The sequence below is a fragment of the Myripristis murdjan genome, chromosome 5 (genome assembly GCF_902150065.1).
Source record: "Myripristis murdjan chromosome 5, fMyrMur1.1, whole genome shotgun sequence".
Lineage (NCBI taxonomy): Eukaryota > Metazoa > Chordata > Actinopteri > Holocentriformes > Holocentridae > Myripristis > Myripristis murdjan.
The window spans coordinates 30,293,133-30,412,011 of record NC_043984.1 but is presented as its reverse complement, the minus strand read 5'-3'; the positions used below and the strand labels follow the sequence as shown (position 1 = coordinate 30,412,011).

The following is a 118,879-nucleotide window of genomic DNA, read 5'->3' as shown; positions in this document are numbered from 1 at the left end:
TTCATTTTTGGATTTCATTTTGTTACGTTTCTGGTTCTTGAAACTGTTACATCTTGCCTAAGTTCTGCATAAGTGACAGAGTGGAGGCTGTCGTGGGTTTACTGCACATCATTTCACATCATTTCGCATTTGCTACTCAGCCATTTTAACAAAGCAAAAGCTCAATTAAACCATATCCGAATGATGTTTTCTTTTCTTTTTGTGTTTTTGTTACAACACCGCTGCATTAAAGAGTGATTGACATAAAATCACTGTGGAGAAAGCCACAGTGTTTTCCACCATCTGTCTTCTTTGTCCATCAATAGAAATGCTGAAACAATGAGTAACAGATGATAAAACTGCTTTCTGAAGCTGGAGTTTTCATAATATGCTGCATCTCCTCTGAATAATTGCAATTTTATTGGTCAACTCCTTAACCATAATTGAACCCAAGGTCTAATGGGCAATAACCCTGTGATCTGGATTAACTCAACTGGCATCTAGTGGTGCTTTAGCTTTAGCTTCAGTCTTTGATGTTTTATGGAGAACATAAATTAAAACTGCTCCAGGACATAACAATTGCTTGAATTACAGCCTCCAAATACACAAATATTGTTGGTCGTGAAGGAGAACAGTCTATAGCAGTGACAAACAACAGAGACTTCAGAGTGTATGCATTTTAGTTTAATTTTGATTAATCTGAACATTTTTTTTCCTTGGCTCACAGAAAAATCCTAAATGCCCAAGTATTGTGATTTTTTTTTTTTTTTAATCAGTTTGATTTGATAGCTGACTACCATTCAACTAAAACAACCCAACATGCAATTTTGAGAAAACTAATGTAGGCCCCTCTCCCTTATCCAGTCTGTTCTGTGTTAAATTAAAGCCTGTCTTAATCTATGCACTGTTTGCGAAACGGCATTTATATGCTGTGTTCATTCCAACATGTCTACCACAGAGTACATTGCAATATCAAGGCTAATTTGCATTAACTACAAATTCCCTGATTTTTATGGAGTGTTCCACCAGACACCAATTCCTGTAAAACACGTAAGCCTTTTTTTCCATGCATCCTGAGGGAAATCAAGGATTAGGCACGTTAGGTCTTGGGGAAGGGAGGACAGCGATGGTTCAGGTGAGCATTTATCTTGTCCCTTTCTTAGAGCAAAATTTATATACCTGCCCTCAGACAAAGTCTTAATGACAGCCAGACGATGAGAATGTGTATGTGTGTGCACATGTGCGTCTAGGGACACAGCAAGGTTACTGCACCTTCACAAAAAAGGGATTTTAGTGGCCTCTTCGGAATATCTTTATGGAGCCCAGCTGAATACAGGTGTCTCAACTACATCTGTAGAACAAATGATGCATAAATGTGCATGATTTATTCATAACCTCCTTTTGTATCTGGCCCAAACTCCTCGTGTGATGTTATTAGGAACGTGAAACAGTGCAGTGCACGCTAAGAGCATGAATTGCTTTTCTTTTAATCCCTGTGTGCACACTCCTGAAATGCCAGCAGGCAGTCCGACGTTCTCAAACAGGAGTGGACTATATGTGAACTGTACCTCTGCTGTCTATAGGCTCTGCTATAGGCCTACTGCAACACAGGACGGGGTCGAGCAATTTCAGTGGATTTTAGAAAGAATCAGTGTGCAGTTACAAGCACACAAAACACAAAGGAGGGCTGGGAGCCTCAAAAAATGTAATGGAATAAAATGGAATAAATCCAAAAGATTAATGATCCCAGCATTATGAGGCTCCTAAACCCCACTCCACTTTTACTTTACGCGCTTGTAACTACATACCAAATGTTTATCTTCATTCTGTTACCTACGCACCAAATACAAACTTTTGGCTTTTGGAGTAAAAAGCAAACTGGAAAACCTGATGAGACAGACAGACTTACATATCTGGGGCTTTTGAGAATAATCTGGAGGGGCCTGTGATCAGAAAAATGTCACGGTGGTCCTTTTATCTCTGATTATAAGATTTGTTTGGCAGTGCAGGCTCAAATAAGCATCTATGTGCTGAGAACTGAGTGTGTCAGGAATATGTCAAGGCAGAGCAAGACATCACATGTCAGGGTATCAGATATTTGTGTGATTTAGCATTTGGAGCTTAATCGCCTCTCCTGTTACAACAGCTAATTTGATAAGAATACACTGTACCCATGGTGCAAGTCCCAACGTTGCATACTGATTAAACCAAAATGTTATTCTAGCCTTGAGGATGTTGAACTATTTGACTTGAAGAGCAGCGCAAACCTGAGATATATTAGCGGGCAGGTGCTCAGGTCGAGAGCTATGCGTCGTGGCACTGCCAAAGATGCATGCTGAAGCCATGGCTCATGGTTGGAATTATGGCTCCTTCTACAGATAGAACATCATTTTTCAGACTCTTGTTTCAGATTCTTCCTCGGCTGTGGTTTTGTTCTCATGCCAGGCCATCTGCAGTACACGTGACACTATTTAAATGAGGGTATGACCTACGCCCCAGGAAGAAGTCGTGGCGATCACTGAGACATATCGCATGGCCGCCAAGTGTCAGTTACTGCAACGAAAACATCCCGGGACTGTTGGTATGTTTTTAGTACGCCGCATATAAATGTTTAGGGAACTATATTGCTGGGCCCTGCTGTAAGACGTTAAATGAAGCAAAATGTTTCCATTCAACACATCCTCCTACAATCACAGTATCAGAAATTTCCTGCCAATCAAAATAAACAATAAAATAAAATAAAATATAGGCCTAAATTTAAAAGAGAATGACTACTGCTTCTCCCTGACATAACTCTACTAATGATCAGTGATAAAGAGTGGTTATTTTCTGGTGTGTTACACGTTCCACCTGGATAGGATCAAAATATAAAAAGACGAAGACCACAGAGAGTCTAATTTCTTACAGGTGGACAATTTTTCTGAAACTCGTTGAAAACAGCATTGATAAGAAGCAGTACATTTTCTGGAGTCTGGCGTGAGCCCCAGAACAGCGGCATAATTTGTATGAGCTAATGTAAATCACTGTATGTTCTCTCCGAAACTGGCTTTGGACAAAGACAGCGACAGCATCCCTAAGAATAATGTTTGTTTAGTCTGTTTCTCCTAATTTTATCCACAGATTTCCAGGGTATTTTGATACATTGTGATACATCTATCAAGTTTTCTCCATTGAAATTTGAGATTTCCCATATGTCCTAACACCTGATAAGCTATCAAGTTCCAGCTACCTTGATAGCCACAAGTTAGTGAGGAAGCTTGCATGAAGTATGAGGAGCTTCACAAATGAAGATGAATGTGTTCTTACCCTTTTCATGAAACCATTCTTCTCTCTAAACGATAGCTTTTTGTGCTCTGAATGCAGCACATGTTTGGGCTATCATGGTGTCAACCTCGGGGTTAATATGTTTTTAACCATTTTATCGTATCACTCATGGCACAATCTCCTGACACTACCCTATTCTGCATTTGTCACACCTATCTAAAAGACAAACAAGCTATGAATAACAGCTCACACCAACCTACTCATTTCCTTCATTCCATTTGCATTACAAAGGTGCAGTTGTACTCCATTTGGAGTGAAACCTCTGGAAGAAAACACAGTTTGGTTTACAGTTGATTTGTTCACTGAACATCAAACTGCCAGCTGGAGAAGAAAATTGTTATTCCGTGCTCTTCTTAGGTACAAGTGTGAGCATTACCTTCACTAACAAGAGGAGTTGAATTGAGGTCAAATGGACTGGTTTGTAGATCTCATCCAAGAGGCCTCTTCAATTCTGACAAACTGGTGGGGAGTTCAGAGTATTTAACCTGTGAGGTGACGTTATCCAGGTCGTTGGCTCGTTAGTGCTCCTCCCTGTTTTGACTGTTAGGGTCACCTGATTCCAGGAGTGAATGATGGTCATTAGGGTCACTGGGATCCAAGAGTGAACGATGGTCATTAGGGTCACCTGATTCCAGGACTGAACGATGGTCGTTAAGGTCACCTGAATCCAGGAATGAACAATGATCGTTAGGGTCACTGGGCTCCAGGAGTGAATGATGGTCGTTATGGCCACCTGATTCCAGGAATGATGATAGTCGTTAGGGCCACCTGATTCAAGGAGTTAATGATGGTTACTTGGGTCACCTGATTCAGGGAGTCAATAATGGTCATTAGGGTTACTGGGCTCCAGGAGTGAACAATGGTCGTTAAGGTCACCTGGTTCCAGGAATGATGATAGTTGTTAGGGTCACCTGATTCAAGGAGTTAATGATGATCGTTAGGGTCTCTGGGCCCCAGGAGTGAACAATGGTCATTAAGGTCACCTGAATCCTGGAATGAACAATGATCGTTAGGGTCACTGGGCCCCACGAGTGAACGATGCTCGTTAAGGTCACCTGGTTCCAGGAATGATGATAGTTGTTGGGGTCACCTGGTTCAAGGAGTTAACAATGGTCATAAGAGTCACCTGATTTCAGGAGTGAACAATGGTCATTAGGGTCACTGGGCTCCAGCCCTGCATTCCAAATCACATACTTCTACTTTTTACTTTTAGTATGTACTGCAGCTGCCCTTACAAAGTATGTCGTGTAGTATGCAGTATGCATGTGTATGCATACTATTGGGACACACTACATACATCATCCCTGAAGTCCGACCCTCTTGCTCACTTCCGCCGCCGTCCGTAGTGCCACATTTGAATGTTGGTGTCAAAATGCCGGTGCTATTTCACACTGTCATATTTCTGATCTTCTGTCTTCCTGTCGCTTCTGGTGTCACTGAGCGAGGTGAGTGCGATATATGTGTCTTGTTGTCTTCCGTATGTGGGCGTGTCCTGTACACTCAGGCAACTTAGTCAGTGCAACGTAACGTCCGCTGTGCAAAGGATTGTGGGTCTGAATGGCCAGAGAAGCATGCTGAAATGTATACTGCAAAATCTGACCGGATGTAGTAGAACATCCTGGTACTCTTGGCATACTGCATTTGACATACTATGTATTGGGACATACTAATTCTTTTTTTGGCCTACTAAATAGTATGGTAGTATGGGTATTGGAACGCAGGGCAGGAATGAACGATCGTCGTTAAAATCACCTGATTCCAGGAGTTAATGATGGTTGTTAGGGTCACCTGATTCCAAGAGTGGTCATTAACGAACACTATCATTATTCACTATCATTATTAACACATCATTATTCACTCCTGGGGCCCTAATGACATGGTTATGCACTCTGTGTGGATAAACATGACCTAGATATCTGACAAGCTCCACAGACATGGCAAGGGCCCTGCTACATAACCTAGATTTTTAGAGTTGATTGACTCTGATTCCATTTGTGAGTCGTTCATTCAATTCATCAGCTACAATTTAGACATCCAGATTAAGAACGACAAAGTCACGTAACAGGCATGCGTAGCCAGCCACCATGAAACTGATTCTCCATACAAATTGTACTCGAGCGATGAGCGTCCACAGACATCATGAGGTTTGTCATGAGCTTGTGAACCATAATAAATGCCATAATATACTTGTATATTATTTTTTGTTGTAGGTTTATGTGAAATCATGAGAATCATGACACAAGTGTTAAACTCACCGATTTCGTCTGATTTTATGTTTGACATAAGCTGTTAGACCCCCATCACACCAAGTTGAAGGAAAGGGTGATCATGGATTCATCTTGATCTACATTAGCCCACTCACATTAACAATTATCTCACTTTATTATGTTAATGGTCAGGAGGTGCTCATACCTCTTAGTAACATTCTGGCTTGACCTTGTTAGCATATCAGGGACTAGGACACATGGAAAGACTCTGATTTCAAAGGGGAAAACTTGTACTGTGACATGATGCAGGAAGCCGTCCAGCGGGAGCACAGGATGACTGTCGAGGAAAAATGGAAAACAGCAGCTTCAGCAACTGTGAGTCTCAACCATATTGACCCTATCAGTGTCAGAACATCAAAAGCAGCTTGACAAGGATCTGCTGAGAAACGTTGGGCTGTGGGTTTTAGTCCAATTTATTTTGTCACAGAATTCACGCTTGCATCACTTCATCAAAGCTGCAGTAGGTGATGGCGCTGCATGACACCTAGCTAGACTAAATTACAAAGCTATTGATGCGACACAAAGGCTACACACCACATCCATAACCATAACCACCAAGCAGGGAGCTGGAGCCGAGCAGGGGAAGGATGGAATTTGTCTCTGCTAATTGATCGAGGATTTAGCCTTGGAGCAGCTGGAAGCAACATACCTGCAGCTGTTAGCAGCAAGACATAAATGATTTTGCAGGCACATTTTCCTTTGAAACCATTTGAGAGATCATGGTTTAGATGAGCCTGGGGGGAGTAGAAGCTGGGTGAGTAGAAGTGCTTACACGTGGCAGCAAATGACAACATGTTTCATCAGGCGGTGCTTGAGATGAGACGAGTTTCATTTTATGCATTCTTCCTTGCTCTACTCCGTTACGGACGTGACAAAAGTATGCTGATATTGTCACAGAATAAAGTCCATGAATATGTTAATGGTTTCTGTTTGGGCTTCACTAAATCAAAATCGACCTATGATTTCAGGCTTGGACCACATGTTGTCTGTTTGCCAAGAATACCCTGTGAATGACCAGCCGCTTCAAATTACCTGTACTGCATCTGGCAGACGTCTGAGAAATGTCTTCCTGCGGGTAAATGTGAAAAAAAAAAGAAGAAAAGAAATCCTCAACTAGACTCACGGTAAGAGCTTCCTACGTTTTCATTTGCAGATTTATAGATGCTCAAGGCAAAAGCCCTTTTAAGTGTGAGAAGGATCGGAAATTATTTTGGTGTGACTGTGCAAAAAGAAAAAAAAAAGAAGCGAGTGAGCTGGTGCAGATTATGACTGTGACTGTGGTGTGTACTGGAGTGGGTGGTCTGAAATTGAGCTCAAATGTGAAGTTGCACAGCAGCATAAGATGCGAACTGGAGTGCTCCATATCGCACGTATTCTTCACATGTGTCAGCGGCGTTTTTTTTTTTTTTTAACCAGAGAGGATTTACAGGGCCGTCATTTAATTTGCAGCAAAGGCCCGGTTCACTCCAAGTCCAAACCTCTCAAAACTGAGGCCAGTGTGCAAATATCTTCAATCTGCTTCTTTACAATGCCCCTCCAAAAAGAAGTCTGCTTCCATAGACGCCCATGTTAAAGTGGCCATCCTCACCGCTGAAATATATTACATATTTACAGTCTGGTTCAACAACATTTTGGCTTTATAGCTAGTTTCCCCAACTATGATAACTGGATGGGGGATGAATTTTCATATAAGTCATCCATTTAATTTATAGTAAGGCTTAAAATTATGTATAATTTGTGGGATATCTGCTTTGAGTGTCCCTTCCAGACCTGGTGTGCATATTTATGGCACTGTGTGTACGGAGCACTTATTTTTGGGTGTTGTCCGATTGATAATCTATCCTTGTTGAGACTTATTTTCTTCCAGCGAATTCTCTTAGTTACACTACTATTGTTCATGTTAAGCAGCCACTTAAAGTTGGACTTATTGTCTTAGCACACGATACTGGAATGAGCTGGAGTCAACCAGGAATTGGCATTGTGAGAGTTGTGAAACTTGTATCATAATTGATAACCTATCCCTGTAAAAATCAATTTTTAACAGGATTTAGATTCTACAATATAACAAAACACATAATACAGCATGCTGGTTTTTGTCCAGTGTGCACATTTATTGTCCTTGTGATTAGTCCAAAACATTAGGGGCTCTATCTTTCACAGCGCGCTACCCATTGCCACTACCCGCTACCCGTGAATTCCGCATTTAGCAGCTTCCACTATCCCTAAATGGTATCTTGCGGCCACACTACCTGCTATACATTATGCCGACTCCATTATTTGCACCTGGAGGTGTGCTCATGGGCGTGTTTATGCGCTTTCCCTACAATTGCTATCTTGACCACACACATTAGGGAAAGCGGATAGCGGGTCCTCAGAACCACCCGCTATCCCATTTAACAATAATAATAATAATAATAATAATAATAAAATTTATTTATAGCGCTTTACATCAAACAAATGATCTCAAAGTGCTTACAGTGCAACATTTAAACTAATACAACATTTAAACTAAGATAAAAATGCAGAACATGAGCAGTATCAAAAAAGGAAAATACGAAAAGCTAAGGAAAAATCTGAGAAACAGGGCAACATCAAAAGGAAAGGGAAAAAAAGGAAAACTAAGAGCTAAAAAAGGCACAGGAGGCTAGAGAGCAACTTGGTTTAAAAGTACAACTCTAAACAATAACTGGACACTATTTACAGGCCACAGAGAGCTGGGGTTCGAGACAGTTTAACCAAATACTTTACTGAAAAGGTGGGTTTTCAGGCCTTTCTTAAAGGCTTCCACAGTCTGTGGTGCCCTTAGATGGTCAGGGAGAGCATTCCACAGGCTTTTACAAGAGTGCGCCCAGGCGGCTTCAATGCTCGTCCATTTGGACACATGTGGACGTGCACATGCGGCTCCACCTCCCCAATTAACTTGCCTATAAAAAGCCACCTTGCTTTAGCCTCAGTTGAACCCCTGAGAAAATGGCAGAGATAGTACTAAATCGCGACCTTCCTCTCTCCTTCACGGGTTTCGGTTTGCGGATTTGGGATAGCACAGCCTGCTCTTAAAGGCAATGGGACCTGGCACACTGATTGGTTTAACTGGCATAACGGCCAAACCCCGCTTATGCATAATTTAACGGGTAGCGCAAGTGTTTTAGGGATAACGGCAGGTATGCAAGACAGCAACTTTTACGGGGGAACGCCTCTTACACAATGCTAAATCCCTAAATAACAGGTTTAGGGACTCTGACGCAAGATAGGGCCATAGGAGTCCACCCAGCAGCTACATAACACCTTGCTTGATGTCCAGCATTAGCCGGGCTCTCTCTTACCCATCAGGGACAGACATCATGTATTTTGGATAATTATTTGTCAAACATAGTTGAATCTCTGACATTTCATAATTCAAACAGCCGAGGTATAGTGGTTTATAAGTTGGATTTTCTCTGTCCGTGCCATTCACTTCAGTATTTGTGGCACCAGAGTCTGGCACCAGTGGCTATCGCTGTGACCAGATGTTCTTTGAGTTTACCAACAACATCCACACTGACATCAGCAAGTTAAACTTTCCCTTAAATTATATGAATTTAAATAAATGTGATGTGATGTTTTATTTATTTATTTATTTATTTTAAAAAATGATCTAAAAAGTAACTTTTTACTGCAACAAAGTAATATGGTTACTGCAACTTTTTACTCAGTAACTCACCCCAACCCTAACACTTGATAACATGGCATTAAACTTTTTACAGAAACTGGGTTTGAAAAATAATTGTTTTCATCAGCTTTCTGCTTTACCTTGAGAATGACACTTTGTAAAAGGCAGAATTCAACGGGCTGTGCTTGGCTGCTCAATTCTCCTTCTGTGAACCATGAAGTGAGGAGAAGCATGACAAATATTAGAAATATGACATCCATGAGAACCACACACAGATAAAATTGTGTTTTGCAAAAGACCAAGGGTGAGGTTCATCCATCCATCACTATGATAACCTTAGGAGATAAATGATTGGAAATAAAAACTACTTTTGCTCGCTGTTCTCTGGACATTGTTTTTTTTTTTTTTTTCCCACCGGCATTAAGTCCTTTACAACCACCATGATCCATGGGTAGAAACTGGCCACCCATTGTCTCAGCAAAGGTTTTAACAGGTATTGCAATGGAAAATAAATGTCTCAATCTAAATCTGCTGTGTGACCTTTCCTTCTGAACCAGTTTGGGAGCTCACTGTGGAACGCTGTTAGTCAAACTACCAAAGGTTTAAACAAATCACTTCAGTGAGTCAAACAATGAGCAAAGGAGGAGACGAGGAGGGCCTCGCTGGCCCCATAAGGACTGTTTTGTCAAGATTAATTTCCCTATGGATCTATGTGGAATGAGGTTTGTAATCCCAGGCCTTGCATTCCCATAATGTACAAGGTAACTGCTGATGGACATTCCTCTACCACCCAACCGGCACTTTGCTCCAGAACCCATTATGCCATTATGAGTGTTTTCTGTCCAAATACATTGGACTCGAGAGTGAGGCCCTTGCCGAAAAAAAAATAAATCAAACAGATGACAGGATCTACACATTTCCATCAGCGAATTTACCGGTCCCGAAATAACTACTGACTTTGAAACTAAAGTAATCAGTTGTAACCTGGGAGACGCTCAGGTAAAGGATTTGTAACATGTTTAAGTGGTGTATACAATTACAAATTGTTATTAATATAATCCTGAATTGCTCTCATAACAAAGGCAGTGATATTCACGTTAGGCCAGCTGGAAAGTTGCTGACAAGCCACACACTTCAGCTGACGTGCAGGCTCCAAGCCACAAATGCAAAGCACATGTTAGAAGCGTAAAGTGGGCACTGAACCACGAGAGATTGTATGCATAGCCAGCATTGAGTCTGCATTGAGCCTCCAGTGAAAGAAGCCCCTGTGATAAATTTCCTTTGTGAGAGTGTACTTTAGGAATTTCAAAAGGAGGGATTTTTTTTTTCCCCTAATTTTTGGGGGGCCACTTATAGGCTCATAGAACGTGCTGGAACTGTTCCGGAGCCTATTACTCTCAGTTTCTTAGGGACATCATGGTGTACCAGTAAGGACAGAGACAGTATTGAATTTCAGCCTTGAAAGAACATGAAGCCACTGAGTTCTTAAAAAATGAGTTCTTAAAAAAAAAATGAGTGTGAGACTGATGCAATGACAGGTTTCTTGCAGTAAAAAACACAAAAGCGCAACTTCCTAAGCTGGAAAAAGCATGGCTAAGTACAGCAGATTGTCTCATTTTTATGATTTTAAATTACATGGCTCCCTAAGCCGCTCCACATACTTACATCATATTAAAGCAGCCGAGCTATAGAGCCACCACCTGAGGAGATTGTCCTACCCCTGGAAGAGACTGTCAATTTGGCCAAGCTGTTTTTCCTGTCAGAGCCTCTCAGGATACAAACAACCTACAATAACACACGAGAAACTGTGCCAACTACCATTCCTGTCCCACAACATTAAGCGGCTGGTTGATTAGTAATTAAACTTGTGAACACTGGTGTTGTTGTGCTTTGTCTCACCCTGGGTTGCTATGCTTTGCCAGTTTATTATTTGTCATCGTTTCGCTTATAACGTTGCTTCTGTTCTGTACAGTATGTTCACACTGCGCCTGGCCACGCATCACGTTTTCACCCTATCTGCATTGGTATTCAAGTGTTGTTCTCCTTGTTTCCATGTAGTGCTGGCATTGTCTGTCTCTGCATATTTCCACTGTTTTTTATTGCTGACTGCATGTTCAACATCAATTGTGCTTTTAACTATTTGCATGCCCGGGGACTATAGATAAAATTTAAGCCTCTCTGGAAAACTCTGGCATGTTTTCAGAAATGTTATTAGTATGCGGCTTGCACATTGAATCCACGCCTGTCGTATGAAATGTGCTACATAAATAAACTTGACTTGACTTGCCCTGTCGCTGTCGCTGTCAAATAAACAAATAAACAAACTACAAACTAAATAAATAAAACATGGCAGATATGGGGAAAAAAAAAAGATTTTCACATTGGTGATGACACCTGCCAGCCAGACTGAGGTTAGTTTCGAGGACAACAGATGAGTCAGGGCTGCGGCTGGGAGCGGGGCACTTTTCAAACAATGATGCTCATTCAGTCAAGCACCTTGTATGGCCAAGTTTTAGTTGAGGTGCTATTTGAATACAGTCCTAGACAATGAACTTTTACTGCCACTTGAGTACAGTTTTCTGCATCTCTTCCTCTGCAAACTGGTGTTAGATCTGCAAAACAGACACAGCCTGCTACTGAGCGGAAGGAAAAATTAGAGCAAAGCAAAGCCAGACTGAAATCATTTTGCATGTTAAGTATATTGTCATCATGTTACTAAGACAGCTCAGTATTACTGTGCATGTGGATGTAGTGTTTTTTTTTTTACTATTTACATAGTATCATGTCTGGGTTTTTTATATTGTGTGTGTGTGTGTGTGTGTGTGTGTATGCGTGCCTGAGTGTGTGTGTTTCCCTGAGGCTTCTTTCATTTCCTGTGTCCGTCCCCTCCAGATGCCATTTGGTTGACTCTGACACTACCTGAAGGTGTGTGTGTAACCCTTGGTTTTATATTCCTCTCTAGTTATGAGCTTGCATGTGATGATGAACAAGGGGTTGCCAAACTTGTTTCATCTCAGGGACCGCCATGTAGGAACGCTGTAGCCCACAGACGCTTATGTGACGACGGTTTTGTCTTAGTGCTCCCATATATGTGCGATTTTTCCTGCAAGTGGGACGATAACAGTATGGAGAAAAAAACATCTCATCGGATTATACTTCCCCTGCACTCTCACTTGTAGTGATAACTTCTAGAGAATGAAATTAAAGTGAAGTTTAGTTATTCTTCATTACATGTGGATCTCCTGGAACATCCTCGAGGACCCCTGGGGGGGCCCTGTGCCCCACTTTGGGAACCACTGTGACTGAGTGCATCCCCTAAGAGCTGACCTCACCCCTCCATCATCATCCAGGCTGCCTCCAGCTGATGGTGCTCAGTGCAGTCAAGCCAGCTACAAATAACCAGGACAAGACTAGGACCTGGGTGATTTTTGCCTTCAAAATAAAACAAAACAAACTAAATTACACTAAACTAAACTAAACTAAACTAAACTACAATAAAATAAAATAAATGGGAGTGTACAAGCTTTGAAATGTACAGAACAGTGTTGGGCATGTTCCTCAGAAAATCAGATTTATCACTCATTACGCCTTTTAAAAGCGATATCTTATTTCTTATTCATTTCCTATTATTCCCCATGCAGGAACAGTGAGGAATTTGTCAGACTGTTCTTTATGTTATGTCTTTATTATTATTTATTATTTTCATTACACCTCCAAAATTCATAGTTAAATCCTCTCTTAGTCTTCAGCCGCCTCCTCTCCTCTGTGTTTCTGTCCAAATATGGTGGTTGAACTCGTGGTCATTGCGCTTGTCATCCTTGTCCTCAGTAAAATGAAATTAGTGAATAGTTTCAACCCTGTTTCACACAGAGAAAGGAAATGTTTCTGGCATTTGTCATCTAAATTGTCTCAGCATGAGATGATGACACCTCATACAGCTTTTGGGTAATTCACCTTCAGTTTAAAAGCATTAGTGGTTAACAAAATTAATCACAAATCACAAACTTACTGTAATGCTGTTACTGAAATGTAAGTAAGCTAGTAAACTGTAAATAGTAGTGACTATAGTAAAAAGTCACATTTCTGTTAAAGGTGATACAGCTTGTGCAGAAGAACAAAACTGTAAGAACTTTTTGTTTTCACTTTGTTATACAGTAATTTTTATCTTTAACCTGAACCTGAATCTTTAATCTGACATCTTTACTGTTAGAGAAGTGCTGCCTTGGTGCCCCTGAGCAAGGCACTGAACCCCAGGGTGCTCAGATAGATAGATTGATAGATAGATAGATAGATAGATAGATAGATAGAAACTTTATTAATCCCCGCAGGGAAATTGCAGTGCCATAGCAGCAGAAAAAACAGCCACACACAACACAATAAAGACAGTAAAAACACATTAAAAACAGACTAAGAAGTGCAGTAAAATAAATAAGTAAATAAATAGTAAAATAAATAAAATACAATGAAGTAAAATAGTAAAGTGGTCAGCAGTTTGTGCTTACAGGAGGAAAAGTGAGCGAAATGCTACGTGTTTGTTGGTGAGGCTTTTATTTTTTAGTTCGCCGCCGGAAGTCGTGTATCGTGTTGTTTCTGACTTGACGCCGCTCTGTCGGCTCATAATAAAACCGGAGGCGCGGTGAGAGGCGCGGAGGCAGAGCTGCACCACCGCGGAGTGTGAGCGACTGGGTGTATCTTTCAAGACTTAAAAATAACTAAGGAAGAAATATTGTTATTTTCATCGGGATTCTTAATCCAGATTTACAGTGACAGACCTTTGGACCCTTTGGATTCACCTTCTGGAGTCTCTAACTTTAAACTTTTTTTTTCCTCCCTTTTGATTTAATCTCTAATGATCCATGTGTGATGGCTAATGTATCATCGGTTGATGTGGGAGTTTTGTTTCTAGTCGTGGTGACAGCATTTCTGGCAATCGGTGAGTATACTGCTCTAGTGGATGAGATATGTTTTTTTTTCTTATATATGCTCCGTGTGGCTTTAATACATAAACTGTGTTGTCAAAAAGCAGGTGCGCATCCAAAATTCACTTGTGCAGATAATAATGGTGCAATTATTGTTGACAAATAAGTGATGGAGAGGAAATACAGGAGCTTTTCTCTACCAGCCAAATTTAGATGTATTGCTACAACTGTACAATTAGAACTATACAGAGCTATAGATATTTTGTGATAAATTTCAAAGATATTATAGCAATTTCACATCCAAACAGAGAAATATAACCTGGCATTAAAGATAAAATAACAAGGTCACTATGAAGTATTGAAGCAGACATTAGATGCTATTGAAGTCATTTTTGTTAGGATACTGAAACCAGGTTGATCTTGTTAAAAAAATAATAAAATATTGCCATTCCTATTTATCATACCCAACCAATCCTTTAATAAATATGAATGCTGCACTTCACAGCATCAAGAGTTAAATTTTGCCCCTAACCCTTTTTAAAACAACTAATGCAGCCACACATCTGGGCCAATGCCATTTATCACAATAAAGCTTTGAAAAAGTTATCTGCAGTATACACTACTTGGGTTATACTTCAGAGAATTGCAGATGAGCGCTATAGGATATATAAAACGTACCATATATTACTATGAGGTCATAATAAAGCCACCACTGAGCACCACAGACATGCTGTTGTGTGCCTTTGGGGCTATTATATAGTAATTCCATATGATGGAGAAAAAAGAAAAGAAAACATTTAGTATGATATATGCTCACCGTAACCTTATCCCTACTGACAGCGCTGGATCCTGCACACTGTGGAGCTCCAATAGAAAAAGTGTGGGTCTGTTTTAATGATGTTTCATAACTAGGGATGCACGATGCTTGATTTTTTTGATGAAATCTGATATGGCGATATTTTCCAACTCTTGTGGCCACCTGCTGATGTCAATACTGGTATCGATCAATCAGGCTTAATAAATGTGTCTTCTTATTGGCCTGTCATATCGGCAGAAATTTTCATTTTGCACCATTGCTGATGTTCCAATTTTATCAATTGATACCGATGATGTGCCAATATATATCGTGTATCCCTATCGATAACCATATGCTATTCCAGCAAAATGCACAAGGGGAAATTCTCTGTTGACTCCTGCTCATAATCCTGTGATTCTGCAGGATCGTCATCCAGCAAAGATGTGAGCCAGAGGAGGGAGGTGGAAACGGCCAAGATGAACGTGCTCGCCGTCCACGACCTGGCCGGTGCGGATGTTAAATCTGAGGAGAAGCCCTGCTCGGCATGTGACCAGCCAGGGCCCAGGAGGCGTGCGAAGAGATGCACGTGTTACACTTACAAAGACAAGGAGTGTGTCTATTACTGCCACCTGGACATCATCTGGATCAACACGCCAGAGTAAGCTCGATTTAACGTTAACTTCCCCACACATCCTCATCCGCTGAAATGCTTCATTATATGTGCAACACTGCTACAGCACTTCCCCCAAGGAAAACGTGTTCCTATAATTTTCCTATGTGTTCTAACTAGAGAGTGCTCACTAATGAGTTTGCAGTGACCTTGTCGGATTATATAGTATTTTTCAGCATCATCATTCTACAGTGTCCCATAAGATGTATGGTTATTTGTTATGGCTGTTTACACACTGCACAGCACGATCTCTCACTCACCCCACAGTCCTTTAATCAGAGACTTTTCAATTAAGACCTTCATCCAAAAGCTTACATGCTACTAAATGTGCAATTGTGCCAGAGAGCTATCATCTGCCAGCTGTTACAGATGCAGAAGGGTGTGTTATTAGCGGTGCGGTGGAGGAGGCAACTTGTGCCCCGGAAAAATGGGAAGAAAGCAACCTGAACAAAACAGCGCCTCAAATCCGAGGAAGGAATTTGCTCTGTTTTTCATGTCGTGATGGCACTCAAAGGAAACACAGAGGTGTCACTGTGGATAATTTATAAGTATCTCATAAAACCACGTGACCTGCGAAGATTTCCGTTAAAGTTCTTGACCCCACTTTTGGGACTCATTCTTTTTATTCAGCCGGGAAAGTTTGCGTTTTGAACCCATGAGATGTTTTGATTGTTACCGAATACCGAATTCCTTTTTGACACGTCTCGCTTATTTGATGTTAACATGCGGAGACCGAGAGCAAATATGAGGTCTGACAAAAGCAATAGTCCCTAGCACCATCAAATCAGTACGCTTGAGTTGGTTTGACTCTCCAAGATGACCGACGTTTTATCTCCCTCCTTCATCTCTTACCAAATTATTCAACATTCTTTTGCAATCTGCCTTAATTGTTTTTGTCTCGAAACATCCTTCACATCCTGCAAAACTGAAAGCTCAGTGGATATTTGAAAGCTGTGGCTCATTAACATCCCCCTCCAAAGAAAGCGAGCATGACTTCTAGATCCCAACACTTAACATCTCATTAGAAAATGGTGACTGATGTCTGTCTGCAACATCAAAGCAGATTACTAGACAGTTTTAATCCATTTTTCTACTGGCTCAAAGGAGCGAGCCTCAGGGTGGCTCGAGTTTAATTAGTTCCTGCAGAACACATACACCGTACGCCATCTCACCAAACAGCCCTCCCCAGTGCTGGGAACTGAGATAACACAAAGGAAAGAATAGAAAGAACATCAAAGAGACAACTTCCTGCCTTTTGAGCAGTAAAACCTCACAAATAAAACTGACATTCAATGGACGCAATCTCTTAGATTTATCTTCCTCGAGCACCTGGGGGTTGTACCGGGTGGTGTGAATCACGCTGTGGTTGTGACAATTTTACTCACTGTCTCTTGGTCTGCTAATTTATTGCAGACATGGTTTACTAATGGGTCAAACCAGTGTATCAGTCTCGCACACCAAGTGAGGCCACAGTGGTCAATTTATTTATCTGTTTTTCATTTCAAACTCCAGGTGCTATTACACATCATTCTGTGTGTCGGCTGACCAGTCAACAACACCTTACTGTGCATGTGGGAAAAAAAGCACTGTTACCTCATTTACACCAGACATGTCAGTCATGTGATTTAAACAATCATTTTAATGTGTAAATGCATTTTGTGTGCATTTACACTTGAATTACACTCTTTATGTATACAAAAGGTACATCTGTGTGCCTTGTTTTCTCACTGTGTGGATATGTGTGATCTGCCTGCTGTCTGGTCACTCAATACACATTTTAATGCTGGTAAGCAGGGTCTTGGAGCTTAACTCTGTTGGTAAAGCATAGGTATACTTGTTGTGATTATATTGTAAAAAAGCGTCCTTGACACTAAATATGGATCCCATACTGAGCTGTATCTGACCATTAGGCTGTGGTGCATCCCACACATGCACTTTTCTAACATTTCAAATGCGTTTATCTGCGTGAGTGGTTGTAAATACGGTGTTTGACTTGTGTGACCATGTGCGTGTGTTTGTGTGTGTTTGCATGCACGTGATTGTCAGTGATACAAACTCTCAATAATACTGTTGTTCTTACACAACAGTTTAGATGATATCAGATGATCGATAAAACCAAAAGACCTACCATTCATTTTTTTAACCTTCTGAATTGGCTTCAGCTATTGCAGTTAAACTGGTTTTCCTGGGTGAGCTGAGGTTGACAGCAGATATAAAGAGAGCCAAAGAGAGACCATCCATTAGATGAGCTTCAGTCAAGTTACACTCTGTGGCCTTGATGTGTAATTAACCTTTTGATTAGGTGCTGGAAGGAAAAAACATTTTAGTTGATTAATGTGGCCATGTAGCTGCAGCAGTGGCTAGAGGTTTGTGCAGCTTAATGTGCAAGATGCAAACCAGGATCAAAATAAAGTGTCACCTGTTTGCCTAATGTCCCCTCAGCAAGTTTATTGTATCGAGATACTTGTCACAGCACTTATTTCATACGAGTGACACACCCTGCGTTGTTTGTTTGTTTGTTTTTGCATATTTCTTATATCTTAATATAACCAGTTAGTCCCGCTGAAATGGAGAAGAACATATTTCCAAAAGGAGATATGCACAAAAAAGTGACAGTTGCAGACAGGCAACATGCACCAGTGTAGATAAGTGGAAAAAACAGCTATCATAATGTGTAAGTGCAAAGTCAAACGTTTCAGTATCAGTGTGCAAATAGCCACAGTTCAATAGCAGTTCAGAGGGAGCAATAGCCAAGCTTCAAGAGATATTGGCTAAACAAAGCATAAACAGGTTCCCGCTGCCTCCAGATCATTCATGATTATTTTATCTGCTCTCGGTTGAGGTTGATTTCAGTTTTTAATTATTTTGCAGTGAGCTTCAAGCGGATGAATACCTTTTCACTAGCTCAGCTTAGACTTCAGATGGCAAAATAATTCCTGCGGCCACAAACAGCAATTTCCACCATTTTTAGCAGGAATAAACATATGCTAATGATTAAGACACAGACTCATAGCTGAATCCAACCCCTCCACTGAATTTACATTTGTGTAGGAAAACAAATTCTTTTGTTTATTTCACAAAAGTGCTGTTCTGTTCACTGAGAGCTCTTCAGATGGCTGTGTGTCGGATATGAGTCAGGTTGGGCTTGGCATGTTCGGCTTCTCCTGAACACGGTGTGGGCGGTGTAGAGCTGAAAATGCTACAAAGTCAAGTTTCATGCTGGTTCATAAAGAAAAGGCAAGAACAGAGAGACATTTTCAGGGCAGGGGTCTTCAGATCGGCCCCAGTTTGTGCACAGAGTGTAATTGTCACAGTGAAATAAGTAACGGCACTGTGCCGCCAGCAACGTCCTGCTGGCCTGGTGGGCACCGTCCCATCCCGGAAGGTAATCCCCATAGATGCGGGTTTGTCAGCGGAATATATGAGGGGTGATCAGTGAGAGGTGTCTGGAGCCGGAGCCGGAGCCTCCAGCCGTCCCACATAAATTATCTGGAGCTCTTGATGTTGTTTCTCTCTCTGAAGCCCTTCCCTCCATTTCTCTTACAAATGAGTTATTTATTTCACACTGTGTGAGTTCCCTCTCATGCACACTGTCATGTCGGCTCGAACAGCTACAAGCAGCAAAGTGTAAAAGTTTCTGTTATTTTGAATGACTTTTCTCCGATTCCAGCATCATTTGAGCATCAAGGATGACGGCTGATTTTGATGAAGGCAGTACTGAGACATGGTGATGCAGGTAGAACACAAAGAAGAGACTTCGCTCAGTGCCCCACCTCAGGTTATCCAAGGTGCTATGTAGTGCAAATGGAGAGGAGAGGTAGAGATAAAAAACACAGAGCTAGGGGAGTCCACAGAGGGCTCTGACAAGCTCACAGGGCTCAGCCACACTGTCTGTCCCTGGTTGTTCAGGAAGTAAGGGATTAGAAGATTAGAGGTTTGGAAGAAGCCACGGGCACTGCCCTGCTGAGTTAGTTTTCTGTGCAGCGCAGGTTATGCACTATGTTGTGCAGAGCCGAGCTAAAGATCCACTAGCAGCATATGTGCCCAGTTTGTTCAGGTGCAGGAGGACCAAGTGTAGTGCAAAGGGAGCCGGTGGATACTGTAAATCTTGGCTGGCACTTATCATATCGCGTGTGTCGATACAGTGCATAATCTTTTCAAATTACACACCCTGCAGTGCTCAAAATAAACGAAAATCATCCACATAAAGATTCATTAACAGGGCCTACGGCTCATACTTAGATTGTCAAAGCTGCACGAGGCACAAGGTTTTTATGTAAAAATCCACCCGTCTTAACGGCCTAAGTCACAACGTGAGGCTTTACAGAGAAGAGTCCCATCCCAGGTCACTGATTTGCCCTGTTTGCCTAAAAGAAACTCTAGTCATAGAATGGATGATGGCAGGAAATCTTTTTCACGTACAGGAAGCGTAAAAATCAAAAATCAAAACTCAAAAGTGAAATTCAAACCGTCTCCTAACAGATAAGTGTTTCAAATCAGTGGATGAAAACAAAGCAATGTTTTACAGGTGCTTTTATCAGTACGTGTCGATAGCGGTGCTGCAGACAGATCAATCATCACAGCAAACTTCAAAGACATACCAGTTTTTTTTAAGAAGTCGGCTACTTCTCAAACGACAAAGAAGATCTAATTATCAGTCATTTCAATTTGCAGAGAATACACCTTTCAATAAATTTAACCAAACTGCAGTGTGAGAAATTGAGCGATCATCTGGTGACTAATGCAGTTCTTGGTTATCAGTATTCAAATGCTGAAGAATCAGGATCAGGAAAGGAAAGTCACCATTGCTCCAGGCAGCTATTAGGCTTGAGCCTCCTCGTCCACTTTGGTCCAGCAAAGAAATATTGAAAAACTAGACGTATAAGCTGCTTGTGTGAATGTGAGACAAGTCAAGCCTGCTTTAAGCTGCTCTGCTTGTCTGGACCTGTCACACATCCTGTTCAGCGGCGGCACAGTCGCTGGCACAATCACTCAAAACGGAAACCAAAAACCAAACCCTAAAATCATAGAATATAACTGATGTTACGCAGCCCAGCTTTCGACCATTAGGTGACATTGCACAACTGCGTAGTTAGTTTGGTAAGAGAGCTAGCACGTTCATATAGCGAACAGTACAGGAAAAAAATAGACTTAGATTCCGGTAGCCCTTATGGCCTCAAGATGTTGCTGCCATTCATTTGTAATGACTCGCATCTTGTGCCTGAGTGCTACTGGCCTAGAAATCTGAACCACATGCCCCAAGAGGATACTGATCCAAAATGGAGCCTGATACAATACAATATAGGTGGGATATTGGCTCTCCAAATATGAGTTTCTTTGTTAAAATGAACTTTCAGAGGCAGCCCCTCACTGTCCAAGCCTGTCATTTGTCCAGATTTTGTTTGTCAGCGCCGGTTGCCAAGATTTTCTACAGCGCTCCATTATGGTGAATTATGGGGCACATTCACTCCTCAGCTGAATATATGAGACAATATAGACACATGCGCTGTCAAAGAAGCAGTGTCCATCTCAGTATTTCAGGGCTCATGCGAGGTGGTTTTTTTTTTTTTTTTTTTTTTTTCTATTTTGTACGTAGCATGAATTCAGTTTTGGGATGTTAAACAACCGGTGGCACTGCAGTATGGTAACACTGTGTCATAGGGATCCCTATGGACATGTGTAAGGAGTTAGTATGAGAAATGAGATCAGCATTCATCATACGCAAGGTTGCTCTCAATACAATTTTTCATTTTAACTTTTCTTTCCAATTGGATAGTGATACTTTCGCAGAATACCACATTTCAGTCCGCCTGCCACTGTTGTAAGCCAGAGCTTTCAAAAGCCTTTTTTAGGCGCTGTTACCCCTCTGCATGTTGGAGGCCAAAGAAATTTTCTGGATGGAAGCTCTAGCAAATAGATTTATCAGTCACCACACTGCTTAGGTTTGAACCTAAGCAGTGATTGATTAGACCTCCAGGTCTAATCAATCAAAGTGAAAATGTGTTTTTGTAATGTGTATTTCCCTTGTTTTTTCCAGGCACACGGTGCTGTATGGGATGTCCAGTTACAAAGGCTCGCAGCGTATGCGGCGCTCCACCGGGACTGGGCGGGGAAGGAGGGGAGCGGCCCAGCGCTGTGTGTGTGCGCTGCAGACTGACTCTCAGTGCAGCAGCTTCTGCATGGACAGGTAACTACACCACATCAAACCAAAAAAAAGAAAAAGAAAAAGAAAAAATACGCTATGCACTTACAATTTCCAGTGGTATGTGTCAAAAATATGATTTAAATGTTGTTTTGCCTAAACCTTGGGTGGACACGCATATCCATAAAGCCTCTGTGCAGGTGCTGGGCTGTGCCAAATAATTACAATTACAATTACAATTCACATTTGGCAGACACTTTTATCCAAAACAATGTACATATGAGATTGTTATACACAAGAAAAAATCAAGTCAGTAGAGAACAACGACATCAAGTGCCAGAAAACTCCGGTTCTGGTCATAGGTACTTTTATTTAGCACCCAAAAACAGTGACATTTCAAGCCCCGCTCTTCCTCTGTCTGGAAAAATGGAAGAAAAGAAAGAAAGAGAGCTACAGTGTGCAGACTTTTTCTTTGTGAATTGTTGCCTTTTACCTGAGGAGGACAACTCATCCTTAACTGTGCCATAGTGTAATATTATCAGCAAAACCCGACTTGCTTTAGTCTAAAGAGTCTTTTTATGTTTCTCTCCAACAGGCAGAAGAGGCCGCTGTCAACTGAGCCCACAAAAGACTCGTGGACAACACCTCCCCTTGGTGAGCCGGCAGTGAAATGAACTATAAGCGTGACGGATGCTCATGGTCCGCAAGGAGGACAAAAGGAGATCCAGATTTCGCCTTTGCATTAGACTTCTTCGTAAGGAAAACTAGCATGTATAGCTACATCCCTGCAGACGGACACACTTGGTCATACGTCAGTGTGCTGCTCAGTGCCTTGTCAATGAACTGATGGATGCATAAGGAGCTCACGCTGAACTCTGAAGCGAGGGGCAGCACAGCACGGATGCTCACGGAGTGCGTGCCCGCAGCCTTATATATCTGCCCACGTCTGTTTGGCAGATGTGGACTATATTTTTCATTAGCCTGTCATAGCTGAGAACGGTTTGTACGGCCAGTGCGCATCAGCCTTGAAAGACTTGTATACATCATGTTCCTCACACATGGAAACGTCATGTGATGTGGAGGCCGCCTCAGGAGCTCCTTCCACGCAAACACACCCAAAACCAACACTGCTGAAATCTTATCACCATAAGCAATATATCACACAAGCTTGTTTATTCTACCTGGACAGTCTTTGTACGGTATTGCTTATTCCAACACAGTAACTCTGCAACACTTCTATTAAAATGCATAATTTTCTTACAGATGCTGAAAAAGCAAAAATTCAGCTTGTTATTTTGATTATTATGGTGTTCACTTATGAACGGAGTTTTCTTCAATACTTGTTCAAACTTGCGAAGCCAACAGATATATACTTTCATCAGAAGGAAGAGTTTCACTTTTCTACATAACTTTTTGGGGGGACAGGAACTGAGAAAAAGGGAAAATCCATACTTTTATATGTCTATTTCTCCTATTAAGATCCATACGAGGTATTTTTTTTGTATATGAAATACATTTAAATATTTATGGGGTATGGATAATATTTTTATACCATACTTATATATGTACAAAAAAGGTATTTAATATTAAGAAGTCATTTATAAAGTCATGGATGATATGTCATTCAGTCCTGTTTCAGTGCCATATCAAAATTGAAAATGGTGATGACTATATAGCAAGCTAATACAGCACAGTATATTAACGTAATTTTAAGATTAGGCCCGATATTAACTCTTAATGAAAGAGCAGCCAGCGAGATAGGGAAGAATTTGTTATCAGAGTGACAGACAGAATTAGTGGTTAAATATAAGTAGAGCGTACACAAACTGTCTATTGAAGATTTCCCCCGCAGACTGCTGGCCAAAATTATGTCTTGGCCTTTGACAAAAAGGAAGATATGCATTCCTTGCTGTGTTTGAAATATTATGCTGCACATCTGGCTTTATTTAAAGGCATTTAAAATGAAAATTATACCTATTTAATATAACTGGAAAAGTTGTAAAAAAAAAAAAAAAAAATGGAAAAAAATTCTTTGGCATGTCAAACTACTATTACTCTGGTCATTAATATTGTTCTCATCTTGTGCTTCTGCATCATTTCAGTTGAAGCTCCTTTATTGTTCGTGCTAAATTTATGCTATGAGACACTGAACTTGGCAAGGTGTATTCTGTGTTTGTCCTGATTAAACACAATGTTATCCTGCATTTCAGCATTTGGCAGATCAGCGAGTGTAGGATGACAGAGACAATCTATAGTCATTTATCTATCTGATTATATCCAAATTTCTCTATAAAAAGATAAAACTACACTATGCATGTATTTTATGTCGGGGTCCTTATGATATAATTTGCAAATGTGGACGATAGGAATACTACTTACATAGAAGAGGTCAAGTCATCAACCAGCAACTTATATATCACCACAAGAGTACCTTTTCATGTATCAGTCAGCAGAACAGATGGGAATTACACCACATCACATCAGGCACAGATTAAAAAAGGGAAATGTGTAACAGGCCTTCATATAATTTACTTTGTGATAAGAACAACAACAGATTTGTTATTGACCTTGTAGCCTTTCCAAAAGAGTGTCATGCTGTAGCTGAATATTAATCCAAGGGTTGGTGTTATGTTCACGATGTCGGAAGATTTTACCTTGAAAAAAGGCAACCATTTTCATGTTCATATTCTGTGACTGATTGCTCTGGAACTGTTGCCAACAAAACCAACTGAGAAATGCTCCAAAGATTTTCAAATAGCCACTTTGCCCACAAATGGTTGTAATGAGATACCAGAAATGTTCCAGTGCAAGATGAAAAATCAAAACATTATGTGAACAATAATAATAACAATAAAAAAAGGGGGTTCTTACAAAGGTTCTCCATTGTTGTTGTTCATGATATTCACCAAGCACACTCTTGAAGTCAAATAACATCTTAAGACACCTGGGAAAATACTGGAGTCTATTAGTCTTGGATAAAATTTAATAAAGTTGGGCATTCTTGAACTTTTTCATTATTGTCTCTTCCTCTAATAACACTTGGTATGTGTCTCGCTTCAGAACCAGTAATGAAATCGAGATTGCTTGTTGTGGGGAATAGAAAAAAAAAACAGCAGAAAAGAAACAAATTGTCCTTGGTACAAACATGCAACGCTCATTAATAAAACTTGCACTGACATTACATTCAAGGAAATGAGCATCCACACCCTCATGTCTATGCACGACGCATAGACATCTACCGCTGGATTCGCCCCAGCACTACAGCCAAACCCTACCTGGGTGAGCAGTGTGTTTTTCTTGTGCTGTACATTGAGTTATATGGAATAAATCTCCTCATTGCACTTGTGTAGCAGCCAACAGACATATATCACGGGGCCAGACATCAATAGAGATTTTCGTCTATCATTTCTATCACTGAAGTTGCAAAAGACGCTTTAGGGCACTATTTTACATCATTGAGTTGGAGCTCCTAGTTGTCTTGAATGCTCGAATAACAAACCATGGAGGAGCATGTCAGATCACGAAACTCCTCACAACACTCTGATACAGAACAGGGTACAGCCCGACCAAGACAAGATGAGGAACTCGCACCTAAGAAGGGGGTTGCTTCTGTCCCTTGGACGTGTTTTGGATAAAAGAAATCAGACAGCAAGCAGACAATGGTTCTTGCAGAGTATGCCGCAGTTACACTCTAATACAATAAATCTCTTCCACCATTTACAGAAGAACCATGAGAGGCAGGAGAGAAAAAACATGCATGCAAACGGAAGGCAAGTGGTGAAAGCAAAAGCAAACCTCAGTCTGTTCAATATCACTAACAATTAAAAGGAGAAAAGTGCCTTCCATTTGTATTTGGTTCACAGAATTACCAAAAGGCAAATGTGGCTATTTTATACATTTTTTTTTCTCCATCAAATTCACAGAGAATGTACTATATTGTGATATATAAGTCATTATTAAGATATGATATTATCCATATTGCACAGCCCTGTGTAGCACTGTATCACCTGGTTATATTTAGAATTGCATATACAGCATAAGATGCCTTTTGTCATCATCTGTCAGCACTGTGGTTTTTGTCTGGAGAGCCATAAGGATGACTAATACCTGTTGAGAGATTGTAGACAGACATCATCTGGAAAAACTCCAAGTAATATGTCACAGCCCAGCCAAAATAAAGATATTTAACTTAATCACTGAGTTGTCAATGAAATGAAATAGTTAGTCACTCCCAGACAAGGAAATGAATGAGTTGGGTTCCATGTGAATACATGCAACGCATACACTCCACTCTTTCTGATACCAATGACCTTCCTAATGTGTGTAAATAGTCACACATTGTACGCCGATGATGCTGTAGTTTTTCTGTCTGATCCAAAACTCTCAAAACACTCGTCTGACCTTCAATGTACATGACTGCCTGCTGCAATGCTGAAATCTAATCATCTAATTATCAATGTCGAGAAAACAGAATGTATGTATTTCCATTCCCCTAAGAAATCAATATCTATGTCTGACCTAATTCCTTTTGTAAATCAAACTCTAAACATCACAGAAACCTACAAATACCTTGGAGCGTTCCCCAGTTCACATTTCACTGATCAAAACAACATTCATAAATTAATGAATAAGCTTAACCAGAAATTATATGTTTATGATGAGATCAGACTGTATCTCATCCATATTGTCTCAGACACATATGTACATGCAAGCATCCTTTCAACAATATCCTACTGTTTGTTCCCTCACCAAAGGAAACCATTGAACCAATACCAAGACTACACAATAGAGCTTATGAGAATGGCATGGCAAACTCTCTCCTTGGACTCACCACTGCCCTGCACTCTCATATTGTAACACCCTGATTTTTCAGAACTACACTGATAATCCAGCCATAAAATTTTACTTTCACATCCCAAACAATAACTCCCCTTCACCATTTACAGCTGTACTTCCAAGACACAGCACAAGACAGAAACACATCACTAGATCAATTTCACATGCACAGTACCGGCTTACAAAAACAACTATTTTTTTTTTAACAATTGCTTCACATATACACTAAACTCTGGAGTGAAATTCTATATTGCATTAGATCAATGACCTGTACTACACACTTCAAACAGGAACTTAAACACTGCCTGATGGAAGGACACACCTGGAACCACTGATTGAACTCACATATGCCGCCACTGTCTGGCTTCAGCTCTCAAGTCTGCCTAATGCCTTTGTCACTGACATTTTGAAGATTAAACTTCTGATAAACTTCTGAATACGTAACACCATCAAACTTTTTGTGCTTATCAGCAAACAAAAGAAGAGGTAAATATCTTTAAGTAGTGAGCAGGGATGGACTGGGACAAAAACATGGCTCCTTTGAGCCAGACTAAACCACTGCATGGACACACTGAACAGATTCTCTACAGCTTCCAATCACACCACCATCATACATACATGTATACACCAGCACCTGTTTACATCACAACAAATACCCTAATGTGCCTAATGAACAGATTTCTCCACTGACCACAATGCATCATCGTATGCGTGTTATTTCCATCAATATACATTTGATCAGTGATATTTACTTTTACATTTATTTATCCTCGATCTTCTGTTTTTAAAGTTTCTCTGTGTGAATCATTTAAAGGCAAAAGCTGTGGTGTGGAAGTTAATCCCTATGGTTTACAGGACAAAAATTGTTTCTATTATTCTCTCTCTGATGAATGATGTTTTTAGGGGATTTTCAGCATTAACATTATACAATGTTATGTGATAAGGTTAGCATGGTGGGTTTCTGTCCAAGTAATACAAAATCTTCCTAAAACATGACTAAAGTGGCGGGCCAACTTCTGTGGCCTGTGGCGCTATTAGATAAAAACTCTGACTCATTTATTGAAATGTCTCACACACCGCTTCGGCTGCACTAAACTTTTGTTTTGGCACCTCATGCCAGGGGAAGGGCTGCTGGACTGAAGTGGGTCAACACCGTAAAATAGAAGTTATCTTGGATGTAACTCCAGTTCTACAAGTGTGTGAGTAGCCTTCCGATGCATTTGGCATTTTGTGCCACTGCCACTGAAAATCCACCTCATTCACAGTCACTCAGTCATGTAAGAGGGCGTTTTCATGAATCTGATTGGGAAACCATCAATCTGTCAGTCAGCGGATCAGATAAACATGATTTTTATTCCTGTTTCTATTTTTCAAAGTGGGGGAGTGACGCTCCCTTGTGCACTCCCTCCACTACACCCTTGCATATATTTAATTATCAAACAGCAGTTTCCTCATTTCTCACAGTACTGAAGTGGCACTTCCCTAATTAACTTTAATTTACTTGGTCAGACCGAATCACTTCCCCTCTGCAGGTTAAACAATCACACTTCATATTCACACACTCTGTTAGATAACCTGCAGTCAGTGTGGAGTGTTTTCAATCAAAACGAGATGGTGATTTGTTACTTTTTAATGGGATGGTAGCCCGATGGAAACATACCACACTACCAATCAACACACACACACACACACACACACACACACACACACACCCACACCCATGTACACCTCCAAAAGGACATTGTTGCAGGACACCTTAACCCTAACTGTGACATTTCTAATTCTATCATATAAGCCCAGCCTAATTAGTGATATTATAAATGTGATTATAATAGAAAGGCTATTAGGCTAAATACATATTTTGTGTAGGCCTATTCTTTTACAGCATGTAGATATTTTAATAATGCTTATTTTTTCAAAACATAACCAAGTTTTGACAGTATAAACTTCATCTAGAATTATTTAACTGTAGCTGCCCAACATGTTGCAGCCAATGTAGGTTAATTTCCACATACTCCACTCTCAGGTTACACCAAAGATCTATACTAAAACTGTAGTTATGCCTCCCCTAAAATATTGTGTTATGAAAGTGGTTTGGTCTGGGGTGTATTTTCAGCAGCACAGGCCCTACTGAATGATCATAGAAATATTAAAGGAATATTATAGGAATACTACAGGCAGCAGTGTGTCTTGATGATCCTCTTGCTCTTCCACAACTACATGTTGCTATTTTTCACTTCATGAAGGTGACACTACTCCATAAAGTATGTAGGCTACAATCAGAATCAAAATCAGAAATACTTTATTGATCCCCGAGGGGGAATTGGTTTATATAGTTTAGAGAATGTAGTATACAATTGAGCATCCATGGTATATTGTTTAGAGAATATTATAGATCCAAGATGAAGCTGACAGAAGGGCAGGACTGACAAATCCATCTGCTACATCAGCACCATGGACAGCGCCATGCATTTATCAATACACAGCACAGTGAGGCCGCATTCAGACAGGATCAGACATTGCAGCAAAACCGCAAGGAATCTCATTCATTTTAAAGGAGGGTATTGCATTTTGGTTGCAGCAGTCCGTGCTGCAGGGTGTTCCATAAAAAACCCAGTGGCATTCAGCATGAAGGCTGAGCCAGAATCAACTTCTGGCATCACGCTGCACTGGCCAATCATGTTGCCAGTGAAGAGACAGAGTGGGCAGACAGTGGACAGACGGGCTGACAGCAGACAGACAGGCTGTGAAGTGACATGCCCACACCTCATGCACAAACCTGCGCACGGTGCTGAACCTGAATCTGAATGTGGCCTTTGGCTACTCAGGATATTTCAGAGCCACAGTTGGGGCCTTAGATTCTAACTTATCCAAATCTCTTGAGTCAGCCAGACAAGACTCAACTAAACAACCCCTCTGCCCCTGCACTCTGTCTGCTAGAGGAGGGGATGGCAGATTAACAAGGGGGGTGAATTTTGGTCATTTTGCTAACAAGGTGGACGGCAGCCTCCCCTAATCCCTGTCAAATCGTCTAGTGCCTTTAACACATACCTCATTGTGGATCATCCTTTGAACCTTTGACCACTTGCCAAAAAAAGAAAATAGTGGCTGGGCAGGACGCTGGCAGCACAAAAGGAACACAAGAGGCAACAAACTGTGGGATCAAACTAAAAAAAAAAGCAGAGTAAACACAGGGAGCCCAAAACACAAAAAGTCCCTCAACACAGAGTCCAGGAAACTGAATGAGAGTCCATGAAGTTACACAGAAGTCCAAACACCACAGAACCAGGACAATAAGCACATGACTGACAGTGATCATGGACTGACTCACTGATAAATTACGTGGAAAATTACTCATTCCACATTTTTGTCTAAAGGTCCTCACTTCAATTAACCCTCTGAGAATGCCGAATCTTAAAATATCAAACCCATGCAGTTCATAAAGGTGCTTTGCTCACAGAGGATGTATCAGATTTTCAGTGTTTCCCCAGAAAAACCTGTGCCAGATGGATGTCTTTTTACCTCGCGCTGCGTCCCGCTGGTTTTGAACTTGCCGTGCTGCTGGAGTAGCCTTTTTCTGACAGAGTGCAGACATTTGCCTGATGTTTTGTATGCCGTCCAAAGTGGAAATCTGGTCAACTTTTGCCCAGACACACAGTGATCACAAAGGAGAGGGGGGGTGGGATAAATATTGACTATGACTGTGGATTTCTTCACAATTTCCTCTGGGTATCTTACACTGAAACAGGGTAAGAGCTATTAAGAATTACTATGCAAGAATAAAAAAAATAATAGGCGAGCATGTCCTTAATTTGTGAAAAATCCACACTTAAAAATTGTCTACTGTTATAACTAAAACTTCAATACCTACAAAATTATTTCTGACCTAAGTCTTTTTTCTTGTTAATCTTCTTCAACTCACTCAAAGTTTGGGCTGTTGCATTTTGTAGTATGTAATAATTTAAATTCCAAATGGTATGAGCAAAACATTATTTATGTAACATGAATAATACACAAGCACACTGGAGGTCGTCTTAGTGGCTCAGGACACAATAACCTGAGTTCAAATCTGGACTTTTGTTGCATGTCTTCCCATTACCTCTTGCCCATCTTTCCTGTCTGGCTGTCTGCTTTGAACAATGCAATACAGGCATAATACTGAAAAATATGAAAAGAAAGCAAGATGAGCATGTAGTAAAACTATTAATAATGGTGTACGGGTCATTAAGAATGGCAGCAGCGTGTTATGAATGTGTTATAAATCGCTGAGATATATAGGACTGGTTGTTTCTATTGCAAGTGCTGCAAATGGATGTTTTCAAGAGGAAATCCCCACAAAACGCAAACTGAATGAACGGAGCAGCTTTTGGCAACTTCATATGTTATTCTTACATAAATTCCCGTACTTTAATAATGTGCTGGCAAAGTTATAGGTCTGCAGTATAGTCGCTTTTCAAAATGGAGCGTTATTTCTTAGGTGTGCAGTTCTCTCTTTTAGACATCTGACATCCAGCAAGATTTAAATTTGGTCACCACTGCCTGTAGTGGAGTGAAGCGGTCAAAGATAAAATGCACATACAAAACAGATTTCCTCCCAGCCGGCGCACAGAGATGAACTCAGATAACAGACAGTAGCCTTTGTGCATAGTCTAGAAGAAATGCTGGGCAAAAATATGTGCTAAATCCACAACCAAAACATTGACTACATATCTTTTACATTTATTTTGGAGAGCATTTTTCAAAGGAGTCTATACATTCTGTGTTTTCTTCCAACACCCATTTGAGTCCTACCGATTTAAACAGAAAAAAAAAAAAAAAAAACACATTGTTCAGATTGTACACTTACAAAGAAGCGGAGTCACATCACAGCTGTCCTCTCCTCGACCTCATGTACACAGGTAGCATCCTGTGTTCACCATCATGCTGCTTCCACCAAACAGCTTGCACTGAATCTGTCCCTCGCCTACAGGTTTTGCCCCGTGACAGATGGCCAACGTCGTGCCAGACCTGTCCTCAGCCTTTATTCTCATTCTGTTTTCCAGGCTAGCCAAGTGTCGAGAAACCGCCGCACTCCTCAGCTGCTCAGCGTCCACGGCGTGCCAGATGTATAGTTTGTGTCTCTCACTGTGGGAGTTGCTGTTATTTTTGTCTTCATGCATCAGCTCATGAATTGCAAAAGTCATCATGCATAGAACAGGAGAATGAAAAAAGCAGAGAGAATCTGTCATGAGGCCAGTCCCTGACCCCGTGCATGTACACAGTAAAACCTCCCGGTGATTACATTTACAGGCACAATAACATCTGTGTATTATCCAAAATACTTAGGTGTTCTCCAGAAGAGCTGCTGCATCCCATTTAAAGTAGCCTGCATTCCAGTGCTCGCAGTAAAAGCTAAAATATGATATGTTGATGTTAAATGTGATACTACTGATTTTGCTCATGTGCACAAATCCTGTTTCCATAGTGACATTAGGTATATTCTGTTAGTGTATCCATGCATTTAACTTGAATATGAGGTGTCAAGACTCATACTGCATACTGCATACTACAAATTAATAGATCAGTCATTGACAAGCAAATATGCCATTTAACTGTTAAACTCTGGTGTCCTTAAAATTTCTCCTTAATTTCTCCTCCATTGAAACTACATCATGCTCGTACTGAGCGAAATATTGAAAACCATGACGTGTTTGTTTTATGGCTGCCCCAATACACTGAATAGAAAATACCGTAATTCCACAGGACATGATTTGGTATCTTTGGAAACCTTTGGGATCCCCACTAGAGTTTCAAAATAGAGTTTGGTGGGTTTGCATTTCTAATGACAAACCCGCAGATGGGGAAAGGCAGGGTTGAAGAGGTTATAATACCTCAGAATCTCATAAGCTCCTCCTGATCAAAATGCTGATAAGTGTCTTCAAGTGGCAGTGCTGTGGGGAATTATCTTTGTTTGAATCCCTGCTCGAGGACTTTCTTCACTTTCAGATGCTCCTATTGTTCCTTTAAATTACTCGACACCTCAGGAAAAAGTCAACTAATTGCTTTGACTGCTGTATTGCTGCATTGAGGAGGCAGAGCATCATTCAAAAGAATTTATGAATAATTTGTTCAGGGTCACAGAAGAAGCTCTTACACATTTTCAAGACATCTTTTTCCACAACAACATCTCTCCCTTGAAGTAATAATCTGCTACAAAGAAGCAAATGCCTGTTTTGCTTTCCTCTGTTGTTGACTGATGCAACGCAATAGTAATTCAACCTGTTGCCAGTTCATGAAAGCTTTTACATCTGCTTGTTTGAAAAAAGGCGAATGCACAGGTCCGGTCAGTCTCTCCAAAATGCATCTGGTTCACATGAGGTGATGCATTTTATGTTTTTGATTTGTTCGGATTAAATTGTAAAGCCTGGTAGTGATTAAAAGCAATGATAGCCACTCAATTTCAAACTTCATGAACACAAAAGTCAAGGAAAAAGACGTCACAGTACTGGACGCATGATTTTACTTGACTTAATCGGTCAAGAGGGAACCACATTTTAATTTCATTATACAACCTGTTGTATAATGACCAATAAACTTCCTTGTATCCTTGTATCCTTGTTGTGATCTCTGGGAGGCGTAGGGCAAAAACGCAACATCATCAAAGAAAATAAAATTTTTAAAAAAGCACAGATTTTGTCAATCACCACTTTATTCTTTGTTCTGATCATGTAAAGACCGAATGTTGCAGGGGTCATGAAACCTCAAGAATGTATACAGGATTTGCCAGCATGTCAAACTCTTTACATCAAAGTGCGATGACTTGCGTTTGCTGATTTTTGTCCTCCACTCGTGTTTTAATGAAGCTTAGCCTAAATCAAGATCCCTTGAGCGCTTAAGCTGCGAAAATAAATTTGTCCTCAGTAACCTGAACGTGCTCTGCTCACATCAAAGAGCCACTTTATGGAGGTGTAACTGTGTGTGAGTGAGTGTGTGTGTAAGTGTGTGTGAGAGAGAGAGAGAGAGAGAGAGAGAGGGAGAGAGAGAGGGATGTGTTAAATATGTGGAAACTCATGTAATGTTGAAGTGCATACCTCACATGACAACACAATAAAATATGTTAATTACAGTGATTCTACATCTCTCTCATGTTGACAGCACACAAGCAAAGAGTTTTCGTTTTGAAAGGATTTTTTTTTAGTAACTCAGAAACCAAATATGAAAACCGAGAGAAAAAAAAAAGCAAAAACATTTCCAACCCAAAACACACACACACAATTTGCACAGTTTCTCACCAAAGTGCCTGGTTGTCTGTGGCTTTGGCTTTAACAGGCTGTTACACACACTGTTTATTTTCTGAGCAGCTGAGACACAAAGTATATTTTTAATCCCGCCCGCCCAGGGGTTCACACTCCAACACCTGTCACTCAACTTGATGAGCGGTACCTTGAGACAAATCTAATCTGAGCAGATGAGAGATGAGAGAGATTTTGGTCGCCATGAAGGAAAATCACTCTGGGCTGCACCGCCCCCGTCCCGGCACAACAGCCAGAATCGAATATCCAACACCCTGTCTGCTTATTCAAAGCTTTGAGTGCCTCTACCTTTGCAGCTTTGCAGTGCTCTTGTGCTTACTTACTGTCCAAGTCTACCAAATTTTACTGATTTTTAAAAAAATTTATTATTATTTTATTTTACTATTTTTTTATTTTACCAATTTACTGAAAATGAGTTTTGTAAAATGTCCAATAATATGTGGACATGCATGAAAACTTTTGTGTAAAATTTACTTTTACACAAATTTTTCAAAATTTACTTTGATACAAAATTATGTGATACGCTCCATGAAAACAGTCTGGTCTCATGGCAGTTTGTGAAACAGTCATGAAATTTATTTTGTACACAGACATGAACTCTCTTTTTTTGTGACAGTCGCCATAGAGCGATAAAGTCTGCAGCCGGTGGGTGGGCCGATCAACATGACTTTCACTCAGGAGATCGGAGTTTGATTCACAGCTGGTGTTCATTTACCGTTACGTTACGTTACGCAAAGTTTCCTAACATTACCCATGACTTTTCCTAACCTTAACCAAGTATTTTTGTTGGTTACATCAAACAAACATGGCTCAGTGTAATCTCAGTTAATGTTACTGTCACAAAAGAAATATGCAGTCTGTGTCCATTGATACTAATTAAATTCGTGTCCATGTACACGAAAACAGAAAAAGGACAATTTGCGTCCATGCACACAAATCTATAGATTAAATTTTGTGACCAATGCACGAGCTGCTGTGAAACTGGGTTGATAAGAAATTTGCTAAAGACAATCTTTCAGTCTAAGTGTAAGTAATGGTAAAATATGAACTCTTATCATTGATGAATAACCTACAAAGACAGACAACAAACAATGACACCTTCATTTAAATCCAAATAAATTGGCATCTAGTCAATAAATAAATAAATAAATAAATAAATAAATCAGCTTTCTAAGTAAAAAGCATACAAAGTGTAGTAAATATAAGTAAAAAAAATATAGGCTCCATAAAGAGCAAACAAGGATGGTATACTTGTGTACTTATTTTATTATTTTCTCACCACTTTCAATTTATATATCAGTGTTCAAGTATGATATATAAACAATTTTATACCTAACACCAACTAAATTATCTTACTTCTTTCAGGATTTCAGGATTTAAAAGTAAAATCACTTCAAATGGGGGTCCACAGCTTAATGAAATTCAACTTGGGGTCCAGAAAATTTAAAAAAAAAAAAAAAAAGTTTTCAATCCCTGTTTTAAGCCATTTGTCTTTTGATTATGTCATTTCATGCCAAGCCAGCACCAAGCCTGTTTGCTAGCAATGTCACTGATTAAGCAAAAAAAATAAAATAAATAAATAAAATAAATAAACAAGAAAAAACAATTACATTACTACATCTTAAGTAAAATATCCCATTCATACCAATTTGGTCATCATGGTCATCAGTTAATATAAAAAAGATATTAACCTCATGTTTTAATTGTGTGAGTAGATTTTATTGTTAATTTTTTTTCTAATGTCATAAATGCTGCATGATGAACCTCGAAGGATATTCACTGTCCAGTCATAGCAAAGCTGTAAGTGCCATCAACGAGCTTGATATCCTCTCACATGAATGCTCCATCATATCCTACTCACTGCAACATGGACACACATTCTCACTCAATGGACCCACAGGAATTTTCTGACCTCCAAATGGGTTCACTTGCCAAGAAAGGTTGGGAATCCTTGGCCTTGAGGATATCCAGTAACACACAGCCCTGCCATTTTGATTGAAGACACATAAATGTGAGGAATCTGTTTTTTTTTTTTTTTTTTTTTCTCCCAGTGTGCTTACGCTTTGAAAAAAAGCACCTTGGGCTACATCGTTATCATTCCCGCTGCAGGATGTTATCCCTGAGGGAACATGGCCTGGTAAGTTCATTCCTACTCAGATAACATTTTGACACTTGTGGTTGTGGCTCAGCCACTGAGATAAACACTCTCTGGCATTTTCAAGCGAGGGAAGGTGAGCAAAAGGTCCTTTAGCCACAATAAACTTCAACATTGTTTGTTCAAAACATGACCTCAGTTGGTCGCTATAATGTAGTGAGTTAGAGTTTTGGTGTTGTGATCAGTGATCACAACACCAAAACTCTATGCTTTGAGCTGAATGGTTTCAACACAGTCTCATAAAACTTCAGGAGAATGTTAAGACAAATTAAACCCCTTTTTAGAGTTTGAAGTTTATATGCAAGCCTCATGGGACCTGGCCCAAGTGCAAAGACTCACTCCCTCCGGCAGATCAGGTTGTAGCTCATGTAAGGCTGACAGACTGATGCCTGCTCAGATTCTCGAGTCACAATAAACTTCATCATTGTTTGTTCAAAACATGACCTCAGTTGGTTGCTATAATGTAATGAGTTAACACACCATTGATCAAAGACCCAACTCTCGATACTTTGACACGGATGGTTACATCGCAGTCTCATAAAACTTCACGAAAATGTTTAGACAAGTTAAACAGCTTTTTAGAGTTTGCAGTTTGTCCACAGGCCTCGTAGGACCCAGCCCATGAGCAAAGACTCGCTCCGTCAGGTTTGAGCAGGTCAGGTTGCAGCGCTGGAGCTGCTGACAGACCGATGCCTACTCAAGCTCTGCTGCGGTACAACTGAGGTTAGGTTAACCTGTTTAAAGTGTTATGTATTTACCACAGTAATATTTTTTTTTCCTAAAACTGTTACAATTTTGCTCCAGTTCAGTATAGCTGGCAATGGTCAGAGTGTGCAAAAGGTGGGTTTTGTATTTTTGGGCCTGATTCAAGCTCTACAGCTTTGATTAAAGGTGGGATTAGGTTTGGCTATATCTGGTCTTAGATTAAAAGGTGCACCATGCATTTTAATGAGGACCATTTAGCCTCAACAGACAGAAAACATGGAATGAGCGCATAATTTTATGGTTGAGTCTTGGCTCTCATCATTAGTCCGGCTCACTAACAAATTCTTTGTTTATTTCACATTTTTTGTCCTCTGTGTCTTCACTGCCTGCACTTGCATCAAAGCTCAGATGGGAATTAAATCTGGGTCATTAGAAATGGGGGCAAAAGTATCTTCCCATCCACCCCGACCTTTAATTTCCACCACACTGCATCAGTGAGAAAAGTTTCAAGTTGTGTGTCGGTGTAATTCCTCCCTGGTCTGGGAAATGTGTTTTTCTCACTTGTTGCGCTCAGAACAATAGCTGTTTGCATTTTTAAAACCTTATGCTCATTTCGCAGAATTTTGGAGAGACGAGGCTGGCGGTTTCCCCCGACACCACTACTCATTATGACAAACAGCCTCCAACAATGTCTTGCAGTGTCCATCCCAGTTCCACAAATTCTGCTGTTGTGTACATGCAGTTTTTCACTGGCATCCTCTTCCTGACACTGTCCACAGTTTTGAGGTCAATATGGAGAGGAGGTTGCGCTCGGCCAGGATCTGAATTTTCGAAGACAGGGTGCGGCTCCTGTCTGGAGTCTGGCTAAGATGCTCCCAAGCAAGACGGGGAGGAAAACGGTAAGCAGAGACAGAGAAAGAGAAGGAGAGTTTCCTTTGGTTGGATCAAGTTTGTTGGCACAGGCCAGAATGTTTTTGGATGATAAGCTTGAGTTTATTGCCTCAGTTACTTGGCATGGGTGTCAGCACATTTCATTGAGTCAGTAACCTGCACAAGTTTTATTGTAGCGAAGCACCAGTGGATCCTCAAACCGCCAACAACAACTAAACAATACTTAATCAATTTGCTCGAAGGAAGAATAACCTCCTCCTACCACTATACCCCTTCCCTGGGGGGGTGAAATGGTATGTCCAAGATGAATTTGATACACCTCACCCTGTCCTGTGTATTTCTTTCTAATTTGCTCTGAGCAGCTGAATGTTTAATCTGAAATTTCCAAAGCAAAGTGTAGCAGAGGTTGGCCAGTCCTGGTAAAGGTCTGTGTTATGTTGATTGGTGATGTTTAACACTGGCGGTTGGATTTCATGACCCTATATGCTTGTGTTACATTGGAGCAGAATCACCATGTCATTCTTATTTTGCCAATAGCTACAATAGCCCTTACTTATTATTCATTTTGTGAAAGGGATCAGCCTTTCTGAGTAGAAGACATACAAATCACCGCCGCTGGCTTGAGTTGAAACATCCCGCTCAGCTAAAAATTTATAATATGAATTAGGCATTTAAGCCAGACTGTAACACATTTAGTTGATTTTACTTGAGGAAAATATAATACTTGAGGATTAGTGCCATCAGGAATCAAAATCTAACATAAAACAAGTCTCAGTGATGAAATGCTTCACCTGTAAAAGTCCCATATTCTTTCAAGGATTTCACCAAATTCCTCTTTTTTTTTTTTTTTTTTTTTTTGGATTCTCGTCTTCACCTGTCAACCCCACACAGTACTGCATCTTTCTGAGTCTCCAGGTTTGAGAGGTGAGCGCCTCTTTTTAGACTACAAGTTGGCCTGGGCCCCATTCACTCTGCACACAGCTTTCCAACTGAGTTTGACTTAGAAATCCAACACAGCTGTGGTCTTTACAGCACAATCCTCTGACTGGTGGGAAGACTTCACCGGTGAGACAAGAAGACAAGGCAAGCTAAGTCAGGAGTCAGGCCAGTAATGCCCACGCCGAAACTTGATGCAAGAGGCACAATCATCAGTGCACGGTGTCTTCTCAATAAGGTAATCCCATTTCAAATGAGGAATGTTTTTTCTCTCTCAGCGCCACTGTTTATCATAAGGGAAAAACTCCGAGTGGGCATTTTTTGCTTTACACAGGATCAACATTTGAATACAATGGTTGTATTGAGCTGCAACGTGGGTGTGATACCGCAAAATATGCAAAATATTCCTCTCCAGCTCGTACCACTGACCTGTAGGTGAGGTCATTTAGTTGGCAAGTGACACTGCTGCAGATGCTGGTCAGGGTAAAATGGTCAGATCAAGAGTCCTCTGATAAGATTACATTGACTTCTCATGCACAGACGTGCTTGTATGCTCTATCCAGCTTGTCGATCACAAATACTGATGATGAAAATGTCATAGGTATGGACTTAGACTCAAGTCACAAATAATGAAAATAAAGAAAGACTTGCAACTCGACTTTGACTTTAACACCAATCACTCATGACTTCGCTTGGACTTGAGCCTTGACTCGGATAAGACACCTGTTTGACAGTTATTGTACCATTAAATGGAAATTATCAGTCATAAACCCCCTCCCACAGATATGGGTTAGTCGCCCCGACTGCACCTTCTGATGGGCCAGACACTGTTAGCATCAGTTCCTATCATCATTCACCCTTAACCAATCAAACATTAGCTTTAGGCTCTTTCATTCATGTAGCTTTCGTTCACTCCTTGGGTAAGGTTAGGAAACTTTGGTTAGGAAAGGGTTTGTGGTCATGGTTAAGGTTAGGAAACTTAATGTAACATTCACTAACTGTAACATTACCTCATAAAAACAAACAGGGTTCTTGCTTGAGTCAGGACTTGATCCCGGGGGCCTGGGACTGAAGGTATGTGTGATTTACCCATCCACCACCGCAACCACCTACTGCATCGTGGTAGGTCTGGCTCTAGGAGGGTCCCATTAGATTGGTTAAGACAGACTGATGACAGAAATTCAAGGTAACAGCTTCTGACCCACTGGAAGGTGCAGTAGGGAGCAGTTAACCCATACCTGTGGGGGGATTACAACTGATAATGTCTATTTAATAGTGTGATAACAGTCAAACTGGGTGGGTAACACTTGACAGCCAACCTTCCCCAGAGCTTTTAGGCTTCCTAGTGGCATAATATAAGGCAAAAAGGTTACCCTTGACCTCTTATAGCAAACACAACTTTATATGACAGCAGTAAATCAGCCTGTTTTTATAATAAAGCCACACTGACCCACAGCTAATCAGTCGGTAGCCTAAATCTTATCAAATCAATCAACAATCAACTGTAACAAACACGTTTTCTTACATCTGGAAAGTACAGTTTGTAGACCAGAACATGTCTGTATGACTTTGATTACAACAAGGTTTTGTCACATGTTTTATTTTATCAAAGACCTACAGCTCCTATGATTTGGATGTTGCACTTGGCCATATTGTGATTGCAATACTTTTTTAGTTAATTGTTCATCCCAAATAGAGAGCGTTAACCCTAACCTTGTCCATTCTTCTTTTCTCCTAATGAAATGACTTTAACCTTGATTTTACTTAAACCATACTAACCTAAAATCTTAATTTCACCTTTCCTATGACATTTGGCCTCATCTTTACAAAAAGAGGTTTGTTGGTGATAGATTTGCAGAGTAATTTATGAATATGCAAACTTGCTGCAATTTATAGATAACTCTCACAAGACTGGATACACTTAACCACAGATTCAGTTGCATGTTGATCATCTAGGATTTAGCCATTTATTTCTGACATGTCCATGAGCCACAGAGTGTGAATCAAGAACTTTATAGGGGGAAAAAAAACACTATATTTATTTCTGACCTCTAAACCTTCTGGGAAAGAAGTGAGCAATAAATGGTGAAAAATAGAGCTATGCTGACCCTGGCTATCTTTTACATACTTGGCTCACATCACAGCACGCCATTAAAGTGACAGGTCAAATCACGCAGGAAACTTCTGAGTCCATACTGACACATTTACTCTGTGTGCAAAACTGTGTACAAGAGCGTGTGCGTGTGTGTGTGTGTGGTTTCTGTAAAAGTGAAACATAACTCATAAAATCACTTTTAGTGCAAGTATACAATAAATACACAACATAATGTCAAAAGCAAGGTATTTACAGACTAGAATTACCGCCTTGTAGCTGTATTCCTCGGCCAAGCAGTCAAGTTGCTGTTTACATCCATGTCTGTCTGGACTCGTATAATATTTGGAGTGATGGGATTTAATAAAAGGTACCAGCTTTCATTACTGACATGTAGGATTCCACAGAATAATTTCCAGTGAACCAGTGAGCTTGTTGTGGATGACCAGAGGAACAGGAGGCCCCCTGACCTAACTGCCATATAAGCACCATGTGATCCAAATCAATAAAAAAAAAAAACCTGTTCTGGACTCACAACACTGAGGCCGTCTCCAGCGCGGGACAGAGCAGACTGTTTTCCCTGAACAGACTCGAAACATCGCAATGTCACGGTGATGTGGAGCTTTGACCTTTCGGGTATATAATTTTATCACCTCTTTGATTTATCAGGCATATGTGTAAAATCTTGTCATAATCTGTCCATCAACTCTTTGAGTTAGGGCCCAAAAACATGTTTTGTGATTTCACAGTGACCTTGATGTTTGACCTCTGATCTCCAAAATCTCAAACCAGGACATCCTCGAGTCCAAGTGCATGTTTGTGCCAGATGGGCTGAAATTCCCTCCATGTGTTCGTGAGATATCACGTTTAACACTAACCCTAACCCTAACCTTAAATATGTTTACATTCAGGGTCCAAAGCTAAAATCACTACAAAAAGGCTTAATGAAATTCAACTTGGAGGTCAAGTTAAGTTTTAAATCCCTGTTTTGGGCTATTTCTGTCTTTTACTCAAGTCATTTCACAGTTATCACTGGTATCACTCCCCATGGTCGTTATGTTCATCAGTGTAGCTAAAGAAATAAAAAGGTATTTAACCATTTATCACCTTTCCTGAGAAAGTGATGGACATGATTGAGGCCACAGTGACCTTGTTTTAGCCTATTTCGGTCTTTTGTTCATGTCATGTCACAGTTATCACTGGTATCACTCCCTATGGGCCCAGCGCCAAGCCTGCCTGCTAGCGAAGTCACTGAATAAGCCAAAAAGCCAAGAACAAGACCAATGATGACCGGCAAAAATCGAATCCGTTCGTCCTGTGGATGCTTGTGCCAAATTTGAAGACATTCCCTCAAGGCGTCAACTTCACTAAATTACTTCATGCTCTGTTATGAGTCATTTCACCAACAAATTCACGCGGCATAAAGTGTAAAACACTGACTGGCATTTTTTTCTGCTGATGGCTAAAGTTGCAGTGATTTGCAGTAGTGCTGTAAACTGGATAAAGCAGGGCAATTTCTGAATCAACAGAATGGACAGTCAGTCTAAATATCTTTTTTCGCTGCTCAATCTGTCCCTGATCTTTGACAATGAGGGAAAGTTATAGACGATACCAAGAAAGAATGGCCATCTCCTTCATCTTACACTTTGGTATTCAGTTTTCTGTAAAATTTGCTTTAAGAATCCATCCATCTCTAGGCCACATGAGAGTTTTCTTTGTCCCAGCCCGTCAAGAGACACATCAAATATAAAGTGGGTATGACTATGTTGGATTTGTATTTTGCAGAGTGTTTAAAGTTGAGGAGCACAGTGGGACTTAAGGTCCCGGGGCTGCAGCTAGCAGTGCTGATTCCTCTTGATTGCCTCCCTCACATCCCTTTCCTGTTCCTTTCGTCAGGCCGGCACATGGACAACTTAATTTACTCAAGGAAGATGCGAACCATTTGAGCCTCTTCATCGGGGAGAGGAATGAGATGGATAGAAACATAAATCAGGTTGTGCTCACCAGCAGCTGTTGATCTTTGGCCTCCAGAGGTTGCTTAGGGAAGCTGTTTAACAGGTGCAGACATCAAAAAGCTCTAAGCAGTCTGCCTTCTCCAAATTCAAAAACAACATTTTTTAAAGTGCAGATTGGGCCCCTGTTGTTGTTGAGAGGTCCTACTTACTTGCTGTGTTAATGAAAGTAATGGGGAAAAAAACCTTATCCACAACTTAAGGTAAAACCGATGCTTTTTCTTTTTTCAGTGGAAACATTTTTGTAACACCATAAAAAATGAGCGTGTTCTGAAATCAAGGAAAAAGAAGGGATAATATATCATAGCGGCAGCATCAAAATCTGCACTCATACCTGACAGTGGTACCACTAATACTGACATCAATGGGACGGGCATGGAAAAATCCTGCTATAAACCACTATACCTCTGCCGTTTGAACTTTGACAGAAGAGAGATTCAGTTATATCAAAACACATTTTCCATAATGCAGACTGGTGTTTTTTGTCCAGTGTGCACATTAGTTGTTCTTGTTGCTGATCTAAAAGCATCAGGAGTCTGCCCAGCAGCTGCATAAAGCCCAGCAGGAAGCCCAGCTCCCACCAAACACTGCTAATGTTTGCCACATGCAAGTTTAAAATGTACAGTGTGATATATATAAGATGAGCCAGTTGGCAAATTTCATGAACACACAACCTGATGAATAAGGCATAAACAGTGGAGTGGAAGCAAATCCATTCAAAACAATGATAACCATGGCAAATTATCAAACACTGGCCACCAGGATGGGTTCCCTCGCTGCTCAGTGACATATTATCCCTATGCTCCTTGTCTGAAATGAGGGGGAAGAATCCTACAAATCTGTGCAAGAAGAACTGCTGCTGTCCCACAACTCTCAGCGCTCTGGAGACGGTGAATTTAAACCCCTGTGAGTCTCTGTTATTTTGACAAATGACTCCTATGGGTCACCGAGGAACTCATTAATCTATCACCGAGTATCATGTGTGAAACAGAGTGTAGCAAGCAACGCTCCCCTGAGCAAACAGTTGAGGGTGTGTTTGCTGTGCCCAAGATGTATTTATTTTGCTTAAAATGGGAATTCTGCAGAGCATTTTCCCACCGGGACGATGATCAGCGGGTCAACAATCAACAGCAACGATCACTGAGCACTCAGCACGTGAGCAATGATTCTCAGTGCAAAGTGAGGTTGTGCTCCCATCCAGGTGCTTGGAATCATAAATTATAAATTATAAATCTTCTCTGACTCCTCTTTACTGCAGGGAAAAGATTTGGGGGACCTAGCTTTACATATCGACAATACAGGTCATGAAATACATACATAGACTAGAAAGTTGGGTGTACAGCCATTGCACTATTTGTATTCGGGTTCAGTTTCGGGCTTTTAAAAAAAACTTTGGATTCGTTATTCGGATTCGGGAAGAAACTGGAAGTGGGTGCACTAGAGACTTCCACCGAGGTAGCCAGCTAACTTCCGGTTTAGCTCTTGGCTAACTAGAACGGGAATAAAATAATTTAATCGTGCGGTTCTTCTAGACTTTCCAAATGTAATCGGACTGAATGGATCAAATTCTGCTAGTGAAACAAGTCATTTCGCGGTTTTGTGACCCTCAAAAAAATGTCTCCACCGTTTTATAGCTACTTCTTTTCTCGTTATTGTCTATGAGAGAAATGCTTTTTGTGTTGCTACAATGCTGTCTGCTGGTGATGTGCTGTTGCTCCTCTGCGATGACGTAAGGGACTGAGCCTGAGGGCTCTCACCAAAACCAAACTGTGGCAGTGTCTCAGATGGATGTGATTGACTGAAAACACGCACCAACATGTTTTTTGTTACGTTTTGTTTTAATCTCTTGTAATTGGCTCAAAATCATGCTCAAAACACGCATCCAAACGTTTTTTTTTTTTTTCTTTAGAAAAAAGCTCCGGAATAATGAGGAGAAACTTCAGACAGAAAAACTATTCGGGATCAAAGCATTATTTGTGTACTTCCGAATATCGTATTCGGGTTCGGTTACATCCCTAATATATATATCTACACTACTCACAAAAAGTTAGGGATATTTGGCTTTCGGGTGAAATTTACGGAAAATATAAAAAGTTCACGCTACAGTGATATTATATCATGAAAGTAGGGCATTTAAGTAGAAGCATACACTGGTGATTTCCTCATCTCAAACAATTTCTTGAAACAAAAGCCAACAACAGTGGTGGATATACCACAACAAAAAATGTCAATGTCTCAATAACTTGTCATGTGCCCTTGAGCATCAATTACAGCTTGACAACAACATCTCATGCTGTTCACAAGTCGACTTATTGTCTGCTGAGGCATGGCATCCCATTCTTCTGGAAGGGCGGCCCTCAGGACATTGAGGTTCCGGGGTACAGAGTTACGAGCCTCTACACGGCGACTCAGCTGATCCCATAGGTTTTCTATGGGATTCAGGTCTGGAGAAAGTGGAGGCCACTCCATTTGAGGTACCCCAGTCTCCAGCAGCCATTCCCTAATGATGCGACCTCGATGAGCTGGAGCATTGTCGTCCATGAAGATGAAATTAGGCCTTTGTTGTTCATGCAGGGGCACAATGACTGGATTAATGATGTTATTCAGGTAGCATGGGCTTGTCACAAAGTGTAGGGCAGTTCTGTGCTGACTAGACACACCTGCCCACACAGTAACACCACCACCACCAAAGGCTCGTCTGGTGACAACAGTGGCTGATGCATAGCGCTCTCCTTGACGTCTCCAACATCGTTGGCGGCCATCATTTCTGCTCAACATGAATCGGCTTTCATCAGAGAACAGCACTGAGGCCCACTGGTCCCTCGTCCAGCGTAAATGCTCCCTGGCCCATGCAAGACGATGACACCTGTGCCTGGTGGTGTGGTCAGGTACCCTTGCAGGTCATCTAGCACGCAGACCATGCTGATGTAAACGGTTTCGAATGGTCTGACGTGACACCTGGGTGCCTCTCACCTCCCTTAAACGTGCCTGGAGTTGAGTGGCATTCATCATCCGGTTCCGCAGGGCACTGTTCACAATGAAGCGGTCATCAGTGTGGGATGTGGCCAAAGGACGTCCACTTCTATGCCTTTCTGTGACTCTTCCAGTCTTTCTGTATCTCTGTTGCAACCTGCTGATGACACTCTGTGACACTCTAAGCTCAGTGGCCACTTCCGTCTGAGAACATCCTGTTTGAAGCCTTGCAATGGCGAGGTGCTGCTGATCAATTGTTAGGTGTCGTCTTGGTCTCATGATGTCAAAATGTGAACAGCATGATGAGGCAGACTGTTTAAATACCAATTCTAATTGAACCAGGAAATTTATTGGTCGATTCATGGATCAAACACCTGATGTGAATTTTGCCGTTAAACTCCTTGTTAGAGAACAGCAACTTGTGCAAAAAGTACTGAAACATTGAACAGTTGGACATGTGCATTCAAAAGTTTACAGAAGGTCACATTAAGTTCACCTGTAAAAGTTATAATGCATTTTAGGTTCATCCTGAAATTTCACCCGAAAGCCGAATATCCCTAACTTTTTGTGAGTAGTGTATATCTATATCTATACATATATATCTATATCTATATCTATATATATATAGATATAGATATATATAGATAGATAGATATAGATATATATATATATGTATTAGATATAGATATAGATATAGATAGATAGATATATAGATATATATATATTATACATATATATATATATATATATATATATATATATATATATATATATATATATACACACATACACGTGCGTTAACAGTTTAATTCATTCGTGTGGGATTAACAAAATAACAAGAGCTTACTTGGGTAATGGTATTATTTCGAAGCCAGAAATGTGTCCCCAACCAATAAAAATGCTCCAGGCTATTATGTCCAGGATATTTTCCAACTTTGGTCCACCTCTATACAGAACTCACACAATCCTTGGCTTGCTGCTTTACACAAAATTGGACATTTTATGTTTGTGGCAGAGCTAAATGACAGCTCCGCTGTTGGTGGAATTTAAAATGAACAGCAAAACATTCTCCCGCATGAGCCATATATCACCGTGATATACAGCAAGTAGAACTGAGCTGTAGCATGCAGGTCACTGTCTCCAGGACTCTGAAGACCAGATCCAGACTCTGGTCAGGTTGTCAGGGGGTGTCAAGATATTTGTGTGTTTTTGTGGATTATACTGCAGAATGAAATGATACAAAATATGAAGAATAAAGCAAGTAAGCTCAAGTCTTAAAATAGAAATCTTTACAAACAAGCACATCATTAGGTCTCAAAACATGCATATTTTTAGTCTTCTCTTTACAAGGATCCATGGCAGTGACATACAGACCTATTTAATTATGTGAATCATCTTGTTTTTATCGGAAAATGCCAAATCCTTCAAGATTTACCTATGAACTGAATATCACCGCTGACAACGAAAATGAACATTTGGGCATGATTTATTTAGTGTTTATGTTATGTTTTCACAGAATCATCTTTAGGCGGGATCATATAAGCCACAACAGCTTAGAGGTGCACTCACAAGTCAATGAGATGCACATTTTTACTCCATCGGCAAAGGGCAAATACAACTTTCATTGTTACTAGCCAAGCGATTCCCCATTTTCCACTTGGCTAAATTGTGGGGGTGGCTGGCCCCACTTGACTTTAGTTTTTGAACAATAACTTAGCACAGCAGAAAGCTTAATTTCAGAAGGGTCAACCTAGCCAGTTTTATAAAACACATGTCTTCCTGCACACTACAAGCCCTTTCCTTCTCCTCCTCACCCACAAAAATGCCAAAATCCCTCTTTGATTTTAGAAAACTATGTCCCATGGTAAAACCAACAACCACTCAAACGGACAACAAACCAGCAGGCTGATCTCTGCATGTGTGTCCCATCCCGTACCTCCCACACTCAGCACACCAGGATACAAATCACAACTGTTGTCCCAGCAGGGAATGAACATTTGCCTGCATTTGTTTATGTGCAGCTGCATCATAACGGACCGGACAACCAGTGGCAAATCTTCCAGTAATCCACTCCTGGCCACAAAATTATCAGCGCTGTCAAAGAAGTTCATTCAACCACTTTCTATGTTTTTGTCCCCATTGGTGAATGTACTGAGTCCCAGGCTGTGGTTATGGTTAGGGCTCTGGTTACGATGAGGGTTAGTTAGTGAGGGGGCCATGCAACATTATGCAATTACATTTAAAAACCTGAGCTCGTACATTTGATTTACAATAGCTCAAGATGTTGATACTTGTCAGGCGTGAAGGTACACAAGGCTGCAGCTCATCTTCAGCAGCTCAGTTTAAAGCGACAAATGCATGCGCAGGGCTTAAAGTAAAAAAAAAAAAGGAAAATAGTATTTGCACATTTTCTTTCCAGCTTGCAAGATGTTGTGTTGTTGCTTTAGCGGCATCATTGTCAAAGGAGTTATGGAGGACACAGACATTTTTTTTTTTTTTTTTAGCTTTTTACCGAGATTGACTAGTGGACGAGAAATTGTGAACAGCAGATCGTGTTCTGCAATGAACGTGCACACATATTTTTTGATCACAGATATGGTCATTCATGGATGATGAGGTGGCAGCAGCTTTGTCACTGGGGTCCAGTTCATGACGAGAGAGCACCTTCCCCCGCTGGTGGCACATAGCAGCTTCCCTGAGAAACAGAAGTGCAGAAACAAACACCCGGCTGCTTCAGTTTGTGGCACCAGCTGCCAAACAGCTTCCCGTCTCGACCAGTTTCTTCTATCCAGGCCTGGTGCCATTTGTTTCTAAGCCCTTTGTCACCCATAATGACTTCTTCACCAGGTTTCATCAATCTGTTTTCCATTTTGAGTTGTGCATAACATGCAAACATGATGTTGCTCGATTACTTCCTCATTCATTCCTTTGCTTTACTTCTTTTTTTATTATTATTATTATTAGTCTCCCAGTATCGCAGTAATGTTGGTTGCGAGTGAGAGCGGTGTTACTCACATACCGCTGGTAGATGAACTCTATTGACTGGAACATGTTAAACCGCATTCACCACAGAGGAGAAGTCGTTATTTTTTAAAGGGAAGATAAACTAAAATATGTCTTTTATAACTAAAGGGGATTTATTGGCATTTCGATGGGCTGAGTTATCCCAAGTCAAACGGCTGGTTTTGGTGAGGATTAAAAGCTTCACACTGGAGCGATCCGCTTCAGTGCACCTGTTGTCTTCCACTAGACTCATCAGACGGTGATGTGTGACAGTGAATCTTTAAGAATATAAACCTACTTACATCAGGCCAAACCCGAAAACATTGCATGTTGGGATGATGCCATCACTTCTTTAAAATCAATATTGTAGCCATGTCTGGTTTTTACTTTGGGTCCTGTGGGTGGGTGGGTGGACGGGAGGGAAGGGAAGGGGATGTGGCACTCCTTGTATATATTTTCTCATTTATTTTATCTCTTTTCTTTTCTTTTTCTTTTTTTTTTACCATCACTCAATGTTACTGATTATTACTAATGTTTTATTAGTAATATTACTGTTGTTATCTTTTTGCTACACTATCGCTTCTTATTTTTCTGTATTACTGTTGCTATTTTTTTTTTTGTCTAATTAATGTCTGCCACATCTCTGTTTGTTTGTTTTCTGTTTTTATTAACTAAAGAAAAAAAAAACAATAAAAAGAATTGATAACAAAAAAAGAATATAAATCTACCATTTTAACAAGGATCATTTCACCGATCTGATGTAGAGGCGAGGACTAGAAAAGCACTTTCTGAATGAAGCTATTCCGTCTTTAGCAAGCAATGGCATCTCACATGGACTTTCTCACATCAGCTCTGTATGGTTTATGTGAGATTATATATACAATGCTAAATAAGAAAATCCCAATTTTGACTGGGTTCGTTTTGTAATCGCTAAATCCTCAGAATATTTGTGTGGTGTCCCTCCAGCTTTCCAAACGGAGACACTTCCCACCAAACAGAGGGGTCGCAGAGGAAAAGGCAAGGAGTGTTAGGGTCACTTAAGTCCATAGGAGAAAAAAAAAAAAAAAAGCATTTCCTGATCATTTCTAAAATGATGTTTATTCTGGAGCAGAGAATGTGTGTAATTTGGCGTAGTTTTCTGGTCAGCATCCCTGTTCACACCAAACTGCAGACAACTGGGATCAACAATTTTATTTTCTCTGCTGTTTTGACAGTCTGAACTATAGCCATGATACACTTCCAGCAGGTTTCTACTCTGCAGTCGTATGCAGCGGAGGAAAAGGGACTGAAATCTTTTACTTCAATAAAAGCAGCAATACCATAATGGGACAAAAGGGTCATTAGAAGTAAAAGTACTCAATTTAAAATGTAACATGTAGTGTAAAATGTAATGTAATCAGTGGAGTAAAAAGTGAAATATTTCCATGTGTAATGTTGTGCAATAAAAAAATGATCATTTCTTCTCACTGAGTTGTGTGCCTGTCTATGCCTTTCTGCCTTGCTACCATGCCTGCTCTTTGTTTTATTTGGCAGGTGATGATTTGCTGATCATGTGAACTATACATGACAGTATCTGCACAAAATAAATGAATACATAAGTTCTGAAAAAAGGCATGACATCATTTGCCAAATAAAACCCACCACAAGACACACAGAGAAAAGACAGTTGCCTCTTTCAAAAGTGAGTAAGTTTCAAAGCCTGTTCTTGGATATAAAGCCAACTTTGATGTGAGCATAAACTAAACCGCTGCAGCTGGACCTGGATTTGGCAGATTTTCTGAGATATTCTTTGAGAGTAACTGATGCATAATGGCCATAATCGCCCCAGGTTGCTCTCCGTAACACGGCGATAGTGAGAAACAGCACCAGAACTTTGTGCGACCCTGTCTGTTAACCTTTGAAATTAGCAGAAACATAAAACATCAAAACGAAGTTATTCATAAAAGTTATTCACCTCTGCTGTTATATCTGATCTTCATTTTTTTTTTTTTTTTTTTTTTTTTGCAGGGTTTTCTCTTTTCTTGCTTCATTTGAATCTGAAATGATACATCAACATTTTGGATAAAACAAACACCTTCAGTACGAAAAATCACAAAATCAAAACAAATTTTGGTATTTTTAAAGGGCAGCAGGTGAGTAGCTTAGTCCTTGTTTGAGAAAATGACACATGGACAGACTGTATCCTCTACACTTTAAATGTATTTGAATGAAGAACCTCTGGTATTTTATTTATTCATTGGTTTATTTATTCATTTAAACAGTTTACAGGGACAGTGCGCATTAATAAACATTTCTGTAAATGCACCAGTTTTGACATCTTGGTTAATTTTCAGCTGCAGTCCCTGGACAGGAATAAAGACACATAAAATACATTAACCCTTTGATGCATGAATTATGAAAGCCTGAGTCATTTTTTTCTTATGTTTTTACTCTTCTTAGGGCATGAACACTTTTGTGAGTCTCCATACTTCTTTAAGGATGCAGGACTGGTGTTACCATGTCATGATACTAGTATTAATATGTTTTCAGCAACAAGAATTGACAGTCTCTGCATAAACCTCAATGTGGGGGGAGCAGCAGAGAGCATTCTAACAGCTGATATGCAGTCCCACCATAGAAACCATTGCATTTAGGAGAAAATGACTTTTAAATAGCTGTCCACTGTAGTGACCGCTATGCGCCAAAGGGTTAAAACACAAACAGCAACACACATAACAGAGCACTCTTCATGAAAAACACATAAAATATATTCAGACAATACATACTCAGACTAGGCCATGTGCCGTAATGAAAGTGGGTGCATGGCATGTTAAAACTTAATTTAATTTGTTCAATTCAGCCTTGCCACCTCAAACAAAAGTGCACAATAAAGTCTATTCAACAGGCTTTCAAGCGAGGCACTGAATCCACTGCACGGCCACAGGATATGATCACAGACTCAAATGTTATTCTTGGGACAAAACGCTGAACTTTCCACCTCTGCAACATTTGTAACACTCTCACACCTTTGATGAGGACTTATGAAGACCTGACTTGTTTAATTTAGAGTTGATTTGTTTATTGGACCCTCTGTTAGTGTTCCCCGGCTCCTCACATATGGCTTAATCCCGCAGGAGAGTTCAAGGCCTTTTCCAAGGGAGGAAATGAAAATACCAACAAGGTTACATTTTCTGGAAATCTGTATCTGGGAAAGATCTGTCTCGTGAGAGAGAACACGGTTTCTTTACATACTCTGCAAACATTTAAGGTCACGCTTTATTTGGATAGTCTAACGCTGATACACAACTTCCTATCCAGAGACTGTAAAGTGTCTGCTGAGTTGCAAGTAATATTCATAACTGTGTGAAAAGTATTCTATAGGCGGGGTGTCTACGGGAATCAGAGAGGTAAATTTAATGTTTTTTGAGACTCATTTTTGGACAAATAATCCTTTTCTTATTCAAATAGGCATTACAAGTATAAATGTACAGGTTATATGGTTGAGTGCAAAGTTGAGCAGATGACTCTATGAGCTGTTTTTGTGGCAGCATCCTTTAGATTAGATAGTAAGGTGCTACTGTAATGAATATAAAGGTGACTTTTCCACTGAATTTGGCACAGGTGAGCGCAGAGAGTTTTTTTCTTGTATTTCTCTCCACGGGCAAGTCTGGCAGGTAAGAAGAAAGTTGGGTTTGTTTAGTTAACAAGTTAAGTGTTGCAAGTTTATGTTGCCTCATGCAGGAGAAGAAATAAGTCAAATTTTTAATGCAGTTTACGGTCTAATTGTTGAAGTGAAGCAAAAAAAAAAAAAAAAAAAAAAAAAAGACTCATTTGGTCAAAGATTTAGAGACGGTGCTGGAACTGAAAGGTGATACATTTGCTTTATGGAATGGCATCTGCACATTCAAACACTAATACATGAATAATAATTTAAAAAATAATAACAAAAATGAAAGGTTTTTGCACAGTCTTTGAGCGTGTGGATGTTTTTTTTTTTTTTTTTTTATAAAGACTTTTAAGGCCTAATGTTTATAACAATTTATTTAAGACCATTTTAGATTATTTTAAGGGCCTGCAGATACCCTGATAGATATTCGGTGACTGTTAAGATGTTAGTGTGCTTAAGTTAATCTAAGGGTTGGGGTTATTGTTAAAATGGCCAGGTCTGTGGAGATGCACCAAATAGGCAAGCGCAACTTCGTTGAACACCTACATTTTGTCACCTAACAGTTATCACATTTTATTAGGAAGCATTAACTCCTCCAACATCAGCAGTTCCAGCAGGGATAGACATGTTTTCTACCTCACTACAATGATCCATCCATCCATCCATCCATCCATTTTCCATACCCACTTGTCTTTGTTTTGATCAGGGTCACAGGAGGCTGGCCTCTAACCTTGCATGCATTCGGCAGAACACAACTATAATAATGTGTTATTATGATACAGAGCTCAACTTTGTGGGAAACTGCAGCCTAACAGAGCAACAGGATACAGCAGGGGAAAACAGAATGTAAAAAAAAAAGACACAATTTACAATTTTACCACTAGAGCATGTTAAGTATAACGTATAAATCAGCAGTCTTCAATCCTGTGTGTTCTTCTACTGTTATTTTTCTAACTCTAATAATGCCATAATTCGATACACTGTGCCTCCCATATGCTTTGAAACACATGGTAAAATATGTAATTGTGGATTTTCAAGGGTTAGCAAAGCAAAAGCTGAGGAACTTATGGAGCAAAGAAAAGCATGAAGAATGAATATATGAAAATGCACTGCATATGTAAAGGACATGGAATGACACGAAAAGGCATTGTATGAAAATGATGTGCAGGATGACACAGAAAAATATCAACATGCAGATTTTAAGAGCCATGCAGTCTGCAGAAGAGCATCAAGGCACGTAGATGTGAATTGCAAACACTAGCATATCTATTACATTGACCTGACAGATTTAACTTATGTACAGTAAACAAATGTCAAATTAAGTGCGCTCCTTGCTGTCCCTTTATCAAAACCCCCACTGAAGGTACTGTACCAGCAGAAAAAACTGTATGTATCCTATAATCTGCACTCTAAAACATTGTTATTATCACATCATGAAAGGTTGATAAAGATGTACCCGTAACATCTTATATGCATTCACTCATACGCGGAGAATGTCGACAAATCATCTATGACAGGATTGGAAAAATAGTGTAGTGAATGTCATATGAATTAGCTCAGATTGTAGGAATGTGAGAGGAATCCCGGGGTAATTTATGTACAGTGTAGGTGCCCTGCCTCAGCGTCCTCCTTCTTGAGAGAGGTTTTAGGTGCAAGCACTGTGTTATTGATACGCACAATTCATCATATTTAAGTGTTCTAATTCACATTTGTTTGCTTATTTGTTGTAATTTGCTGCAAAGGTTACAGGGTCCTCAGTAACGACAGCTGGTCTTAAAGAAGAAAGCTGCAGGTAGCCAAAGTGTTAGAGGATAAAATAGTTGGGGGGACATGTTGATATGGGGGCCGCTTTCTTGTCTTTGGTGTGAAAAGTCATTAGCAGGAGCCGGAAGACCAAGCTTCATCCCTGTGAGTTCAGTCTAAACATCTTGTCTTACAGTGTCACACGCCCAGGAAAGTTATATGATTTATCTGCATCTCACAGCAATGGTATGGTTTTATTACCACTGCCAAAACAAACTAGGCTCCCCGGTGAATTTTCCACATACGCTGCGCACAGCAGCCGCCGACAGACAAACTGCTCGGCTCTGTCAAACAGAAGACACCTGAAAGCAGAATGATAATGAACAGTGGTCAAGTTTCTGATGTTAGTTCCTCTCTCAGGCCTCATTCTGACTCACGGGTAAAACTGACTGTCATGTCACTTCTATTCTCCGCAGTAACATTTGCATTTAAAGCTGGAAGTCTTTCTAAACAGGGGAGGATTTGAGCTGACAGCAAGAGGAAATGCATGACATATAACATGGAAGTGACTTCTTTACCGACACTCGCTTTGCATCCTTTCACTGGGAACAGTTCAAATCTCATGCTGTAATTCTGGCTGTTGGTAGATTGAGGGCGAAAACGTTACCCTACTGAAGATTTACTCCTGTATGCATTATTGTTCTTGTATTTCTTTCTCTTTTTTAGTTTCTTTCTCATTTTTGTGTGCTATTTTTTCTTGATTTCTCATTTTTTGGGGCTCCTGAGGTGCTCCTCAGGGCTCTCCTCCACTCAGAGCAGCTGATTAAACTGTCTGCAAGAAGCCCATTAAAATAAATACACAAGACCTACAGTTGAACCCACACTTAGATAGTAGTATTTCTTTACTTTTGCGCATTCTGAGAGGCTTCTGAACTCTTATAAGCAGACCGGTGAATGTCAGTAAATCACCATTCCATCCAAACAGATTAATAATGATGACAGGACAATGACAGCTTGGTGTGATATTTGCTCAAGAAGGCTATTAAACAATTCACTCCCGTAACCACACACAAAGATATTCTGCCAAGGAAAATTCCAAATTTCTTGGTAGTCTTCAATTCATACTAACAGGTTGAGGCTGTTCCCAAACGGTGATGCTTGTTGGATTATCGACGTGCATGAAAGACAGATCCGGCAACCGTACAATATCACCGTCTTGACTTCCAAGCTGTGATTAATATATCAATCAACAGGTTTGGCAGTGATGTGCAGCGGATTTGATTTGTGATTCATCCTCACTCCACACTATAATTATATACAATGGGTCTATCTTTATTCCCCTTGGCTTTGAATAACTATACTGTCCCATTAGGGCTGGAAAGAGCACTATATCATCGTCCATCCACTTGCAACTGTGCAACGTCTTAATTTGCAGTTTCACAGGTTGAAGGCAAATGCTGACAGTCCATCAATTTTTCAACATACCTGTGCGTGTCTTGTTCCGTATAATTGTGTAACATTTGAGACAAACAGCAGGTTCCCAACCTATTGAGTCATAAATTCATCATTTGGAACCCGTTCCAGGTCTGAGTGTTGTTGCACGCAACCACAGTGTAAGGAGAGAGCAAACCACAGCACCCTCACCCCACCACCATACCCACGAGGTGACTGTCGTCGTCCCTCCCTTTCTCTCATTGCCTGAGGCCATTCATGTCCTCTCATGCTCAATGTGGCATGTAAGACCCTAAAATTACCCCGCTACACCTATTTACAGTTTATTTTGCCTCGGGACAGAACACTAGTTGTTTGTCACTCATATCATGATTAAGGATGTACACTCCTGTCTGAAATGCCTGGAAAAAAAAAAAAAACCCACATGCCGTAGTGTAAACAACTGATCACTGTGTAATATATTCCAGAAATGAACAGCAGTATATTACACTGATCCACCCTTGCAGAAATTGTTCCCTGAGCCTCTTTCTTTGGCTTCTTGAAGGGCTCCCTGTCCCACCCTACAAGACTCGCTGGTCCACAGATATCCATCACAAAAGACTTCTTGGCTTCACAAACCGGTGGGTAACTCCCCCTGTGGCAACTGTTGGCACTGCTGCAGTTTTTTTAATGGATTTGCGAATGTTTTTACCAATAAGACATACAAAATAAATCACTTTTCCACCTGCAACACTTGTATCGCCTTAAATGCCCTTGTGGATGTTCCTCTGCAGGGAGAAAAACCCAAACTATCCGATGGCCTTTGATTACAGTCAAGCGGGACAGGGGAGCCCCTCTTCATTGAAAGCAGTCGCCCTTGAAGTCATTTCCAACCACAGATAGAGCGATAGACTGAGAAAACATCTTGGACTGTCACACTGAATGCCACAAAACCTCCAGGACTGAACGATGAGCTAGACTCTCTGCCGTTGCTCTAATATCCTTTGGCTTTCTCAGTGGCCATACTACACCCGGTAGTTAGAAGCTATTGCAAAAACATCAGCATTTGCTCAATTAAACATTAAGTACACCTAATGTCCAGTGCCTATGACCAAATGCACAGTGCTTTTATACTTCTGATGTTTTTCTGGCATTCATTTGAGCATACTCTTCAGTAATATTCTTCAGTCTGGCAAATTTGGGTATGCTTATTCACCCCGTGTACATGCCAGCTTTGATTTATAACAGACCTTGGCACTCGCTTTGATTATTTGGGCATCCTGCAGGGGATCAGGTAACTAACTGCCCTGTCAAACTGAGATTTGTTTATCTACACTTGAGCCTCAAGGAATGTCCAATATTTGGTGAAAAGGCACTTAACTTGTTTCGTTGCAAGTCTTGTTGTACATTTACAAGTAATATATGCACATATAGATAGATATACAGATGGATACACACATGCATATATGGAAAGAGTGATTGAAATAACCACTTCAAATAATTACAATTCATTGATAGTATGTGAGGTTGGTTTCACACTTTCTGAACCATCATTTTTTTCATATTATTGAATAGTATTGCTTATTAGTATTTATTGGGTATTTTAATGTTTTCACTTAATGTAAATCAATTATTATTATGCCGCATTGTATATTAGCATATCTTCGACATGTACACATATATAGGGCCATGCTATAGTTTTAACGCCCTCTATTGGGTAAACATATATATGTGTATGTGTGTGTTGAGCAGAATGCAACCCAGGGCTGGTACATAATTCAGATTGAGTGTGTCTGTCAAACGTTGATGAAGACTTCCAGTTGATACATGTTGGTCTGCTTGGTTGCCTATGTGCTCAAGGAATAAATTCACATTACGCCTGAGGACTGGATGCCTTTGTTTTTTTTCCATGGTTGTCTGTGCAACTTGAGGACAAACAACAAGCAAGAGACTTCCTGGATCTTTTTTTATCCTCTCACTTGCCCCACTAAAGAGCACCTGTTGCATGAGCCATCCCAACATATCTGACATATATATAATTTTTAATATGATGTACATAACTCACTGACATTAAGAAATACATTTAATTTAAAAAAAAAAAAAAAATACAGGTGTGTGTACATTACTGATGTTGTCCATATATCTCTAGGCATCTGAACATTAGACTATTAAGGCTGTAGAGACAGTAACTGAATCAAGGCTCTTGTATATTTGGGATGCACTGCCCCCTTGTGACTGTTATCCACATGGCCACAGGTGCCCTCACTGTACCATCTTGACATATAATCCCTGTGTTCAATCACAATGCCTGGGTATCATATAAAACTCAACAACAATGCAACATTCTGACACTGAAATAACAATAAATAAGATATTTACATTCTACCTTATCAGTTATGTCTCTGCATGTGGCCCTCGGTGTTTACACCTAAGTGCTCCTGTGGGACTGAGATTGCACTTCAGTGTGTATGCATTTTGCTGTGGGTGTGGCCGGCACTGGGCAAACTGGTTGTGGGTGACATGGTGAGACTAGCCTGGAAATAGCAGAAAAGTCACAGCAACAACAGTGGCAGAAAACGCTGAGACATAACACGGCAGACCTGCATGTGCAACACAAAACTTGTTCCAAAAGAAGGCGGTCAGTGTTTTTTTTTTTTCTTCTTCCTCCACACCACCTGCTTCTTAAACATCAGTTATTTTCGCCTCAGGTTAGATGTTGTTTCAAAGTAAATAACTCATCAAATGGGGTGGGAACTTGACCAAGTGAGGGGGAGGAGGGTGGGACGAACTATAAACTTGATGTCTCAGGGAGAAAAATGACAGCCTTAACTCTGTAAATGAAGAAAAAAAATGTACAAAATAAAAAAAAGACGTTGGCATGATGGGAAGAGGTCAACCACACACAAGCTGTCCACCGTCCAAAGTAGAATAAAGTGTGCCATCAAATCCTTAAGGTATCACATTACAGCACTGCCTGCACCAATGTTGTTTTGGGGATTTGCCGGTGAGGCTTTTGGCGGCTTGTTAGCGTGCTCTGCGATGCTTAAGCCGGCTCCAGAACAGCTAAGAGGCAGTCCACATAACTTTCTGCTGAAGTCATCTCTTTAGAAGGCTGTTGATAGCTTTGATTTCATCAGCAGAGAGAGGAGAAAGGCTGTAGCCTCTCAGCTCAGGTTTTCCTGGAAATAAACACAAAGACATACATCATCGTCAAGAGCGCAAAAAAAATTGTTGGAATGGGATTAGGCGGAATAAAATGACACGTATTAGGCTTAATCCTAAAACATCAGTGAGACCTGGCAGGCAGCTCCTAAACTGTTCCAGTTGTTTTCATTTATCATGATGGAGGCAATTCTCCAGAAACTGAATGAGGGATTTCCCTCTTATCTAAAGATTTTCCTGAAGAATAATTTTAACATTTCAACCCATCAAAACATGCCATGAAGAAAAATATTCCTCGAGAGTAATTGTGCTCCAATTCGCACCAATTTGAAGATTTACTTTTTAACTATAACTAAAGTAATGACAGTGTAATGGAATTGTTCTATATGTTTCATAAGAATACTTATGACTTTTAACCAAACTGTGCAGTGAATTCGATCAGAGATCTTGTTATAAAAGAAGTTTCCTGGAATGGGAAAACGCAAGATGAGCAACATATCCATACCGCTAAACAGAAAAATAAATGAAGGCAATTTAAAAACATACATTGCATCCCTATATTGTTATGCAAAATGGGTATAGGGGCAGCAAATGTGCAAAATGTGATGATACAAAAGGAACTCTGCTTCATATTCTGTGGGACAGCAGTAACATTAAATAAATATGGTTTGAAATAATGAGAGAGTCATTAGTACAAAATAACATACACATGCCATTAACACCTCAAACATGTATTCTAGGAGATCTGCACAGTTACAGTAGAATTCATCACACACAACAAATATTTTCTGGCATTCTTTATTGTTCACAAAGAAAATAATCATGGCTAACTGGATTAGTTCCAGCCACCCAGCTAGTAAAGAATGGATCAACGAAGCAGCAGAGATGGTAAATTCAGAGAAGATAGCCTTTAGTTTGCAAAATAAGTTGACTGAATTGGGTGAAGTTACTATAATGGCCGCAATTTATTCACTCATTGTTATTATTACTGTACACACTATCATCATAATTTCTTTGTTTCATTTTTGTTGTGTGTGATTGTCATTAAGACTTAACCTCTCGCTATTTTTGCTGTAGGTCAATCAAAGGGTTACAAAGTTCCTGACAGCGGGAGGTGTGATGGGTTTATATCAGAGACGACAGTTCTTAGCTGTATAACCAATAAATAATAATGTTTTGGGTCCTCCACAGTGAAATAAAAAGAAAGACCTTCAGTCTGTTTCAATCCCTGTTTATTCTTCCAAGCGTACAGCCAGCTTGATGAGAACTTACCGGAATCATATTCCACAACCTCATATATAAAAACTTCCCCAGAGGGTGGATATTAGACAACATCTAACAACACATCGGCTGCTAGGGAGAGGTCTCAAAAGCAGTTTGTGTTCTGTACCAAATGCCAAAAAAAACAAGAGAGAAGAGCTGCTCCTCCGCTCAGGGCTGCTAGAGGCTGGATGTTTCACTCACACCAGAACACATACAGCTCTTTAACAACATTAAAATGTCATTCTCGGTACATGGATTTGTTTTAAACAATGTAGAACCAAAGTTTAATTCTGTAGTCAATTCTTATTATTTCACCAGCATGTGCCACCGAAGTCACTGATTCACAAATTTTACTACAGTTTATGTCTCACTTCCCATATTTGTAAGAAGGAAAAAAGAAATGATTACTCTTTAAATTAGTATTATCATGATTGTCATTATCATTATTATGGTGAAACACTAAATTCAAGCTTTTTTAATTGGTTGTAAAGTCTATACCATATAAGCACCTGCATTTTAAACAATGAAATGTATCTCCTTGTTAGTTAGTGTGTTGCTAAGGGCAAACAAGTTGTATTACAGCCTGGATGGTTTCTGTTCATACCTTGCAGCTCTTGGAGGTGATTCACTTTTGCTTTCAGTCCTTTGCGAAGGTCGTTTATTTCCTTGTCTAGCTGTTCCTGATCTATGGATTAAAGAAAAAAAAGCTCAAAAGTGTTATAAAAGCGCGACTGTAAAAGCAATGAAAGAATTACAAAATCTGTGAAAGTTAGATATTAGGCTAACTAGGCAGCGCTTACCTCTCTGAATCATTTCTCTGGTCTTTGACTTGGGAAGTTTGATGAACATGTTTCCAAAACAAACCTTCACTTTCTCTGCAAATGGTGACAATAAAAATAACATGAAGCTGCAACAAGTATAATGTCAGTGTATAACTATGCCTAGAAGACACATTTACATCAACACACCTGGGGAACACAGGTATGTTTCAGATCAAGACACCAGGTGTATTGTTTCTACTGTGAAACACGCCTGGTCATGAAAACCGATGTGCACAAAAATGGTTTTCACAGCCTAAATGAGCCAAACGAGATGTTATTGTTATTGTTACATTATATTTTAACCAGCTGCACGGTGACATTCAGACACTCACCTGAATCTGGTATGTCGTTTCGCAGTGCGCTCAACGCCTCTCTGTTCCTATTTCTCTTTGCGTCCAAGTCGACAATCTGAACAATCAACAGAAACATGGGAAGAAGATTATATTAATCCATTAATATTCAAAATAATAAGAGCTACTGTGTTACGGCTGCTGCAATTTCAGATTCTTTGTTTATTTATTAACAGCTGAATGTAATTGCACTCCTGCAAATTTTCATCTTACAGAGTCTGGACGGGTAAGAAAAACATTAATATAGATCCACAGACCAGCAGCCATCGACTATTCACATAATTATTAAGTTTACGACAAAGAGTATCATACACAAAGTCCCTAACGTTAACCCAAATATGATGGTTAAGTTACACTGGATAGATAGATAGATAGATAGATCACAAATTCTTGTGTTACTGGAACAATAGTAGGCTACATGAAATATACATCTTAACACTAGGAGAGAGAAATAAATATCTTTAGAAAAATTAAACATAACAAGTAATGTAATAAATAAACTCGATCAATACAAAGAATATAAGGAAAAGAGAAAACCCTTGTCTACCATGTAAGAGTAATGAAAAATAAAGTATACTAAATACACTCAGTGGCAACTTAATTAGGTGCACCTGTATGATCTAATGCAATCAAATACAGCTGTTGTGCCATGAAGTTTCCTTTTCTGCTGCCTATAATGCCCAGGTTTTCTTTTTGTCACAATAACAGAGGTGTTCAGTCATTTCTATGTTTAGTATTGAGCTCATAGTTAGTGCTGCTGTTGCACTGGACTGCATTTTAGTGAGAGCTGTTTCCACTATTCTGTCCCTCCTCCTATATATATAAATAGGGAAGGACAAAAAATTAGAAACACCTCTCAATGTAATGTTGTCCAGTACAAGACCTCTGCAAACTACAACCTCAATAATAAACACAGAATTAAATTTGCACACTCTCCACAATGTCAACATAAACTGAACTTGATAAACTTAATGAAAAAGTGGAATAGATGGCAGAGCTGTTGCACTGAACTGCATTAGACTGCACAGGTGGACCTGATAAAGTGGCCACTGAGTGTATACTGTATATCTAAAGAATATCTATACACCACTTTTGCACCTATAAATAGACTATATGCATGACGAAATACATCTGCTAAATATCAGTAATACAGAATATGTGTATTTAAGACAGATGTGTACTCATAATGTGTATTTTAAAGTATAATTTCCATGTGGCAGTCGCTGAAGGCTGGGACTGCCAGGCTTGGTTCAACTATATGGAAAATATTCTGTATAATATTTTTATGGTATTTACACTTTTAAGTTTTGCAGTGTTACACTCAATGTGCGTTAAAAAAAATGTTGAAAAAACGAAAAAAGGGGGCTACTGAGCCACGAGTCAACTGGCTAACCCTAGCTAGTTAGCTTAGCCGCTAACATTAGCCAACGACCGTTAAATATTAGACAAACAGAAGGCCGCGTTAGATTCAGTTGCTGTAAAGTGTCACTAGTTTAAAAATGAAGAAGTTAACTACCTGTTGTTTATTTGTGAGAACATCCTCAGCCGCCTCTTCCACTTCTGTCAGATACTCCAAAATCCGCTTCGATGTGGCGTCCATGTTAGCTGTGTCGCTACAAAAATAAGTCCGGTCGGAAACAACTATTGGCTACAAAGGATCCGACCGGAAACAGGGGGAGGGCTGACGGTATGTAGGCTAATGAGATTCACAATTAAACGCCGATGTGAAATTCATCCCTTGCAGCTATTCTCGCCACAGCTGTCGTTTTATTTAATCTTAAAAAAAAAAAAAAAACAAAAAAAAAAACTGTTTCATAGAGCATAGTTCTTATGCTGGGAGTTGCGTGAAAACGATGACAGAAATACGAGGGGATTCAGCAGAGCTAGAGAGCCATAAATATAGAATAACATCCAAAAGCTTTCCAGGTATTCATTATTCATATCGTGCCTGAAAATTATTTATGTATGCTTGTACTATCATATATTATAAGGCAGTTTTTAGTTTTCTCGCTGGATATGCAGAATACATATATTTCAAGTGTTTATAACAATTTATGAAAATCGTCTATTAAAGGCATCAAATTCAAGTAACAGAACAAATGAAAAATGAATGTGAAATTGTTTCTTAACTCTGCATCACATAAGTAGCCTTTTTGTGAGATATCTTCTTTTAATTCTACATAAAAATGGGTAAAATCGGTGTAGCACCCTCGTGATTTCATTTATTTATTTACTGTTATACTTTACTGGGTGTCAAACATGTCGGAGCAGGCATACAATTCCCATTTTTGAATTTTTCACAACATCAACTGAGAGTGTAGCATCTTTATTGGTGTACCTATATATGAAAAACTACAAAATACAAAAACTTTTATATAAATACCCATAAATATGTTTTCTTCCTGTACAATCGAAACAGCATGTCTGATAAATACATTGGTTTACTTCATTCAAAGCTTTGAATTAAACAGACATGAGCCCAGATGTGTCTAAACACGAGAAAATCCTGATATTAAAAAGCAGAAAAAGGAGAAAAAGCAGGCAAAAAAAATAATAAAACCACATGTGAAAAATACATACATTTCCAAACCTTTTGTTAATGACCCGTCTGAATAAGAACGACTAAAAATATACATTCTCATATTTCAGTGACACTAAAATTAAATGCATTTAATATGATGGCTATGGCTATAACATACATATCATACTTAAAGTGGTCAAGTTGCTGCTACGAATGAAATTCCACCTGTTTTGACCTGTTGGGCCTGTTTCCAGGTGAGTGTTTGGATGCAGGTAAGTTGTCCATTATTGCAGTGACGGCATCCGGTTTTATCTCCTGCTCCTTGAGCTCGGCCGCTCTCCTCCGCTCAGCTCCTCCTCTCCGACACTCAGAGCCGCTCCTTTTCTCCGACCCATCTCGCTGTCTTTCTTTCCCGCCCCTTCTCTGCTCTGAGCCACTTCTTTTCCTCAAACCCGTGGATCTGGAGTCCCCGGGCCAAACGTCCCCAGCTCCCAAACAGTCCCTTCGCGCCCCGATCCCTGAGTCCCTGGCAGTGGAATGAGGTTTAGTGGTAGCACCTTGTCCAGGGTTGCGAATATTCCCCGAAGCCTGCATGCGTCTCAGGTGGCTGTTCCCCCGCACCGGGCTGCTGAACCTCTGAGCCCGGGATGCTAAGCTCTTGTCCGAGGAGTGCGCCCGAGTCTCACTGTAGCTCCTCTTGGGGAGGGACATCGGACCCCTACGCTCCAGGAGGGGACTCAGCCTCGACTGCCGCCCGTGGCTGGAGCGGCAGCATGCTGTGCTGCAGGTGGAGTAGCGTATACGGCAGAGTGTGCAGGCGCAGCTGGAGAGCTGGGCAGAGTGGCTGGCCAGGGAGGAGAGGAATGTGAGAGGGAAGGCACGCTGACACTGGAGGATGCTCTTAGGAGAGCTGAGACGGGACGAGGTGGAGGCGGGAGACCTGTGGCAGCTGGCTAGCACGTCCGACACGGAGGATTTCCCACTTTCCTCCTGGACGGTCTGGATCTGGTGCCACTCCAGCTGCAGCAGCCTCTCCAGATACCTTTCCAGAGGGCCCACGGGCCTGGGCCGAGGGGTGCCCCTGCCTTCCACGTTGTAGAAGACAGCCAGCTGACTGAGACTCCAGGAGTTAAACGGCGGAGGCAAGAAGTCTGGGAACTGAAAAGTGCTGTGGCTCTGCCCCCTGGGTCTGTGGCAAAAGGAAGGGAAGTCCTCTTGGCCGATGACCTCTGGCTGCAGGTCGAGCCGTGGAGGAACTCGGGCAGAAGGTGGCGAAGGAAGTCTCTCTGAATCCGACAAATCAGTGTCACTGTCCCCTTCTCCATAGTCGCTCGGACCTACAGCCTCCGGGTTTGGCGTCTGGCCCTCGAGCAGATCTGGACGTGAATCTGATCGACTGTAGCAGGGAAAGGCGGGGGAATGTCTCGTCCCTCTGAAACCTGCGTGCTTCTGCTCCTTGTGGTGGCAGTGATGAGCAGTCGGCTGAACCTTTGACTCCTTGTGGCGCCCTGCAGGGGATGCTGGCTTGGACTGTGAGTCTGACATTTCCTGAGCACTGGAGGGAAATATGAATATAAATGTGACCATCTCACCATGCAGGCAGCGCAAACTGGAACACAAGACACACCTTCTCCCACAATAACCTTCTCACCTGTGCTGAGAGATGCTGCATTTGGTCGAGGGGGTGTTAGGTTTGTGCTTTCTTCTATGCTGGAGCTTCTGCGATCACAAAGAAACACTCTTAAACCTGCTGATCCATCACAGCTAAATACATCTCATTATTCCTGTCAAGCACATTCATTTGAATAATTTCTCCCTTTTAAGCATTATTTGTATTATTTCACACTTACTTTCTCAGTAGCATGGACACTGTCTTGACCTGGAAATGTGTTCTGAGGCTGCAGTGACTTCCTTTGAGATTGCCTCCTACCCATTTTGTTGCTTTGAGGAAAAAAAAATAAATAAAAAGGGTGAGAGATGCAAGAACTGACCCCAAAAAAACGCTTATATGCACTTATATCATAGAATAAACAAAAAGCACAAACATCCACGGTAGCCTATAATTTCCGAATCACAGCAAAAGCGTTTTATTCTGAAATCTGTACCCAAGGTGTAAAGATGCAGGTAGGTGCACATTTCTAGATGTAGGTATTTAGATATTCACAGACCACAGCACCATCGACATTGTGAAGCCCTGAAACAACAGAGAGCGCTGCATTTCTTTGCGGCTGATATCAGGCAATTTTTAACAATAAAAAACGACAACAAATAAAAAAATATATATAGTAAAATGCACATCCTACCTGGCCACATTAGGCCTGTTGTTGCTCCACGACGCCTTCTTCCTCCATTCCCTCTCCCTGATGGAGACCCTCTCAAGGTATTGTTGTGACACCCGTTCCTGCAGGATTGTGCCCATCCCCAGATTACAGTACGCACCAATCAAATTGACGAGTGGCTGCACCGCGCAAAACACGACGCCGCGGTCATTATTTAGCTGGGAGCCAGACGTGCAAAATGTATGTTTTTCAGCGAGAATCCGTGCATTGCAGTGGGAGCCCGCACCGCCGCGCACAGCCCGGATGCCGCCCTGCAGAGAGCAATGCAAGTCAATACGGGAGCCCTGTGGATGCGATGGTCTGTCTACTGCTGGCTGCGAGCGGAATGCATGTCAGTGCGGATCATTTACAGGCAACAGATGCGCCACTCTGCTCTCCCGTTGATGATCCTTTTGTAGAGGAGAGGGATAATGTTCACACGGGGTATAGACACACATGGGTTTGTTGAAAAGTATACAAGGAATTCTCTCTCTCTCTCTCTCTCTCTCCCTCTCTCTCTCTCTCTCTCTCTCTCTCTTCCTGTCTCTCCCTGTGTGTGTATGTGTGTGTTCACCTTTAATCCCAGTGGCTGCTGTGACCAAAAACCTCACCCTTCAATTTAATTCATGTCAATCAAGCAGACTTTAAGTACTAGTCACATACTTATTTTATGTTTTCAGTTTTGATTCGGTGCTACAAGACAAACCCTGGACAGAGGAAATTTCAATTCAATTCAGTTCAATTCAATTCAATTTTATTTATTTGTATAGCCCAGAATCACAAATTAGTCCCAAAGGGCTACAGGAAAACACAACATCCTCTGTCCTCAGACCCTCACATCGGATGAGGAACAACTCCCTAAAAAACCCCTTAACAGGGAGAAAAATAGGAAGAAACCTCAGGGGAGCAACAGAGGAGGGATCCCTCCCCAGGACGCCCAGGTCCCCAGCCAGGGTCTGTGCAAATTTGCACAGACCCTGGCTTTTGTCACCCCCACCTTTTTTCTGATAACTAGAGCTAAGAGGTATTTGTAATTACACAATGTGCCAAGTCCTAGTGCATCTTGAAATACTAGGCGACAAGTTAAACTTGACTAATGACTAATAACAATGGCATAAGGACCACTGAGACCTGGAACACTTACCAGTAATTTAATACAACTGCTTCTAGTTTATGATTAATCCCTAACTGGACTGCAGTACAGCAACAACTCAAATATAGGCAAGTAAATACTATGCATTTATTATTTAAAATAGATCACTTAGGATTCTGTGACATATTTGTAATTTGTGACGATGCTGACAACTAGTACAAATGAAAATACTTACAAGTAGTCTGGCAATGAAAACCTAGCCTCTTTCATACAAAGCAAGAAAAAAACAGTTACAAGTAAAAATAGAAAGCTGACCAGTAAAAGAAACAATACATATAATATCCACTTCTACCTTGTAAATAGTTGACATTTCATACAAGTTAATAAAAAAGCAATAAATCAGGGTATCTTGAGGAAACTATGGGACACAGCCTATACTCGAACCTGCTATAAATATTCACACTACACCTCCCATCTCCCCTCAGGGTCTCATGTTATATGTCAAGGGCTGAGCTCAAAGGGTGGGAGCCATAGAATACAATTTGTTCCCCGAGTGTGTTGTTGCCAGTCCTGTCATTGGGAGGATTCCTCCTCAAAAGGCTTGCGATAGCTCTGCCAGCACACCACACTGTATATTAGAGTCTGCATTAGCTGGCTTATTTTTTGCTCAAGATGTTGTTTGTTGATTCCTCTGGACTATCAGTGGCATTTCTTGGCAGTGGCAGGCTTTTTGCTGTCATGTGGTCGCAACTGGGCTCTCAGCAGCTTTGCTTCCAGTGAGCAAGGTCAATGCAAGAAACCAGCGAAGTGAGCGCCAGACATCTCCGCTGTAAAGGTTTGGACCTGTTTGAATATTTTTAGCATGCAACTGTGGCTGTTAGGCTTTGAAAAAAATCTTTTCTCAGTTTTTACATTTGGCTGCATGTTCTTACCCAGAGTGTCATAATGAGAAGAATAAAAAGCATAAGAGCTGCAAGAATGATAACCATTGTTTTGTTAACAAGTTAAAGTCATTAAAGGCAAGTAAAAGGAAATGAACTGCCACCGTCACAGATTTTTGCACATGTATATACAAACAGATGCTGCATGTGTGTGTGTACTGTATGTGTGCTTTAGAAACGGCATCAGAGTCCCAATCTGAGGAACCTTATAAAGACAAATCTGACAGAGGGGGTTTTCCAGGTGCCTGCCACCCAATACTGGGCATTAGGAATCACACATTGACTCTCGCTACCCCTATCCCGAGCCATAGAAGGGAGATCTACATTCGTTAAATAACCTGCAGTGTCTTGGTCAGGGCTTATTGTGCTTATACATTCAGTATACACACAAACCTTGCACATGTACATAATAAACTTTATACACAGAGATACTGCACATGTACACTGTAAATTCTAAATAGATAACCTGATTTTAAAAAAGCATGCCAACAGCCTTAAAAAATAGATCTATTGTGTCCAATTCCTATTTCTATATTATTTCCTATCCCTACCTTTTTATTGTATTTCTGATTTTGATGTTAACTGCTACTGCTGCTGTGTCATTTTGAATTTCCCCTTCCGTGATCACTAAAGGTTAATCTAATTTGCATTGTAGATGTGCATGTACAGTATGACAATCGGACTAATGTGGTTCTGCATTGACTGGTTGGTTTTTCAAGGTGTGCTCAGTGTGGTGAACATGGCCGGGGCTTGTGAAGGCTGGCAGCAGAGGGGTTCTGCAGGAAAGGCTGGGACACATCCTCCATTCATTAGTGGGTCCAGCCATGTGGCCACCACGAAAACCACAACCATCCGTCTTAGGGACCTTTACGATCCCAAACCGCAACCTCCCAAACCCCCGGTCCGGATCCGCCCTCCGAGCGTGAGAACTCTGTCAGTGAAGGAGCCTGAGCTGAAGCCGAGCGTGTCCAGTGATCCCCCCACTAAACCTATCATGAGGAGACGAGCTAAGTCTCTTACTTACTCTGCAGAGATGAGGAAAGAATGTAAAAGCCCGCAGGTACGCTTTGTGGACGCACTCGGCCTTGAGTTAGAGGAAGTTAAGTTCTTCAGATGTGGGGAGAACCCACTAATACCCCAACATGTTATCTCCAGACTACTGATGAGCTCTGAGCTGGCCTTCGGGAGGTCACTGGAGCTGTCCTTGCCCTACCTCAAGCCTTGTTTCCCTGACAATATGGCTGCTCAGCCCGGCTTCCTAAAGCGTCTCTGCTCTCAGAAGGTGAGCCTGCAGCAGGTCGTATGTTCAGAGCTGGGGATAACTGGCACCATACAAGTACTTAATTTAGCTTTTGAGAAAGAGGTCACAGTGCACTACTCTTTCACCAACTGGAGGAGCTACACGGACACAGTGGCATCCTGGGTATCAAGTGGGTACCATGATGAGTCCGATGCACCAGAGACAGATGTCTTCCGTTTTCGTCTCCCCGTCCCACCGTTCATTTTGCAGCCTGGAGCTGTTTTGGAGTTTGCCATTTGCTATCACGTACAAGGATGTAACTACTGGGACAACAATGACGGGAACAATTATAAACTCTCCTGCCATAGCTACAAATTAACTGTGCCAAAAGAGTGTGAGGATAGCCTGCTGCATTTTACTTGAGTGGCCACATGGGAGAGCCATAACGTCAGCATGCAGAATTTGGTGAAAATAAATGAAAAAAAAATTCTTTAACTTGGTGTGTGATGCTTCAGTTAGGCACATGAAAAGATCGCATTTTGTTTACTTTCACTGGTTTCACTGGTTTACTTCCACTGTTTTAACATTAGACAGGCCAATTGATTTTGAGTCCAGCAGTGCATCACTTGAAAAGGCTAAATGTAGTTGTTTTCTTGTGTGATTTTTGAAAAACCAATATGCAAGAAATTGGTTTAAAAATAGTCAGGAAAAATGGCGGGACATTTTGAAAGCTGAGATAGTTTTTTCTGCTCTAAGAAATCAAAATAGGCATAGTTTGGCCTTTTTATTGTTAATAGATGCATCTGCAAGAAAATACACAAATGTCTTAGTTCTTGAGTTTGCAGTTCAAAAACAGCTGAATCTAGTTTGTGCTGTCCACATTACAAAACAGCTTCCACACATGAGCAAGGATTGTAGCTTGAGGAAAACACGCCTTTACTGTTACAGCAGAAGCTTCACATCTGGTTAGTCTTACCAGACATTGCATTTCAGACATAAAATATTGATATATGAAGTCATGGAAGGGTTTCTCTGCTCCCTGTTGTGATGGCATTCAGCGAAAGTGCCTGACTGCCCTCTAAAGAACCAAGAAGGAATTTCCTCACTTGCCACTTCAGCAAGGCTGGTGACCCAAATTTCATATGAATAACAATCTGAACACATATGTATTGTTTAAACTTACCAAATGTACGTAGAATAGCGTGATGTGACATTTTAATATATTTGACCAATTCCACATAATCCGCCTGCAACATGAGATGCTGTTTGTTAGTGTTTTATGCTTCCTGCTACAGCAGAAAGGGCTTGACCCCATTCTTCTGGAGCCTGTTTTGTTTTGGAAGAGGGCTTCACGGGGATTACAGGGAGCTGTGTTGAGGTCATCTGCTGCAGTGCAACTGGCTCCCCTTAGATCCAGACAGTACTGGCCTTTCACCAGGCAGTTTCCACTGATATTAGAGCCCAGATTCCAGAGAACTTTCTGGCAGGCTGGGGCGCTTGGCTCTTAGGAGGGCATTCTTCCATTTGACTCCCTCGCTGCAGCTGTATGGTCACATGGCATGCTTCAAACATGACAGCAGCTATCTGAACATCCACAGCCATTGCACAGCATATTTTCCCTTTTTAAAACACACATGGGTCCTCAGGTAAACTGTAAACTGTTCACGTAAACTGTCCAGAATACAGGGGTTGTTCATTAGATTTTGATTGAGATTGTTGCTATAATTAGTATTCCTTGGTTAGTTAAAAACGCACATCCTTTCAGTTGTTATTTTTTGAGGCAGTAACAATACTAACCACCTGACTAACCGCCTGTTGCCTAATAGGCAACAGGCATGATACTGGTGATTTTAAGTGCAATAGGTTGTTACAGTCATGTGTTCCACTTAGTGAACACTAGATGGAGCCATTGCCCAAACCTAAAACCCCAGTTCTTGTAAGCTTCATCAAGCTTTTTTCAAAAACTACCTAAGACCAATATTTAATTAGTTGTCACAGGAACATTCTTCAGAAATAATGACATGATTAATATTAAGAAAAATGCTAAGGTCTATTTTATTGAACACAATTGCCTCTAACACTCCTACTGAGTTCAATATGTCTTACTTTTGCAAATTTTTTCCCATCTTCCTCTTGGTTGAATCTCCATGAATGCAAATGTATACTATAAATATGTATGTTTTTATTTACCTGAATGTATCTTCACAAGTCCATGGACTTTTTTTCAGCCTAGACCATACATTCATTGTTTTGTTTATGTGCAATCACTATTGTTGTGCATTTTGATTCACCAAATAAAGGTAATATAAATCATGAAAGCAAGTCAATGGTCATTATTCATTCTAGTCACGGTAGAAGTGACAGTGCCATCTGTTAAAATGTGATGTAATCAGGGCTGTACAGATAGTTGATGAGGTGGGTGTACTACTACGTACGTGAGCAGAGTGGATATGCTCTCCTATATATTTCAATGGCAATTTTGCTGATAGGTTGATACTCCTCGCTAAACCACCGGACACAATATACTAGAGTGTAGTGATTGGTTAGATTTCCCCTCGTAATCCCTCTCTATCGCTGATTCCTGTGACAGCACTGAACAAAAAACTCTTTCTGTCTGCAAAAACATTTGTGTTTTTAATTTAGTAAAAGTAAAAAAAAAAAAAAAAAAAACAAGCTTCTGCAATTACACTCCCCAAAGAAATCTGTTTTATATCCATAACTCCCAGAAGGCACTCATAACCTGGCAACCTTCCGTTGTTGTCTCTTGCACTTGGCCTCTCTAGGTTGCTACTAATTACTAGATTCACAGACGATGACTTATTCCACTGTAGCAATTATTGTGAGGCACTGTGGATAAAGGCATTAACTGAACGGTGAACTGTAAACTGTATCAGAGCCGTGACGATGAAGCAAAAATCATCTTAATACACCCAGGCTTTATATTCATATCCAACATGTAATTATCTGAAGCATCTCCATACTTAAGTTGAAATCCTCATTGTTTATTGTAATCCTCTCACAGCTGCACGAGAAACAATAACTAAATTCAATACCCCTGTCTTTTCGGGGATGCTTGGTTGCCATTGTTTTTAAATGGTGCACATTCGCATGGATGTTCATCGCTGCTGAATCGCTGTGCCTGTGTGCTCGACAGCATATTCATGCAGTGGAACAGAGCTGTGTTTTTTTGGGGCTGCCATCCTGTGCTTGGTGCTGGTGGTTATGTAAGAAGCCTCCATATAAGGTCTACAGTGATGCTTGATCGTGACGTTTGCTCCGCTGCTGGCTGGGACACAAATTCAAAATGAATGTACCGTTAGGAGTCACACCATCAAACCACCATTATGATCTCCTGTGTCTTTTGAAATAAGGCGCACCACACCTCCTGCAACAGTTAGCTGGTACTTTTAAGTGTATTGTGTGTATCCTCATTTGCATTTGAAGCTGTTGCTGTTGTTTGTTAATGTGTTAGAAGTTGATGTGCGGTTCTTGCTGTCAGTGTCTATGTGGCCTCTGCCGTTGATTGATTATTGAGGTTGTTATGTAGCACTTTTATGCAATGTTTTATGCAATGCAACTGTTAATCATTAGCAAATAGAGATGGGACAATATTGGGACAACATTCAGAGTAATGATCATCATGAACAAAATGTTTATGGTTTTCAGTATTTTTGTGGTAGTGCTAAAATGTGCTGTAAATTTTACATAATAAGTAACACATACTGAAATTATTTAGCTATCTTTTAAATGATCAGTACTAGGAACTGGTTGCATTAAAACACCACCACCATTGTCTTACGCTGACACATGAAATACACAACAGAAGCCTATGAAATGCATTATGAGCGCTCTGCACCTTGGGGACATCAAAGATAAAGAGATTTGACTGACTGATGAAGCTAGACTGCACATAAAAACGGACACTTTTTAAAAATGCACTAAATGCACAAATGTGGTAACTAACAGTTGGTTATCCAACTGGTAACAGTAAATGTGTAATCCTTCTATCCCTACCAGCAAAATGTGAAACATGTTTACCAGGAACATATGGAAGAAGGAAGCTGTCCAAAATATGACTCAATTTACTGTATAATCTGTGTCACATAATTATGCAAGAGTCATGATGCTTATGGCTGGCTAAAAATGGCTCAACATATGTTCAGTGTGTGTGTGTGTGTGTGTGTGTGTGTGTGTGTGTGTGTGTGTGTGTGTGATACAAGACAGCAAATATTGCAAAAACTGACTTTTAAAAAAATCAAAAATCAAAAAAGTGAGCTAACCATCATGATATTTTGTCATTCTTTTATCGTAAAACCAGTAACTGTTCCAGTCCTTAAAGGCATAACGGGAAGTGTTTGTCAGGAATGTATGGAAAGATGGAGGTGGGCCAAAATATGACACGACTTACACTATCCATGGCATATTATTAGGTAAAAGAGTCATCACACTTACAGTTGGCTAAAAATTGCTCAACATATGTTCAGTGTGTGTGTGTGTGTGTGTGTGTTTACTGGCCTTTCACTGTCCGAGGGACACCCGGAAGTCAGGATATCCCACCTACGCCCATGGAGGCCTCCCCTCCTCCCACACACCTCCACAGGTCTCAGGCTGATCTGGCAGGAAATGGCCACTACCGGCTTTAGCTCCCAGCGAGTGGCTGCTCATTTCATTACTCCAGACTGTGAGTGGTCTTGGTGATGTACAGTACAACTTCAGCTACAGCAGCCATCTGGTGCCAGGCTGGAGGCTCTGACTCACACACTGTGCATGCTGATGTCAGAAATACAGCTAAAAAAAAAAATGCGCTGCCAATCTAAGTGGTGCGCTGAAATAAATTATTTTCACCTAATCTGCATGAGGCTTCTACCTCCCAGAAAAAGGGATTTTCCATGACCTCACCTGTACCTATAATAACTGTGATTTTAATGTTTTCGTCGGGGAATAAGCAGGTATTTAATAGGTAGGCCTGGGGGAGACGTGTGATGCTGGAATTCAATAAGCCAAAAACAACGGCCTGTTTCTTTGAGTCTTGTTTGTCGGCCAGCCTGACGCAGCAGCACAAACTGTTATTAGGTCAACAACTTACTCCAAATTGGGCAAATGCAGTCAGGTGAACTAGCTTTCATGATGGAGATTAACCAAACTAACCTGCTTAACACTGTGCAGGTAGAGTTAATGCCCTAAAGATGATGACTGTCCTAATTTGTCGGTGAATAAAATAATGCATGGTGAAAAGAAATTCAAGGAGGCTACAAATGGGTCACTGCTTACAGCTTGTAAACAAATTGCTGTTTGTTTTCTCCTAGGCGGCACTGTGTCACACTGTGTCTGCGCTTAGGATGTGCTATCAGTTGTAGGTCTGGAAAATTGAGCGTCTGTCTGCTAACACACACACAGATCATTTATATTGAGGTCAAAGGATTATATGACTATTTTATGTATAGTTTGCAAAAGTCATCCTAAATCTGACTTTGATGGCATGTATGATTTGAAGGCACACCAAACTCACACCGCACAAAAGACAAACAAGGCTTTCTTACAAATTCAAAACCTGTATTGTGCAGACAATAAATAGTGCTTACAAAGGGATTTTTGTCTTGTACACAGACAAGGTTTCTGTTTAAGAACATTTACACCGTTGATATGAAACTGAATCAACTGAATCGGTGAGACCCAGACACAGCTCGGGGATGTGACTACTGGTAATGGAGTGGGACAAGTTGACTTGGTCACATGCACATTTCCCCCTGTGGCATTCAAAAAGGCCATCTTCCAAAATAGTCTGTTTACAAAAAAACAAAACAAAAAACAAAAGTGTCTGTCCTTATATTCATATGGAGAATATGATCTTGTTTTTTCCTGGTCCTCTGACAAGGTAAAATGAGGGTTAAGGAGATGTTCCTCTGAGCAGAAGTGGAGCTTGCTGCATGCGACTCCTTCACCTGGCAGCTCCAATTCTAGAGACATAGCCTCCAAGGTTCACTGGACCCAAATATCAGGACACCCACTGACTGTGGGCCGGGGCACTGGAAGACTCCATGCAAGGTCTTCACTGACAGAACCAAACATCAGCAACTCTTCACAGAAGAAACCTTGCTAAGGCCGGTGGAACCTGCAAAAGGGAAACGGGGAGAAACAACAGTAAGTGCGGGCTCAAATACTCCCATACCAGGGGTTCATCAATCAGAGCCCTATTAATAGCCCAATGGACAGCGCTCCTAAGAGCAGCCAATGGCTTCTTCTCAGAAACGAGGTCTTGCGTAAGCACAAGCCGGGCTAATTCAGGGCGGGCGTTTTTTTTTAGCTTCTGGTGGATATTCTTAACATATAGCATAAGCACAACGTAAGCTAAATATGTGCAGACATCCATTATATTGGAGAGGTGGTGCAATGGGGTGCGACTTCCTTATCTCAAGAGGGTTGGATGCAGCTAAATTTGGAGCAACTTCACAGAGTCTGCGCTCAGTGATGTGAAAACAGTATAATTCCCGTCCTTGAGTCTTTCGCACACTGTCACATTGACCGTCTTACAAAGCTGTAAGACGGTCAAACAGACCGAACTTAGAGAGCGACGCACTCACTGACCTTGTCAGGTGCTTGCTCGAAGAATGAACTTCCATCTCATTACTTTTGAACTCGTTCAGCTCCTTCCGTATCGCCGCCTGCAGAACAAACCGACAACAAGAAGACACATGAGCTCAGGTGTGTCGCTTTACATAGCGATGCAGATGCTCAGGTGGTGGAGCTATTCACATGTAAATGTTGAGGAGCTATGCCTTGTGAAAACTGGAAACACACCTGACATTTACATGGACATTATGTAAGATTATCTGAGTTTTGCACACACAAGCACTGCAAAAATGAGCCTATCTATGTTATGGCTGGCAGAGGTGGACAAATCCGGCCTCTGAGTCGAGTGCTCCTAACATTTAATTTTAAAAAGGCAGTGTTGCTGATGCAGCAACCCGGCCTAAAAAAAAGAAACAAAAAAAAAACAACTAAAAACAAAGAAGCAGTAGAGATGGCTTTGAAGATACCTTGTCAGCAGCTGACAGTCTGGTCCAGGGCTTGTCAGCACGTCTGTCATAGTCCTGAGCTTTGGCCACTTCCACATAGTCACTGAAACGAATGAGGATCTTTCTGTCCCGCAGCTCATCCACTGTAGGCCGCTGGTTAAGCTGGTAAAAAAAAAAAAAAATGCATGTTGATGTTAGAGGAGATGAGAAAAACGCTCTCATCAGCTAATCAGTGCATCAGATCACTGAGGTCAGAGGGAGATAAAGGTAAACAGGACAGTGAACTAAATCGCGCAGGAGGCTGTATGTCGAGGTTTCACTGTGTTTTTTGAGGATAGGACTCGCACCTTGACCAGGCCTGCACGTGTCAGCCATCGCTTACCTGGAACCCGCCGTTTGCGGATTAAGTTGATGACATTTTAGGAAATTGCTAGAATTATCGGGGGCTATTGAGCCGCTTACCTTTCTGTTCAGCCGCTGTTTGATTTCCCTCCGCTCCTCCTGTTCAGTCTGGTCATTTCTTTCTGTTGACACCAAAGAGAGAGGCAAATATTAGTGGAAGTATAAGGGGAAAAACTGACATCCTCCATTTCTTCTTGCATACACGGCTGCACTGCCATGGTGGTCGACACACACACACACACACAAAATACAATAAGAGAAATATAATAAGAAATCACATGCAGCTGTGAAATTGAACGTTAGATAGTGACACTCTGGTCACACAGGCTTGATCATGGGACAGCTAATCTAGTGTGTGGCTAACAGAGCTCAAATGTCTGATCCTCTCAGTAATAAATACTCCTAAAGCTACACTGGGATTTTGCTTAGGACGGGACATCAAGTCTGGATCAGCAAGTGTCTGGTTGAAATCCAATGACTTATCTTTATTAGACACAGCAGGAAGATCAATAAATGCTTGATGTTGCATTCCAAAAAAATCTGTATCTATCTACCTATATCTATATGTCTGTATCTCTATCGATGCAGATATATCGATATAGGTATAACCATAGATATGTGCCTATTTGAGATGTTGAATTAGGCTGCCAGAGATGAGGCTGGCACTGAGCAAATTCACTCTTGTGATTTGGATGAAAGCCTTGCAACAGGAACACATGATTAAATGATTTGCATTTTGTGAAATGCTTTTAATGAGGCTTCAGCCTGCGGTTTTTGGAGGGGGGCGAGCGTGTGTGTGTGGGCGGTGCTGCACACTCTGGGTTACTGTTCTGATGGCAAAGGCCCTCAGCAGTGTTTGTGTTTTGCTTGAACACATGAAGGCCTGTGAAGGGAGGCTGACAAAAACAGGCAGCTGCTGGAGGCTCACAGGTGCCACGTCTGGAGTGAAGACAGAGAGGCTCCGCTTTATTGTGTTTGCAGCTCTAGTTTCACGATTTACGTGGTTTGATGTGTGACAGTGAAAGTGGCATCAGTCCACAAGAGCTGAGCCTGCCTCCTACTGAATAAAATGATAAAAAGTGCTGCTCCTTATGAACAATATAGTAATCCTATGGTATATTTTAGAAGCATAAACTACTACACAAACATCACATTAAAACTAAGCAGCCTGCCACTGGGAATAATACAAAAATTAATGTAATTTATCAGAGTAACACCTGAAGTCACTGCATGAATTTTGAAGGAATTTTAAAGCAGCTTTTGGCTGAGCATCTATCCTGCATGACAGTTTTGTTTTGTTTTTTTTTATCTTTAATTGTAAAAAAGAAAAAATAATGAATGGGATGATGGATTTCAATATTTACTAATCACAACAAAAACTACTTGGAAAAGCAAACGCTGCAAGATTGTAATTATAGGCGCAATATCTTAGCATCATGGCAATTAATTGATCCCAAAATTCAATACTCCACTAATCACATTCAAAATTATACTGTAGCCTACAAATATTTAGACGAATACAAGCCCGAACAGCAACATAAAATAAGATTTGAACATAATTAAGTGTAATAATGATGTCAGTGGAGTGACTGAGGTGCACACCATAAGTTTCACAGTGACTTTTCCTTAGCGATGCAAATAAATTTCTACAATATGAAACTAGTTTTATTCGTGTGGTGCAAAAGTCATTGGATTACATTTTTTCCACACATTTGGGGCTGTTTGATCCGCTGGTGGCCACTTACGTTTCAAGATGTTCCGGCTCTCCAGCTCCTCCACCGCCGGCCTCTGGCTCAGTCTCCTACGGAAAAACACCAAAATTACGTTCTGGACCATTGCGATCCAACCTTTTTCTTGTTTCTTTTTTCTTTTGTCCTTAGACACAAAGTCTTTCTCAGTCTTTTACTAGCAGCACTCTGGATGCCTGAGTGCGTGTGTAGAGGACCAAGATCTCCACATCCTACAGGCAGACTCCGCGCTCCATCTCGAGTCCAAAAACCGACATGTTTTAGTGTTATAACAAAGTCGAAAAAAGCTCCACATCGGGATAAAAGTCAAGGTGCGCGAAGCAGATCACGCGTCAGAGTCTCTTCGATAAAGGAAAGAGTTTTCCTCCCTTGATGCCAGGAGCTGTGGAAGCTCCGGATTATTATTATTATTCTTATCCCGGCGCAGTGGAAGCGGTGATGCTGAGCGCTCCGTGGTCTGATGAGAGTGGAGTGGTGCGGCACACAGACTGCCTCCCTTTTACCACATGCACAGTGTGAAAGGGGTGGGACTGAGAAGGAGATTCCCCCATGCACGCGCGCACACACACACACACACAGACACACACTCACTCTGGACATGCCTCAAAAACCCTGCTGCAGTTTGAGAATGAATGGAGTGTAACCAGGAATGTAGAGGAGGGCAAATCCAACTTAACCCACTTATTTATTTGCACATGAGAGTTTTTTTTTATCCACCTTTTTATTATATTAGTTTCATTATATTAGTTTTTATTCTGTGAAGTCATAATGTACATGAGGTTAACCTGATGTAGATGAGGATGGATTTCTTAGAGTATAGCCGATTCTTTTTATGTTTTGCAATGTTCCTACATTTGTATTTAATCACTGTAACGTATACCTGATGTGAAAATGATTTTAGGCTTGATTGAAACACAGTGATGGGCAAACAGTAGTGAGGCAAGAATTGGAGTATTTTGTGCCAACAGGCTTATCAGGTTATAATGCCAGCTGAATGGTTTATCAGTAGGACAGATAAATATTTAATGGCCCTTCTGTACTAGTGCTGAAATTCATCAAATCTCCCACTGTGGTATAACTGCAGTCATGTGGACACTGAGATAAGACGGAAACAAACAGGTGCAGTATCATCCCGCTATTCAATGCCCTAAAGTGCTCTTTTGATTTAACTGGTGAAATGTGAGGAATTTGAAACATGATATAATCAAGCTGGAGGCTGAACTGAAGTAAAATGGATTGGCAAAAAAAGGTGAACCAGATCGAGATGGCGCGAATTCCCAGCATTCTGCATCACCTGAATTTTGAGATTCCACAAATGACTTCCCAAGATAAATCCCCCTCCCCTGCCCCCGACGTTACTAACTGGCCCCGGCTCTACATTTACCTCGCAGCTGTCAAGCCACAGCACTGAGTTACGACAACACACTCCTCTCCTATCGTGGGAAATAGACCATTCCCATACAGTTTTTTAAAAGTAGATGTGTGTTTTTTTTTCCCGCCACGTATCCCCCCACCCCCTTCCCTTTTCATCCAGGTCACACAGATAAAGCCAAGGAACATCATGCCTGCTGGCTGGAGAGGTTACCATGTGTCTGAAATGTCACTGGTTCATGTATCTGTGAATGTGAACTGTGAACGAGTTAAACTGCACAAACGTGATGCAGATATCAACAGTACACGCACAGAAAACCTTCTATGAATAAGTGAAAATAAAAAATAAATAAAAAAAAAAATAAAAAAATCAGTCATGACTCACTCCAGACAAGGGTAGGGGACTCATAAAAGCCACTTTCCTAATCAGCCTGATAGAGCCACAGTTTAATGCAGTCACGCTTTTAATGCTGAGAGGTACAATCATGATTCACAGCAACAGCAGAGACTTAAGACAAACTGCGCAAGACAAGGAAGCCAGAAATTGAGCACTATCACATCTGCCTCTCTCCGTGTGCTCAGATGCTCGTCTTGTTATTTAAAAAAAAAAAAAAAAAAAAAAAAAAAACTGTCTGGGAAAGGGACATTACATTTTCATCTACACTGTGAACACACTGTCCTCTGAGCAGAATGACCTTAACCCCCAAATTATAGAGGTGGACAGGTGCTTCACACAGTCCCGACTCCCGGGTCAGACCACGACAAGCTGGTGTCATCTTCCGACGGCTAAATTGTCCCTTAATTACTGTCCACTGCAACTGCCTTTTCAATGTCGAGTTTATATAATAAAAGCGACTGTGATTTTGCCATCTAGGCTTTAGAGTGAGGGAATGACGAGTCCAATCTGAGGAGCTTAGGCTCACAAAAATAGCGTCACATAAAATTATATAAAACGCTCAGAACTGTTCTCCAGACAGATATTTTGTTTCTATTCAATTCTTGTTTGTGGATTATGGAAAGGTACATTTTATAAACTCACACGCAAAAACTCCAAAACTAAATTAAAGTACTACATATAAAAGTCCAAAGCCTAATGCCCTGCACTCAAATGCACCGGTGACTTTATTACAGTTTCCACTTTTGAAACTGTTTTTTAAAAAATCCAGCATAAATAATACTTTCTGTTGTTAGCACTGATAGTAACGACAGTTTCATTTCTTAAATCGGCTTGCTCAGACTGTAATGCTTGTCTATTGACGTAAAATAACGCAGAACTTTTTTTCTTTCAGCCCATAAAAATTGGCCCCAGTCCTGACAATAAAGCGGGGTTGGATTGGCACCTAGAATCTAAATGAAGCCAACTGTCCTGTGACGGCCTCAGCTGTGACTGGGACCACTGAGGGCTTACAAAACAAGACCAGTCGCACCCAGATGGAAATATTGGAAGCGGAGGGGACTCAATGTGCTAAATGGAGCGGAGCCATAGTGGGATGTGTGGTAGGAGTGGTTGTACAGTATATGGCATCAAGGTCAACGGCATTTGCCTCACCACACAGGCTGAAGCAAATCTGTTACAGCAGCACTCCGACACCTGAAAAAGATACACCTAAAGATATATTAAAAGACTTCAGGTGCTTGGGATTAAGCGACCGAAAAATAAAAACATACTGTCATAACAGTCAGAGTCAGGGAGGCCATTGCTCTTTAGCCAAATTGTTCTAACAGGCCTTTAGTCATGGCCTCCTTCAGCAATTTGTGCTTCATGAGTACTCACCCACTCTGCTTGGTCAGAGGTAAAAGTTCCTCATTTGTTCGACAGCTCACCAGCATGTCAAAGCAATGAGCTGGCTATGCGAGCAGGGGCTGATGGGAATGTCATCCCGTGAAAGTGGAGGAGAATGGGATGAGTCAGGCGCCACGGGCCGGACTACGGCCTGCCCTTGCCCACTGAGGTGTATCCTAATGCTTCGCTCCTTCCCCTCAGTGACAAAGCCTTAGGACAGAAGTGCCACAGTGCGATGTATAGTCTGCGCCAGCCCAGAACAGCCTGAGGCTCGGGGCGGGGGGGTTGCCAAGAATAATTAAAGGAACCCTCTTTCATGGCGAAGAACCGGAAACTCTGTGTTTATGTAACAAAGTGAAGATCTGATGTTGGGACTTGGGTGTGTTTGAGTTTTGACCTGAATGTCTCTCCCTGTCAGACCACAGATCTGAAAGATGGAGCACGTGGTGGAGCGGAGCTTCATTGAAGAAAATGGTGCAGTGCCATTCATCTCAAGCATCACACACCACTTCACCATATCCACCACACAAAACTAAAAGGCAAAAAATTATACAACGTTATGCTCTGAAAAGCTCGAAAACTCGTCCACGGCCCTTCCTGTACACTAAAAATATCTCTTACCTTATTCAAAGGCTTGCTGTGCTATTGATGAGAGATGAATGGGTCGCATTCAAAGACTCAGACACGAAACCTGCTCAATAGAAAACCAAAAATCAATCTTTTATCTATCCACTTGTTTGACTCCAAGGCTGTGCCCTTTAGTGCAGGTCCACAGATCAATGGGGGGGATCGTGTCTGGGTCTGGACGGCCTGCTGGCATCACAGTGTGGAGGGGGAAACTTCAAACAGTTACTTCCAGGTTAGAACGCTTTACCTTATTGCACATTACATATAAACCTTCACACTGAGGACAAAACTTCTGGCACAAATTCAATGAATTTCCTTCTTACTGCACTAAAAAGCATTGATGCAGGGCTTCCTGTGGGCTATGCCAAGTGCCCACTAAATACAGCATTTTAGATTCAAAGCCACCAGTACTTCTTTACATTTATTTCAGGGTTTTTAAAGTAGTCAGTCCGGAAATGGGTGAACAAACATTGATTTACTAATGCAAGGGTTAGTTCACACCCTTTAGCCAACACAGCAGCATGAATTGATTTCTGATTCTGTTTTCATAATGAATGCTCTTACAGTCAAGTATGAGGGCCAGGACCGATGCTGGAGCTGGATAATGTCCAGATTAAGCCACGCTGTTTATTCATAGCCTGGGAAATGTAGTGGTGATGATGAGCAACAAAAGTGGCCATTCATGTCACCGGTAACGTCTCCAGATTAGAAAGGAGAAGAAAACAAAAACAAACGCATGCTTTCTCTGAGTGGGCTGCAAAGGCTCTGGGACTTTTGACACTTCAATTAGAGGGTACTAGCATCTAAACCCTGAGAAACAAAAGCAATTATGTACAGCTAATTACTGCATGCGGGACATAGATGGTCTGTGGCGGTGACAGCATGTAATTTGAGGATTTTGCTTCATGCCATATATGTGCAGGCAGTGTCATCCGGTGCTTACGTAGCTACAATGGCTTCACAATGTCTGCCAACTCCGTCCCCGTAATTGGGTTGATGCCCGGTTGTGATGCCGCTCTCTTTAAAGGCACAAATAGAAATTGGAGAGGCACGGCAGAGACGAGGCTCCTCACATGGAACCTCGGAGACAAAAAGTGCACGTCCTCATCATTATTTTAATCTTTCTTCAGCCAAGAAAGCTGACCCATGACCCACTGTCACTTGGAGAAAGCGAGACAGAGAAAGTGTTTTGAAACAAAAATAAAAGCAGCGCAAGAGAATCGGCAAAATCGTCGTTATAAGCCCCTAAAACATAAATGAAGGAACTTCAAATGCACATTGTCAACTTTTTATCCTTTTAAATGCATTCGATTTCGTGCCTCTCTCTTTGTGCATCTCTTTGTCATAACGCACATAACCGTGCTCTCCTCATATGAACTGTCAGAGCAAGGGGTCAACATCTAAGGATTTCTGGATGCTGTGAAAGCAATCCCCTGACTAACTGAGTTTTCCTGCCTGCAGGTGGGGGGAAAAAAGAGGGAGGAGAGCATACATTAATATTTCATCCTGGGTGAAATGGATTATGAAACCGAAAATCTTCTCTGCAGTTCCACAGGGAAGAGCACCTAGCCACCATTCAACAGCCTTGGTTGCCTAGAAACTGCCACCGCACTGAATGTAGCTTTATGGCAATATACCTCGAAGGAACACGATTAAAAAGGGATCTAGACAATAATACTGTGGTGATACTTAAAAAGATGGCTCTTTCAAGGCAATTTAGTGTTCAGTGCAACCCCAACCTACTTCTGGTTTTGAGACATTTGCTTTTGGAGCACTTTGAACTAAAAAAGCTGAATAGCTAAAGAGGAGAAAATCAGAACGAGAGCACGACTTTTCTTTTTTCCTCTTATTTTGCAGTAATTTATTCTTTAGAGAGTGGTCTCTTCTAAATTCTCCGCAGTTCAGAATACAAAACATTTAACCTAAAATTCAAAGCATAGTAGATACACTTAAAAAACGGGATCAGGGCCGAACAAAATTTTAACAGAATTTGAGGTCAAATCATTCATCTGAATCTTTATTCGCCAAAGAACCAGCTGTACAGGGAATTTCTCTTTCAGGTCCAGGTGTCAATGTAAAATTAAATATGATAAAAAATAAAAGTAATAAAAAGATATACTATACCAAAACATGAAATCAACAAACATCAACAAACAGACTTCCAAGTAAAAAGGATGTGCAATGCAACAAATTCAAGTGCATATGTGCACTGACGACAGCAGAGCAAAGTGCGAGAGGCTCTTATTCTGAAGGATTATGGTATTGGATGTACAGTATGTGTGCATTACAACACACGTAATAGTGTGCATGCGCAGCAGTTTAAAGCTTAACAGAGTAGTTGAATAGGCTTTTTATTTGCTAGTTTTACAAGCTGGTATGCATGTGTATGTGTGTGTATGCCCATATGTACGGCTTGGTGTGAAGCTATGGGCACATACACACATGCTCCTGCAGAGTGGAGAGTGAATAGATGAGATGCATTAGACAAAAAGGGGACAAGGCAGGCCATGACTTATTGGCCCAAACACAGCACTGGCAGCACACAACATGACGCTCCACACCTCCTGCTAAATTTCTACATGCTAATATTCCATTTATGCATTCAGCTGCTGTGTGGCCAACCCAATAGGCTGCTGGGTTATTTATAAGGGTCCTGGACAGCAGCTGTGTGCTCCGTCCTGTTCCACACACTGAGTTGTGGTGTCAGCGGAAATGGCTCTTTCCGCCACAAATATCCAATTATTGCCCGCTCCATGGCTCAGTGGTGTGAGGCAAATACTATGTACTGTCATCATTATTACCTCTGCTGCATGTCTTCCTCCCTCTGACTTTTCTCTCCTCACGCTCCCATCTTTCCTGTCACCCTACACTGAGCAACACAGCAGCAAAAGTGGCTGAGTGGAGTCTTAGTTGGAGGAATATTCCTCAGAGGCATGTCGAGAGTGGGATTTTTTTTTTTTTTTTTTTTTTTTTCAGGAGGCAGAAATAATTCTCAGCTTAGTGGTTGAGCTTGATTTCAATAGGAACATTTTTTGCTGTTTTTTTTTTTTTGTTTGTTTTTTTTTTTGCAAGTTAGCTGAATGGTAAAGACAGACGTCTGGTCAAAATATAAACAAGATACACGACAGGCGATGGTTTCTTTATTTCATTCATTAATGGCCGCGGCACTCATCAACTTGACGGATCTGCAGATTAATTCACTTGTGTGGGTAGTTTCTGGTCGGTAGAAATCTTGGTATCATTTCAGCGCTCCGGTTTCTCTTAATTTCAGTTCAAGTGACGAGCAGACAAACTGCCTTTTCTTGTTTACAGAATAAATCAAATAAATTCAATAATGAATCGAATACAACACTGTTTATTTGGTACTTTAGTAAATATTGCTGCATACACTTTCGGTTTTCCTTCCCGTTTCTTCATGTTTGCATCCATTCTCCAGAGTTGACACCGTAACGCTGTCAAAGATTGGAAATTTACAAGTTGTAAATTCCAAATTCGTCATCACAATGAACGCAGCATCTCTTTTACCCCTTGCTTTTTTCATTTGCCTTCAGAAAATGTTGGATGCTTTGGCTTTGCCTGCGGAGGTTTAACTCAACCAGTGACATTATTTCTACCCCCAGAGCAGCTCTGCCGCCGGCAAATGTTTAGAAACTAAAATTTGCACAGAAAAGGCTTGAAACAGAAAGCCTTGTGAAAATCTTCATATCCACCTCTTTCATTCCTGCCTCCAGCTTCATCTCCTCTCATCTCTCGCCCCTCTCCAGCCTGTCCTGATCACTGAGGACAGGGGAGGGGGTTATCACATCGGGGGAGAGGGGTGTGTGTGTGTGTGTGTGTGTGTGTGTGTGTGCACAAGCTTGTCCATGAATAATTCAAAAGGCCTGCATTCTAAAAATATCAACAAAGCATTTTTATGGGAAATTCGAGGCACTGATGCGTTGCTGATAGTAAAGTCATCAGCTCACATGGTCGACACCCTCCCACGATCTTACGGGGGATCAGACAGGCTGCGGCATTGTCTCTGCAGCGTTAAAAAGGAAGTTCCTCTCATTTCTGTCGTTACATAATCGCCTGTTCCCATCAGCCAAGGCGACAAGCGCAGGACGCCTGGACCAGGGAGCATGTTTGGGCAATAGCTAGGGCGGCAGCAGAGATGTAGATCACTGCAGCAAACCGAGGCCAGCTCTGCAACAACAGCCCTGCAGGGGAATGGAATGGGCACGGTTCAGTAGGAGGGGAATGGGTTAGAGAGAAAGCAATCTCCCCATCTGCGGAGAGCGGGTGCAAAGCAGGCAGGCTGTGCTGTGACGTAGATGCGCCATTGATTATGGCTTGTGCTGCAGTATTTCGCAGACGAGAGCTAAATTTAGAAGCAGAGGGTTCCCTTCCACTATCCCAGTCCAACCTACTGCTCTGCATTCTGCTGCAGTCTAGCGTGCTTAAATAATGCAAATCAATGCAACGTGTGTTCTTCAATATATATCATTCTGTGTGCGTCAGTACACAGTATGTCAGTGGCATTGTTGCATCACAGACCTTGTGGGGAAAAAGCATGCCATAATTAATATTTGAGAAAATTAGACAATGCAATAGAGGCTCATCTAGTGAGTGTCAGCTAATAATATCAGGGGACCTTTCTTGGTACATGTGTTTAAATTAAAATTATTCACTTACTGGCTTAAAATAACTTAAGAGGGCACTTTCTGAATGAAATTTGAATACAAGGTCAAACCACAAAAGTATTAAAACCAGTACCACTTGTAAGTGAACATGCACTTTGATTCTCTACAGAACCCAAGGGAGGTCACTGTAATGCAGTGAAAGGGAAATTAGCTCCCAGCTATGTCCACTGTTGAAGCACACCTACAACAATACTGGCAATGGTACATTTACAACAAATACGAGTTACTTTTGGAGTACCAAAACTTTTCATTGCCTTATGCAAAGATTCCAAGGGGAACGCGTAAAGTGCAGCACAAACCAAGGGTCACTTTGCATAAGCATATTCTACATTTTGAAGTGCATGGACATCAGAAATCGATCACTTTACGCTGTCAGGAAAACAAGTTTAAGTATATACTGTGAATTACACTGTATTCTAAAAGGTACCGGTTCTTGTTTAGCCTCTGGAACTACAAACACTATTCATTCACGTTCACATGTTGACATAAACGAACTTCATTTTCCGCCAGTGTTGACTCTACATTCAGCCTGGAGTTGGTAACTCAGACAAAAGACTTCACATCACGTTGCACAGTGTGTCTGCTGCAGTTCTGCACGGGAGTCAAGGTGGAAACGGCTGATTGTCCTCCTGCAGCGCTGAAGGCCGTTCTGTTCCAGCTTTGTACAAACAGCTGTACAGCCTGTGGTCCTTCACAACACTCACCGTCTGCCAGGAGCTCTTCAGGCAGCACACAGTGTGCTATAGCCACCTCCACAAACACTACTCTGATAGATTTAGGATGATTCATTCAGCGTGTACACAACCAGTACAACAAAATGGATGTTTGGAAAGCAGGGACAGGATGGGGTACAGGGGTCACATCAGCTTTTGTTGTTGTTGTTCAGGCTGCCAGCAGGGACTAGTCATGTCCCCTGGCACACCACGTGGTGAGTACGGGGACAGAGACACTGTCAGGCTCGAGCGGCCGAGCACATGGTGCCGTCATCTCAAACAATTGCATGCTTCAGCTGTCCATGGCTCTGGCTCAGCTCTTGTTGATGTCTCACTCTGAGCAGCCAGTCCTGCGGTCGGCCACGTAGCCGGAGCCGACAAGCTCCAGCACCTGTGCTAGGCAAGCCGGCCTGCGAACACGGCGTCTGGTAGGGGACGTGGCTCAAAACCCCCGTCCATGGAACTGGCTTTCAATGTAACATCATTGCCTCTCGTTCATTGTGTGTTTGGTCATGTTTCCTCAGTTCCTTGTGTTCCTGTGCATTTGACTCTTCGGTAAATAATTATAAATCCTAACCGAAATCCTGCTCATCCATAGTCTCTTGCATTTGAGTCCTCCTGCTCTGTGACATAGCTTGCCTTAAGTTTCCACCACAGTAACACAACTTTTTTGCTGCTACTTTTTTGGCTAGAAAGTTGTCTGTAAAGCAAAACTTCCTAACCTAAACCAAAGCACAAGCACAGCCTGGGAGGCAGCAGGACCACAGTGAGGGCAAAAAAAAGAGAGATCATAGATCATTCATAATTTTGTGGTGGTTTTCGGAAACGTCGAGGTGCAACATTAACACTAGTTATAATGTAGATCACAGCAGTTCATATAAATAGTGTTTTTTTTACAGAGCAAGTGGAGTGACACAGAATAGTAAAATGTCTGAGCGCCGTTGGACTGAATATTAGCACTCACTGAAAGCCTCTTGTCCAATCAAATCACTCGGTCGAATCTAACTGTTGGATAATTGTGTTTGACTCTAATTTCCATTTATGAGTCTGAGGACAGTGTGTTATAATTAAACTACCTTGTTGAAACTCAAGGGGTTTATCAGGTTATCCAACCTGAGAAGAGTTTACGCCTCTGCTATGCAACCCCAAACCACTCTGAGTGGATTCTGGCACAGTCAACAAGCTCCAGGCGAAAGAACACACACACAAAAAAAAAAAAAAATCAAACCAATAATGTACTAGATGTAACACATTGTACGACCTGCAGGGAGCTTTGTTAGAACAGACCTGCTGCTCTGGTCCCTGTCCTGAACTGACACCGCCTGTGTACACGATCCCACCTTCACCCTGCATCCCAGTGTGGCAATTTACCTTCATAATACAAAATTGATCATTTCCTGTGTCTATTATGTAAGAGGGAGCAAGACTTTACTTTACATAAGCTGTCTGATAGAGCCCGTGGAGTTGATGTAGCTTTATCTCAGTTACTGCTGTGTTTTCTGAGGACTGCAGATAAAATGCATTGAGAAAACAAGTGTCTTTTAGCAATTTTATTACTACTGTTATTACTGTTTTCCTTTCTGAATGTGCTGCTCAGTGTACTGTCAACCCAGGTAGACACACACACATACACGTGGAAGCTCACGAGGACAAAGGTGTGTGTTTGGAGCTGACTTGGTTTATGAGAAGGTCGCATACATCACACACACACACACACTTAGCAACTCCTGCGATCCAGATTGACACGCAGCTGTGAAATGCCTTGGGCGAGGGAGATCGTAGGGAAGCGCACGTGGAGAAGCACGACACCAGGCTCCACGAGGCTCCTGAGCAGCACTACGCCTCAACTCCACCCTGCCGTACTCATGTCTCACAACATTATGTTAAATTACAAAGTGGAGAGCAAAGGCTTAGCTGTAAATTAATTAGGGTTCTTCAGCTGGCTGACAGATACCCCGGCTCCCTCTCACCGCGGTCATATAGGAACAGGGCTCTACTTTCCCTCTTGCTCTTCCTCTTGCCTCAGTGACTTCATTTTTCTTAATTAGTGGCCTTGAACTGCTCTTTTCCTGGGTCTGCGATGCCACCACACCCAGCAGGAACTGGGATAAGTGCAGCATCAGTGGCCTGGTCTCCTCAGGTTTACCCTTCATTTCAGGCGGGGCACTGACACAAACTTACTGCAGCAAAATAATGTGATAATCCAGAATTTCAATGAAAGTAACAGTATGTCAATTACTTACCACAAAAGAAGTTACTTTTGCTATTGCCTCCAGTACATAACAGCTTTAAGAAGGGCTGGAGAATATACTGATATTATATTGAGATTGAGATATAACACTAGATATTATCTGGGATTTTGGATATCGGAAAATACATGGCACTTTTACTGGTTTTAAAGGCCGCATTACAATAAAGGCATGACATTGGTATTATTTGCCTCTATAAACTACTGTTTATCAAAAACAACTAACGTGTAAATATCACATATGTATGAAAACACCTATGGTCCTCCCTACAACATCATCACATCAAAATCAGCTGAAAGATATTGTGGTAATCAGCTCAAAGATATTGTGGTAATTGAGATTTAAGTTGAATTACCCAGAATATATAGTATTACATTACTAGAAATATATTAGTTTTTTGAGTAATATGCCTAACATATTCTTAAACTACCTGAACTACTCTGGGCTTAAAAAACGAATGTGGTTTTGTGTTTGTTTTGTTTGAATCTACAAAATATTAAATCTACAATGTATGGGATCAAAGCAGCGATCCAGGAGTTTGCCTTAGTTACAAGTAAGAATGAGAGCATCTCTAATTATTAATGCTCATGACATTGTCTTATTACCTTTTTCTTCAAACTATAACCAAACTATAACCAAACTATAACCAATTTTTTATACCACTGAAACGTAATATCTCCAAAGGGAGTAAAGAAACCCAAAACATTTTAAATGTTATTCAATGCTGACCACTTTGGAGAGGAGAAAGTTATTTTTGTAATCTTGTCACAGTTTAAAGACAGCCGTAAATCCATCTTTTAAGCTTTACAGGTAAGCAAAATATGATTTTTCCTGTATTCTATGTTTGATTCTATATTTGATCTTGAGCGTTTAATCAGTGTGTGTGAAGATGAACCACCCAAAGAAAGAAACCATCTGTAGTGTTACATCATTTTCTGGAGCTGCTCCATGGATGATGAAAAGGCAGACTGACTTATCCCCCTCTGGTGCCTCGTTTGACCTTTGACAAATAAATGAGCTTGCTTTCACAGAGGCCTTACCGACCCCAGACCAGATATTGTACCCATAAACCTGGAAAAATCACCCTGGGTGCAATATCCAACACAAAGTCTCATCTTCATTGCCAGCGCTCCTCCAAAAAGGCTGGCTTGATGACAACGCAAGCTTACGTCCTGACTCTCTTTCTTCTAGTGTATGGAAAGAATTTCCCACATAAACAAATCTTGAATAAACTACCGAACATCATGAGGCCAGCCAGTGCAGAAGCCTTAAAGGTCATAAATCTGTTCTGTAGCAAGCAACAAGACTTGTTTTTTAACACATTATAAGACACTGAATGTGCATCATACACGCATTACAACGACAATGTAATGAGAATGTGTGTCAGGTACCGTAACGCAATGATAGAGACATTACATTAGTTCATTTAAGAGGTGAGAAAAAAATGAAAACCAAACGGGGCTCACTGGTGGCTCACCTGATAGAGAGCACCCATCATACAAGGTACAGTATATGTGAGAAACTTGAAGTTAAATTTAATACCTTTTAAGACCCTTTTTGTAAGACCCTGCCCATGTATTTTAAGACCTCATATTGGTATACACCACATTCATAATGCATTACAGTGTATTGCAATGCCTTCTTTCACTATAATGCCCTTCTTATGTGCTTATGTGTTCTAAAATAATAATAAATACAAATGCACCAATAATAAAAATGTTACTTAAGATGGCCTCATAATCTGCTCATGACAGATTAAATGCTGCGTTATGCATTGTGATATTTGCAGTTATGCTGTAATCATAAGTGCTTAAGAGGCGCTTATGATGACTTAATCATGCGATACAGCAAACTGCAGTAAAGCCTTTGCCTTCTCTAACAAGCCCAATTCAGGAGACAGCCGAAGAGCAGCGCTGAGTAAGGAGTCTTTGTAGTTAATAATGAACTGGCAGATGTTGAGGATTTTTGTCATTTTGACCGAGGTAAGGGCTGAGACCATGTTGTGGTTCAGTCAAACTTGGCAGCAAAATGGGGTTCAACCTCAAATTAAAGCTCTCAGCACACGGCCGAGCATGAGCAACTTGCTGATGGGCTATTATCACAACCGCCTGTTTAACAAAAGCATGGAAACACTTGAAATATGTTAGAGGGCAAAAATGGGAAACGGTTACAAAACAACACAGTCTGACTTAATAGTGCAGCAATCTAATCGTGTTGTTTTATCGGACTGCTTCGGCACAAAGCAGCAAAAATTAAGCACGCTCAGTCACTACATTTGTAATGTAAGAGCCCTCCTGACCACAAAGATGCCCAAATTAAAACTGAACTATTTTCAATGCACCCTGCCTTTAGCGGTGCAATGAAGCACAACTCAATCTGTTTTGAACCCCCCACCCCCCCAAAAAATATTCTTTGAGTCCACAAAATCAACGTGCTTGAGTGGTTCATGCAAACAAACATTAAATTTACACCCCAAGAAAACTCGAATAACATAATATGAATTCTGTGCAAGTGTGGAAGGCCACCAGCTTCCTTCAGTATGAGGCTGCTGTATGTCATATACAAAACACTGGGTGACTTGTGGGAGCACTGTCAGAGTGGACTGAAATTTTCCTCCTCCCACTCTGAGCATTGCATAAGCCTACCAAATACACCCTCCACTGTATTATTCAGTGAAACCTGATGTGATTGTTAATCCTATTAAATTCACCATAATAACAGCCTAACTCCATTTACATAACACAACAAATAAGATTATGTTCTCTGCTGCATTCCTCCTCTGCCTTTCAGAAAATCCTGTTCCACACTCCAAAAATCAGACCACTTGCCCCAGAAAAGCCTAACCATGATGTGGAGTTGAAATATGACAAACCAACAACAACAACAAAAAAAGAAAAAATCTTGTGACAGTGAATTACTATGTGATATTACGATAAGTATTATCACTTTTGGGAAAAAAAAAAAAAAAAAAAACAATTCATGGCAACCTGCTCTGCAGTGAATCATCAGAGTTGTTTATGAGAAACTGGTTCCCCCCACAGGCAGCCAGATTATTTCCAGCTTTCAAGTCTTCATAGGGATAGTGATGCAGCCCTGCTACACAGTCACACACACACATACTCACCGAATAAATTTAGGCCATGAGTAACACATCCAGTTTCGCTTTATACAATATAAACATTATGTTTCCAGAGACAGAGACAGAGACAGAGAGAGGGAGGGAAAGAAACCGTGGATGGGGGGTTTAAGGTTTAAGCTTTTAACATTTTTAACCAGGGATCAAATTTTTGTGTGAATGAATGTGCAGCACAAGAGCTGCCGTCACCGCTGAGTGTAGTAGCTTTGGCTGCTCCAAAACAAACTATAAACTAGGACTTTCACTCACTCTTTAAAAGTTGTGGATGGATTGCACCACCTCAAATCATATTTCACTAGTGGCAGTGGTAAATAAAAAGGTGCTATGCTTTTTCGCCCTGACAAATCCTAACGCTCGTCTAGTTTACAGCACTACTCGCTATGATGTATATGATGGATTTACGTCATAAGTATTTATGTAAGCCTAAAGAGAGCTGGGCAAATATCAGCTGTACAGGCACCTGCTGGCTTTAAAGATGCACTACGCAAAATTGCCGAGGGTTGATTTAAGCAAGGATCATTTAGACTCAACTGACTAAAAAACATGGAATAACCATGTAATTTATCAGCGAGTCAGTCAAACAATAATAACCATGTAGATGCAAAATTCAAAATAATATGTTTACTCCATGTTTTTTTTTTTTTTTTTTTTTTTTTTATAAGTCGAGTCTGAACAGTCAGCAGTTTTGCATTGTGTACCTTTAATGGCTTTAAATAGGTTTTTTTTCTGACACTGGTTAAAAAACAGTGGTTTGCTGCATTTAATGTCATGTTTGCTGTTTTTTAATCTTAGGCCTGCTGCTATTGAATGTCTCTGACCTTAGCAAAGTTTTTGCACAAGTGTCTCAGTGAGTTATTGAGACTTTTTTGTCCTGTCTACATTGTGTGTTTGTTGTTTTACTGCTGAATCAGAATAGGCTTTAGACATCTTTCTTTACATTATGAATCCTGCTTTAAAGTCGTGATATAGATTGCTTTTCAAAAAATATAAATGAATATTTAGTGGATATTGGTGTTTGGCCTTCTATTACTATTACATCCCTCATTGCTTGTGCTATTTACCGTAAGTCTCTTTTCTGCTAAACCATGCTGCAAATAAAAGGTGGGTGCACTGAGTTTAGGTGGGTTTACCCTCCATCACATATTCCAAGTCTCACCGGTTGCATCCACCCTAAATCTGACAGTGAACCTCGAGAGCAGAGATGTGAGATGTTTAAGGACAGGACAGCTGTTAGTAGCTGGTGGAAAGGGAATGAAAAAGTAGCCAAAGTGCAGAAAACAGTGTTGCTGAGTGATGAAACAGACATACATGGGACAGAGGACGTTGGGACGATGGGATGGGGGGGTGCTGACTGGGGAAGGGGCTGATGGCAGGCTGATGCGGGTCCACACAGAGCGACTCACTTGGCCAGCTTCATCTCTATCTGCTGGCGGATCTCCTGGCGCTCCTGGTCGCTGCGGACGGGGAAGATGTTGCGGTCCTCCAGCTCCTGCTTACTGGGCCGGTTCCGGAGCTTCACGGCCAGTAGCTCCTTCCTCATCCTGCGCGGGAGGGTGCCTGTTTTTGTCAGGGGACACAAATTAAGGTCACGAAACAGCACAGCACTTTTGTGCTGCCAGACATACTTGTCCGGCTAAACCCTCTAAACTCGCACTAATCGCTGCACACTGTGCTTGTGTGCTGTCTCACAAGGGAGGCCTAAGACACAAGATTTAATAAAAACATCAGTGCCTTATTATAATCAGAGCATATATCACACACATTGTGCAAAACTTTTGGGGGGGGTTTATAATTCATGGGCTGACTGTACTGCTAATGGCATGGCAGTAAATTCTGTGTAATGTTTACATTGTCTAAAAATGCTATCTATGGTTTTATAATCTGCTTGTAATGCACCAAAATGCACTTAAAGTAAAGTGCTACCACTAGCGCTAAGCTTTTTTTTTTTTTTTTAAGAGCCACAGACATGTTAACCTTGGATGGCTGTATGCTCTATGACCCACATACTATGACGCGATTGGCTGAATGACGGGACGAGAATTAGGCCACCACAGCAGATGTTGACGGGCTGATGAAACTTAACACCAGTAAGTCTGCTATTCGTCATGATTGTAAATCTCCCTGTCATCCTCACACTGTAAACAAATATCACCAGAGATTATGCTGCTTCATTATCCATTGACAGGGCGCCCGGATTTTGTTGGATTTGTACATTAGGAGGCAGACGATAGTAAAGCGATAGTAAAGCAAATATTGTACTACGTGTCAGACGTACCGGAGATGACCGACTCATTCCAGCTGTCCTGGTCACTGTAATATTCGTCTAGACGGCGGTTCTCCTTGTTCTCATCCGATTCCTTCTTGCTCTCCGACTCGCCGGCGGGTTCTTTTTCCGTGCTGGACGTACGGGACAGACGACCGTCTAAACGGCGCTTTGGAGATGAGCGCACCTCCTTTGCCTGGAAGCTGGGGTCACAGAGCACAAGATAACCCTTTTAAATAATCTCATACGACTCCAGTGAAGGCCATCAGTTAGCAGCAGGAGCACAACACTCAAACGACAGGCCAAGAGTTTGCCAAGAGACAATGTTAAAAAACAAACAAAGGCAAAATGCAAAGGCATTCTGACTTCAGAAGAAATCCATCACCCAACAACCTAAGAGATTAAAGGCAAATCAAAACTGGTGTTCAGTGAATTAAAATGCACCAATCTTTTTTTTTTATGAAGGTGACTTCTTTAAACACAACCCTGACCCACAACCCAAACACAACACTCCTCCAACATGTGTATAAAACATCCTACAAATGACTGGCAGAGAGGAATGGATGCCAAAATCTATTTTGCACTTTCAAAATACTGAAGCTACATCTCTGAAACAGTGATTTATAATTTGCCAGATCACTGTGTAAAAGATTAAGGTTTATCCTGATGATAATCATTTGAATCTGCAAAACAAAGGTTGAATGTTAAGGATAATGATCCTGTCATTACTGATCAGGGCTGCTAATAATAGACAAAATTTCAGAAGATGTTTAGAGACACCTCTTAAAGTTACCTGGATAACTTGCTATTCCTACATTTTTGGGATACCAATCTATATTTGGAACCTAATTACATGATGATGCCTTCAAATAACATTTTTTTTTTTTTAAAGAGTGCATTTAAAATATAAGTCTTGGTGATCAACCCCATTTTATACTAGTTTCTCACCTGTCTTGTCTATGTTTGGTGGCCAGAGCACGGTGTAGTTCCTCGATGATGCAGCTAGGGGGCAACTGTTGGTGTAGCGCCCCAAGGTGGGGCGACCCAGTCGGGGTGGAGATCCTGCCTCGCAGCAGGGAGCCCTGGGGGTCTTTGGGAAGTGTGAAGTTCCTGGGCAAGGTGGCTGGTGACTTTTTCACTGCTACCGGATGAGGGCCTGGTAAAGAAAAGAATTGTAGGATATTAATCATGAGATCCTGTACTGCTGTAAAGTAAAGGCCGATGGATGGGACATATTATTATGCGGCTTTGCCATGGCAGACTCACCCTCCAGGCTGCCCAGTCTGGTGAGCAGTTTGACTGGCAGGTTGGGCGGAGGCGGGGTGCTGGCTCGTCTCTGCGGCTGGGCCACCACCACCTCCTGTTGCCCCTCTGTAGCCTCCACTTTCCCCATGGACTGGTCATCGCTGGGGTCAGTTAGGGACGTGCTGTCGTCTTCTCCCTCCTCGCTCTGGCTGTGATCTCCACCTGTCTTTGAATCCTCCGTCAAATCTTGCACTGAAACAAGACAACTGTGGTAAACCAGTGTTGTATGCTTTCACAGTCTCTGTCTCCATCTAGTGGTCAATCAGAGAAACGCTCAGAGAAACTTCCAGACTTCAACTAGGCAAAATTTTGATGTAAAATACAGCTGTCTTATCAATCTAAATTAGGAAGCGCAGCTGCTGTACGGATAAACATCCCATCCCCCTTTATTTACTGTAGATCTGTTTGGTTTTGCAGAAATAAATTCTGGTGGCAGGTTATATGTTCACAGTGGAAATCATCTTGACACACAAGAACTGACAAATGGAGAGTTTAGGGTTGATTTGAACAGGTTCACCTGAACAAAAACAAGCAAATGCTCTTCATTATCTCTAACCCCACAGGAAAAAAAGAAAAGGACTTTTAGCTCTGAGGATAACAGAGTTTATAAGAACCAACCTGACACCTATTTGCACTTTTTGGAGATGGAGAAAACTGCCTGGTGCAGTAGTGACTACGTCCCCAGTAAAGGGAAACTTAAATTAATAGTCTTCAAATAAAAAAAAAAAAAAAAACAGTGTCTTTGATTTGCATGCTACTGCATGCTGGGTGTTGTCTCGCCCATGGCTTCCAAAATGTTTTTATGTCAAGGAACCCTTAATAAATTAGATCTAGGACCCTTGTTTGGTAAGAGTTTGTCCCAAGGGTCCTCCATCTGAGAATACTTTTGCTGTTAGACATGATTAACTCACAACAAACATGACTTTACATCTTTAAATAAAAGGGGTAGGTAGATACTAAGGTAAAAAATAGGGAGTATGAGACTTTTTCAGAAGCCATTCAGTCAAAACGGTCATGGGAATCCACATTTTGCTGAGAAACTTCTGGAGCTCTCTCCAGGACTACTAGTGGGCCACGGACCCCATGTTGAAAGACGCTAAATCTATCCCGTGTAGAGCTTCCTGGTGTTGTTTTACCTGTTGACGGATCTAGATCGCTGGTCATGTCTTCCAAGGTGTTGGCTAATGGCGCCATGGGCTCCTCATCTCTGTCCTCAGCGTCAGAGTGTGTCGGGGTGTCGGGGTCTTCGCCGTTCCCCCCACAAGCAAGATCTGAGTCTACATACACAGTAGAAAGAGAACAGCCATGGGTCAGCGGAGCGATTGTGCATCATATGGCAAAGGGACATGAACAACTGAACTGTAATATGCCTGGAGTTATATGTGTGTGTGTGTGTGTGTGTGCTCTTGCGTGCCCTCTCGTTTTGCACCTGTCTCCGGCTCCCCGGGGTTCCTCCTGACGAGGTCATCTCTGCTCTGCCGTACAGCTGCCTTCTTCTCCAGCACTAAACAACACAAACAATCTCCATTTATGAGACACGTCCAAAAAAACTGCATGTAAATGAAAACAAATTCAAACAGCTAGAGTCCATTAACAAATCCAGCCTGCATATTCTTATTCACTGAGCGTTCCCAAACCACTCATGTGTGAACCATCCTGTGTTTACTTCCACTGATGTGAGCACGAGCTTGCTCAAGCGGTCTTTTGTCACTACGCTTCACACACTCACTTGCCGAGGGCTTCAGCTTCTCGTTTTTCTTTTTCCTCCATTTCCACGGCTTGAAGATGCGTCCCAGGCTGGCCAGCTTGCTGTTGCGGCGGACGGGAGGCGTGCGAACCCCTGAGACCAGGCAACCCGAATGCAGCGCTCTCTGCTGGTCCATCACATCTAGAACACAAACACAAAAAAATAGCTGTCTTAAAATAGGATGGAGACAACATCCATCAAGCAAGCAGACATCAGTGGACATCAATCAATGTAGTTGAAGACTGAGGGAATTTCACAAGTTCACATGTATACAGTTGATGCAATTCTCCTAACACCCTAACATGTGAGAACAGCAGATGTGGGTCACTGACTGTAAATGCCTTATTGATTCCAGTCTGATTGCTGAGAGGGAGCGGTGCAGAGGAGACAGAGAATGGTATTGTTTGCATCTGACTCACATGGTTACAGGGCAGCCAGACCTTCCCGGCCCCAGGCAGTGAGACAATGGACTGCTCTTAAAAGACATCTTGAAAGACACATGGAAATAAATAAAGTCAGCTCCAGCTGAATTGCCTTTTCTTAGGGTCAAAACAGGCATCTACAGCATGCAAGCTCCATTGTTTTCACATTGGCTTGCGTTAAGCGCAGATAAAAACTCCAGTTTCTTTGAATGACAGGATCGCATTAGCCGGGCTTGCTCCCATTGACAGACACTGACTGACAATCAGTGGCCATTACTGTTAGCTGGTAATCTGACATCTTGAAGCGCTCTGACTCTGCGTGTTAAGCTGGAAAACGCCCAGAGAAGGGATCACAATGGATAGCCAAGCAGACAGGGGGCCAGAGAGGCTGATTGTGCAGTGTGAGCTGACTTCTGTTATGCTGCACTGGGTGGTAGATACTGTACAGAGAGAGAGGGCTTTAGTTCCTCGGAGGAAGGACAGAAATAGGCACTCCTACACAGTCTGGCTCCGACAGCGAGCTGACACCTCAGGGAGCTTACAGCTGAGCCGTGGGCTGTGCAGGGATCACTCCATGAACGCTCTCATTTTCTGTCACCGACGTCTAAATCCACAACATCTGTTCATTTATCTCTCATGAAATGAAGTGCAAAATAAGCCCTGATCACATAATAAGGAGACAAAAGCAAGAGTACTGTGTAAGTGACTTCTGCCGGGCTACTCCACAGGTGCAGCGGGATTTGATTTCTGGCAGAGCCTATCCCAGAAACTATTTGACAGACAGGAGCGTGCAGAAGACGGCCAAGCTCAACCTCAACCCATACGAGAACAAAATCTTCACAAAGTGATACCACAGCATGGTAAACATTTATATAAAGACAGCTCTGGAGATGGTTTTGAGCTGATAACAGAAGGATATCGTGGCACTAATTTCACAAAACAATGCAGCAGCTATGAAAGGCGTCATCTCAACTTTCAATGTTATATTTACCAGCACTTTTAGCAAGGGTGCAGGCCATCACATCAGCACGTACTTAGCGCCTAAGTGTTTGCTGGGCCGCTCTTCTTTGACTTGAGCTTTGTCAAGCACAGGGCTGGTTGCAGCTGCTTCAACTGCTCACAGAGGCTTCAAGCTTATGTTTTCCTATCATTTGCGTGATATTTGCGAACGCAGCAGAACGGCGCCGCATGGGATAACATTACAAACATCCACGGACCCCATGTACAACAAGAGCCCAGACACAGCTGAGTTTATCGATCCATGAACAAGCCGCGTATTGGCGCCTTGGGTTTCGTTGCACCCGAGGCAAGCACAGCGGGAGTCACTCTACTTGACCGCCACCAATGGGAAGCAGGTCACTTGCCCAAGTCACGTCTGACTCTGCCTGCCTATGACGTGGTGGGGAATTCAGGTCAAGCCTGTAGTAACTGCAGCAGCACGCCCAGGGTCAGGCTGCCGTTGCCATGGTTACCACGCTGGATGCTGCAGAAAAGGCCCTCGGAGGCAGAGAACCACCACAGCATGAGGAATAGGGGGTTGCTGGGTGGATGGGAAGGCTGTTGCCACACAGAGATACAGAGAAGCGCAGCCAATCACAGCCCAGGATGTAATAATGCATAATGTAAGTAAGGGAGTTGCTGTATTTTTAATTTGCAAGTTATGCTAAAAAATTAATTCAAGTGGTTCGGCGTCAGGTTTGGGCAAACAGTGGCACTCTTTTCCAAAACCAATGAGGCAAAACGTGAAAACCTGAGACATCATTCTTTTGGACAAAAGGAAAAATCAAATGCCACAGTGAGCTACTAGTGTGCACAAGCCTGAGATAAAGGTTCTCTACAGCAGATAAGGAGCCTGCTACATATGTCACGCCAAGCTCCGGGAAAAAAATCACACCATCCTCATGGCTCACATTACCAAGCACTGAATTGTTCTCGGGAGCCTACAACTCCTGAGTGTTATTACGCCCTTAGGAGACAGATCTAATGCCATGATACAATTCACCAAGATGATGCAGCCTCCAAATATCACAGTAAAACAATTACAACAATGGCATTTATGATTTTAAAAAAATGCCATAAAGTGTAATAGAGTCAGTATAGTTTAGCTTAATTTATTAATTTATTTGGCAGGGACTGTGCACAACACAGTAGTTGAGCCAGAAGTTAATTAATTTACATCTGTAGTCCCTGTGTAGGAAAATATTAAAACAACAATTAAAGTAAAATAAAATAATAAATAAACATAACTCCCGAGCGCCGCATGCACACCACATGTTCCTGTGTGGTTATTATGAAAATATTATAGTAACACGACGGGTGACTGAGAAAGAAAAATACCATTAAGCACTATAAAGTCACTTTAAAATCATAACTGACTGCCACAGACACACAGAAGTCCCTATAGGAATATCTCAGGCATATCACAGGCCTACTGAAGGTAAATAAAAGAGATACTGCTTCGCTGACGGGCCTAGTTTACGAAAATTGTACCTAAACACATGTTTTATGGTTGTTAGACTTACATATGACAGGACATACAGCTCTCGCGTTCTCCTCAAGCTCTCGATGTTCAAAAAAAAAAAAAAAAAAATCCGACTGGGCTTCTGCTGATCGGAGACTTGCTGATTTCGCAGCCGATATGTACAGAAGATAAATAAGGGGAGGGGGGGGGGGGTAATAATAACAATAATAATAATAATAAAGCGTGTCCCCGTTCACCCGCTATGAATAAAGCGAAAGTGGATGAGGTGTCACAGTTTTTGACGGCGCTCGGCGTGGGCAGAAAACAAAGTCCGAGTGAGCGGCTCGCATCTGCAGATCTCTGGTAGTGTTGATGTGCCATGTGGACCCCGCCCCTCTGACCGGGAGGAGGGAGGCAACTCCACTGGCACACATCCTATACTGCCAAAAAAAAAAAAAAAAAAAAAAAAATACATCTCACATAGGGCCGCACTTCACAATGTGTTCAGCAGGCGATGTGTTTCAAAATAGACATAAACCGCATGGACCCCCCCAAAAAAATGCAACTTCTGAATATAGGTTAATGTATTTTGCAGTGCATGTCGGTTTAATTTTCTTCCTGTTGACAATATAGCCCACTGTATGTCTGTAACTAGGCCAACTGTGTACAGTATGGGTCTGTGTGCTTCAGAATATTTTCGCAATAAAGACTGGCAGAAAAATATACTTGTGGACAAAAAAGGACAAAAAATGTGGAGGAAATGTAGTTTCAGTGTCCAACATACATTTTGAATGATGCCATCTTCATGTACAAGTACATTTTTGGCTGATGGTTACGTTTTGCAATGCATTTATACACATATTTTAAGCAGATACAGCTGATTAGCCTATACCTGCAGATAGTCTACATGTATAACTTATGGAGAGAATGGATAATATCTTTGCAGAGAACGGAGATTTTCACGTTGGAGCCTGAGCTACTTTGAAACATTTATAAATCTATACTGAAGTATATTGTAGGCTGTGTAAAATGTATTTTTACAGAATGGGATGATGTCTTGGGTTGAATATAATAAATGCAAATAAGTGCAAATTATAAGTTCACTTCCAGATGTTTTTGCCACAAATAAGCACATTGCAAAGGCAAAGGCCTCCCGTACAAAAGCAGCTGGTGATGATGAAAGGACTGGCTCAATATAAGAATATTTATGTGAATGTTACGAGGTTGTTACACTTACGTATCATGGGATGTGCAGCTATTATGTCCTGTTGAAGCACTTGATATTCACATGATAGCTCCCAAAGAGCAGACTGGCTCCTGCTGACTGGACACTGAGGATTTTGGAGCCAAGATGTCTTACACGTACGAATAGTCACAGCTATTTTTTTTTCCTTCTTCTTCCAAAAGGCTTCCCTCACAAGAGAACTAGAGTAGTGCTTTAATTAACAAAAACTATACAAATATCACAGCAAAAAAAATGATAACTCAATTCAGGGATACTACAAAAAACTATAGGAATGCCATCAAAGATACAGTACATGTGTGTGTGTGTGTGTGTGTGTGTGTGTGAGTGTGTGTGTGTACATATATATATATATATATATATATATATATATATATATTTCTTTCTTTCTTTTTTTTTTTTGTTAAAGTACCATAAAGCGCAACTGGATCACTCCACCACCTATACAATATTTGAACAGATAGGAATATTATCATGCTGATATTAAAAAAAAAAAAAAAAAAGTCATAAAGTAAGACAAAGTGAGTTCACTAGTGAATAATGCAAAAACACCATACTGGAAATTATCTTTTGAAATAAGTATATTGTATTGATTTTGCCTTGTACTTGAAAGCTTTCCTTATAGGCACAGGAGACCTGTTATTAATTATTCAGACAGCATCAATTGGTTTGTAAACATAACCTTTGTGGTTTCAGATCAATTTCTATGGGAAACACTAATACATTAACAGCAGGAAGAGATGATATACATCAGAGCTGATAAAAGTCAATGGCTGAATTTCTCCCCGGGGACCGACAAGCAGTAAGTAAAGTGTAAAAACAAAGGCATGTGCCACTAAGTGAACATGAATCTCATTCAGTATTTATACACTTCATTAAATATGGCAGGGGATGCAAGGTTTTACGTCAGACGTAATTTAGTGAAGTATATCGATGATATAAAGGATCACATTTCACTCCAATTACTTTGATCTCATATGTTAATGATTCATGTGAGAATTAAAAAGGTTTTGCATACTAAATGTGATCAGTTCACACACAAAAAGTAGATGCACGATCTAAGGTTTGCAAGCTTTAAGATGAGGGATTCAGAGGCACCGCACTGACCTAAACATGAAATCTGAGCAGATTTTGGTTTCGGTTATGCCGGTATTTCTCTGAAGCAGGGCTGCTGTGGGGGCACATATGTTAAACTTCAACTTGTGGAGCTAAAGAACGACACACAAGTTAATCTGGCACAATTAAATGGCACGAAATGGACTCTATGAAAACAAATAAATAAAAATTTAAATTGCTCTTTCATTTATTCCTGTCCTTATGACCCCTAAAATTAGCAAGTGAACGTAAATCTTAGGGGTGTACTATGTAAAATTGCTGATGTAAGTAAGGGCATGGAACAAGACTGAGGCTGACAGGTGATTCTACCTGCCTGACTCACTGTTAAATTACATGTTTATTCCACATTTTCTGACAGGTGAGTATAAATGTTCCTTACTTGAATTGACACTCGATTTTGCATAGTGCACTTTTAACGTTACTTGCACCATTATCACTTTCACATACCAGTATTAATACCAAGAACAGCTGACACTGAGTATTGATCTAACCCACTGAAAAGTGGAGGCCAGTGGTTTGGTGTCATTAGACAGAGTAAGTGGTATAAAATCTTTATTTTTGAGAACCGCTTGGGAAACAGGCTTCTGTGTGCCAAAAATGCATGAAGTCAAGGCAGTTTGCCTTGATTTCTGACATGTAATTTAGGGCTGCTGCTTCCTGATATTAGTTTCAGATAAAATCTTCAAAACAGATACTGCATTTTAGCCCTGTATTGGCACTGGCACTGACACCAGAATCATAATCAGTGCATCCTGAGTTATGAAGCAAGAAAACAGTGATTATTTGGCGCTGCTTGTTGAAGTTTAACTCATTTAACTCAAATTATTTCTGCCTCCAGAGCAGCTCCATCTTCAGGAATTCTAGTCTACAAAATGCAATGGCATTTTTGGCTCTACACTTTTCTTTTAGATACCTCAGGTGCATGTTTGTGTGTGTGTGTGTGTGTGTGTGTGTGTGTGTGTGTGTGTGTTTGAGTGAGTGGGGACGGGTTGGAGGGTGCTTAAGTGGTGTTCAGTCACAGGGGAGTGGAGGGCAAATGGAGAACGAGACTCTACATCAGCAGTTTAACGCGCCTCAAACCTGCAGCTATGGAGTGTCCATCTGTGGAACAATTTGCACCAAAGTGCTTTACAATTGATTGCACGTCTCAGCCGCAAAGTAACTGAATCAGAGAACACTTATTGATAGTTTTAGAGTATGTTCAGAGAGGACTAAAACAATTATTAATGATCCATCCATAACTCTTGAATTTGTTTACACATTGTGCTTCATGTCTGGAGGAATGACTGGGAGTGTCCAAGGTTAAGTTCAATAGCGGTCACATTTAAAAATAACAGAATAAACAGGGAAAAAAGGTGTTGCGACTTCAGTTGTCCTTACAGATTATGTTGAAACCTACCTAGAACTAATACAATAACAGCATTTACTCATCCAATATTTACTAATCATATGCCAATACTGAGAAATGCTTGTTTCTCCTTAAAATTAACACGGCAAGAGCCAATTTAAAGCACAATCTTTTGCGCTGGCTATAATATTCCCATGTTGCTTACTTGTATTCAACATCAGTTTTGTATTTCCATGTTGACATGCTATCCATTGTGTTGTCTTTTTAGAGTTTCACATATTGGCTTAGGATAATGCATGCAAATTTACAGAAAACACACAGCTACTGTATATCCGCTGCGACCGTTGAAAATAAAACATAAAAAAGGAAACAAACCTCTCTCCAATATTTATTTAGGTTTACATATAGGGGAGTTATCGAATGATTTTGAAACCTTGAGCAACATGATAAAACGTGGTGTAAAAAACCTGAATATGATGACACACAGCACAGTCACAGGATCTCATTCTGCATGCATTCAGTTGAAGAATTTAACTGGTAATCCATGAGATATTTGTTGTTGTTGCTGCTGCCTTTTTGGGGAAGTAGTCAGTTCTGTGATATTTTGTGCACTTAAATATGTTATGTGCCCCAAGCCACAGCCCTATGAATAATTGCTGATATTAAAATTAACATAAAAGCTCTGTACAAGGACGTCATACTTATATAAGCTACTCCACATATTTTTTTTCTGATATTTAATACTTACATAGGCTTTGCATTGGTGCTGCTACCAGCGCTAAGTCTGAAAATGTATACGCATCACCAGAAAACCTTCCGGCAGCGGAAATCCGGGACCGTTTCCCCTTAAAATCTGCTGAATCATTCATCAGATAGAGCCATAGCTTTTGGGATGCAGCCTATGAGCCAATGCGGTCTCATGGTGACAGATAGCAGCAGGGAGGACACTGCCACGACTGCGGAGAGTCTGCGAGGAGCAAACGGAGCATTCGCTGGGATTCCACTGAAAGGGATATTTGAAGGTTGGGAGGAGGCCAGATTTCTCAGGTCAAACTTGGCTCTCTCTGGGCTCAGCAGTCGGGTACTTTTATGAACAAAACAGAGCAGGCCGGGCCAGCGGATGCTCATGTGCTCACAACAGGTTGGTTGGAAGGAAACCAAAGGAAAATTAATGAAAACGCACACCACCTCTCTCACTCTTGTCCACATGGATGACACCCCGGTGAACGCGTGTGGCTGAAATAATTTGACAAACTAATTAAACGCTTGCATTTGCACGGAGTGAGGAGCATCAGGTTTAACTAACAAATATGCAGATACTGAAGCACAGCTACGCCCCAAATAAAAGGAACCAACAAGCCTGATGCAGTATGCTCCAAACTGTGTGCAACCATCACTGAATTGAGGAATAGTGCCTGTGGTCCTTAGTTGTAACAGATAAATAAATGATCCATGTCTGTGTTTTAAAGCAAATGTGTACCGATGCCTGTGGGGTCTTTTTTGTGTAGAAATGCAGGGCTCCTGCTCAGCAGTCATTCTGCTCCAATAGCGGTGAGCTGCTGTGCTCTCTCTCTGTGGATTTTCAGTTGGATGTATTTCATGTGGAGTGCCGCAGCCAAATCAGAACAGCCTCATAGTTACATGCTGATTAATAGCTTTTCATTTTCACTTTTTAAGACTTAATTCTAGTGGGAGGTTCACGTGTTTAAATCCAGCACCCAGTTCCTGTGGATTGATTTTTGCAGCTGCTGCGCCCCTGCCCCCTCCTCCTTTTACACTGCTGAGAGATTCAAGTCTGTGAGTCTGATCAGCCTCCCCACTCCTCCTACTCTGGGCTCCAGTGTTTTGCTTTAATTACATCTGCCAGAGCTACAGAGAGGAAAATATATATATTTTTTCGTGATAAAGCCTTAGCGAGGCTTTTCCCATTTCCCACATCTGCGGGGTGCAATGTAGATTTTGCAAAAACAAATGCATCAAAATAACAGCGATGGAGAGTGGTGGTCTTTAGCCTCTGTTCTTGTCTTCCCACGGTAACTGAGTGATATCAAAGCTCTGTTTCCATTTCCCCAGCCCTTCATATTCCCTTGTTGTCGGATGAGGATGTCAAAGGGATCAGCTGCATGCTCTGATGTGTTCTCGTGTGCAACATATTGCTTTTACCAAGCTCTGAAAGGAATTAGGTCAACACATGAAACATTCATAAAAAATACATTATGTGTAAATGGCTGACGGCTTAAGTCAAGTAGCTTCCCCCGAGCAAGTCCAGCCCACTGCCCATTCGCTGCCTCTGCTATCAGTCTTAAAGCACATGGAGTCTCAAAATAAAGCATGTTTATGGTATGTGCGCATCCACCCAGAAGCATGAACTCTTATTGTAAAGATACGCCGGCAAGTCTAGCATATTAAAAGAGGCAATTCATAGGGGTGCAAATGTAAACAGCTATGAAGGCAATGCTGCTCAAGTACAAATCATGCACACAGACAACACACTGGAGCATAAAACAATGCTCCATAAGGAGTGAAGGCAGGTAGCTACTTGGCTTTGGACAGCATGCAGGCCAGTGAACACAGGCCACAGTCCATTCATCTCTATGAGAATGGCTCTACCATCCACACCGCTTTTTTCTTTTGCCTGTTTCGGGGGGGATTTTAACAAAACAAGCAAGAAATTGAAGTCCTACTGGAGACACGTGCGAGATCCCACACTGCTCAGTTGATGGGGGAGGGGAGAAGGTGGCGGTGTGTGTGTGTGTGTGTGTGTGTGTGTTGTGTGTTTGTGTGGATGTGTGTTTCTGTAGCGGGGGAGGGGGAAAGAACAGTTTCTCGATATCTATTTTTGCTGCCACTCATTCACTCAGTGTGCATGGAGATTGAAATGATCTGCGTTTTCATTTTTCTCTGCTCTGTCAATTTGAAAACCTGCCCTCAACCAGAATAAGCACATTACTGCATATTACTCCTTTGATGTTACTTGCATTGTGTGATATTAGACAACTCTGTTTTGATAAAAAAAAAAAAGAAAGGAATAAAGATCAAAATAAGAGAGACACAAAAGAGATGACATTGATTCCCTTCGTGAACACAGCAACATCAATCAAGTAGGTCATTTGGTCATTTGGAAATTTTTTGGAGCTGATACAAGCAGCTTGAATTTGATAGCAATATTAAAACAGCCCTTTTTTATACCTATGTTGAATAAATTCTTATAACAGAGTCTAGATAGCAATTGTCTTTTTTTTTTTTTTTGGATTATCACAAAATCTCTTGCCATTAAGTTTTTCTTCTTCTTCTTCTTGATTTTCTCCATTTTAACATAATAAAACATGCCCCTGTACACTAAGGATGTTTGTTCAAAATCCTGTTTTATGATTAAAATTTTAAAAATCACTGGTGTGAAATGAAAATTATCTGACAGCCTCACTATAACACATTTTGGGCTATTTGAGGAAGATCTATTTTGAGGAAATCAGGGTACTGTAGAATAAAATTACCCATATATACGGTTTTTGGCTTCAATTAGTATTTCGTTACATTATCAAAAATACTGCAGGGGGCGCTGTTGTCCTACGTCCTACGCTAACGTCCTACAACATTACTTAGAGATGAAGGCTTAGTCCATTTTTCCTGCCTGTGGCACCTTGTTAGTGAGTAAGCTCGTGAGTCAATCAGCGTCACTTTTACAACTTTTAGTTTTGGAACAGGCGCAGCAATTTGATGAAAAACGACATCAATTTTACTCAGTTACGGGATGAACTTTGACACCAAATGTTTTGGTAATCGGAAGCAGCGCCATGTTCCAGCTGATGCCAATGAAGCAGCTGTCAGTAGCCTATCCAGCCCTACGCAGTGATTTTTCAGGATTATTGACAGATTGTGAGGTCCCCAGGAAGAGCAATTAAAAGAAAAAATATAAATATTTGGAGGCCACATCTTACTAATCCATGGCCACAAGATATAACTCGTTCCCACACTATAATTAATTTGTTCCCACAAACGTTGTCTAGTCCTCGGAAAATCAAATTCTCATTGCACTTCTCAGGCTCTGTAAGTTCATAACTATGAGCAATACAATGAACTAAGTCTTATTTTGAGGGCAGAAGAGCTTAAATAAAAAAAATCTTAAATAAACATTTTAGGTGCTCACAAAGTCATTCTTTAGTTTCTTTCAAAATACCAAAAAATATTTAGAGAAAAAGCATTCAAACGTTCTTGGTTACTTGAATTCCAGCATTTGACAGGGAGCTTCTCATTAACTGAAATACTCAGTAAACTGTTTTAGTTGGTTTAACACTTTAAGCTGATTCAGAGAGGCAATCAGACAGCCTTACTGGGCCCAGATTTCAAGGTCCCAGTCAGCACTGCGAAATGGTCCACTGCTTTGCCCTTCTCACTCAAACCAGGCTGGCATATGCGAGAGTCTCGTACATAATGGCGTCTGTGTCCTTTCATTAGACTGGTGGAGGGTGACGTCAGGTTTTGTCCTGCCTGTGGTGCTGCTGTCCAGGGCTCTGAAGTCAGTGGGACCCGGGGACATCTCTGCATAGTGCATAATGGCCTGAGAGATGAGTAGGCACAAAAAAAGGGGTGCTGTTGCTTTGGAATTAGCTCCTGTACCACTGAGCCTTGGCCAGCGATGAGAAAATCAATGCTGCGCCAAAGACCCAAGGGTAAAGAAACACACTGACGGAACAACGTATTACCATTTAGCAAAGTCACATTTTTATCTCAGCTCCTCGATTACAGTACTACTGCAATGCATGAATCATTGCCATGCTGTCCATGCAAATCCTTCATTACTGCTTTCAAATGGTGCTTTGGAAATAGACACGAGATTCACAATAACTCAGAGGAATTGCATCAGTACTAAAAATATCCACGGAAGGGCAATGAAGTTATGCAGCTTTTTATTTTTTTTAATTTTTTTTTTTTTTTTTCACATGGAGTTTTTCGTTTTAAACTCCTCACAAGCTTTTGAAGCTGATTCTAACGCTGTCTGCTCAGTTTTCATCCCTCTCTCATAGCCTGAGAGCTGATCTGGCATAAAGTGCATATATCTGGAAATATTCTCACTTCACTCTAACTAGCTAAAACCTTAATGTAATATGTATCAGGCTTTTTACATACTGCTGCTGTCATGTGCACATGCTGCAGCTCTGATTTTGGTGGGTTTTATGTTTTCACATCACTTGAGGGATTACATGGTCCTCTATGAGGTGACAAAATTCTCTAACCTCTTGAGCTGGGAAAATCATTTTAAAACACATGGGAGAGTATAAAAAATGCACTGTCATCAATCTAAAAACAAGACTGTTTTTCTTAGTTTCTGAAAAGTTGACATTTTGCACATACAAGGTTTTCACCCAACAGCAACGACATGGTCTGTGAAGTATGACCTTGAACAAATTCTTTGAGAGCAGCCTGGTGGCTGCAGCGCTGGCCTCATCCTGACAGTGACTCAGACATGCTTACCTGATTTTCACAGTTGCATTTATGCAACACCTTGGTATCTGTCAAGTAGGGCCCTCTTGTGGCTGTAACACCTACTGTAAACAAGCCCTCCTGCTCTTCTGACCCCACTTAGCAGCACTTATTTGCCTCCCCTGCTGTGTGTGTGTGTGTGCGTGTATTTGTGCAACCTGTAATCAAATCTCTAATGCTATGCCTGCTTAGTATTTTGGTGGTGTCACAGGTTGAACTCCCCGCGCCCTCGGCCTCATTCCAATGCAGTGAGGCAGGTCTGGGCTCTGACAGATGCTGTGAAGGTGCTGAGTCCAACGATAACCAGCGGGACTGTCCCAAACATAATTGAGTCTGTAGATGACACTATTTTACATCCTCAGTGAGCTCCCAGCCTTTGTTATGGAGATCAGTGGCAACACGGCAGCTCAGAACAACAACATGGATGCCTTGAGTATGACTATATAGCCAAATGTACGGCTCAGCAATATGTCAGTGTTATATTGTTATCATGGTATGAGACTAGATATCGTCTGGGATTTTGGATATTGCAATATCATTATATGGTGTTGTCTTTTCCCTGGTTTTAAAGGCTGCATTACAGTAAAGGGATGCAATTTATCAAACTAGCTGCTCTATTGTTTGCCTCTACCTGCTTGGTCATCATGTTCACATTACTAATGATTGTTTATCAAAATTCACTTGCCTGTAAATATTTTATGAAAGCACCAATAGCCACCCCTACAATACTGCCACCGCATATCAATATGTTGAGTGAAAGACATCATGATATTTGATTTTGTCCATATCACCCTCCCTTGCCCAATGCTTTACACCTCCACATTTCAGCTGAGACAATCATGAACATGTGAACTGGCACTGCTCTTCTGCCCTCACATTTGCATAGCCATTCTTTTTGTATGACCATCTATGAACATATCTCATCTCAATACGCTCCCATTCTTTGCTGTTAAAATTCTCTTGTGGCTGTGAAGCAGATTTAGGACATGCGCCTCTGAATATGGAACAGGATACACTTGGCTATGTATAGGCGTCCTGATTAATAAAACATGAGCCATGTTGATTCAAATAAAAGGGATCCTAATCTCTTCATCGGGGCTCCTCCGACTGGATGGGTAGACGAGCTTGAGCCTTACGCTGATGGGGGTCGGATGGGGGCGGGGTTTAATGGTTGGAGAAGGGGGGGCCAAGGAGCCCGGGGAGAGAGCCTTTGATGTTACAGCAACATGTCAGATTAGCAAAACAGGACCAGCTCAAATTGAGAGGGGGGGTGGGGGACAGGGGGAGTAAGCAAAGAGGCTCCTGCAGGCTGGAGGGAACACCAGGGATTGACAAGGCCCGTCTGTCATTCGAGTAAGTAGATCCAGATGTGCACAAAGACACCTGCAGTGTGATGCTGCGTTCACACCGTGGCCTAAAAAAAAAAAAGCCTGTAATGTTTTGGCATCGTGGGATGTCGGTCAAACTGCACGACTGTTCTGTAGAGGCACTCTTGTTGCCGAGGTGATTTTGATAGTGGATAGAAATAGCCTCTGCAGTTGTGTGACTGTTCATTTGTAATATTTCATCTCATCTTGAAATGTCTCTTAGTGCATGTTTTCTTTGGAAAGTGTTACATATGAATCCCACTGTAAACAAATAGGAAGTGTCTGATCACACCTACATTCAGTGGCCCATGTTTTTCTCCCAGACATCCAGATGAAAGTGACTTTGCAAAAGCTTTTTCTCTATTTGCAAAATGTTACAGCATCCGGTTTGTCTTCACCACCGCAGCAGAAATTGGGAAAATGTAACTTCTGTTGCCAAGTTTGATCCGATGGTGCAGTAGGCGGCACTTTACGCCAACACCGGGAGAGTTTTCATTCTCCCACTAAAAACATCCGATTTGCTGGCTACTGCATCCACCACAATTTGAATGCACCACGAGTCCCTCCTTTGGGCTATAATATTTTGGCTGCGTAGACTATTCTGCATCATCCCCAAAAGATATTGGTGGTGATGTAACCTGTGCATGATTATCAAGGTGGCTGCTGACCCACCAGCTCCTAATAAAACCATTTGAGGAATTTAATAAGAAAGGTACAATGTTGTGTGTTAAGCAAAGCACTGTCAATGAGACTGTTATTGCTGTACGTTCCAGGAAACATATTCAGCTCAAATCAGATGCTGATTTAACCTGAGACCTCAGAGCTCACTGTGCTTGTACAGACAGAATACAAAACAGATAGTCTCTTTATTGCCAGATATGATTTGTACAAGAAATTTGCCTCATCTAGTATGGAAATAAGCAGCATGAGAATCAAATTTTTTCCCCTCTCAGCAGTATCTTTACAAAACGCTGGGATTTCTTCTGCACCAGATATGCACCGGTGTGGTATTGATAGGGAAAATGCTGCTTTCCTGCGCTGTAATCCAAGAAGAGTGATGGAATAAGAGGTCATTTGTATATTAAGACAGGTCTATTGTGCAGCTGATTCTCCGTGACATTGCCCGGCCGGGTGCCACCATCATGCCTCGATCACATATCTGTTACCCGGCCTTTTTTGTCTACTCTAACAGTGATGGCTCCTCTCTGTTCCTCAAGTGCCTGCTCAGGAGCCAAGATCAAAGCCGCAGTAGGGGTGCCAGGGCTATGAAAGGGTTAGCACTGAGCGGAGGGGCTGGAGGGATGGGGGAGGGCAGGAGGGTTTTCAATGCTGCATTGCCCGAGCCCTGTCTGCCTGACGCTGCATGAGAAACGACAGCTTTGGTTGGAATCTGCTCTGGCGCTGCAGGGGATCCGGGTGAAGTCGGCGTAAAGGATGAATGTGCAAAGTGGTAATTAATGGTATATGACAGGACAATCCTGCAAGTGTTGTCTCAGACTTTATGAGACACACCAACGCCATTATGTAACCATAACAACCACGACAACGTGACAAGCGCTGGATTCACTACAGAGGGCAGGAAAACAACAACAATATCCCTCTTGGCAAGAGAACATTAAGATCTTTCTGCAATATCACCGGTGCCTCCACATCTAAAGATAGCCGGCCATGTCAGACGGCCTGACGCTGTAGACGGCCATATCAAAAGGGCCGTGACATCACAGCAACGAAAATTAGTCCAATCAGCGTTGGCCAAGCTTCGATATGAAGCCAATGAAGGTACCTTCCTTGTAGGTACATTATACTCTACCACCCCCACCCCCAGCCGCCTACACATCTCACACCTCACACTGTGAATCAATAACTGGAGTGTGTTAAAAGGTCCTTATTTGTACAGATGTAGCTGCTCTACAGTATTGGCACATATGCAGCCGCTGTGCAAAGTGTCTGGTTGACTACTTGGGTTTTTTTTTCTGTTGTGAAACCTGCTGAATCCATAATACCTGGCTTGTGTTGGCTGGCACACAGCAGTTTCCAGGGCCTATATTTTAATATGACTGATTTATTATGTTTTCATATTGATCCGGTGTTCAATAGCTTTCAAACTGTATTTTTTATGACTGCACATTCTCAGTAAGTTATTGAGCAACGCTGAAGGCCTGCCCAACGATTCTCAGTGGAGATGTGACCTAGGCTTACACACAACGCAGCACATCTTGCGGATGAGCACAATTCCCAGACTAAGTGGCATTTCGGTTTGAATGGTCGGTCGCTGTACATCACAGGCTGTACCGAGAAAACCAGCCAGCAAGTGAAGCAGACAGATAAACACCATGTCGGCACACAGTAGGAGAGCCAAGTGCTGCCTTCTGCCATTTGGGTCACCATGGAAACAGCCACATACACATCCAGCACTGTCATCAACCTCAACTCTGCATGCTCCAATCCATGTGTGATGGCAAGTTCTATACTGATCGCACTCCAAAAAAATACATTTCACGTACACTTCAGAATAAAACTGCACCATAAAAGGTGCCTGTGTATTTAGATGACATCCATCTAAACCACAGGTTGCACAAACAAAATGGATTTTTCTTCCAATTCCCTGGTGGCATCGTGCCTGCAAGTAGGTTATGTCCAAAACAAAATTTGGCCACTCTAATGCACTTTGAAATGCATTCTTTCCCCTTATGGCTTGTCTATCAAAGCTTGGCAATCTAAAGAGCGGAATGATTCATACACCCTGGTAATGATTGAGTGATTGTTGGGAAAATTGAGGGTAGCTAATATACTCCTGCCATTACAGCAGTGAAGTGGGTCTGCAAAAGCCTGGAAATCTAAGCGATGTTTGCATCATATATCTGCAGGGCATCTTTTATTTAATTAGCACAAATTCAGGAAGCATGCTGGGGGGGAAATCTAAATGATAATAACGGGAAATGGGTATTGCACCACAGACAACAACATTTCAGGTCTCGGTTACATGAACCATATAGATGATTTAACATGGGACACATATACTCTGCATCCACTGGAGGTGCATCAGTGGTTGTCACTGTGAATGACACTATTATCAGGGAATTTTCACACATAGGGCCCATTGCACAGCGGTGACTACGGGATAGCCTAGTAAATGACGCACGTTTACAACACAACCTACGTTCGTTGCATACAAATTCATTGAGATCTGTGATCGGCGTGACCGGCTGCAGACGACCCGCTTCCCCACGACTGCCATCGGCAAACTGTCATAATTGTAAAATAATAAACGTGATGCCAGGAGATGACAGGAGATGTGCAACGTGCGCTTAGGCCCCTTTCCGCTTACCTGCTCTGTGCGCTTCACCTAGGCGGACCTCGGTGATGCTGCTCGGGTCACTTTGAGATCTTCCCCGCTGCAAGACGCAGTCCTCGTCCAAGCCGTCCGATGAAGCCATGGTGAATAGAAAAGCAGAATGTAGGATGGATGTATGGAGGTATCACCGTCAGCCAAGGTCAGCGGCATCAAGTGGTGGTGCAGATTTTAATGTGGCTGGACTGCTGCTGCAGCTCCTGGATCCCGATAAGGAGCAGCGCTGGGGAAATCCATTACGCGCGCTGCATTATGCTGCCTTCAAGTGCTCCTCGTAAAAATCCCACATCCAGCAACACTGACTACAATCGTGTCAATTTTGGAATTAAGTCAAGCCACTTTGATTTATACAGAACATTTGAACACAACTGGGGGTTGCTCAAAGTGGTTTACAATCGTGGCAGAAGACATATGCGCAAAATTAAATGACTAATACAAAAAAGCCAAGACTAAAATGAAAAACACATTGGAAATATGCTGGAATTAAGGTGACAGAGTTACATTGCAATTACTGAATCAACAGGCTAAACTTATATTCCAAAGAGTCATTCAGTACCTCTATTACAATTAAAGCTGCACTTATTAAGATTTTAATGTAAAGAGGAAAAAAAACACTCTATCTGCCTCTTCTCTGCAACAGAAAAGAGCATTAGACTATGGTCAAATGAATATGATGAGTCATTAATGTCGCATCAGGCAGTGAAGTATTGAAATTCATAGGAATTGGTCACCAAAACATTTTATTATTTTTTTTCATTATCCCTCAGGTCATTTGAAAAAGTGGTGAAATTTGTATGTCTACATAATTGCTATTGCTATTTGAGCAAAGATGAGGTGGATGAGTAAAACCTCCTTAAATTTAAATAGACAGAAATGTTTGGGGTGATAAAAACTAAAGAAATTGTGCATCACAGAGTCAGCAAACATTTCTCCCTCTCGTCAGTTGTTCTAATCATTTCCAAAATTAAGGATGGCTCCATATTCAGGCAACCTTTCACAGGAGAAAAGCATGTGAGGAGAAACTCACGGCGCCCAGGGGAGCCAGAGAGGAGACAGAACGTGGACGAGGTTACGAGTCCTGAGGTGGAGAGAGCTGGCAGCTAACTTCTCCTGCAAAGGAAATCTGGTTGGTCATTATGCTGATACAGTTCAGATAATGGGGCTGAAGGGAGAGGGAAGAATAATTTGAACCACAAAGCTAGAGAAAAGGGCCAAGCCTACAGATTATTATCTAAAATATCAGAAAGAGTCACTGAAAAAAGGGAGCTGTTATCAGTGTGTCAGGTTGGTCCTGCAGGAGGGGAGGGAGTTGGTCTCGGCCTGTGGTCCAGCTCTTTGGTGGAGCCACACATGACAGGACTGGCTGGGCAGTGTGTATCCAAACTGTGGCCTGTAGTATGGAGTCAAAAAATGTGGCAGCACGTTCAGTGATAAATGTAGTTTTTTTTAGGGATGACTGCCAGTCGTGCTGAGAATCATCTTTTTAAAATAAAATTAGAATTAATAGTGCATGGAGAGTTACCTGTGCATCTCCATGCTATCCTTCCTCAGACCAACAGAGGAGGCCAGGAGCAGGTTCTCTAGAGTTTGACACTGGACCAAGAAAAGGCCAGAAAATCTTTTTTTAACATAAACTACGTGTTTTGAAGCCAAACAACTCAGTAGAAGTTCAAGTCGATCTATTTGAGCAAAGATGAGGTGGATGAGTTAAACCTCCTCACCAACACCAGCACCTTTACTACCTACTGTTTATCAATGGTTAAGCAAAAATATACATACACACAAATATACACACAAGCCAAATCAGTGATCGGTCTACAGGCAACATGTCTATTTTTATGTTTGAGTGTTGTAGAACTATTTCTGTGTGAAGCTAAGCCAAATTCAGTACAAGCCCAGCTGGAAGTTTCACCTACCTTAAATGTTGCTATTGTGTAAAAGTGTCCATCACACACTTTGATTTTTATTATTCAAATTAAATGAGATGGGAAGCTTCTTTATGAAGTTGAAAGAGTCTGAACACAGATATTTGGATTTTGTGATGCCTGCGATAGGATGATGACAGAGGCTCAACCACAGACCTTGAATGGAACTGAACTCCATTCAACCTGATGTTTGCTTCACTTAAACTGCCACCCATTTCAGAAATTGCTCTGCTGGGCTGCTAAAGACGTGACTGTGTGATAACGACCATTTGCAGTCCTACACTAAGCTGGGGTCGCTCGTGTGAAGCCCAGAAATATTCATATTTCCGACAGCAGTGAAGGCAGCGCTGCATTCGCGTCCGCCTGTGACAGTGCGCGTCATCGGCGTTTTGAAAATGGGGCACGATGTGCGACTTTTCCCACAGGTTTGACTATTTTTTTATTGGGAAAACGTTAAAGCCGCTGAGAGAGAGTCGCTTATTCGATTAAGCAGCGATTAACAAGCAACCAGAGATACAATGACAATGCATGTTTGTAATAAAACTGTTAAGAAGGGCACTGCGCCTTCTCATGTCCACGTCCCCAAGAGCTCTAAGCAGAGAACTGACATGTTGTCTTGAGGATACATTTTGATTATGATAATTTTTGTTATTAGTTATTCCAAAATTAAATTAAGCTTAATGTGGCAACAGGGAGAGTGAAACCTCTGGTCCAAACGGTGATCATTTGATATTTTCTCATCAACTAAGCATCTAAACCCCTTATGTTTAGGAGTCACTTCATCCTCTAGAATCTAGAGGCTGAAATAAAAGTAGAGTTTAATAATTGACTGATGTTATTTTACCTTTTACTTTGAATTCCTTCCCTAACTAACTAACTATGAAACATCAGGCCTGCAATAGTAACAGCTGAAGGAGGCAAGTAAAAGCATAGTTTGGTTGAAAAACAACAACTGCAGCAACAAGAAAAACAACAATAAAAACATTACTTTTCATTATACACTAGATTATAAGATTATAAGATCAAAATGATATCACAATTAGTTTCTACAACTTATTACAAGGGGATTGGTTGATTAAATTTAAATAGACAGAAATGTTAGGGAGGATAAAAACTAAAGAAACTGTGCATCACAGAGTCAGCAAACATTTCTCCCTCTCGTCAGTTGTTCTAATCATTTCCAAAATTAAGGATGGCTCCGTATTCAGGCAACCTTTCACAGGAGAAGAGCATGTGAGGAGAAAGCCACGGCGCCCAGGGGGGCCAGAGAGGAGACAGAACATGGACGAGGTTACGAGTCCTGAGGTGGAGAGAGCTGGCAGCTAACTTCACCTGCAAAGGAAATCTGGTTGGTCATTGTGCTGATACAGTTCATATAATAGGGCTGAAGGGAGAGGGAATAATAATTTGAACCACGAAGCTAGAGAAAAGGGCCAAGCCTATAGATTATTATCTAAAATACCAGAAAGAGTCACTGAAAAAGGGAGCTGTTATCAGTGTGTCAAGTTGGTCCTGCGGGAGGGGAGGGAGTTGGTCTCGGCCTGTGGTCCAGCTCTTTGGTGGAGCCACACATGACAAGATTGGCTGGGCGGTGTGTATCCAAACTGTGGCCTGTATGCATTCGAAAATGGGGCAGCACCTTCAGTGATAAATTTTTTTAGGGATGACTGCCAGTCGTGCTGAGAATCATCTTTTTAAAATAAAATTAGAATTAACAGTACTTTAATGTCAGAATCAGAAATACTGGACTAGTTGCAGCTGCTCAAAAAATAAATATATAAGCATAAGTGAAATTATAATTTATAAGAAATATAAAATATGTGCATTAGAATTTTTTTGTTTGTTTGTTTTGTTTTTTGTTTTTTTAAATTATGTGCATTAGAAAAAAATGTGAATTAATCCTAATTTGTAAAAAAAAAAAAAAAAAAAAAAAGAAAAGAAAAGAAAAGAAA

General features: G+C 41.2%; 5 protein-coding genes across 5 annotated transcripts; 2 read left to right on the top strand and 3 right to left on the bottom strand.

Annotated features, from left to right (window-relative positions):
- The first annotated feature begins 13,953 nt into the window (after positions 1-13,953).
- On the top strand, positions 13,954-22,455 carry LOC115359647 (endothelin-3). The gene is made up of 4 exons (XM_030052216.1): positions 13,954-14,152; positions 15,358-15,592; positions 21,642-21,791; positions 22,342-22,455. Exons 1-4 carry the CDS (start codon positions 14,083-14,085, stop codon positions 22,418-22,420), a joined length of 534 nt encoding a protein of 177 aa, XP_029908076.1. The 5' UTR covers positions 13,954-14,082; the 3' UTR covers positions 22,421-22,455.
- A 35,595-nt stretch (positions 22,456-58,050) lies between these two features.
- Positions 58,051-62,699, bottom strand: pdrg1 (p53 and DNA-damage regulated 1). The gene is made up of 5 exons (XM_030052696.1): positions 62,574-62,699; positions 61,040-61,115; positions 60,687-60,761; positions 60,491-60,571; positions 58,051-58,640 (listed from the first exon to the last, which is right to left on the bottom strand). The coding sequence occupies exons 1-5, from the start codon at positions 62,655-62,657 to the stop codon at positions 58,558-58,560; spliced, it is 399 nt and encodes a 132-aa protein (XP_029908556.1). The 5' UTR covers positions 62,658-62,699; the 3' UTR covers positions 58,051-58,557.
- Positions 62,700-63,469: 770 nt separating this feature from the next.
- fam217bb (family with sequence similarity 217 member Bb) lies at positions 63,470-65,997 on the bottom strand. The gene is made up of 4 exons (XM_030052466.1): positions 65,882-65,997; positions 65,429-65,519; positions 65,230-65,297; positions 63,470-65,133 (listed from the first exon to the last, which is right to left on the bottom strand). Exons 1-4 carry the CDS (start codon positions 65,995-65,997, stop codon positions 63,786-63,788), a joined length of 1,623 nt encoding a protein of 540 aa, XP_029908326.1. The 3' UTR covers positions 63,470-63,785.
- A 2,672-nt stretch (positions 65,998-68,669) lies between these two features.
- ppp1r3db (protein phosphatase 1, regulatory subunit 3Db) lies at positions 68,670-69,593 on the top strand. Its single transcript, XM_030052464.1, has one exon. The coding sequence runs from the start codon at positions 68,670-68,672 to the stop codon at positions 69,591-69,593; it is 924 nt and encodes a 307-aa protein (XP_029908324.1).
- Positions 69,594-74,702: 5,109 nt separating this feature from the next.
- phactr3b (phosphatase and actin regulator 3b) lies at positions 74,703-115,187 on the bottom strand. Its single transcript, XM_030052644.1, has 13 exons — positions 114,979-115,187; positions 98,195-98,353; positions 97,895-97,969; positions 97,602-97,742; positions 96,427-96,657; positions 96,109-96,316; positions 95,173-95,363; positions 94,301-94,454; positions 78,334-78,389; positions 76,649-76,710; positions 76,208-76,348; positions 75,756-75,832; positions 74,703-75,282 (listed from the first exon to the last, which is right to left on the bottom strand). Exons 1-13 carry the CDS (start codon positions 115,085-115,087, stop codon positions 75,267-75,269), a joined length of 1,620 nt encoding a protein of 539 aa, XP_029908504.1. The 5' UTR covers positions 115,088-115,187; the 3' UTR covers positions 74,703-75,266.
- Between the last annotated feature and the right edge of the window lie 3,692 nt (positions 115,188-118,879).

Bases quoted from the DNA above. Each gene is read 5' to 3' on its own strand.
- LOC115359647 (XM_030052216.1), top strand. From the start codon at position 14,083: ATGGCTAATGTATCATCGGTTGATGTGGGAGTTTTGTTTCTAGTCGTG. The intron at 14,153-15,357 runs GTGAGTATACTG...GTGATTCTGCAG, and splicing joins GACAGCATTTCTGGCAATCG to GATCGTCATCCAGCAAAGAT. The intron at 15,593-21,641 runs GTAAGCTCGATT...TGTTTTTTCCAG, and splicing joins ATCTGGATCAACACGCCAGA to GCACACGGTGCTGTATGGGA.
- pdrg1 (XM_030052696.1), bottom strand. From the start codon at position 62,657: ATGGACGCCACATCGAAGCGGATTTTGGAGTATCTGACAGAAGTGGAA. The intron at 61,116-62,573 runs GTAGTTAACTTC...TTGATTGTTCAG, and splicing joins TTCTCACAAATAAACAACAG to ATTGTCGACTTGGACGCAAA. The intron at 58,641-60,490 runs GTATGAACAGAA...GTTTATTTCCAG, and splicing joins TCACCTCCAAGAGCTGCAAG to GAAAACCTGAGCTGAGAGGC.
- fam217bb (XM_030052466.1), bottom strand. From the start codon at position 65,997: ATGGGCACAATCCTGCAGGAACGGGTGTCACAACAATACCTTGAGAGG. The intron at 65,520-65,881 runs GTAGGATGTGCA...TTTTCCTCAAAG, and splicing joins AACAGGCCTAATGTGGCCAG to CAACAAAATGGGTAGGAGGC. The intron at 65,134-65,229 runs GTGAGAAGGTTA...ATTTCCCTCCAG, and splicing joins TGCAGCATCTCTCAGCACAG to TGCTCAGGAAATGTCAGACT.
- ppp1r3db (XM_030052464.1), top strand. From the start codon at position 68,670: ATGGCCGGGGCTTGTGAAGGCTGGCAGCAGAGGGGTTCTGCAGGAAAG.
- phactr3b (XM_030052644.1), bottom strand. From the start codon at position 115,087: ATGGCTTCATCGGACGGCTTGGACGAGGACTGCGTCTTGCAGCGGGGA. The intron at 96,317-96,426 runs GTGAGTCTGCCA...TTTCTTTACCAG, and splicing joins CAGACTGGGCAGCCTGGAGG to GCCCTCATCCGGTAGCAGTG. The intron at 76,711-78,333 runs GTAAGTGGCCAC...TGGTGTCAACAG, and splicing joins GAGCCGGAACATCTTGAAAC to AAAGAAATGACCAGACTGAA.